The sequence below is a fragment of the Ictidomys tridecemlineatus genome, chromosome 6 (genome assembly GCF_052094955.1).
Source record: "Ictidomys tridecemlineatus isolate mIctTri1 chromosome 6, mIctTri1.hap1, whole genome shotgun sequence".
Taxonomy (NCBI): domain Eukaryota; kingdom Metazoa; phylum Chordata; class Mammalia; order Rodentia; family Sciuridae; genus Ictidomys; species Ictidomys tridecemlineatus.
In genome coordinates this window covers 166,908,789-167,032,765 of record NC_135482.1, presented here as the reverse complement: position 1 = coordinate 167,032,765, position 123,977 = coordinate 166,908,789, and the positions used below count along the sequence as shown (strand labels likewise).

At 38.5% G+C, this 123,977-nt stretch overlaps 3 protein-coding genes and 1 long non-coding RNA gene across 4 annotated transcripts; 2 read left to right on the top strand and 2 right to left on the bottom strand.

Annotated features, from left to right (window-relative positions):
• Nucleotides 1–3,469: 3,469 nt before the first annotated feature.
• On the top strand, nucleotides 3,470–7,597 carry LOC144365167 (uncharacterized). Its single transcript, XR_013423429.1, has 2 exons — nucleotides 3,470–4,001; nucleotides 7,188–7,597. It is a non-coding gene; the product is annotated as an uncharacterized LOC144365167 (long non-coding RNA).
• Stoml3 (stomatin like 3) lies at nucleotides 7,336–28,899 on the bottom strand. Its single transcript, XM_005330231.4, has 7 exons — nucleotides 28,758–28,899; nucleotides 16,144–16,247; nucleotides 15,990–16,062; nucleotides 12,733–12,815; nucleotides 10,674–10,877; nucleotides 8,843–8,977; nucleotides 7,336–7,563 (listed from the first exon to the last, which is right to left on the bottom strand). The coding sequence occupies exons 1-7, from the start codon at nucleotides 28,807–28,809 to the stop codon at nucleotides 7,336–7,338; spliced, it is 879 nt and encodes a 292-aa protein (XP_005330288.1). The 5' UTR covers nucleotides 28,810–28,899.
• Nucleotides 28,900–35,239: 6,340 nt separating this feature from the next.
• On the bottom strand, nucleotides 35,240–57,417 carry Proser1 (proline and serine rich 1). The gene is made up of 13 exons (XM_005330230.3): nucleotides 57,280–57,417; nucleotides 55,392–55,457; nucleotides 52,978–53,046; nucleotides 50,654–50,748; nucleotides 49,134–49,227; nucleotides 47,109–47,219; nucleotides 46,442–46,525; nucleotides 45,110–45,188; nucleotides 44,599–44,694; nucleotides 42,217–42,261; nucleotides 37,811–39,596; nucleotides 37,183–37,336; nucleotides 35,240–36,609 (listed from the first exon to the last, which is right to left on the bottom strand). The coding sequence occupies exons 1-13, from the start codon at nucleotides 57,322–57,324 to the stop codon at nucleotides 36,487–36,489; spliced, it is 2,847 nt and encodes a 948-aa protein (XP_005330287.2). The 5' UTR covers nucleotides 57,325–57,417; the 3' UTR covers nucleotides 35,240–36,486.
• Nucleotides 57,418–58,472: 1,055 nt separating this feature from the next.
• Nhlrc3 (NHL repeat containing 3) lies at nucleotides 58,473–68,959 on the top strand. The gene is made up of 7 exons (XM_005330229.5): nucleotides 58,473–58,789; nucleotides 59,098–59,250; nucleotides 59,548–59,695; nucleotides 61,699–61,899; nucleotides 63,238–63,329; nucleotides 65,691–65,803; nucleotides 67,055–68,959. Exons 1-7 carry the CDS (start codon nucleotides 58,706–58,708, stop codon nucleotides 67,305–67,307), a joined length of 1,044 nt encoding a protein of 347 aa, XP_005330286.1. The 5' UTR covers nucleotides 58,473–58,705; the 3' UTR covers nucleotides 67,308–68,959.
• The last annotated feature ends 55,018 nt before the right edge of the window (nucleotides 68,960–123,977 follow it).

The following is a 123,977-nucleotide window of genomic DNA, read 5'->3' as shown; positions in this document are numbered from 1 at the left end:
CTTAGCATTTTTCTTTTCTGATTTGAAGCCGTAAGGAAGACTGAGTTTTGTGTTTTGCTCTGTTTCCTTTAACAGAAATAGTACAACGTTGCCAGCAAGCAAGCTAAAGAAAAATTGTATTGGCAGAGAAATTTCTTATTTTGTCAAATACAAAAAGAGAAAACAAAGGAAAACTTTTGGAAACAATCTATACTTGGGTTCTTTTCTATACTAGGATAGTCTAAACCATGACTTTCATGTCTTTCTGTTGAGGGTTTGGAAATTTGCAGGTTCAGAGATGGAAGCTAAGGTTTTCAGGGCCCTGTAACCATACATTGTCCCCACCACCACACGTAGGGAGACAAGGGTAAGGGGGTGTTTATGCTTACATTCTTTGGTAACACAAGGAAACAGAGCACCTGCAGCCTTATCTCTTGGTATCTACCCCAGATTTGTTTTCCCAGCATCATTGAAGCAGTCTTGATTTTTTACTGAATAGAAGGTCTATCTGGAGATATGATTTCCTTAAACAGCACAATAAAAGGGCAAAAATAAATAAAATGCCCAAGAATTGTCTCAACTATCTTGTGGGTTGATTTTAGAAAGAAAGCTTTGATTTCTTAGGTATCACAGATGTTGCAAAGCAGGAATAAATGACATTTTAATTGTGTTTAGTAAAGAAGACAGATTTCAGTTCTGCAGTGTCTCAGACGGCTTCCAGAGGACCACCAATTGTAACTTACAGAAATGCAGGACATTTTATAGACTTCATAAGATCCAGGGGGATATCTTTAGAGTAGCCTGGGCCCTGGATTAGGCTGGATTCAAAGAAAGAAATTTTCACACAAAAAAATTCTCTAGATGAAATAGCACACTGTCAGGTCAGATGTAAATGACATTTTTTTCCTATTACTACAGCCTGCACCTCTCACTTAAAAGAAAGAACCTAAGTGTGAGATGGTCCTCCTGCTGTTTGCCTTTCAGGGCCTTATCATCCTTCCCACACTTCATGATGTTTAGCAGCACCATTGGATTCCACATGGGGAGAACCTACCATGGTGTTTCAACACAGAATTTTGAAGATCCATTTTACATATCAGGAGAGAAAAACAATTTTTTCTATCACAAGTCATAAAAAGTTATAGACAAAGAAATGTAGTAGAATTATTCTAGAGCTATTATTCTCCCTATTTTAGCATCACATGGAGAATGCCAGGGTCACACCTCATTCTATTTTTCTTCTTTTACCAGGGTTTATACCCCAGGGCACTTAACCACTGAGCCACATTCCTAACTATATGCATGTACTTATTATTATTATTTATTATTATTGAGACAGGGTTTCACTAAGTTGCTTAAGGCCTCACTAAGCTGCTTTTGGCCTCGCTAAGTTGCTGAGGCTGGTTTTGAACTTGCAATCCTCCTGCCTCAGCCTCCTGAGCTGCTAGGATTACCGGCCTGTACCTCACACCCAGCTATACCTCATTTTAATTAGATCAGAAACTCTGGGAATGGAACCCAGGTATTAGTATTGTTTAAACCTCCATGAATTGTTTTAAAAGGAGCCAGGCCTGAGGCTGGAGATTTACATCACATCACAACACTACATTTCCTCATAGGCATTGAGGAGATACTGCCAAGTCATAGGCCTAGACTCACTGAAGTGGGGTGTATTTGTGTGCTGGGGATGCCATAACAAAGACCCCAGGCTGGACAACTTAAACAGCCACTTGCCTACACACAGTTCTAAAGGCTTGAAATTCAAGATCCCTATTGAGAAACTGATATGACTCCATTTTTGAAAATATATAAATAACAGCAGCTTCTACCTCAAGGCCTGTCCTAAGGAAGGGGGCGTGACCCTTGTCCTGGGAAAAACCCATGGAGCACTCCTAGGCACATACCCACCCTGCTGAGTTGTTTGTAAATAATAAGAGAGATCTGTGCCTGACTCAGGCTAGGTGAAGACCCATAGCAACCCCCCAGCAACCACCAATCAGCATGAGGCAGGGAAAATACCTGGGATACCAGATGACCCCTCAGTAGTTTATGGTGGTTGATAACATGTTGGAAACCACACAGTTTAGTTTAGCACGTACACCCCTCGTGGCCTAAACCAGTCAGTTCAAAGGAATCCCCCTCTTGTACTAACCAATCACCCCTACCCAACTTGTTCCCTCCAGTGAATGTGCTAATCAATGTTAAGAGTTGTTGTTTGACTTTCCCGTGGTGTGGAATGATTTGCTGTGTGATGCTGTGATGCACAGAGTATCCCCCCAAAACCTATAAAATCTCACTGGACAAAGGACCAGGACTCACTCCCTGGGACTGCTGTGTAGGGAACAGTTGTGAGTCCAGGCTCAAGCTTGCAAAAAAGACTTTTGTGTGATTGCATTGGATTCGGCTCCTGAAGGTCTGTTGGGGTCCCACGAATCTGGCATTACAAGATGTCCTCAGAGGCAATTGTTTCTAAGGCTTCTCTCCCTTATAGCCATTCTGTACTCGGGATGGTATAAGAGAATGAGCTGAAGGAAGATATGAAGTCCAATTATGTCTGGAGTTTAAAGGAATAGATACGAGGTAAGGTGGTTTAAGTAAGTAAGATTAACAAAACAAACAAAAAAGGCTCTCTTTGTTCCCCCATACCCCATTTAGGACTCTAGAAAGTGACCACCTGTCAGGGATCCCTCTAGGGCACAGCCAGATATACTTTGTGACAGTGTGTGTGATGTCAACAATCATCAGAAATCGGACCCAAGATTCAAGGTGCATTAGAAAAGTCTGATCCTTCCCTGCCACTCCACGGCTTTTTAGACTTGAGAGACGTGGGTCATGATGAAGCCAGAATTAGGCAGTCAGTGTAGATAGGTAAATCGAGTCGAGTCCGATCAAGGAGGCCAATTTTGAGTGAGTCCAGCAAGTTGGAGACTGTCCCCCGCCCCCAGGGATTGAAATGTTAATTCCTTCAGAGCCCTCCTCTACCCTTACCAAGAACCTGCCCCAGCTCCAACCTGTGGCCAAGGTAACCTGTCCCAGGAATTGCCCCTCCCTACAGGGAGCTATAAGGTTGTTAATTAATGTGTCCTTGGCTGCTCCATCCTGCCCTTCCCCCTTACCCCCACCTGTTGGCCCTCCCACCGAGCATATCCTAGGTCTGGTCAGATGTCTAGTCACAGAAAGGAGAGAGATTAGGGGAAGAGGGCAAGAGAATGAAGGAAACCTAGAACATACAAAAAGGGCAGAACACCTCGCTTCTTGGGATACCAGGACACCCTCCCAGGAGAAGTCTGTACTACCCCTTTTTAAATAAACCCTGCTTTATACGCTTGCCTCCGCCTAATTCTCTAATGTTCAAACTTTAACACGTGAGGGAGCAGAACTCGTCACCAGTAACCGGTGGTATCAATAGCTGCTGCCTCTTGTCCCTGTAACCTTGGGTTGTCCTTTCACTTCTCTGGCTGTTTATCTCCTATTGTGTCACAAGCTGTGATTCAGTGACCAGAGGTTTTCAAATTGACCACTGTGAAGGGGAACTAGGAATAGGAGAATGGGGTGGTAGATGGAGCCCCGGGCCCTTTATTCCTACTACAGCCAGAGCAGCTCCATGTTTATTGATTGCATATATTGGCTTTAAATTTGCCCATAACATCTGCCTCAAGGCTTTAAAAATAATGGCTGGACTGGGTGACAGCCAAGGTGTTTTCCCAGAGAACTTTTTCAATAACCTCTGCCTCATCACAGTTCCTCAGTGACCTTCCATTGCCTTCTGGAAGCTCAGGTCCCCTTGACGTGAACATTTGTCACAACTGACATTCAATTGGTAAGTTGTGTGTGTGGGGGGGGGGGGGTCTGAATGTCCATGCCACCTTAGAATTCAGATCTTTAAATCCTAACCCTCAGGGTGATGGTACTAGCAGCTGGGACCTTGGATCAGACCACACAGGCAGAGCCTTTATTATCATTGGTGCTTTATTCCTTCCTCCATGTGAAGACAGAGGGACAAGGCACCATCTATGAACCAGGTAATAGGGCCTCATCAAACTCTTATCTTTATCTTATACTTTCTAGCCTCCAGAATTATGAGAAATGAATTTCTGTTGTCCATCAGCCACCTGTTTATGGTATTGAGGCAGCCCAGAGAGACTAAGAAAGCCCTGCTATTTCCCTCTAGCTCAGCAATAAAGGGGCAATTTTTGTGAAGCCTGGGGCCTCAAACCCACGTCAACATTGCAGCCAGGGCCCAGCCATCCCTGCCATCAAAACAGGAAACACCTGAGGGAGCTTATCTTCGCTGACTTCAGTACTGATGGGATGACTGTGGATCCCACAGTTGCATTACTAGGAGTAGCCACTTTTCTCTAAGAGGGTCATCTATTGTTTTCCCTCCTGGCCTTGCCCCAACCTCCAGAGGAAAACGATTTTAGCCTTATTCTGTGGGTGGCAGTGGGGAGGTGACTGTTTTGAACATCATCCTTGACATTCACATTCCAAGACCTCTGCCTTTTCTGGTTTTTCTATAAGCCCATGATCCCCAGATATACTAACTTTCAGGGGACGCTTCTTTAGTCAGCCTTCAGTAATATAACAAATCATCTGTTGAAAAATGCACTAAAGAACTAACAAGGCTTTATGTTGGAAAGGATGGAATGACTTGAATTTTCTAGGGAGTTTTTGAGCTACATCTGTCACTGCTCCAAATATTCTGATATAGCTCTCATGCTCCAAACCCCATCTCAGTGTACGTGAGATGCAAACAGACTGGGCATCATTTTGTTTGGGGGGCGGGGTGTGTGTATCTGTGTGTGTGTGTGTGTGTGTGTGTGTGTGTGTGTGTGTGTTTACTGGTTGTGCGTTTTGAAAAAGAAGTTCCAGTGAGTGAAAAAATGTTGTTTATCTCCACCAAGAACCACTAATTTAGAATTTTCTGTACATTGTCAGCAAAGATTTGCATTTCAATGTAAATCACTGAAGCTGAAAAAGGAGCAACAACTTATCTGTGGAACAAGACTAAGAAGAGACATTTACAAGGGCCAGCAAAATTTTGTTGTATAAATAGGATCCCCACCCCCTCAGCTGGCTCTCGGGGTCTGCACCATTGTTCTTTAGTTGTAGGGGCACCAATTAAGTGTTTAGGTAATGTTTAGATAGTTTAGCTGTGAGGTGTCCCCCAAAAGCTCCTGTTAATGCAGGAATATTCAGAAGTAAAATGATTTGATTATGAAAGCTATAATCGAATCTGTCCTACTTTGAATGGACTCACTGGGTGGTAACTTTATGCAGGTGGGGCCTGGCTGCCGGACCTTGGGCCCAGGGCAATGGAGTCAGCTATTTATGGACTGAGACCTCTGAAGCAGAGATCCCCAAATAAACTTTCCCTATTCTCAGTAGTTTGTGTCAGATATTTTGGTCGCAGCAATGCTGTCAACTAAGACAAGAGTCATAACTATGGACTTGGATTCTGGCTGATGTGGGTGACCCCACCTTAGATTCTTGCCTATGCAACTAAGTTCTCAAGGCCTGTTACAATGCAAGTGATGGGTCTATAAGAAAAAAATACTAACCTCAGTGAGTTAAGAATGAGTGTTGGATTCACAGCCAAGAGGAAATGAGGATTATCCAAATATCATATCGTTTGGGGAAAAATAAAACATAGGTTATGAAACCAAAGGTGGAGGATGATCCTCATTTTGCATTCATTATGCAGTTTGTGCCTGGGTCCTGACAGAATCTGAATGAGGAGAGGCTGGGGAAGTGATGGGAGCAGGGAAGTGAGGGCCAGAGGTTACATGGAGGATGTAGAGTGTGAAAAAGACAGTGAAGCACCGAGGAAGTTGTGTTTGTACACATGCACATGTAGTCCAGGGTACTGCAGTGGTGACTGCTCTTCCAGAACCTAGAAGTTTGGTATTAAAGGCAAGAAAGGGAATTGGAGGCCACTATCCCACTTCCCCAAGTAAAACCCGATGATGTGTAAGAGCCAAGACTTTCAATTGAGACCTGGATTTTTAAAAATTCTGGTCCAACGTTCACTGACTGAGGGTCCCTAGATAAGTGATTTTTTAACCTCTTAACATCACTTTCTCCTCTGTAAAATAAAGATATTTCTTGGCAGCCCCAAAGGGCAGAATTCAGTGTAACACAAAGTGGTTAATAAAAAGGAATATTTAAAACGTTTCCTGTTGGGGCTGGGGATGTGGCTCAAGTGGTAGCGTGCTCACCTGGCATGCGTGAGGCCTGGGTTCAATCCTCAGCACCACATACAAACAAAGATGTCATGTCCCCCGAAAACTAAAATATTAAAAATTTTTTAAAAAATTAAAAAAATAAAACTTTTCCTGTTATATCCAAGTTGTGAAGGTGTACCTGTGTGTATGAATATGCACTGCTGTAGGAAAATAACAAATGAATCTGTAAATAAAAAAAAAAATTCTAGCCCATTTCTCAGACCTGATCCCCAAAGAAAATTACACCTTGACAGCAAAATAACCTCCAACAAAGCATTGTTTTTAAGTACATTCACATGCTATGACTTCTTTATTTGTAGCAGGTTCTTTGGTGGAGGGGGAATGGTGTAGTTTGCCAATAATTCTGGGGTATGAGTGACTCTTGAGACTAACAGCAGAATGGAAACATGAACTTCAAAGGACAAGCTCCCCAGCAGTTCCACCTCTGAAGCCTTTTGTAAGCAGTCTCACTTGAAAGCAAATAATTGACAGGAGGGTCCACCTAACTGTGTCTTCTTCGGCCCTCTGACAACTGTGCTGGGAGGCTGGGGATTGGCCAACACTCCCAGCAGGACCTGCATTGCAGCAACAGACCTGGTGCCCTGAGCTGAGTGCAATTTGTCCTGCGGGGCCAGGCCGAGTTTGCAGCCGAAGTTTTTTATCTTTAATATCAAAATCAATCATAATTTTTAGCATGGAGGGGTTTTCCTGCAACTGTCAGAGATATAGCAAGTAATTACTTCAGACATGGTGTGCACATGAGACTTGTTTTACTTTACAAGTGATCTAGAGTACTTCTTTTTAAAACAATTAGAAAGTAATTTTGTATCTTGGTCACAGTAACCAATGATTTCCTTCCCTACTGTGAGAAAGTTCCTGCTATAACTCAGAATGACTACTAATTAATAATATAAGAATGTTGCAAAGTTGCTTATGTTTTATTACTAATATACAACCCTCATTTTCCTTTTTTTTATTTAATAGGCTCTACACATTCTCCCTGCTAATTATTCCAGCTATGGAGTGACTGTGGCATGAATAGTGCTATAATTTTCACTGCCTCTAACTGCTGGCTTCCCCCACAGGATTCAAAGAACTCTCTAAGCAATGGACTGGCTACCTCAGGAGGACCTCAGGCTCTGTCATTAACCTTCTTGTGGTTATTGTCATAGCTGATACCACCAATGCCCTCCAGTATGTTCATGGGCAGAGGAAATACAATGGTAGAATTCTTCTCGGTGGCTACAGTGGTTAAGGTCTGCAGGTAACGCAGCTGAAGGGCTATGGGGGACTCGGCCAGCACCATAGAGGCCGACTTCAGAGATTTAGAAGCATTCATTTCCCCTTCTGCTGCCAGGACCTAAAATGACAGAAATAAACATTTACAAATGTGACTAGAGTTTCCTTTTTCTGGGTCTGTGCTGATCTAGGTCGCCCAGCCCCCTGCTTTGCCATACATGTTTCCTTGGCTTTTGGCTAGGATAAGAGTGTCACATCCTATGGTGAATGGAGAAACTGAGGAGGTTGCCCAGTGTCAGAATAGAGGTTTTACAAATTATGACTACCTAGATTTCATTTTCAAACACAAAGAAAGCACTCTCTTTAGCACAAATAAATACGTGGCCATCCATCCTAGGAATGCTCTTAAAGCCTGTAGGGGCCTCACTGCCTACTGTATTCATTTTTAGAGAAGCCTAAAATTCAAGGGCTCCAACCAGGTTTTTTGGCTGTTTTTCAGTTATCATACAAGACGTTGTTATTTCATTCTATTGCCAACCTAGTCTCGTTCTTACAATGCAGGAATTGTTCCCAGCTCTCTGAGCTCTTGATTACAAGTAGTAGAAAGTGCCAGCCTGGGACTCTCTTCATACTCTGCTTTCCTAGTTCTCAGACTGCCCAAGAACAACTTGGCCAGGCTTAATCGCCCCCAGCATGGGTACCCGCTGTCTGTGGGAGAGTGATGTCTTGTCCATCATTGCCAAGTCTCTGCCGGGAAACTGCTAGAACTCAGCAGATAAACCAAAGTACAGGATGGATAAGGACAGAGAAAACAACCTTGTCAGCTCACAAGTAAGATTCCCACGAGGCTGCTTGAAGGTTTCTGATTTCACTTGGTTTCTGATGCTTCAGGAAATCCATCAACACAAAGACTACGGATCCAACCGTTTCAAGGACATTCGGGGGAAAGAGTGGAGTTACATTTAGTAATTCTAACCTGGGTTGTGTTTGATTACTCCCTTTGAATCCAGTATCATGAAACACACCAAAACAATGGTGTTCACAAGACAGGCAACACGCCGGCTACATCTGAAACACCAGCTTTATAAAAAGGCTGGTCCCTGAACCTGGCTCAGATTCTGCTTCACTGGAGCCGAAGTGTTTTGCTACGTTCTCTAGGAGACTCTGGGGTGCAGCCAGCATTGGGCCCCACATTGCTAATTGTTCAACATGTTGCTGAGCATCCTCTTGACCTGTTGCTATGCTCATTACCTTCAGATCGAAAGAAATTCCCATTAAATCTGTGAAAAAAAAGCCTTTCTTTAAAAATAACAGAGCAACCCTGATCTTCTGTTCAGCTCCATCTTTGTCTGCCCCAGCACCAGCAGCCTCCCCTGTCATGTACATGGAGTGGCCCTTACCCTGGCTCTGGCTTCCCGTGTGGCCTCGGCCTCAGCAGCCATGGATCTCTGCAACTGCACTGGAATCCGGACATCTTTGATTTCCACTCGGGCCACCCGGATCCCCCACAGCTCCGTGGCATCATCAAGCAAGGTCTGTTTGCCGATCAAAAGAAAAGACATTGATCAGAAGACAGGTGACTTGATGTTAAGTTTCTGATGCTTTGGGAAGGTAATTCTTCCCAAACCTATGGATCCCTTCTTGGAATTGAAGTGAATCCCTTGAAGGCTTCATGAACAAATCCTAATAAGTTCAGTGAGTAGTCTACTAGAAGGTCCCACCCCTCAACCATCCCACAGGACATCAGCATATGATATCAGTATATGATGGGGATTGGGAACAATGCCTCAGATCCGCTGTCACTGATATCAAGCAAACAGCAATGGGTGAGCTTTTCAGAGACACTTGAATTTTGTCCTGGCTCTGCCATTTGCAGCTATGAATCACAGGACTAGCTTCTTACCCTCTCTGATTCTCAGTTTTCTCACCTATGAACAGTTCCTGTCTGGACTGTCATGAGGATTTGTGTGAGGCTTTGAGATAATACATATGAAGTATATATCAATACTTAGCAATGACTCAGTGGATATTATTATCGGGTACTTTTCAAGCTACTATTTATCTTACTCTCTTTAATCCCTATCTGATGGCCAGTTTTAAACAAGTAACAAGATGTGTTTTCTTTTTTTTTAAAGTAGGACATATTTTTAGGGTGCATTTTTAAAGAAGCTTACAGTAAAGATATTCTTGTCCTTTGTAAAACCTTGAAACTCTGAAAGACATCTAACTGGTTGTCCTGGGGAAGAAAGGACAAGAGTGCCTTTCCCTTCTGTGGGTTCTGCAGGACATCAAGAGTTGATGAGACCTCACGAGAAACCAGTGACCTGGCTTTAAATGAGAAACATTTGAGTTGTCAAACTCAGCAGGTTCTTCGAAAGGAGATGGGGACCTGTCATGCAGAATTGACATCACCTCATAAAACCATGAGGTCTTGGCACAAGAGGCCAAGAATAACCCAAGTCCTAACTTACAGAATGAAAGCTGAGAATCAAAATGCAACCAAGTTAAGAAAATACAGAAATGCAATTGATAAACTAGAATATACAAGAAATGAGGTCATACCTGCTCCATCTAGCTACCTGCAACCTGGATTACAGGTATCAGGGAAACAAGTGTTGTATATCTATTTAGAAATTAAAGATGGTAGGATTCCAGAAGGGTTCTACCATTCCTTTAAAAATGAAGTCCTTATTATCATTATTACAATAATGATGATGATCAGTATCATTAATCTTGTTATTGATATTGGTGCCATGATGTAAAAAATCTTCTCAGACAAGGCATATCTCTGCTGTCTCAGATCAATCCTCTTCTGACTTCCACACCCCACTAAAATGTAGGAATATAGGGGCTGCCTGGGAAATGGCTATACTTCCTCTGGAGTAATCTAAATCGAAAATAAGTCTGGTCTCTAACCTTCTCAGAAAAGGTACAACGTTAATCCGTGATGGTGAATTCCAAAGAAAGGAGATAAGGGGTACAATTCTCAGAGCTCCTTTCTCCCACCCAGATATTTAAGTCTATGCCTTGTAATAAGTAAACAAAATCACCAATAGAACCCCACGTCTCTAGCATAGCTCTGTGTGGTGTGTGTGTGTGTGTGTGTGTGTGTGTGTGTGTGTGTGTGTGTGTGTTGTGTGTGTTAACACACATTGAGGGGGTACATCGATAGTCTCTGATAATTAGGAAAAATTAACTCTGGTGCAGGGAATTAGTTCTTGGAGTCCTCACCTGGATGCTGTGGGCAATCTCTTCGCGCCCTGCTAAGATCTGAGACAAGGTCTGTGTCCCTAAGACATTTCTCAGAGTGGTTTGAGCCAGCAGAAATGTGGCTTGGTGAACATCGTTGACATTAGCCACTGCTGAGACAGCACTGTAGATTCTGTAGTAGACAACTCCATCCACCTGAGTAGTCACAGAGTCTCTGGTGAGGATCTATAGAGCAAAAACAAGGCAAGATCACAAGTGAATGGCATTCCCAGCAATGGAAAGAGTGATAGCCAACCCCTAAAGCCCTTCTTCACAGGAAAGTATTAATTACAGTTCATGCCAACAGTCACCAAATCCTGTCCTGGGTTGAATATAACCTCATCCTACTCAGTAACAACATTCCAACCCAGATTTGATCCCTATCAACCCCTGTAACTTCATCTTAGAGAACATTTACATCCCATAGGCAGAAGCTCTTGACTTGCCAAGGTAAGAATAGAGACCCCCATTTTAAGGATTAGTAGAACTCTTTTGGAATTCTATCATCTTCTATTTCTAAGTAGATGGAGAACACTTGTTTCCTGATACCTGTAATGTACTTGGTTTTCAGTTTTCAGATGTGATGAAGCAATACTGCTTAGAAAACATAGATGGCACCAGAGACCGTGTTCTCTATTTAAGTAAAGCACAACAGATTCAGATTTGTAGAGAAGCTCAGCATTGATCAATCTGAATAATGTGACAAGGTATTTTGGAGCAAATGAGTGATTTGTGCGTGGATCATGGAAAACAGAGGCCAGAACTGCCCACAACGGAGCCAGAAAATTTCTCCTCTAGGTCAGCAAGCATTCCAGGTGCTGTGATGGAGCTGAATTCTGCACTCAGTCCTGTGGTTCCTGACAGAGGCCCTGGAGATGTCGTTGAGTCCTGATTGAGTGTCCTCTCTTTTCGTTATCTCTGCCCTCCCCCTAAGTCCCTCTCCCATTCTAGATCCTACTCACAGTTATTACCCCTCCTCCTTAGGTCACTTTGGTTATGAGAAAGCAAATTAATCATTAGTAACTCTGACTTTGCTAGTATCCAGTTATTAGTTTTGGTCATTCATTATAGTATTCCAAGAATCATTTGAAATCCAAATACAGGTAAGCCCTTCACAATCTCTGCTCTGTCTCCACACCTGTCTGCTCTGTTGCATCCAAACATAAACCAACTTAAGGTCAAATGCAAAGGTGAGCTGGGCACAGTGGTGCATGCCTATAATCCCAGCAGCTCAGGATGCTATGGCAGAAGGATCATGAGTTCAAAGGTAGCCTCAGCAATTTATTAAGGCCCTAAGCAACTCAGTGAGACCTGCTTTCAGGAGTGAGTTGTTAAGTGCCCCAGAGTTCATTCCCCAGTAGGAAAAAAAATAAGCAAAGGTGATTAATACAGGTATTACTTTAAAAATCTTAGAAAATGGGGCTGGGATTGTGGCTCTGTGGCAGAGTGCTTGCCTAGCAGATGGGAGGCACTGGGTTCAATCCTCAGCACCACATAAAAACAAATAAATAAAGTTATTATGTCTATCAACTGCTAAAAGATGATGATGGCAAGGATTATAAAATAACCAAACACTGCTCTCTGCCCCCATTCTCTTCAGCTCTTTGTATGGTGAATTATCTGTCTCTCTCAAGCATCTGTTTAGTCATTCTCCAACACAGCTTCCCTGCCAACTGTCTTCTCTCAGACTTTCTTTTATCTGGTCATTCCAAGTCTTCTAGTATTTTCTAATGTTTTTATTAGTGCAATACACTTATACATAATAGTGGGGTTTATTTTGACATATTCCTACATGCATGTAATATAAATTGATCCAGGTCATTTAGTGTTTCAAGTCTTCTGGTTCTCGGGTCTTGCCCTGGACTCCTTTGGCAAAACAAAAAGCCCAGTAGTTTAGGAGCCACCTACAAGCACTCAGAGCAGGTCCCTGGGGATTCCATTCATTCTCCTCTTATTGTTCAAAAACATACCATAAGAATTCAATTGCCCGTGTAATGGAGATGTAAGTTTTATTTCTAGTAACAAATCTATAACCTTTTACCTCTTGTGGAGGAATGTTGCAAGTAACTGTTCGGAGATCAACTTTGACGAACACATCTATGCATGGCAGGACCAGGATCAGACCTACAAAACAGAAAATTCATTAAAATTTTTACCTATTGATAATAATTAAAACAAATAGCATCCCAGCTGTTTGGTACATCATTTTCACAGGGCTGTATATGTTTTAGATGATCTTCAATATGAACACATTCAACTTTGGGGATTAAAAAAATAAAAAGAATTGCCTCAGAATTAAAGTCTTTTGGTAAAATGCTAATGATCCTTGGCATTTAATCTTCGATTTTTTAAAAACAATCTATTTCTTTCTAAGTGTTTAATTTGATGTTGATTTAAAAGGACATTTTGGAAATTGGTTTCCTTATAATAAAGGTACAATATAAAAAATTCAGGAGATAGACTTTTGGTCTTGAATATTAGTGAGTGCCAACATTCTCAGCATCTTCAAGTGTATTGAAGGAATAATTGAACTAAAATTTTCCCAAAGCTGGGCATGATTGTGCACACCTATAATCCCAGTTACTTGGTAATCTGAGACAGGCGGACAAGGCCAACCTGGAAAACCTAGTGAGACCTTGACTCGAAACAAATTTTTTTTTTTTTTAAGCACTAGGGTTATAGTTTGGGGATAGAGTGTGCTGTTCGAATTCTTGAGGCCCTGAGTTCAATCCCCATCACTGAGAAATGAAGAAGAAGAAGAAGGAGGAGGAGGAGGAGGAGGAGGAGGAGTGGAGGAGGAGGAGCAGGAAGAAGGAAGAGGAGGAGCAGGAAGAGGGAGGAGGAGGAGAGGGGGAGGAGGGGAGAAGGAGGGGGCTGGGGAGGAGGGGAGCAGGAAGAGGAAAGGAGGAAGAGGAGGAGGAAGAGGAGGAGGTGGAGAAATAAATCATCCCAGGGTCTCAGATTTCCTGAAACCAATGCTTTGCAAAACATAGTCATATTCTGGTTCGAGGACAATAACATTCTGTGATTGTAAACAGTTTTCCTTCTCTGTGCATTGTGAAGCATTGGGGTTGGTGTCGTCAGAGAAGTGTGGGTATAAAAAAACTCATTAGAGGACCCTGTGAATCCTCAGCATTACACTGAGGATGTTCTTTCTTTATTATAAGAATTACAAGGATTAGAACCACAAGGCATGTCAGCAGGATGGGGACACTACTCCATTTCTGCTTAGCAGGAAAGTTTTGTGTGACTGTTTTCGTTCTCAGGTTAAGTAAGCACCATGAGAAGGAACAGCAGCACAGGCAGAGTACACTACTGGAATGTTCTCTTCCTTTTGGTCTCTAAACATTTCTGAGACTTGTGAAGAAGGACTGCCCTATTTATTTGCTTTTTTGGTTTCAGGTCTCTGTGGTTAAGAGCATGGCCCTGAGACCTTCTGGAGCTAAGTCCTAGCCTTGCCACTTTGTATCCTTGTACTCAACTTTTGTGAGCTTTGGGGGCTTAATACATACAAGATGGTAGGAACAGGTATATAATAGGTGCTCAAGGAGTCGAAGTTCTTATTGTAAATACTTTTTATTATTGAAGAATAATTTGCAATTTGCAAAAGTGGAGAAGTTTTCCGTTAGCAATTTGGCTCGTCTCCCTTTTGTCCTTATGACATGCTGAGGTAACTCATTAGCCCCAGAGACACGTATGACGACGTTGGTTATCCTGGGACATTAAGTAGCGAAATCTTCTGGGAAAATTCATTTACAAGAGACACATTTTTCTCCAGAGTCCTCCAAGCTGTGGCTTTTCTGCCTCTTTCACATCCATTATTATAATCTGAGCACCCAGGAACAGGATAACTTTGTTCTATTTTTTTCTCTGTTGGATGATTCTCACATTTGCTGTCTTGGCAAACTCATAAGAACACCCCTAATGCATAATGGATGTTGCTCTCTTTTCCTTGGGTTCTTTATGAAATTCGACAAGTTAAGATTATATTACTTAAAACAGCCAAGTGTCACTCACAAGTTTCACCTTTTGAAGCATCTCAGGTTTTTTTTTTTTTTCATGTAGCAGGTATCTGACCAAATACAAAATACACAGAATATCACTATGCATTAAAACCTTTCTAACCCCAGAGATTTTTTAGTGTAGATAGAAAGACAAAACTTTTACTTAAATATACCCTAAGAGGAAGCCAAAAACAAATGTTACCAGAGAAATAGAGCTAAAAAACATCATCTCTTAAGATGCTTTTTCATAGTCTTTTAAGAATATTAAAATTAACCACATGGAATTGCCATTTTTGTGAACCAAAACAAATAATAGCAATTTTGTATGGTTCAACTAAATATACACCGAGACTTTGTGAGAATTAAACCAATATCTTATTTCTAAGAAGTTTAGAAATAAGAAGATATTGAACTGACACCCTCACCTTCACCCTGGTCAAAGAAAAAAAAATCTTTTTGTAACATGAACAGTTTGGAATGTTTTTCCTTCTAAAGTTTTAGAGAAAAGATGAAAATGAAACTACACTAGATATCAAAAAGCCTGAAAGTTCATCTTTACCTCCAACTGTGAGAATGGTCTTAGGTAAACCATCAGACCTCTGTCGGCTTCAGTTTCCTTATTTTCAAAACCAGGGGACCAGACAGAGGGAGTCATAGTATGGCCTCCAGCTCTGTTGGTTTGTTGGTCTACTTGCCATGAAAGGAAATTACCTTTTACTCTTCCATTAGCCCTTTTCAAAGAGTAAGAATCAAATCCCAACCACTTGAATGTTGGCTCCAAATACCTTAATGGTATATGTTGGCCATTTACTCTTTTGGGGGGTTTGAGCTCAGGGGCACTCCCCCAGCCCTATTTTGTATTTTATTTAGAGACAGGGTCTCACTGAGTTACTTAGTGCCTCGCTTTTGCTGAGGCTGGCTTTGAACTCACCATCCTCCTGCCTCAGCCTCCTGAGCAGCTGGGATTACAGGCATGTGCCACCAAGCCCAGTCATTTACTCTTTCCCCTTGTTGTCCTGACATGCTCTTATTGGACCTGGTAAACCGTGTCCACCAGCTTGGCTCACATTCACAGCCCCTCTCAGGGGAAGAGTTTGGAAACAGATCCAGATTTCTAATCTCTCAAACTGGTGGCCACTCCCAGGAGGGCACATCCTTCTATTATACAGAAGAGCTCCAGTTTCCTGGGATTTTGCTTTGAGTTCCAATTGGTGCCACCAGGAAAAATAGTGGTGGTGGCAGCAGAAGTAAGGGATGCCCCTGATCCTCGACAGGAGTAGCCACTGTGTCATACCTGGTCCCTTGGCTTTGTTGGCTTGGATGCGTCCCAGTCGGAATACAACAGCGCGCTCGTACTCCTTAATGATCTAAGAGGTTAAGGGACAGCATTTAGTCTTAATGGTTTGCTGGCTAATACGGAGAGCCCCATTTAATTCCCAGGGTATTACCTTCAAGCACATCCATATGGAGATGGGGAAGGTAATGATCATCAACAGGAAAGAGATGGAAAACAGGATCCAGCCACAGACACCCAGCTGGTTTTTGTTGATGCCTAAGAAATGAGAAAGAAGCAAGGCTGTGATTGGTGCAAATCTTTCAAGAGGCCTCCAGCTGAGTAGGTGAGTGCTGAGAGCCATTGCCAAGTAGGAATGACACATGGCAATTTCTTCAGCCTACCCCATGTTGCTTAGAGGAAGGACTCTCCATTGTGGAAATGGGCTTGCCTTTGGACCCAGGTCATTTGCAGTGACATTGCATGTATGCTTGAGTAAGGTGACCTTGCTCAAGGACCAGGGCGGATCCGGGTTTAGGGAAGATCAGGTTTTAGGGAGTATCCTGCTCCTTGGGATTAGGGCAGTTCCAGGTTTAAGGTGTACCCTGCTGGGAATAGGGCGTATCCTGCTGCTTCAGGCATGCCCACTCCTTGAGTTCCCGTTGAGTTCTCCTGGGATTCAGAGAGGATTTGAGATTCAGAACGTGGATTTCCCCAGAACGTGTGGAGAGTGCCGGTGTGAGTTCGGGAATTTGAATCTACAAGGTGTGAGTGGCTCGTGATTTTGTGCCCAGCCAGACTGCGGCAGGGGAGGAAACTATCCAGAGGGCTGGCAACGCAACTGAGGAGACCCAAATCCATTCATACCCCTGAATGCAGACAAGCACACAATGTTTTCAGGTTTTTAGATACTGAAACTGATCTGTTCCTTCCAAGAGAAGTCTCATAGCAATCATCAGCAATAATTATCATTGTATTTCTATACAGCGGACATGGTTTATTATTCTCAAAAGAAATAAAATTGTTTTTCTCAGAATATGGTCCAATGCATCACCCACATCAGAACCTTCAGATTCTTGAGCCTCATGAATTCTCCAGGTGAAATTCAAAATAACTTAGACGCAGGTAGATAGGTAGGCAGGTACTATTATCCCCAGAGGGCAACAATGTAGCACATGGAAAAACTTTTCTTATTTTTTTTTTAACTAGGGACTGAACCCAGAAGTGCTTAACCACTGAGCTTATACCCCCAGTGCTTTTCATTTTTTATTTTAAAATAGGGCCTCACTAAGTTGGTGAGGCTGGCCTCAAACATGCAATCCTCCTGCTTCAGCCTCTGGGGTCACTGGGATTACAGATGTGTAGCACCTGGCTGTGGAAGTATATTTTGAAGAGTCTTTAGGTATCAGTTTCTATGCAAGTCTCTTAGCAACTATATGACCTTACATAAATCACTCAATCTCTGTAGGTCTCTATTTCTTCATCTGTAAGACGGGGATTGAAATTACCTACTTCGGAAGATTTCATGAGGACTAATTAGATAACTCGTCATGCATTGCCATCTCCATTAGTAAATGGATTACCACTACTATTCCTATTTTATGGATGGACAGGAATTCCAGGGACTTGTCAGATCTTGATAGCTGATATTTTTCACTTTTCATGGAACTTTGTTTTATTGACTTATTGCTTTAAATTTCTTTTGGTTAATCACACATTATGATGGCAAGGGTACTTTGTCTTCATGAATACTGTCTTGCAATGAGATGAAACTGAATTCAAATCCTACCTCAATCACCTAAAACTATAGTTTTATTCACATCAATTACATAATTTTTCAGATGCTTATTTGAAAAACATGCATGTCTGATTGATCCTCTTATTTTAGAATTCTCTATGCTCACCACTCTATGCCCTGCCCCTGCCCCCTTTCTTTTTTCTTTCTTTCTTTCTTTCTTTCTTTCTTTCTTTCTTTCTTTCTTTCTTTCTTTCTTTCTTTCTTTCTTTCTTTCTTTCTTTCTTTTTTTTTTAGCACCAGGGATTGAACTAAGCAGCACTCAACCACTGAGCCACATCCCCAGCCCTATTTTGTATTTTATTGAGAGACAGGGTCTCACTGAGTTGCTTAATGCCTCAATTTTGCTGAGGCTGGCTTTGAACTCTCCATACTCATGTGTCAGCCTCCCAAACTGCTGGGATTACAGGCCTGCATCACTGCACCCAGCAAAGTTTCTCCCTTTCAATCCTCATTTCCCCATTCTCTTCTCCTTGACAACCATCCCCATTCTCATCCCTACATCTCTCTCCATTGAGGCATATTCTCCTCACCGACTAGAGAACAATCATACTGATTAGTTGTCTCTACCCAGGAAATTCCTTAAATACCATGTTATCTCCAACTCAGTAAAAGCTTTAACAACCCACCTGATTGCCCAGGTTACAGACTCAGGGCATCATTTCCTCTTCCCTTTGCGACACCAAAGTCTCTGAGCCTAAATGATGTCATATTTGTTAATCCTTAGAAGAGTCCTAAGCTTTTGCTCTTGCAAGCAGTGCTATGATGAATGTCTTTAAACATCTGTTGTTTTTGTTTGTTTGTTTTTGGTTTTGTTTGTTTTTGTTTTGTGCCTTGTGTAGGATAAATATCTAGCAGTGGATGTGTTAGGCCAAATGAACTAGTATTTATGATTTTGATCCATGGTAAATGTCCTTCAAAAAGTCTGTACCACCTATATCTGCACTAACAGTGCATGTCTTATTCTTATAAGATAACTTTGAGTTTCTCAATTGTTGTATTCTCATAGGTGAAAAGTATCTAAGTTCTAGATACATTACTGCAGTACTAAAAACTTTTGAGTAAAAATATTCTTTTATAGGGTTCTTTTTTAGACTATTATGATGTGGGATAAAAAAGATACTTTGTGCATTCTCAAAAAAAACAACTTTGTTGTATTATATGAATTAGCACATTTTTTACCTTTTGTAACATGACCCATATCTTCTCATTGAAAAAAAAATCTAAAGATATAAAACTAAAGACTTCCCTACTTCCCCCTTCTCAATTCTGCTTTCATCTAGAGAAATTCCGTAGTTATCATCAATTTGGTGTATGTCTTTATGGACCAATCACTATATATTTGCACACTATATATTTACATTTAGAAAATATTTGGTTTGATTTCCAGATTTATATATTTATTTATTTATTTATTTTTTGATAAATGTACCACACTGTACCCAAGCAAATTGGTGCAGCCAATTTGGAAAGCAATATGGAGATTCCTTGGAAATCTGGGAATGGAACCACCATTTGACTCAGCTATTCCTCTCCTCATTCTATACCCAAAGGACTTAAAAACAGCATACTACAGGGGCACAGCCACATCAATGTTTATAGCAGCAAAATTCACAATAGCTAAACTGTTGAGCCAACCTAGATGCCTTCAGTGGATGAATGAATAAAAAAATGTGGCATATATACAAATGGAATTTTACTCAGCATTAAAAAAGAACAAAATCATGGCATTTGCAGGTAAATGGATGGCACTGGAGAAGATAATGCTAAGTGAAGTTAGCCAATCCCAAAAAAACAAATGTCAAATGTTTTCCCTGATATAAGAAGGATGACTCATAGTGGAGGAGGGAGGGAGAGCCTGGGAGGAATTGATGAATTCTAGGAGGGCAGAGGGGTGGGAGGGGAAGAGAGGAGGCAGGGGATTAGCAAGGATGGTGGACTGTGATGGACATCATTATCCAAAGTACATGTATGAAGACTTGAATTGGGTGTCAACATACCTCATATACAAACAGAGATATGAAAAATTGTGGTATATATGTGTATTTAAAATTGTAATGCAAAAATAAATAAAAACAAAATCGTCTTCTGTTAAAAAAAAAAAAGAAGAAGAAAAAAAAAACCCTAATCAACTTTTATATCTTTCCAAGTCATCACATACTCATCTACCTTAGTCATACTCTCCCGTCTTTAATCTGTGTTTTGGCTTACTTAGCCATTCTCCTGTCGATTGACATTCAGTTTACTTGCAGTTTTCCCCCTTACAAACAAAGCCGCAATAACTGTGCTTGTACCTGCCTTGACGGTCAATAGGTATTTCCATGGAATCTTGATAAAAGTGCTGAGAAGGCACATAGCTTCTGCCATCCTTGGTGCCTTTCCTCCCTGCTGACACTGCGGTATTTGGTATTCAGACACCTTGGGTGATTCTGGGGTCTGATGTTACCAGCACAGCAGGGTCTCACTGTTTAGCTGAGATTTCAAAAAGGATACTGCCTACACTTGATGTCCTGAGCTAAATTCTGGACATTTTCCAAAGAGCCTCAGCCTCAATACCAAGCTGCATAAGAATTTATCACAGAGAAAACTACAGGGCTCCCCGGAGCCCCAGCAAGCCCTCCCATCATTACATGTCCACGGGAGGCTGGACTCCGTTAGGTAAGAAGCATGCTGAGAGAGAAAGGAGAGGACAATGTGATTAATTTTCTAAGATTTACACCTGAGCATTAGAATCATCAGCGCCTCTGCTGCTGGGAGAACTGGAGGGGCCTCCGGGTATTATCAGCTGTGCTAAAGTGGGGCTTTGAGCCTTTGTGCACCACCCTGCAGCCTCCCAGCTCAGTCTGAGGAGCTTTCTCAGGCCTGGGGGAGACCCCAAGGTACTCTCTTTGTAGCTTCCAAGGGAACAAATCTTTCAGGTAACCTTTCCACCCCCTACATCCATTCCCACCAGGAAGTTATGCTGAGAACTGGACTTGAGGATTATAATTCTGAATGAACTGAAATGCTTTTGCTAGCTCTGGAAGACCTTCAGAGACTGCCCTACTGCCTTCAGGTCAACCTAGCAAGGCTCCTGCCAGAGCCCTCCCTAGAGACTGAGAGGATGAGGGAAGAAAATACCAAAGCTCTGACCACACCCAACCGTCTGCTTTATCGAAATCCACCAATGTATGTGCACGTAACCATAAAACCGTATTATCATATGCTTACTTCCTGGGGAGAACTGGATTTTGCTTCCTCCAACAAATTGCCCCTAACTCATGGATTCACTTAGCAAATATTTTACCAGATATGTGCCAGGCACAGTGCTAGAGCTGCGGACTCTAAGAAGAATAAGATGTGGGACTCGCCATCTAGAGTCCAAGTACTGCGGCAAAGAACAGAAGAGCTTTAGTCAACGACTTCCTTTCGGTCTGCAAGGGGAAAGGTAGAGCCACACACAGGAGCTGAGGCTCACTCAGGGCCATGAGCCTGGGGAGAGGGACCTGGAGCCTCTACTGGAAGGACTTCAGAGGTCAGCAAGGCCAACCCTTTGTTTTGGACCTCCTGGCAGCATGGTCACCATCATTCTGACTTCTCTTTAGGCAAGATGGCACCCATAGTTCCACAAACTGACAGCAATTCACGTCTACATCTACTTTTCCTGACTTAGGCGGTGAGGCAAACCCAAGAGCACCAGCAGAGGTAAGCTCTGGGCTCTGCCCTTGGTGCTTAGATACAGCCCTGTGTGCCAAAGAAGTAAGTACCCCCAGGCCCCAGGGTAAAGGCTCAAGGCAAGATTGGGTGCTGGCCTGAGGCCACAAAATAGGGACAAATATTCCAAATCACTAGCCCCATTGAAATGGCATCGGAACTAGGAAGGAATTACAGTAAATAAGCTAGTGAGGTGACCTGGTTGCTGGTTTCTCAACTTTGGCTTGGCAAATGATATTTAAATATTAGATCAATACTATATATGACATTTGACCACGAATCTGTTGCCGTGGTCAACCTATTCAGATATTATGACATTATTTTAAAACATCAAAACAGAATGGTACACCATTATATGTCAGGAAAATGAAAATTAAAGCCACAGGAGATATTACCATGTAGTTCTCAGAAGAGCAAATATTAAAGATGGCAATACCATGTTTTAACAAGATAATGTAGCAACTAGAACCCTGAGATATACTATCGGGAATGTGCATTGGTACAGTCATCTATTGGAAGTATCCACTAAACCTAAATATATACCTACTTTATGATCCAATGTTCAGCAGATAAGTAATACCTGAGAGAAATGAGTGCTGAGGACAGGAAAAACATGTTCTAGAATGTTCATCACAATTTCATAGAAGCCAAGAAACCAAGAGTCATTCAATTCATCAGCAGTAGAATAGATAAAGTTATAAATAAAACTGTGGCATATTCATACAAAGGAATACTACTCAGCAAGTAAATAGATAAAACTACTTTCTGCAAAATATGGATGAATCTCCTAAATACGGTATTAGGCAAAACGAACCATATGCTATGTATAGGATCTGACTTATATTCTATGATTTATTAAAGAACAACAAAGTACTACTATGAATGAAGTCCGAGGAGTAGCTATCTCTAAGAACCAGGCTTGGGGAACTAACTAGAAAGGAACATGAGGGGGACTCTTGGAGGACCAAATGTGTTTATGTGGGCGTCGGAAACATAAACCTACACATTTAGAGTGTGTAGAAATAAATGAAGACCAGCTAAATGAGAAAAGCAAAGACTTTTTACTCAGAGCTTGCCATGGCAGGGACTCAGTCACCATCACCTGAAGAGACTCCAAAGCAACAGGAGCAGGAAACCTATTGAGTGGAAAACAGGGAAGGCTCAGATGTGCACCCAGATGAAAGCCACTGGCTTAGGGAAGCCATAGGCCAACCAACGAGAAGTGGGCATTTCTGGGATTGGTTATGGATACATGTTTGGATTTCTCTGCTGCATCCTAAGTTGGAAGTGAGGGCAACAAGTAGGCAAGCTGTCAGTTTGAACCAAGTTCTGGCCACTTGGGGCTAATTCTTACAGAAGTTGTTTGGCTTCCTGGATTAGAGATAGCAATCTGGCTTTCTACAAATTTGAAATATACAAGCCAGCTTCCTGGGCAAATAGCTGCAAATTACGGGCCAGAGTTCCATGTTTATATATGGTCTGGCCATTGTCCCTTTGTACACTCAGTCTCCCAAGTCAAACACTCAAGATATATATGTTATCTTCCAATAAATAATTCAAATAAAAGCCACAGTATATAATACTGGGCTAGTTCTGGGGATGGAATTTCACTGCTTGCTCTGCATCCTTAGAAAGAAGAGAATAGAATACACTCAGTAAAGCCAGCCCGTGGGCAGACAGGGGACATGCAGAACAGGGACGAGAAGAACAGGCCCTGGGCCAGACAGCCTCTTATTCTGTTCCAGCCCCTCTCCTCTTACATCTTGGTTTCTTCTCTGTAGCATGACCATAATGACAATAACAGCTAGTTGTGAGGATTAGGTAAAACAATGCATGGGAAGAACTATTAGTCACATGACTGGGCTCTGTTGCCATCCCTACCCAGGATTTTCCAAGAGGTTGTGCTTTGAACCAAGACAGCCTTAGAGCCCATTCAACTTTTGCAGGCATCTTTCCTTTCTTAGAGCATCCCCCCCCCAAAACTTGTCAGTGTGAATTCTTCCTATGCACCTTTAATATTTGATGTGAGGACTTCAAAAATTCCCTTTCCAGTTTTGCAATCTGAGACTCTCTTTCAGGATTTTTTTTTTTTTTTTTTGCATGTAAATATCAAAGAAAATAGTGAACCTCTCTCCCAGTTTCTGTGGGGAGTAAGTAGGAGCTCAGTTTCAGTGGGCACCTTTCTCTCCATCTTATAAATGTCATATTCCAATAAAGACCTGAGAAGCGTATTAGTGAACTCACATGGCTAAGACCGCCCCCCCACCCCCCGCCACACCACACACAAAGTCCTTCATAACTTTTCTTTTAGCTCACCCCAACCTTTAAAATCCCAACCACCCTTAGCTTTAGTGAGTTGGGCTCAGACAACCTTCTGGCTTCTCTCCTCTGTTGAGATAGCTTTAAGTAAAATCTTCCTTGTTTGATTATCTGCTCAGTCAAGGTTTTCTTTGGCAACTTATATTTTATTTATTTATTTATTGTTACCAAATAAATAATATATTTATTTTGAGGAATTTATTTCACTGAGCCATATAATTCGTGTGCAATAAAACTGACCCTTTGAAGTTGTGTACTTATGTGATTTTTCGTAGATTCCCAATGTTGTGCAGCCACACCAATATCTAATTCCAGACAATACGCCCACAGCTTTCCCCTTTCTCAGCCCTTGGCCTTCTCTGTGCCGCCGCTCTCTCTGTGGGGTAATGGTTCTTATGTATGTGCAAGCACTAAATTTTCAATAATATACAATGAAACATTTAGATTGCTGAGGATTTTTATCCACTGAAGTAACTTAGCTACTGACATTTCAACCACTTTCAGATAACTTTTGGAACCTTAAGAAAGAATGCAGAAAGGCAGTGACTCCGCGGAGGCTGAGGTAGGAGGATTTCAAGTTCCAACCCAGCCTCAGCAACTTAGCAAGGCCCTAAGCGACTTAGGAAAACCCTGTGTCAAAAACAACAACAAAACAGAAAAGAAAGAAAAAATGCAGGAAAACCAAGTCTTTGGTTCAGAACTACTAAATCAAAGGTGGATGGTGATCTTATCATCCAGGCTAGCCCTGTGAGAGCACAATATGATGTTATTCTGAGAGTCTTCTAAAAGATGTACATTTCAGTTCCAGAATCTGTGCTTAGCAGTTGAAACATACGGTTTCACAGTGGATAAAAACATCATCCACTGTGATTTCCTTTCACCATTTGGTCTCTTTATCAAGAAATACTTAGGATATATTTTGAAATAGAACATTCAAAAAATTGTAAAAATAATGCAGTTAATGCCTTATACCCACCACCCAGCTTAAGAATTTAAGCATTGCCCACAAAGTGCAAGCCCCCTCGTATAGCCCGGTCCCCAGCACCCGTCTCCCAGTCATGCCCCACAGCTCCCTTTTTATGATTTCCATTCTTTCCAGCCCAATGCAGCTACAACCCCAAGGCTGCCATTTGGAAACAGGCTTGACACACAGGCTCTTAGCACAGCAAGCATTCAGATTCTCAGGTGGCAGGGATCACAGTGGTCTCCATTATGGGTCCAGTGACCCAGCTAACATGCTAACATGACTAGAGAAGGACATTCAGGTTTTCCCATGTATTTATCCTTTTGCCTTTGGGTCCCTAGCCCCCCCTCTTGTATCCCACATCCTCCCCTATGTCACCTAGCCTCAGGGCTCAACTTACATCACTTTCTTTCCTAGGAAGGTGACTCTCATCCCCACCTTTGGGTGCCCCTCTTTTAATTTCTGAGCCTACTTCTGTCATCCCTTTTCCTATTTCATTGTCATTTTTCTCGTTAACTCCTGTGTCTTCCCTATACATTTTTAGTGCATTGAAGGTAGGAGTTTTATTTTTATGTCTTCCCCTCCTGACCCACAGTAGATGCCATACAAGTGAAGTGAATGGTGCCCGGGTACCCACTTTGAAGTCTCAGAATAATGCTCAGTAACATAACAGAGTTTGAACTGCTCTTGTCTGGAAATAATGATCCATCAGACGAGATTCTGTTTTCTCCCAAGAGAGTCAATTAAGCTGAGAACCTTATGCCCTCGCATTTTCTCTGTCGTGCTTTCTCCCTCTCTGTCCCCGCACCCCCACATCATTATGAGAAGAAAATAAAGAGAAAATGTTTTCCTTGCATCATTCTCTACTGTCCCCATGCTCCCCACATTTCCAATCCTCTCTAAAATAACAGCACTGCTAACAACAAGTACAAGCACTTTGTCCTTAAGATTTAAGCTTAAATATGCTCATGATGGTGTCATTTCTACCGGCAGTAAAGTCGAAAACACCTGGAGAGCACAACAATGGCGGGATAATTAAGTGACCCCTGACACACACACATACACACACACACACACAGTGTTTCATGTTATGCATAATTGCTTTAAAATTAAAAAAAAAACATGGGGAAATCATTATGGTAAAATGTTAAGAGAAACATGTAGTAGAATTTTATGTAGTAAGATTTTATTGCCAGTAAGACTCCAATTATAGTAATACATGCATGCATAGAAAGAATTTTAGAAAAAAATTAACCAAAATATGAAACGTGGTTTTTTTGAATGGTGGAAATTCTTTCTTTCTTTCAATTTTTTTTTAATTTTCTTAATTTTTGATAGGCTTAAAATTCTGAATTTTCTGGGTTTTAATATAATTTTTTAATATTTATTTTTTAGTTGTACACAATACCTTTATTTTGTTTACTTGTTTTTATGTGGTGCTGAGGATCGAACCCAGAGCCCCACACGTGAGTGTTCTACCGCTGAGCCACAACCCTAGTCCTTTAATATAATTTTTAAAAGTAAATTCAAAATAAAAAGCATGTCAAGTGAAAAAAAAAGTTTTTTTTCTGTTTGCAGAAAAGAGAAGATCAGATTATTTCCTGGAGAAAAATAAAAAGTGTTCGGAGTGAAACAATCACCTTCCCTGGGTTTGGGAAGGTGTATTAACAATTCTCTCTATTCACCTTCAATCCTGTGAAGATTAAACTGGCAACAGAATTCAGCAGCTTTCTGGTTCTTTCTGCTGAGAATCAAGGGTTTTGAGCATCAAACATAAAATCTAAGTAAAACCCTAGGGGTAAACACTTTCTTTTCATCATCTGAAATTCATTTTCCCTCTTGTGTTTTTCTCTGAAATAGGTATGAACCTATTTCAAAAAGAACATTTTTCAGGAAAGTTCAAAATTGCTTAAAAGAAATACAGTGGTCAGAAAGCATGGCAACTTCTCTGGAGCTGGTTTAGTTGCAGGATCTCAAACCCAGCTGGACCTAGAGTACTAGAATTTTTAGGAGGGAGGGACCAGTTTGCATTTAGACAAGCTCCCAGGAAAGTTTCTTTTGCATATTAATGTTAAGAAGAATATTTAAGACTTGGGTATTCTAGATTCCAATTAATTTCACTTTGAAAAAAATGGGGCAGGAGTGTGTATCAAAAACTAGTGAGTGGCAGTGTGCTAGGAAATGTTTAACAACATGGTTACTGGGAGGGGGCAGCCCTCATTTGTAGGCACTTCTAATCATGTAAATAACACCTTCACCCCCCAGCCCCCAAGCACCAGTTGATTCTAATGCATCCTTGTGACATCATGAACTTGAAGTTAGAGATGTACATGAGTGTTTTTTGTTTTTTTGTTTTTAGTAGGGGGTACTGGGGATTGAACTCAAGGGCACTTGACAACTGCACCTCCCCAGGCCTATTTTGTATTTTTTACTTAGAGACAGGGTCTCACTGAGTTGCTTAGCACCTCGCTTTTGCTGAGGCTGGCTTTGAACTTGAGATCCTTCTGCCTCAGCCTCCCAAGCTGCTGGTATTACAGGCATGTGCAGTACACCTGGCATGGGTCGTTTTTAAAGCTGGCACATGCCAGCAGCAAACTACTGGTAAGACCACTGCTGGGGGGTGATGGCAAGGACTCAGTTCTCATTTAATTCCCTCATCTCCTGCAAGTAGGAATTCCTGTACTACGTAGAGGACTGTCTAGTGCATCCTAGTTGGAGGAAAATGAGGGCAAACAAACCTCAAAGAATAGTCAAAATGATCCAAAGCCACAGGAAACTGGAAACTGGAAACTAGAAGTCCTAGTCCTGTTTTTTCTGCCATAGTGCAAATTTTTGTTACATTAAAAGATCAAAACCAAGAAAACTTATGAATACTTTCAAATATCTCACTGGTGATGCAACTTCAATCCTGCCACCTTCCCAGCCACTGTCTTAACCTGTTAGAACGGAATCTTTACTGTCTCAAGGAACATTTTGTTTAAAAAGATGACAAAGGGTATCCTGGAAGAGACCTCCACCTCCACTACCATTTCCAGGTGGTATCTGCTGCCTGCAGCATGTCAGTGTAGCTATGCTTACTTCAACAGCGTAAATGACTTTAAAGTACACTTTTTCTTTTATAAATTAATAATAATAAATGTGTTCTCAATTTCCAACTTAGACTATGACTTTTTGGTCACATAAGGTATAAAGTGTGCATTAGATACATATGCACATATGCATACCATCAACATCATCATCATGGTTTTCCGGACCTTCAAGGTTTTTCTGAGGTTTTTGGTACCACGGATTGAACTCAGGGACACTAGACCACAGAGCCACATCCCCAGCCCTAATTTGTATTTTATTTAGAGACAGGGTCTCACTGAGTTGCCTTAGCACCTTGCTTTTGCTGAGGCTGGCTTTGAACTTGTGGTCCTCCTGCCTCAGCCTCCCAAGCCTCTGGGATTATAGGTGTGCGCCACTGTGCCTGGCTGGACCTTCAAGTTTTTAAACCCTCTAAGACTCAGTCTTCTCATTTGTAAAGTCAGATTATAAGAGGATCTACTTCAGAAGTACTATAAGATTTGAAAACATAACGTAAGCAAACTATTCTCTAATATTTAATAGTATGTAAGGTAGCAGTTGGTACTTAAGGACTGGTTTCATTTTCCACAACTTCTCTGCATTAATCAAACATGATGAAACTCAAACCAGCTTTTTTTTTTTAATCATAGCATTGCCAGATGTATTTGAATACATCTTTAATATATCTCTGCTATTTAATGTGAAAAAAAGGAATGCAAATATAAACATCAATTCCATCTCAAAATGAAGAGAAGGAGCAAATTATAGACGGTCACTCAAGAAGCAAATAGAACCAACATAAGCAAGGAATCCCAAATCATGGGCTCTAAATGGAATTGGAGCCCATTTCAATGCCTACACCCCATGCTTACTCTGTAACTCTAAGCTATAATTCTTGCTTTGCTTCAGCTCTGTGACATTAACGTGCTTAAAACAGGAGAGAGGAACATACCCACTAAATTGTCTTTATCCTGCTTCTCAGGCGAAGACATCCCAGCATCCATCTCATGCTTGGGAAGCTTTTATACTTGGCAACTTTTCATGGGTGTAGAGCCAGGCCTGGACGGTGGGCAGCACGTCAGATGTGCTTGCGAGAAGGCAGAACAGAAAGAGTGAGAGAGAGCCAGGGAAGTTCCTGCTCTTCAGTGAGCACCCTGAGGACTAGTTACCCTGGTGAAGGAAGCCCAGTAACATAAACAAAAGACTTATCTCATGAGTTCACAGTGTCTTTGTTCATAGAGGAAATCCAAAAGAATATGAACTCCTGGGGGTCGTGTTTCCTATAAGATATAACTGTGTAATTCTCTGTGTCATCCGTGCTTTATGAAACGTTTCTGTGTACCTTGTGGAATTGGTCACTATAATGAAATGCCTGATACCCAAGGCAAGTATATCCATCCTTACGTTTTAAAAAAGGAAACTTAATCCAATTCATTCAACACAATACAGTGAGACATCTTTGAAAACTAATATCTAATGCTGTTATCTTCCTTCTTAAAATAATCCAAGATGGGGCTGGGAATGTGGCTCAGGCGGTAGCGCGCTCGTCTGGTATGCGTGCGGCCCGGGTTCGATCCTCAGCACCACATACCAACAAAAATGTTGTGTCCGCCGAGAACTAAGAAATAAATATTAAAAATTCTCTCTCTCTCTCTCTCTCTCTCCTCTCTCACTCTCTCTTTAAAAAAAAAAATAATAATCCAAGATGGTATAAACTATTAGGACATTAAAGACCAAAGATCTGAATGTTCTAGAAGATCCTGCTGGTCTGTCCCTCCCTCCTTTTCCAGCTTCAGTCACATGACACCCCGTTCATTCCTGCTATCAGTCCTTCTAAGACTTGATGTATCTTCTTGCCACAGGGACTTTACATATGGTATCATAGACATAAATATTTGACTTGAATCTGTTTTTTTCTTGTAGACCAGGTATTGGCAAACTACAACTTGCCTGCCAAGTTGGCTCCACTACCTCTTTACTTTTTTTTTTTAAAGTTAATGGTTACTGGAACACAGCCATACCCTGTATTTCTGTATTGTGTACAGCCACCTTTGCACTGTATCAGTAGAGTTATTTGCGACAGAGACCATCTGACCTGCAGAACCTTAAATATTGATTAGCTATTCCTTTGCAGGAAAAGCCTGCTGGTCCCACCCTACACTGCACATTTCCTTGAGGGTAGTGATTAGGTTTGGTATTATTTACCAATGCATCTGCAGCATTTAGAGCAACACAGGCCCATAGCTGATGTTCAGCGATTTTTGTTGAATGGATGAATAAATAATTGGTCAAGGATTATGGCTCACAATGGCAAACCCTTTTCTTGAATCCAGATTTAGGCTCCTGGCCAGGACTCTTTCTTTCATCACATCACATGGAATCAAAAACCATGTCCAGCTTATTCCGATACCAAAAACACCAGTTTTCCAATTTCCCAATATTTATCTTTCTCATAACAATATCCCAAATATTGTGTCTTCCTTTGTGTGAAAGCAAAACAACACAAAACAGACTCCGATCTCTCCTCATTTTGTCTCTTCTGTTTTCTTCCTAGCAACATCATCTTAAAATATTTCCCAGAGTCTGGGTTACTTTCAACAAATACTTAATGATCTGCATTGCGTTGTCCACTCATTCAAATTGCAGTAATAATGATGGCTGCCACTGTGGTTTTAAGAGCTAATGTGGAGTTTGGGAACTTCAGGGAAGGAGACTGGGGACCAGTCTGGGACAGATTAGAGAAGACACATGCGCATGGTCAGTGTGTGTCACCTTTCTACACTCTCTTCTGAATTGACCTTACACACCCTTGGTTATGGCTCAATATGGAAATGATGCCAGACGCATGGGGTGGGGGGTGGTAAGAAAGGAAGCTTTGTGCTCACATCACACTGCCCCATGGAGAGAAATTCTTGCTCCACTGTGAACCCTTGAGGTGGCCTTGAGGAGGTTATATGACCCCTTTTTCTTTCATCTTTCTCATCTGTACAATGGAGTTAATAATATCTACCTGAGTTGTCCGAGAATCACATAAAATGTTACGTAGAAAATTCTCAGAGTAATGACTGGCATTCATAGACAGTAACCATCATCACCCTGTGTGGGAGCTGAGCTGTATATCTCAGGGTTTGGTTATCATCTAAAATAGGAATATTGGGTTAATTTTCACAATGTCTCCCTTTCCCCCTGGTTTCAAGGGAATGCAAGATTGGTAGTTGATTCAGAATGCCAAGACAGTCAGCATCTCTTTGCTTCCTTGTGTAGTCTAGGGTTATTGTTTGCTACAAATTTGAAAGCGTGAGGCCCATTTCTGGGCCTGCCTGCCTGTCAGGACATAGATTCCATCTTGTTTCTTTCTAGCCACCATGTCATCATCACTTTGCGATGAGAGCGACAGAAAAGCTTCCCGTTTCCAGCATTTCTCATGAATGGGCCATGCCAATCTTCCCTGGAATGGGAGGCCCCTTTGCCTTTGAATCAGATGCCCCTCCACAGCCCTGCTGAGAAGGCTCTAGGTGAGCTGATTTCTAAATACATTTCTCCTTCATATTGGCCAGGTATCATTTATGCTGGCCCTGCCAGTCACTGAGGGATAAGGTTCAAAACAACACAAACAATAATTGTTCCCAAGGGGCAGCTGGAAAGAACCTCAAGGGACCTTGCTACATACATCCCCTTGGAAGATGACTAAGCAACTGTTTTTCTTCTTCCTGCAAAATGTTCCAAATGTCTTGGCCTAGAAAGCATGAGAGGTTTCCACCAGTAATGAGCATCAACAAGCTGGGTCTCGGTACAGAAGGACCTGGGGAAATAACACCCAAGCCCATTCTTAAGTTGCCTCCTTCTTTGTCCATAAAATATCCACAATTACACTTTAGATGATGAAGCTGCATGGAATTCTTCCCCACTTCATCTTGAAGGAGTGATGGTGGTAGAATTGCTGGAAGGTGCTTCTGATGAAGATTTTTCCGTCCCTACACAAGTCCATTCCTACACTAGTGAAAAGTCCTGAAATGAGGAGTTTCCCCTACCTCCTCCAATGTTTGTAAATACTGTGAAGTTTCTACTGTCTTGATAGACGTATCTGCTGAACTTTCAATAACAATAATTGCTCATATTTACTGAGCTGGTTTTCTGTGCCATTTACTGTTTGTAGCTCTTTAAGTGCTATCTTTTATTGAATCCTTACAACAATCATGAGAAAAGCACATTATAAAATTTTTCCCTTCTTTTGCCTGTTCTGAAGATTGAACCCAGGACCTCATGCATGCTAAGGCAAATGTGCTACACCTGAGTGACATCCCCAGCCCTTTCTTATTTTAAGAAAGGATAGTTGTTCAGGATGGCCTCAAATTTATAATCCTCCTGGCCCAGCCTCCCCAGTATCTGGAATTAAAGACATGAACCTTTATGCCTGCAGACAGCTGTTTTTAAATGTTCAAATTCTAATCTCTTTTGACACATAGGACATCTATTCCTAAGTATGAATATTTGCTTTTCCTTAAATGATCATCTTAGGCAAAACTGTTGCTTGCAACAATCCCTTTTATCCCTGAGTCTTTCTCCTTTCCTAAGCATCCAGTTTCAGGAACATGTTTTGGCCAGGTGTAATTCACTATGATTTCTTGCTAAAATGCACACAAATATTCCAGGATATTTGCTACTTCCTTAGAAAACTTTCCCTTTTCTTTAAATGAAGTTCTCTGATTTCATTAACTCTTCACCATACACACCATTCACTGTATCTTATTTCTTCTCATTTCTTTTGGAGGGAGGGACTTTTTCTTAGTTTTATATATAATATGTACATATACACACTTCATACATTATACTTAATATATAAATGATACTTGACAGTTATGAGTGGCAAATATGCTTTCCAAATTCTTTTTTTTCCTTTTACGATGTACCTAATATCAAATATGTGAAATTTCAATGTATTCAATGTCCAATATACTTTGTTTAAAAATCTTCCCCTTCCTAAGGTTTTAATCACCTAAACCTCTAAATATCAGTCAGGCACAGTGGCATACACTTTGAAGGCTGAGGCAAGAGGATCACAAGTTTGAAGCCATCCTGGACAACTTAGCAAGATTCTGTCTAAAAAAAAAAAAAAGAATTCTGAATGTTGGGGATGTAGCTCAGTGGTAGAGCACCCTTGGGTTCAGTCTCCAGTACCAAGAGTGGGGATGGGGGCTCTAAATATTGTCTTGATATTTGGTACAGCAGGTCCCTCCTCCATTCACTGCCTTCAGAAGTGTTTTGCTTTCCATCCTTTGGCTGTGGGCATAAAATTTAAATTAAGCTTGTAAAGCTCTGTTGGGACTTTGATTGAAATTGTGTTGGGTTCCAAGGTTGAGAGATTTGATATCCTAAGTCTAGACACTACCGGTAACCATAATCATTGTATATTCTCCACTTTAAATAGGTTTTCTTTAATGATGTTAAGTTTAAAAAATCCTCCTTGAAGTTATCATTCATCTCATGTTGGATTTTTTCCTAGGTAACATGTCACAATTACCTTTAAAAATTATTTTCTGGAGTTGCTCATGTTTGATAATGCAAACTGATCTTTGAATATCTGTGAATCCATTAAACTTTGTTAATTATTTGTCACCTCTTGAATATTGTCACATCTGTATTTTGCTTTTATACCTACCTACATTAGTATGTTTTGTTCAGTGGTGGATTGCACTTTCCTTGATTTCTGATTTTATGCTGATATTTCTAATGTTTCATAATTAAGAATAATGTAAGCTATAAATACTCCATATAGATTTCCTTTAGCTGATAGCTTCCTTCTTTTCCTTGTTTGCCAAGTTTTAAAAAAACTATGGTGAAGTTTATTACATGCTTTTATGCCTACGCTAACAGCATTTTTCTTCATTTGTTAAAGTGGTGAATTGCACTTTCCTAGTTTATTTGACTCTTGCACTTCTGATACAACCCTAACTTGATAATGGTATGCCATTTTAAATGTTTGCATTTCTATATTTATTTATTTTACTATTCTCTTGAGAATACTATTCTCATACCATTCTTCTCAGAGTTTTGGTTCACTTTCTATTCTCTTGGAGAAAACCCCAATTCTGATCCTGCTGCTTCCTTTGCATTTAGAAAGGTTGTGATCACTAGTAAATGGGAAGTTCCGCTAACATCTTCCTGTGTGCTTGTTTCTTCCACTTGTCTGGGCCTTTCTTCTCCTGCCTTCTTTGGACTTTTTTTTTTTTTTTCTTATTTCAATATTCCTCTCTACCAACTAGGAGTTATAAACACCATTGATTTTTAGCTATTACCATAAAATTTTATTAGAAGTATTTAAATTTTAAAAAATCATAATGCACCATCTGAATACAAGGACCTTTGAGACACATTAATTTTGATTACCCTTCCAAATTTACTGGCTAATCTTGTTCAATATTAATGTCTTAACTAAATTAGACATTAAGTAATATGGCATCACCTTTAAAATAAATTTGGAGGAAGGTCTTTTCTAAAATTGATATCAATTATATTTTATGAATACACAGGTTGAACTTATATGGGAAATCAAGTAGTGAGGATTAAATTTAACCAATTATATTAATCACCTTTACTTTATATGGACTATAGGACTTTACATTAACACTTCTGTTTTCTTTGTAGAATGCCAGTCTTACAATATTTATTTCTGGTTTTCTACAATAACCACCCAGTCTATCACCACTAATCCAACCTCCATGTTGCAGCTTACGTGAGTTTTCTTTATATATAACCTTTATTTTTATGTGGTGCTGAGGATCATATCCAGTGCCTCACGCATGCTAGGCGAGCTCTCTACCACGGAGCCACAACCCTAGCCCTCTCTTGCTTTTTAATTTTGAACTGTATATTGTGCTTCCTCATATACTACAGTCTATATACTATAGTCCCTAGTAATTAGTGTGAGTGTTCCAAATGTTTTCTTCACTTTTATATAAATCTGAGTGCCAAATATGTGCAAGATGCCAGAAATACATCCGAGATGAGGAGGATACAGTTTTCTCTGCTCAGAAGCTCATAGGATAACAAAAATACACCTCGAAGTAGCAGCACTCTATAAAGATCACTCATTCAATAATTATTTTCTGAATGGTCAACGTATATAAGCAATAATACAATATCATCTTAAAAAGTTTTATGAATGTAGACTTAAAATGAAAAAAATGATAAATTCTGGCAACTGGTATCATTAACTGTTGGAAATATATGTATTCAAAGACAATTCAAAGTATTTATTCATCTGTTGAAATTGTTAGTTATAACTTTAGCATATTATTTAAAGGGTTGGGTAATCAGTAGTATAAGTAGGGTTTCAAATAAATTCAGACAAAGACCATTCAGTATGTTCGTTCAAGCACATACACAAAAACCCAAAAACCCTATCCAAGCATTTAATAAAACACTTACAAAATATTTGTCATATCCATAAAGTTTATTTTAAAAAATTGTTAAAAACTAACCATACAGGAATATTTAATATACTTAAAAAGTTTGTTCCCCATATTGAAGGAAAATACATTTGCAACATCTTCCAGACACCATCTTTATAAAAGTAAAACTTCTAGATGCTGAAATGTACTACAGTAGATTCTATAATTTACAATTTTAATCACAGGATTGGAATTCATTCTTCCTACACCCCCCGCCCCCAATGTGGCAGTTGTTATTCTTAAATTAATGACATTCAATCATGTTATACTACCACAGGTCCTTAAATAGAGTACACACTGCATTACTAACAGAGCAAGTATTCTCTATTTGCTGTCACATAATTATTTCAGATAAGCATTTGACTTTAAGTACAAAGAGAAATACGACATCCCATGATTGTAAACATTCACCAAGAGCTTCCAGAGTACAATGAGTAATAGAGGTGGCCCAAGAGTCAGTCAAGTGTTCCTTACTCATTTGGATACTGCTGAGATTGGGAAAAATGTTTTGAAGGCAAATATTATCATAAGCCTTCCTTACTTATATTTCCGTAAGAAAGTAGTTCTGGATATATATTTTTAGTCGAAAACCTGAAAGTCATTCTAAAGACTACATTAAGCACCATTTTCACTTACCTGAAATATATTGAGTTAAATTCAGCAGTATGTATGATCATTAATATCAGAAATAAAAAATAACAGTGGGTCTCAAGTTCCCTTTTGTGTATACACATGGAGTATTGAGTTCCAACTGATGCTAATAGGAACCACTCATGCATATCAAGGGTAGTAAGTCCCCCAGGGCCACATGCAACCCATAAGTCTGAGGCACAACTATTACTTCTGTCCATGGACGCTATACAAGCAGATTTAAGGCTGTATTCGGCTATAAGGAGTTCAGTCTCCTGCTTAATATTCTTTCTATGTAGATCACATACATGAATCAAAATTTTGTAGACTGGGAGGTGAAAAGTTCCCAAATACTTTTTAAATACTATTCTCCATACAATTTATTGTCAGCATATTTACATAAAGAAATGGGGAGTATTCATACTTAAAACCATTTTAAAAAATGCAACCAGACTTTTTAAATTCTTGCCACAACTTTCCTAGGATTATCCTCATTTTCATATTCTGACTTTTGGCCAACTTCACATTTGTCAGATTGTTCACTGCAGTTCTTAAGAAAATCTCATGTTGCTCCCAAGAATAATAAAAATTAAAAAATATTCACTGCCATCCACTTTGGGACAGGCTTGGCTGCAAAGAAAATGGAGTTCCTGGTGTTGAAGGATAGCTAGGAAACCCATCAGGCTGAGCTGGATAGCTTTCCAGAGCTGAAGCTGAATGCACCTGAAAGAGAGAAGAACACACATGCAGGTTAGCACAGGGCCAAGCTCAATTAAACCTGACTTGCTTTGGCCTGTGCCACACTTCAGATAATCAGAATAGGAAGAACATATTTTGGGCAAAAGAACATTTGCTGAATCTTTTAAAGAAATATTCAGTCTTCTTCAAGTGGAGAGAGACATAGAAATGCCAATTAAATAAAAAATATTCTTGCAAAGAAAGAGTAACAGGTTTTCTACAATGTGTTTGAAAGGCCTATTATAACTTAGAAGACAAGTTAAAATTTAATTTTCAGGAATAAAGATTACATTTTATTAAGTAAAATCTCCAAACAGATTTTTAAAAATCTGTTAAGTGGGAAAAACAACTCATACAGATGGACTTTATCCTACCCTTTTGTTATTCTTCTGAAAGAAGATAAGCATAATTTGCAAGTCTGAGGAGAACTACATGTTAAAACTCCAGGCATTCTGATAAGAGGCACTTTTTGCCAATACTGGGATGTCACAACATCAACACTACTGATTACCATTACATGGGTGACCATTTTATTCATGCAAGACATCGCCTGCCTACCTGCTGTAACAATGCTGACTGTGCCGCTGCTGCATTATGCTGTAATTCTTGCAAGGATGACTGTGAAGGATTCTGGGAAAACCCAGGGATACCTGGGAGGGACAGGAGGCCTGGAAAAACAGAACTGCCTGCAGCTTGAAGTCCAGACGATAAACTAAAACAATTGATAGAAAAACAGGTCAAACTGCAGACAAGATAGCAAAGTTCTTTTTAGATTTACCAAGTAGTATCTTAAGGTATGGAAAACAAAACACAAACTTAGAATTTATTCTTCTGTTGGAAAAAACTATAAAAGTCAGCCACTCACTAATGTAGAACTTACTGTTACGAAGTGTATTATTCTGAATTCATCAGTCTGTGTTTTACATATAATTCTTCCTATTTTGAAAGCAAGTTAAATTACCAAATGTAAATCCTACAACTTTGCTAATAAGTATTAATATTTTATATGCATCTAAACTAACGGTCCAAGAGCCATAAAACTTTTGAGCACTGACGTTTTGGCCCAGAAAGACATAATTCAGCATGACTGAATGACTACATTTTGACTTTCATTTGAATAACTTAAGACAATGAATTACATGTTAGGTGAAGAATGATTCAATCCTATTCCCACATTTTCACATACCCGGCTTGTGCAACAAGAGCAGAGTTGAAATTAGAACTAAACGCTGAAGCGAATCCCGGGAGGACAGGAGCTGGTGACGGGGCCGTAGCCGCGACAGGTAGTTGTGTGACAGCTGTGACTGTGGAGGGCGCCTGCAGCCCCGGGAACGAAGGGAGAGCAGGGGTAACACTTGGGGTATTGGAGACAGAAAAGCCAGGATAGGAGGGATTTGAAGGGGGAAGAGGTCCTTGGGTAACTGGAAAAAGTGAGGGGACGGCAGTGGATAAGTTGAGGGGGAAAGGTGCTGCCGAGACTGGTGCTGAGGCAGAGAGCCCTGAGAGAACAGCTGCCGTGGAGCTAGGAGGAGGCATAGCTGCGGAGGTGGCAGTGGTAGATGAGGTGGCTATTAATGACCCTGGAAGAGACACAGATGGATTAAGAGACGGGTTGCCAGGCAAAGGAAAACTGTTGGTCAGAGAAGTAAAAGGAGGAAGAGCAGTAAACACAGGAGCAATAGGAGTGGAGGAAGCATGAGGTGGAAGGGAAATAGAAGAAAGGGGATTTGAGCCATTTAAGGGAGTACTCAAACTGGAGAGACCTGATAATGCAGGATTAAGGCAAGTAGATAAACTGACGGGCACTGATGCCGAAGTATATGCACGACCCAATGTCCCTGACAAACCTAAAGTGCCATGAGAGGGAGTCACAGAATGAGATGGGCCTTTGAAGGCCGAGGGAGTAGGACTTGTGGGCTCGGTTTTGATCATTACAGGAATGGTAGTAACTGCAGGGGTAGGTGAAATATGCAGGTCTGAGGTACCTGGGTGGGGGCCATGCAAAAGGGAGGCTGAGGAACCACAGCTAACGGGCACTGATGTTGAGGAGGACGTAGCAGTAGCCAAAGGCGACTGCACAGGCAGCGTAGGGGGAGTGGAAGTTGGGTTAGCCACAGGGGACGGCAGGCCTGGGAACATGGCCATCCCAGAAGTGGAAGACCCCTGTGGAGTGGGGACAGCTGGGGGTGCATAGCACTTGCTAGGCGCTGAAGCAGGAGAATCAGAGTTTCGCTTAGTAAGAGAGGATAATGAAGCCAGCCCACTCGTGACAGCAGATGACAAAGCAGAGGAGTTGATTAAATTGGTGTCATTTGATGTCAGAAAGCCTTTTAAAGCAGACAGAAGAGGACTATTTACACCAAGTGGACCAGCAACACTGGGGGCAGAACCACCCGCAATTACAGAAGGAGTCGGGTTGGATACACCTTGGGAGGTTGGCGTTAAGGGTAAAGGGAGACCTGCAAAAACCGATGATAATGAAGCCGAATTTGGATTGTTGGTAGAAGCAGCAGCAGAGGTGGCAGAAAAGGAGAGGCTAGTGAAAGGAGCAGAAGTAGAAGCAAATGATTCACTGGAAGCCAGAGTAGCCCGAGGTGTGGTTGTGGCCTGAGAGGCTGGGTTAGGAGTAGCAGAAGGACCTGGCAGTGGCACCAGGCCAGAAAAAACAGAAGGAACAGGAGCAGATGTTGTACTGTGGATGGAAGTAACGGGTGCCGTAGGCAATGAGAGGGTCCTGATAACTGTAGGGTTTGGCGTCGATGGCTGAGGTGTATGAATGGCTGCGGAGACCTGCCCTGGGAACACAGGGAGGACAGTATTGGGCATGTTCATTCCAGAACCGGTGGCAGCTGCTGAGGCTGATGGATGGTTTACTGTCTTGACTGGGGATGCAGTAGGGACGGGAGTCGCAGCAGGTGTTGAAGGATTAGAACCATGAGGAGAAAAGAGTTGACTTGCTGCAGTAGAAAATGCTGTGTGAGGAAGAGAAAAAGGCAAGAATTTATTATGTCAAAATGCCCAATTTGAACTCCAAAGAAATGTATAATGATTTTTGTCATATTTCACAAATATATGACACCTATAATCAGCTCTTGTAATATCTAAATTTTTAGATTCCACTATCCTATCTTCACTTTGAAGTCTCAGTCAGATCCAAGTGTCTTCTAGACAGTACCCAGAACATCCACCAAGTCACACTGAGGAAGCCTTGAGAAGCTCAGAAAATTTCATATTTTTCTACTTTTTTAAAATAAAAAAAAATCATTTAATTGTGATTAGTGTTAGTACATTGACTTTCTTTCTTTCAAATCACTTACTTAGAAGTACATGTTATTAATATGTACGGTCCCAACTTGCTGCATTTGCTAATACTGACCAATATTGCACTCATACTGTACTTGTACTGTTTCAACAGGGAATGTTTCTTCTGCAGTGATAATCAACTGAAATCATTTCTATGAACTAAAACAGACATTTAAACATCTACGCATATGTAAAACTATTTGATATGAAGAGCTGACATGTTAATGAAATAATGCCATGTTAATCACAGGGGAAGGACATCCAAGGAATAATAGAGGTAAACAAATAGACCTAATTCATTTGAAATGGTCAAAGAGTGCACTGGGCTGAATAAGCATTGCAGTTGTTTTACAACAGAAATATAGGAGGAAAAATTCACAAACCATAATACATAAATGCATAAAACTGCAAACTCAAAGGCCAAGCCTAAACCATAGTCATGCCTTTGTTTTATTGAGGGCAAGCTTTGAGATTGAACTAAAGCACACATTCTACCACTGAACTATATTCCAGTCCCACCGTGTTTGTATTGTTAAGTAGTGATTTCATTTCAGGAAAGCTAGACTATCATTTTGGAGTACCTATGAAAATGGATTTAATCTTATTTCATAAGAACTAGACACACAAGAAATAGATTTCTAATTTTGATTTTGTAAATAATGTACCAAAAAAGTATTTAAGTCTACAGTGGTTGGAAAATTTTGAGAATCCACTATCCGATTTAACTATGTGCTGAAGACTATACAGTCAATGATAATCTCAAGAGAAAACCAAGCTAATCCTAGAGTGTTCTTTATAGCTACTTCTACTAGATACTTTTCAATGTAATAAAGCACAAGCTTTGCCCTATTAATAATTGTGCCTACAGTTAAAAATGAAACAAAACAAGGTGCCAGGGTTGTGGCTCAATGGCAGACTGCTTGCTTGGCACAAGATCTTTATTTTTTTTTCTATGTGGTTTGATCCTTAGAACCACATAGAAAAAAAAAATAAAGATATTATGTCCACCTAAAATTAAAATATTAAAAAATTTTAAAAAAAGAAACAAAAACCCCTATAAAATCCCAACTACATACTACGATAAACATCAATTTCTGCTATATAATTAGTTAATAATTAAAACACTATCTGTCACAAACCCTGCTAGTAATCTATAGCTATCATTTCATTTGTTCCCAAATTAATTCTGAGATAGACAGTAACACTTCCATTTTTTAGGCTTAGTGTGGCTAAGCAAGCTATTAAAAGATCATGTATCTATTAAGTGGTAAAGCCAAGATCTGAACCTAGTCCTGTTAGATCCTTACTCTTAACTATTACATTAGTTTGTCTTTATTAGTGTTTCCTAACATGGTTTAAAAAAGAATAAGAAAAAACTCCTAATCACGTTCACATAACATAGCATAGGAAATCAAACTATGCTACTCCTACCAATGGTATTTATGATACCCTGGTTACCTCTTTCCAAAAACAGATTCATGAATAAAGCTGAACATAAAGGATGAAGTTTCCCTAATCATCTTTCCATAGAAATTAAATGAGTCAAGGTCACAAAACCTCGTGGTTCCAGAGACAGGATGAGAAACTAGGTATCCTAACATCTTACTTGGTGTTCTTTTCACCCCATTTTGCTACTTCCTTTAGGAACCAGCTCAAAAGCACCCTTTTTACGTACTGTTCTCAGGGAAGGGAATTTCCCCGCTGAAATCATCTGGTATAGTAATTAGATTCATGTGCTACTCTGCTACATAAGAACTTACTCCAGGTCTCATAGCTGAAACCCATCTCATATCCTCCAAGAAAGGAAGAATACAATGTTATCAAGCTGCTGCCATAGGACAACACTGTCCTGGCCACACTTCAATTTACTTTCTGCTTTGGTGTCACTTATTGTTTTCTACATTCAGTTATGTTTAATAATACTGAAATAATTAAAAGTAGAATCCAAAATAGCACTTGTCAAAAAGGATATTTTATCATTCCATGTGTTTATATCAAAAAGAAATGAGGCTTTCAAAATCACACAATGTAAATATGGATCCACATGCTACACAGCACTTAGATTTCATTACGTTTTGCAAATAACATTAAAGTAATAAGATTAATTTTAGATGTAGTTATTATATGCATTTCATTAAGCCACTTTTAGTAAGTATCAATTACATTCTTTATCCAGGAACTTTTCTTAGAATATTCCAAATACAATCAATTCAAATTGTCCTCAGTGAACAACAAAGAGCAGACAACCATGACAGACAATGTTATCTCTGGATCAGATCTGGTACTTACTTTGATTTTGTGTAGGTTTTGACTGATTGGATAGGTCTTCATTTTCTATGTAAAAATAAATAAACAGAAGTTGATTTCAAACTTTAATCAAAATTTTTCCCCACCATAACAACAACATCAAAATGAGAAAAACAAAGGATATGAACATACAAACACTAAGTTAGAAAATACAATGAATACCTATGGAAAAATAAAGGAAATACACAAAAGTCATAATGAATTTGAGAGGATTATAAATTATTGTTCTTTCCTTTCTTTAACCCATTCTCTTCCCCTGCTGGTCTCCCCTGAACTTATCAAGGTTTAAATTCACATTGTTAAATTCACATTATTGAAAAGGAGCCAGCCTGAGTGTACATGCAGAAGAGAGTGCAGCCTGTAGTTATAGAGTGCAGAGACCATTTTTATTGGCTAAGCTACCAGCTTAGCCAATAAAAATACACTGCTGCCTATAGGAGTAGAAGACTAGGAAGACCGAAGCGGGAGGAGGCTGCTGGGTGAATGAGAGCAGAATCCACTGTGTGTAAGAGGGCAAGCAGAGTAAAAGCTACATATTTAAAAATTAATATTAAAGTAATGTGAGAGTATACAAGATACTTTCATACTTTTGGGCTGAGGAAGGGTGTCCTGATCAAGGCACAAAAAGAAAGAGCTAAGTAAAATATAATTAATCCAAATAAAAACTAAATTTTTGTAAAACACACACACACACACACACTACAGTCTATTAAATTGGCAAAATTAGAAAATTGATTATCTACCATGTTGAGAAGGTGTTAAGAAACTAATTCATATATGCTCATGGGCAGGTGAAACTGGTACAGGGTTGCTGGAGAATAGTTTGGCAATAAATGAAAAAATATTTATTCTTCACATACAGTATGAACCCTTCTCATCATCCTTTACTTTCTTACTCTCTTTTTTCCCCTCGATGTTGGGTCTCAAACTGAATGCTCGCACTACCTTTTCAAAGTCCTTGCTCCCTATGGTAGGAGAAATTTAGCCAAACTGTACACTGTACCATTAAGTTAATTACTTCTTCATAGTTTGTCAAAAGTTTATCACCCATGAGAAATGGTTCTTTTTTCTATAACAACCTGCCCCTGTTCAAACATGTGGCTCAAAGGCACTCAAGTAGAACCCTTGTCATTAAAGAATGAGTGGGCACAATCGTGCCAACTGGCAGCAAGAGCTCAGGCTACAGGAGGACAGATTCCAACTCCCTTCCTGTCCCTCTAAGACACAGGGTGTCCAACTCTTCCACAGGGTTTTACCCTTCCAATATGCACAAAAAATAAATTAACTTAGGGCAGAGTATCCTCTGCTACTCCACCCTCTGCTCCACGTACCAATATCCATCAATTCTGGTTTCCCTCTCTATCACTCCTTTGGCAAACCAGACAGGCATCTGTCCTAGTGTCTAAAATTCTCAAAAAAGGTTTGGAGGCAGAACACCCTTGGTTCTCTTTGCAGTCTTTTTTTTTTTTTTAAAAAAAAAAAAAAAAAAAAAAAAACCCTGATATGCTGATACTTTGGGAGTTCTGTGTGCACAGATTCTAGTATTTCCCAAACATGCTTGAAGATAAGAATCACTTGGAGTCATTGGAAAACTGAAGATACCACAGCACCACCTCTCATCCACTGAAGCAGAATCTCTACTGAAGATGTTTTTAACTGTGCCCCAGGTATTTCTAGGCCACAGAGAAACTACCTTATTGTCACCTTGTCATTCCTGTCATGTATTTCATTACCAGTCCGTTTTTACCTGTTTGTGCTTCAACTTAGGACATTACTGAGTCAACAATGTCTAGTGATACATGACACAAGCAACTGATATTTATTTTAACAAGACTGGTTTGGATGCCTTTCCTCTGAGATTGCACACCACCTGTACTTTTTCACAGAAATAATCACTCTATCTCAGAATCTAAGCTGCTATTTGCTATAAAGCACACTCTAATTTTAGAGAAATTAAACTATAAAAATGTGCAGTTTAGAATGAATGAAGTAAAATAAACTGAAATTGTCTCCTTCCTCGCCTATATTTCTCATTGATTGCAAATTCTTTGCAAACAGGACTTTGTTCACATTTCTTTCATTTACATATATATAGCACATTGCAGATCATCTCTCTAATGTTAGTTGAATGTTGCTGAACAATAGTTTTTAAAGTATTATTCTGTATTTCAAATGGAGAAATGGAAGTCATTAAGATTATGAAAACTGCCCAAAGTTACCAAGGACTCATACCACACTGGTAAGGCTCTTGAGCTTGTGCTCCCATTGTTAGGACATGCCATGTCGAACAACTGTCCCTGCCAAATGTATGTTTGTGAATGACTAATTTAGTTACTTTTAACACTCCAAATATCATGACTTTACCTGTTCCTACAGGATTCGGAGTATATGGAGATGGAGGGGGTACACCTGGAGCTATCATGTTGGCCAACGGTACCAGACCTGCATTGTTGTAAGCACCTAAAATAATAGAATATATGTAATTTAGTATTTCTCTGTGGTTAGGAGTTCAAAGTATATTAATGCAGCTATCTCATTTATTATTTGAAATTATTTATATAATGGATTTGCAACTTATAATAGAGATTTGGGTCTAGGGTTAAATAAAAACTGAGATAATGAGATAACAGGAGATGGCTATTTCCATTACATGTTCATTTCAGGCATAAGTTCACTGAATGGCATGGCAGGCAGAATCTGCCATACATTTAATTTAAATATCTATATTTGACAATATTGTAGTTAAATTACCAAAAAAATATAAAAGATTGAGCATAAAGTGCTGCAAGTTTCCCAATTACATAAAATTAGAATTTACTCTCAAATTAATAAACAGGAAAAAAGAAAAAGAAGTAAAAATAAGAGAACTCCTTACTTGGTGCAATGGTTGCATGTGGCCGGCATGGAGGTATGGGATAAGGAACAGGTTTATGTGGGTTGTATGTCGAAGGAGGCTAGACGGGACAAGAACAGCAGTTAGAAGGAAGCCAAGTAAGATGTCTCCTGGTAAAACAAAATACAACCTGTCTTTTAAAATGTTTAGTTCTAATAGGCTAAAAATGTCCCCAAAGATCAAATGCTACTGGCCTAAGAAATGGCATAAATGAGGGAAATTTCTTTGCTTTAATAAAAAGTAGTTTCTAGGTACTCTGAAAAGTAAATTCTGCCAAAGATGGCCAAGTATTTTTTTTTTTTTATTTCACTACCCAATCATCTCTAATGAAGGGTCAGAACTTATCCTAAATAGCAAACTACTCTCTGATCCAGACTAAATTAATCCAAGGATTCCTCTCCTCTTTATATTAACTAATGCAATAAATCCACTAGGTTTTGGAATCTCAGCTACATAAGAACCCCAATGGCTATATCCTCCTCAATTGATTAGGAATTCATCCTATCATTCCTACCCTCTTTTCTTCTTCTGGAAGATAAATGCACTGTTTTAGCATTTGGCATTTTGACAACTTTCATAAAATGTATACTAGAATTAGAGATTGAATATTTCAGGGTTTTTTCGTTTTCTAAAATTCATAAATGCACAAATACTTTTATAGTTGATGGCATTACATAAATAACAAATATTCAAAGAATGGGTTTTTAGAGAACAGCAAGTATTTGAGGCTAAGGCAAATGCTGTACTTTTTACCTACAGAGAAGGAGAGCATGAATGCCTTTAGTGCAGAAGGGACCCACTGGGGGAAAGGGACCCAGTTTCTTTCTAGCTGTCACAAAAAACAGCCACTGGCATTCTTGTCATATGGATGGGCAGAGATTACAAGGTGGCTGAGTACAGGCCTCTAATACTTCAATTCTAACAATACTTTAAACCCATAGGGCTATCTCTGCCTGTTCAGTTTACATTCTAATCACCATAATCACACCCTTGAAAAGACTCTCAGTCCCCTGCTGTCATTCTTGTTTCACTAATATTAACCCCAGTTTTGTTAAACCAGAATCTGTTAAAGCAAACATCACACCTTGAACTGAACAACTGAATGTGTCCAGAGAAAACAATAAAAATAATTAACTCATCTCACTTTAAAATAATGCTTAACCTCAAAAGGGGTCTTAACACTGCTGATTACACTATACTTCTCTAGGCTACTCTTACTCTTCTAGCATTTCTGACATAAACTTTTCAATACAAAAATTTAATAGAAAACTACTAGGTGTTAAGAATTATTTTCTCTTTCATTTTCACACATACTGGCTTGGATGGTCCAAGAATCCGTGCAGCTATGCCTTTGCCCTCATTTGTACATTCTTCACCATCCTTTTTCAAAGGGGTTCCCTGTGTTATTAAAAAATAAATAAATAAATAATAAAAAAATAAAAGAGGGGTGGGGTGGGGAAGAAAGGTAATTGAGATTTCAAATAAACCCAAGCCAGAACAACCACACTGTATTATATTAAAACAGAAAACAACGATAAGGGATAAAGCTGGTAAGAATAAGACTTGAATTCAGACCCAGTTCTGCCCTGGCTGGCTGCATGATCCTGATGAAGTTCTTAAGTTTCCTCTTTGCATGCAAAGTTTCCCAAACATATCTAACTGTAAAACTGAAAATTACTGAGGGTTTGAGAAATTTTCCTTTATTAAATGTAAATCAGTACTTTCAAAATATGGAAACAAAATAAAACAAAATCATCATCTTTTTTTGTTTGGCTTGAAGATTTTACACAAATGTTAATGAAATTTACACATGAACTTTCAATCAGTGATGAATCCACAAATTATGCTGATGACATGATGAAATTCCTTTCCTTTGTAGAAGCATCATCAACTGGTATTTTCCCTTAAATATCATTAACTTGGGTTATATTTCACACTTAGTCATGAGAAGTTTCATATACAGTCATAAAAGTATGCTTACTGGGAAAATTCCATTTATACGACTAGGTCTTCCTTTGGGATATGGATTTCCTGGGATTGTTCCACAAGAAGATATCATAGCGTGAGGAGCTTTGCAGCCCCCCTTAAAAGCCTATAATATAAAAAAGAGGAGAGTGGTTAAAAAAAAAAAGTCAAACCCATAAAATCAAATATTTTGGATACCAGGAATCCCAGCTAAAAAACATGAATTAAGGAACAGCATCACATTCAATCTGTTAACACATCAGTCAGCACTTGCAATGATTAACATGTTCAAAGGCAATATGCAAAATCACTTTATTTAGGTGGAATTATTAAAATGGTATAATATACTTTCAATTGCAACTAACAGACCCTTAAACAAAGAAACCTTCACAATGCATTCTGTAAATTATGTGCCAAAAAAAAGTCTATTTATTATCAAATCTGTTCCATTTCACCAATCAACAAGAAATAATACAGTCCAAATCTCTAAACACCAAGCTCATTAAAGGCAAGGCAAGAAAAACACAGAGGTGAAAGAGGCAAAGTCCTTGCTCTGAAGAAGTTTGCATTTTAGTGGGAAAAATGCAAACAAATAACAGAGGATGCTACTATTCAAAGAACTGCATTGCTCAATACACTTGACCACATGATGTCCAGAATAATGCTACACCCTTGAGACACAGTAGCAGAAGGGATTTGGGTCTAGGCTTTCCATTACTAGATCTCTAGCTTCTAAAATGATGCTTCACATATACAGAGTTGGAGCTCAATATTTATTAGATGAGGATGTGGCTCAAGTGGTAGTACGCTCGCCTGGCATGCGTGGGGGCGCTGGGTTCCATCCCAGCACTACATAAAAATAAAGATGTTGTGTCCACTGAAAACTAAAAAATAAATATTAAAAAATTCTCTCTTAAAAAAAATATTAGATGAATGATAAACACTGTATAAGGCAAATATATTCCAACAAGACTATACTGTATTACAGGAATATTCAGTTATATATAGACATGTAAAATATAATATATATGTGATTGTGATTACATGGTTTTACATATATAAAGATTTTACAAGTATGCATGATTTTACACACATTTTTATAGTTATATCGGTTTCATAAATTCATCCACAACACATATCGGTGATATAATCCAGCCCCCTACTAAACACTTCAGCTCTAAAAATCATCCCTATTTTTGATTATTATAAATTTATGTAAACGCATTTAGGTAAGACTGTATTTCTAGTTGTTCCACTGGAAAAAATTCTTAAGACGTGGAACTTTTGTGTTAAAAGGTAACATCAACAAAACGCTTTGTAAGAAATAAAACTACAGTGGCAGAGGCATGATACCATAAAGATTTCAGTCAAGAAATCCAATGAAGTAATTAAAAAGTAAAAGAATTGTAGGCTCAGACCTTATCTCTACTACAATAACATAGGACTAAAGCAAAGTTGCCTACCCTCCCTAAGCTCAGAGGACGATATAAGAATTAAATAGGACAGAGTTACAAGAGCAATATGCATGTTTAAGGAGGTTCTGAATTATTAATTCAATTTACAGACATCACAGTCCCAGGAACTTACTAACTTAGATGACATATCAAGTTTTCTAGGCTTGGACAAGAACTGCTTTTCCCACTTTGGTAGGTTTAAATAAACCGGAACTTGGCTTTGGTATTAATCTCTTAGGAATCTAATTAACATAAGCCTGAAAACAAAGCAAATTTGAAAAAATCAAGTTCCTAAATACATAAAATTAAAGACAAAAATCTGCAGTAATGGCAAAGCTATCAAAGGACCAAGACATAACAGCTTCATGGGGCACAATGTGATGCTTTTCACTCTCAAGCCATCTCTCCCTGCTCTACTATCCCCTTCAACCAGATCTATTTTACTCCATGAGCTGCAGGAATGTACACTCTTAACTCATCACATACCAGCATTTGGGTTATTCTCAAAGTTAACAGAGAAAAGACAGGTGCTTTTTTCATCTGCTACCATTCAGAAAAAATGGCACAGCAATCTTGAGAACAATTACCTGTTCAAGTACTCTTTTGCACCGTTTCTTCTCAGACATATTTATCCTGAACAAATCTTCAATGGGACGAGAATTCTGCGCATCGACAATGTTTCTACCAAGAAAATACAATTTAGTTTTACATTTAAAAATACACAGAGTTCAGCAGCTTTTGATTACCACACAGACATACCTGAGTAAAGCTTTCCCGTGACATAGGGAGAAAATATGATTGTTTACTTTTAATAAGTCAATTTATATTATAAAGATAAATATAATAACTGAACTGAGGTTTATCTTTCTGATTATTAGAAAGTGACAAAGTAATACTGTAAATAAAAATGATTATTTTGAGAATCTTGAAAATATACCCTCTCTGAAGGTGTTGAACGTTATTGCAATAGAGCCAAACCATGTATTTTTTTTTAAAGAGTGAGAGAGAGAGAGAATTTTTAATATTTATTTATTTATTTTTTAAGTTTTCGGCAGACACAACATCATTGTTTGTACGTGGTGCTGAGGATCAAGTCGAACCCGGGCCGCATGCATGCCAGGCAAGCACGCTACCGCTTGAGCCACACCCCCAGCCCCATAAACCATGTATTAAATGCATAAAAGTTACAGTTAATCTAAAAATGAAGTTTTACCTTATGTTTTATTTTAATTTTGTGTATTTATGGACATGCATAAAGACATTAAGGACTCTAAAATACATGCTCCATAAATAAACAACTAATACATACTTTTTAATCATGCAAAGAATTAGGTTAGGTCCCCTCCATTTCCCTTCAAGCTCACATTTATCATGATCACCTATCAAATGCTGCCCTAAGTAGAGACATTTTAAAAGCTCTTAAAGTTTACCTTCCAGATAAGTTGTACTAATTTACATTAATCAGAAGGACTATTCCACAGAATACTTAAAATATTTACATATTGCTCATAGTGTTTAAAGTATCCCCAAATATGGGGCTGGGGATGTGGCTCAAGTGGTAGCATGCTCGCCTGGCATGCGTGCAGCCCGGGTTCGATCCTCAGCACCACATCATGCGTGCAGCCCGGGTTCGATCCTCAGCACCACATACAAAGATGTTGTGTCCGCCAATAACTAAAAAATTCTCTCTCTTGCCCTCTCTCTTTAAAAAAAAAAAAAAAAAAATATCCCCAAATATGCTATGGGTGAGCAGAGAACCTCTGCTGTAAGTTGTTTATTCTATTGACAATTCTTAAACTCCTATGTCTTTACCAACTTGCCTGTTAAGTCATTCAGAATATGAAGGCAAAACAAGCTACTAAAATGCAGAAAAGTCAAATTAAATAATCTTGATAAGCCCCACTATTTTCTAAGTTACAATCATATGTGTAATAAGTAAATTGAATGTTTATCCACAAAGAAATCTGAATTCATCCCTATGCTTTCAGACTATATTTTATGAGAGATTTGTTTACTTACATAATTTGAATACATTAAGATATAACAATAAGTTAAAAGAATTAAAAAGCATCCAAATTTGAAGTAAATAGAAAAAAGAAATACTTACGAAGCTAACAGTTCAAGAGCAACTAGCTTATCTTTACTGAAGGTGAAACAGTTGAGTATATTGACCACTTCTGCTGGGTGAACAGCTACCATTTTCTATTAATATAAAAGATAATTTTATTTTCAATGTAAAATCTTCATGCTGGAAATTGCCATATATTTATATATATGTATACATACATACATATATATATGTATACATACTATATATATTTGTTTCAGTTGTTGATGGACCTTTATATTATTCATTTATTTATATGTGGTGCTGAGAATTGAACCCAGTGCTTCACACCAGGCAAGTGCTCTAGCACTGAGCACAATACAAACCCGAAATTGCTCTTTTTGAAATAGTTAAATACTCTTAATGTAAACATTTTAGGTGAAATATTTTATATTTTAGGCGAAACTTCAAATGAAAGTTCTGAAAATATGTGAATTATTCTTACTTTCTTTCAATGTAATAATTTCAGATCAAGATCTCAGTTCTCTTATGAGCTCTCTTTTAATTAGAATAAAGAAACTAGCAAGTACTGCCTTCCTCAGAAAAGTACATTATCTAGGAGGCTCAATTGGTCAAGGAGTGAGAAAAAATTATATTCCTGAGTTGGGAGGTGGGAGCAGTTATGCCACAGATCACTTGCCAAAAAGCTGTGCAAGAGGCTAGTGTTACACAGCAAAGGATATACTAGTCTCAAAAGCTAGACCAAAACTTAGTTAAACTGGGCTCCCTGTTGAACAGCCATCATAAGATTGATACGTTAAGCATACATTGTGACTATCCAAGATGATGTGAGATGTTACATAATCATTTTTCTAGGGTATCTCTATTTCTGAAGAGCATTCAAAAAATTTGAGCTGGGCACAGTGGCGCACACCTGTAATCCCAGGGGCTCAAGAGACTGAGGCAGGAAAATCTCCAGTTTAAAGCCAGCAATAGCGAGACACTAAGCTGTCTCTAAACAAAATAAAGTAGGGCTCAGGATGTGGCTCAGTAACCCCAAGTTCAACCCATGGTACCAGAAAAAAAAAAAAATTTTTTTTTTTGGGTCGATTCATAGTTAGTTAACAGTTATGGAAATTCAAATGCAAAAATCAATGAAGAACTAAGATTGGTTAGGATTAATACCCTAGCTCCTAAAACTCAGAGCAGTGATTTTCAAACCCATTGATAATGTACTACCAAGGAATTGATTTATGTACCCCTGATAGTGTATATTTGTAAAAAATACAGAACTGCTAATTTAGCTCATTTAGTTTCTAGAAATGTTCATTATACAACCTTTTTGGCAAAGTTAAGTCTTCAGTGTGAAAGCACCAGTAAAATCCAATTTTTTTTTAATCTCTCCTTTGTTAGAAAAGGTGAGATTTAATTTAATTCAAGTAAGTGTATTGAGTTGTCCCTGCAATGTACTTCTCACCTCTAAATTTTAATTGTAAAGTAGGTAGACAGGCAAGCAGACCTCAGAGTTGTCATGGGTTTGCTGTCCTGATAAAATAAGGCAAAGCCCTCCCAGATATTTCTTGCTGAATAACTGTACTCTGCTTATCTTTTTGGTTCACAAAGATTTTCACCCTTTCTTTTGAAAAGTAGAAAACAAGCAATTGTTAAAGAGGTAGATAGAAGCATAACACACCTAAATTCTTTCTTAGGCAGCTCAGTTTAAGGAAGTTAGGTCTTGTAAATTGATTCTATTAAAGTATTCATGCCAATCACTTCTTAGAAAATCTTCCTCTGCAGCCAGCTAACACTGTATAATCTACATACTGTTGTTGATCTAGGCTCCAGGCTATGTTATCTCATGCAGTAACCACAAGGCACTTGTGCCCATTAAATCTAATTACAATAAAATAAAACTAAAATAGTTCCTCAGACTAAGTGTTCAATAGCCACATGTGACCAGTGGCTCCCAAAATGGACTGTGCAGATATAAAAATCTGCATCATCACTGAAAATTCATTTGAACAGTGCTGATCTAAAGAATGTAAGTGTAACCTGATGTCTCTTCCAAGACTAAATACAAGCAGGTAAAGATAAGTATTGAACAATAGAAGAAAGTGCATAAAAATACTTAAGAATTCAAATCCTTTGTTTTGTTTGTCAATTTGCCACTTAGGACATTATGGCATACAATTTAATGATACAGTATATGCAATTTAAATTTCACACTTTAGAAAATTTTGTAACATAGTTTTGAATAATCAGAGTATAAAATTTAAGGTTAACTTTTCTAATTCAAACATATTACAAGTTAAGATGAATCCAAGAAAACTGGGAGAAGTAAAAATACTTAAGATCTGTATTCTAAGCAAAAACAAACTACTTACATGCTGTAATGCTTTCATTGCTTTCAACTGAGGCTCAGCCCAGGAAAAATATCTCAGTAAATCCACTACCTGAAAGCAAAGAATTAATTACAGTGTGGTTTACAAACATTTCTTTAAGATTTATTTCAATATGTGAAATTCAACACAGCCCAAGTCCAGGGGTTGAGCATGCACCAGAGTCTCCACCTGCTGTCAAACACAGTTAAGTGTGGTTGTTCAAATTTAAATCACTTAAAAATCAAAATTTAAAAATTCAGTTCCTGGCTGGGTGCAGCACAGATCTATGATCCCAGTTACTTAAGAGGCAATGCAGGAGAATCCCATGGTCAAGTCCAGTCTGGGCAACCCTGTCTTAAAATAAAAATTTTAAAAGGGGGATGGGGATATAACTTAGTGGTAGAACACTGGAGTAGCATGGACAAGGCCTGGGTTTATACCCCAGTATCCTCCACCACCACAACAAAATTCAGTTCCTTTTTAGTATAAGCCACATTTCAAGTGCTCAACAGTCATACCAAATTTATGGCTAATAAAAGGGACTGCAGCTGAAGAACATGTCTATCATTACAAAACTTCTATTGGATAGCACTAGATTAGTAAGAAAGGAAGATATTCAATGGGGGGGGTATCCTAATGAGGGCAATAAAATCTGAAAAGTACTAGATGGAGATAAAAATGACAGCTTATGAACACAAAGATGTATTTGAATGAAAAACTTTAAAACAATAATGAAGAGTGGCACAGTTTTAATCATTCACAATGGTGTGACAGTATGATTCAGTGTAAGTCCACTAACTTCTACCTTTTTATTTGGATCTGTAATACTCATAACATAAATCATGTAAGAACCACCAAGATTTACTCTCCCAGTTTTTAAATGGTACATCATTTTCACAGTTCAGAGAACCAGGCTACCACCAATTCCCACCACCACCAAAGAACTTCAAATGAATGAAGGGGACATTGTGAGATGGGCAGTAAGAGGTGAGCAGGGCTTCAAGATCACAACTTTCAAGTCTCAGCATGATCAATACCACTCTGGTTCACAGCCTCTGAGGATACTCCAAAAGGGAGAAAAATTAAATAGGAAGAGTCATAAAATCTGAGTTTTTTTACCCTGAATTCCTGAAAATATGCTAGGAATTTAATTATTCCACAAGAACCAGTCAATGGTGTAAACTAGAGTGATATGGGAAGAAAGTGAAAATACTTTTTATTACTTATAGAGAGATGCATAAATAACATTAGGCATACTCTCCAGTTACTTTGGGAAGAGTTTATGTCCTTATTTTGTGGGAACAGTGTTCTTACTATACAGTGAAGGTTGTACTTTACAAACCATAAAACTTAACTATCCATCTTCAATAAGGTAGACTCAGAATGTCTCAGTGTTTAATAAAGTTTTAAAGGATGTCAGCAAAGGCATCACTAAAGGAAGATGTTTTCTACAAAATGTCACATGCATGTATGTGGAAAAAAAAAGCTGTTAGCTGTAAGAAATCATAAATCTTTCAAAACATTTAGATTTAAAAAAAGAGCATAAGGCAACTTGTGAAGCAAAGGGAAAGCTGAAAAACTATCCCTAAAAAGGCACTAACAGATGCAAATCCTAAGAAGAACTTCAGGCGTATAGTTATTCAAGCTGACATGTATTCAAACTCTGGAGAAATAAAAAGTTGGTACTATCTCTGAGTCTGCAGATTCATCCATGATTCACCCTTTCCCAACTTCTTTCTAAATGTACCTTTCTATGTCTGCTCTATTTTGCTGTCAAGAATTTTCCTAGTGCCCTTCAGAAATCCTTCTTCTGTGTGTTTATATACATACACAATTTTTTTTTCTTAAATACGATCAAAGTTGCCCAGCACAGTGGCTACACTTCTTCTAATCCTAGCTACTGGGGACCTGGGGTTGGGGGAGGCAGGGGGATGATGGGCTAGAGCCCAGCCTGGGGAATACAGCAGATACCATCTTGAAAAAAGAAAAAAAGAAATCAAACTCCTAATGTGGGGTTAAAGTTTTCATTAAACTATTATGCTTAAAACACTAGTCTTCTGGCTATGACAGAAACTACTTATTAGACACAGTGTTTATATTTCCTTATTGCTAAGATTTTTATTTAGTGGCTTCACATAAAAACACATTTCATCACTTATTCATGTTTTCTTTTGAATTTTGCAATTACTGACATTATATGGTAAGTTTATCATTAAGTTTATAACTTTTGATTACTGTGTCCAGACTAATTCACACTTTTAACTACTTTCAGGCTCTGTCAAAACCACAAGCTTCTAAAGTTCCTGAATAAATATAAGAACAAAGTACAAACAATTCTAAATTTGAACAGCTGGTAAGTTGGTATTAACCAGAACAATGGTGTAAAAAAGCTCATTTAAACAAATAATTAAAAGTACCTGTTCACTAGAGAAGTATCCATGCACATATTCAATTGCTTTTAATTTATATTCTGTCAAAACAGCCTAAAAAATAGAAAAACATCATTAATATATGTAAGCAGCACAGTAATATGCATATATCAAAACTGCCCAAGCAGCTCAATGGTGGCAGGGCTTCTTTAGCCCTGGCACACAGCAGCAGCTAAGGTCATGTGGTGACAGAACAGTCTACCTTTTCAGGTCCCACATTGTAGGGCCTCCCTACTCACTTTTACAAAGAAAGGGAATAAAATTGTAATAGGCAGATTCCACATTAGTAGAAATTACACAGATAATTCCTTAATATGTAATTAATATCTGAAAACCAAACAAATTTTCATTGTTTAAGAGTAAATGTATAATTTATCTATTATTTGTCAAGTACCCATTATGTGCTAAGTTATAGGTAAACAAGAGGACAAGGTCTAGCTGAGGCTTGGGAAATGAGAAAACAAAAAGCCCCAAGGTCCGGGAATTCAAGGTCTTTGCTAGGCATTTTAATTCCTTTAGGGCTTCCTCATTCACAAAAGGGAACAGAATTCACCACCTATTTCAAAAAGTTACATTTAGTTAATGGTTCCTTTTCTGCATAGAAATCTATCAGTAGGTGAAAGAGATGTTGGTGGCCTTGACCTCCACTATCTAGAGCTCAATGAAATCAAATATCTCCCTTTTAGGTATTTTCAGAGCTTAAAGATGGAAACACCAGGTTATCACAGCTTTGTGGCTCTAATCATTAAAAATAACTAATCCTTTTGCTCTTACTACAAAACAATTATACACTGACATCCTGTATCATCCAAAAATAGAAATCTGCTGGTCTAGAACTATTTTCTCATAAACAGTATTTACAAATTAGCTCATGAACAAATTGTGACAAACTCTAATTTTACACAGTTAGCAAATTGGTATTTGTTTCAAGTATTTGTTTCCAAACTTGTGGACAAACTAGATTTACAAAAGTAGAAATTTGTTTTCAAAAGAGCTTTCAAAAGTATCAAATACAAAAAATGAAACATGTCAATAAAAAAAAGATTTTATAAAAAACAATATGAAACAGCAGCTCCAGAAACAATTTTAGTAAAAAACTCATAAGCTGATATAAATAATAAGCATGGAAGCACGTGGTAACAATTCCTTTGGTGTCAGTTAATGGGCCGAAGCAAGGCACTCAGTTACCAGAATAATGGTACTAGAAGTCCTTTAAATTCTAAATGGGTAACTAATTTTTGAGCTTCAGATAATGCTAGGCTCAAAACTACATTCCAAAATTTTTTGCTGTGTTCACTCCTAGAGGCAGGATACCCAACTATATCTCAAAAGAATCACGAAAATAAGAAAAAAAAACTGAAAAAAGTTATCGATGGTCAACTCATCAACAGAGTAAACTTAACCACATTTAATCATCAGAACACTAACTTTGTTCTGGCCGAGGCAATAAATATATTCTGCCTATCTTTAGATTTGGGGGGAAAAAAAAACATAATTGCCGTAATAGAAACTTTCCACGTGGTACTTCTGGTTTTCAGACACTTTCGTGTTACAGAAAGGAAAAAAGAAGCCGCAGAAATATTAAATTACTTATTCGAAAATACACAGCTGTTAAGGATTTGCACAGCTGGCTTCACAACTGAGGAGTAATACAAATTCCACAATGCCGCGCTGATTCTCAAACTGGGATAACATCATTGCTATCCGTACGGTGAAACCTATCAAGGCACAAGCTCCTGCAATACACGTGAAAATTCAAACCAATTTGGCAATGCTCTGACTCTTATTTTGTGCAACCTACACACAGTACCTCCAAGAAACTAAACCACGATGATTCCTATTTCGCAAATTAATTTAAGGCATCAAGTGCAATTACCTTTCTGATTTCATCCAGCACCGTCTCGAAGGACTTTTTGTCCATCTTGACTATACTATTTCGACGTGGTTTTTAATGGTTACACTTTCAATCACAAAACGTTCATCTCTGGTTTGCTCCACTGATAGTAAAAATGTTTACAGCTGAGGAATAAACCACTCCAGGAGCAGGTGAAAGAAGGCGAAGAGGTAGAGTGTAATGCAAACTCCGCGAAAAAAATTCTAAAAACGGAGACTTTAAAAAAAAAACTTTATTAAAAACAAAAATCCCTCCTGTCGGCTTCTCCAGATGCTTCACACAAAGCTTCGGGGCACCTCGGGCAAGAGCCAGGTCCTGTGTGTCCTGCAGAGAAACCCGGGGGAACTCAGGCCGGGGCTGAGCGCCGTTCCTTTGCAGCTGAGGGCCAGGAGCTGCCCGGGAGAGGCCGGGAAGCCACTTTCCCCAGTGGAGCGGCCAGGAGAGCGAGGCACCAGCTCCGGAGCGCCGCAGGCGGCGAGGAGTGGAGCGCCGGCGTCACGGCCTGCACCAGCGCCTCGGCCGCCGGCCGCGCCCCTCACCGCAGTGATCTTGGACTCATGGCCCGGCTCGCGGTCATCCCCAGCCACTCCTCCAGACTTCTGGGTCCCCCAGCCCGGGCAGCGGGCGGCCCAGCAGGCTCTTTGTTACCAGTTTCTGTGGCTTCCGGGAGCGGGCCGCGACCTGAGAGCACCAGAAGCCGGGGAAAGGGGGACACGGCCTCGCACAAGGGGGCTCGCGAAGACCGCAATACCTACAGCGCCAGGCGCCCTGCCAGATTACCCTTATAGCCCCCACCGGCTCCTAGGGACCTTCAATACAGCCCGTCGCGCCCGAAGAAACTCAACTCTGCGCCGCCAGCAAGGGCCGCACTTTTCTGGAAGCCAGTGAAGGGTCCTGATGTGGGAATGTAGGCAGCCACAGCGGATGCCTGGATATTTTGGAATCAGGTGTTGCTTAAATCTTCCTCAGAGCCTAAGAATCATTTTTTGAGTGAGACTCCGCCCTTATCACTCAGGTGTTTGGTGTGAAGCTTTGATCGTTAAACCTGAATTAAAAACAATCAACGACAAGAGGATAAGGCATATCTAAGGGAGCCGCGATGTGGGTGGCTGGGAGAAGTCGGATGCAGAGACCTTCCGGAGGGCGGGGAAGGGTGGTCACTGGTTCGGCCCTCTGGGCACCTGACATGGGGGCGGGAACCTGGAAAGTCGCTACAAGCCCGGAACTGGTCTTCCTGGACTTGAGTTTCTTTTACCTTCTGTTTCCTTGTACCTCTGGGAAGGGGATAGGATATAAGGGTCTTCAGCCGGGACATCCAGACTGACGCTCTGCAGCTACCAGCCTCTCAGGCTTGGGGGGTTGTCCGGCACCCCTCACCTGTGGACCCTTCCCTCCCCTAACTCTGGTCATGGCGAGATTTTGGGTCTGCGTGGCCGGTGCCGGCTTTTTTCTTGCAAGTCTGGTTTTGCATTCGCGTTTTTGTGGCTCCCCGGTGAGTTGAGTAGTGAGGAAACGACTCTCAGTGTTGTGAATGGCACGGTTGGGGTGAGATGGTGGGCCCTGGCTCCTGCACCAGCTTGTCCCCCAAACCTGCACTTGAGGCTGAACCAGTCGCCTCTTGATGTTAAAAAGGTGTGTGGATGCTATTTTCGCCTCCTCCCCAGCTCTAGAATAATTAAGAGTTTTATTATGTTCGTTTTGGTCTTTAGATGTATAACCTCATTTCTTTGGAATCTTAAAAAAAAAAATAAAAAACACCTGGAGGGCACACTGAATCTTTATCTTCTAATTTTACTTAAGGTTTTAAGGAACTTTGCTTTTCAAATTTCCTGGAGATCAGAGAAAGTTGCTTACCGGCTGGATTTGGATTGGCCTAAGTATTCAGACTACTTTACAGGAACAACATTTTGTGTTACAGTTGACTCACTCAACGGATTGGTTTATGTAGCCCAAGTAAGTAAAGTGAGGATTTTTTTTTTTTTGACAGAGGAAACAGCAGACTTCCTGTTTCACTGCACTAAGTATACATGTACACGCATATTATTCGAGCTATGCAACTTTTTAAAGTTGGCTTAAGAAAATATTTTGGTTTTAAATGTGATAGATATTAATATTGGTGGTTTTGAAATTGTTTTTTTTAAACATTACTAAATTTCTCAATTAACTTCATTTTTGTTTCTCTCCGACAAAATAAAGATTACCATTCCTTAAACCGATGCCATCTAAGCAGTTATTTTTGTATACCTTCAGAGAGGGGATAACATCCCAAAGGTATTAGTGTTCACAGAGGATGGATATTTCCTACGAGCCTGGAATTATACAGTTGACACACCTCATGGTATGTTTGCAGCCAGTACACTACATGAACAATCCGTCTGGATCACAGATGTAGGAAGTGGTATGTGTAGTAATATCTATTAAATTACCTTGTGGGAAATCACATCTTTGCCCATGTTCTTGCTTGTACATTTTAAAATCAGAGTTGCCAAATCTAATCGAAATTTCTTTTATAATTCATTGAAATCACTGGTTCCTAAAAATCTTTATATTGTACTCCTTCAGAATCAAGAAATTAAGCAAGGAGGCTGTAATCATTATGATCTTTTAAACTTGTCAAGGTCCTTTCCTCTTTAAATCATTGGTGGTTCTTCTCAAGTTAAGTAAGACTATACCTTTTTATGAAGCCCAATAAGACAGTGATCCTTTAAATGGAATGACTGGAGTCCTTAGCTCTTATTTTCTTGCACCAGTTCTCTTTCAAAAGAGGTTGTGCTAAGAAGTCTTAATTACTTTGTTGCCCAGAGTACAGAGATTTATAGAAACTGGTGGTAATGGTTTTGAATTTCTGCTGACTGAAGCATGTCTGAAATCTTCTGTCTCAAATATTTTCAGTAGACAGTGCAGAAAAAAGAAGTAAGCATAATTTAATTTGCAGCTATGAAGAAACTTTTCAGAGAAAGCAGTTCACTTGGACTGGTGGCTAAAACCACACCAGAAATAGCCTGTCATTACCTGAAGAATTCAGGAAGGCATGGGATCATAAATAGAATATTTCTAGTGTTCCTGGGCCCAGTTATGTTCTTGACTTAAGGGACATCCTGTTTTCCCATGCTAGCTAGTTTAGATATTAGGTTGTTTTTTGTTTTTTTACTTTTTTTCCCCCTATTTATGTCATTCTTTTTTTTTTTTTTAAACATGACTTCACTTGTTCCCAGAAATAAAAAGAGCAGATGAGCTTATATTTCCATAATTTATTTTGCTACCCATGGATCTGGAAAGCAGGTTTTTTTTTTTATTTCTCCTTTTTCAAAGGAGAAGATTTCCTCTAATGAAAATGTGACTGCAAATCAACCATTTAAAAAAAAATTACTAGTATTCTATCCTTTTTGTCATTTCTTGAGAAATTTTGAGGTTTGCTTTCTCTAATAATACTGTGTTCTCTTATTGCTGCAAACTTTGGCTCAAGGATCCAAAACATGCGTTATACTAAGTACACTTTTTAAAATGGAATGCAAGCTGATATGCTTTATTTCTGGTAAGCTTAGGGTAGCCAATTAGTTTGTTGATTACCTATCCATTAGTTCCATCTTATATGCCTTCAAGTTGATTTCTGGTAACTGCTTTATGATTTAACTTTATTAATTAATGTTCTGCTTTTTTCTTTTGCTTATAAGATCATGTTAACTCAAATAAATTTCAATGTATGTGAGAAAATAAGGTGCCAATGATTTGGAAAGATTCTTTTTTTCCATGGAAAAAAATCAGTGGATTCAATTTTTAATTTGTACAAGGAAAATATGTAATTTAAGAAATCTGTGTTATAGGGTCTGGGACTGGGGCTCAGCAGTAGCACACTTGCCTGGCATGTGTGAGGCACTGGGTTCGATTCTCATCACCACATATAAATAAATAAGATACAGGTCTATCAACAACAATAAAACATTTAAAAAAAAAAGATCTGTGTTACAGAGAACTTTTTTCTTGCCTACTGAAGTTTAAAATCTGTACATATATGATTGAAATAACAGTTTCCCATGTAAGTTGTTCATTTTAAGTTCCTTCTGATTTGCTTTTATATTCCATCTTTTTTAGGTTCCTAAGATAAAAGAAAATGGTACACATAGTTTGTTAACATTATGAGCATTCTTTGCAGTGAGCCAGTGTTTTTTATTTTTTTGACTTTAGAATTCACTTATGTTGGAGTAACTAAGATTTTAATTCATGAACAAATTTGTAATTTATAAAGAAGCACTATTGCTTATCAATTATAACATTTAACTATTTCAGCCATTCAACCTTGAATTACTGTTTAATTCTATCAGGGTTTTGCCCCTAGTTTATTTGAAAACTGAATGTTGTACAGTAATTTTATTTGTGAGACATTCATGTGTATCTTTACAGGATCGTATGGCCATACTGTTAAAAAATACAATACCTTTGGTGATCTTGTTCAAGTCTTGGGTACGCCCGGGAAAAAAGGCACTGGTTTGAATCCTCTGCAATTTGATAACCCTGCAGAACTCTATGTAGATGACACAGGAGATATTTACATTGTGGATGGAGATGGTGGATTGAATAACAGATTGATCAAACTGTCCCAAGGTACATGGCCTTGTTTCTCTGGTATTAAAATAATCTCATTTTTAAATTGGATTTGTTTGCTATTTTGTATAATGTAATAATGATGGGTATAAAGCTGCTTATAAAGGGCTAAAATGTATTTCTGGGAGAAAACTAGAAAACTAGGGGTGGCATTATCAACAATAAATGATTCTACTATAGGTCTACTTGTTCTTCATCAAGGATAGGAGTTTCCTTCAAAAGCAACTGAAGCAATTTAGTGAGACCCTATCTCAAAAAGAAAATTAAAAAAAAACAGGCTATGGATGTGGCTCAGTGGTTAAGCACCCCTGGGTTCAATCCCTGGTATCCCACAAAAACAAAATAGAGGGCTAAGTGGATATCATATTTAATTAAGAATGGAGAGTTAGGAGCCTGGAATCCCACAGTCTGTTTAATATAGAGTAAAAATTAGGAGATGGAGATACTAAATTGGTGAATAGGACAAGATTTCCTAAAGAAGTAGTCCATCAACTAAACTGGTTTCTGTGGGAGGCAAATAGAGGAATGGGCAAAAAGTTCTGGGAGGCTTTATTTTGCAAATCCACAGGTGGTAGTTCTCAGCAGCAAAGGAGCTTTGTGTCTCAATCAAATCTCCCCTTCCTTTCTCTTGCAAACTGTGAGAATACATTTCTGTTGGCCACCTGTTTGTAGCCATTTTTAAAGGGAGCCACGGGAAACTAATATACCCATATTCAATCTGTCTCTTAAATTTGGTTGGTTGGTTTTTTCATCGGATTTTTTAGATTTACCACAACTTATTTTCCTTTAACTATTACCAAATTTACTACTAAATGATAAAATGACTATATAATCTCCAAATGATAGAGCTCACTAGAAGTATATCCTGATATAGTCCTTCTCTAAATTCAGAATAATCTCACTTCAACTTAATTGCATCTGCAGCATCCCTAATTCCAAAAACGATTACATTCACAAGTAAAAGAGATTAGGCCCACAATTAATTGATAGTAAAGGAGACAAACTATAAAAACATAATGTTAATTTTTAAGCTCAGTGAAATGAAAATATGAAATAAAAGTTGGAAAAGGAACCTATTTGAGAGAGAATGATGTGAACCCTTAATGGTGATTTTGAAATCATTAAAAAATTCAAATGGAGATACTAATTAAAGAAGTAGATTAATTGCTTGAAGCATTGTAAAAATTAGGCAAATTGATGAATAGATAGAAAGCCAGGAAAGCATAGTTAAGTGAATGGGGCATAATTAGTTTTTTGCAATTTGTATCACAAAATGTAATACACAAAACTTAAGACATTCTATATATTGCACTGACCACATAAATTTACTATTTATAGATTTCATGATCCTTTGGCTGCATGGACAAAATGGGACAGGGCCTGCTAAGTTCAACATACCTCACAGTGTTACACTTGATTCATCTGGTCGGGTAAAAATACAGTGTCATTTGTGTCTGGGACAATTTCTGTGCATATGTGTGTGTATGGGCGTGTGGATCTGTGTGTTACTAGGTATGTCTGGGCGCATGTTCTGGTGTTGGGTATGCACTCACACTCATGCAAATGTTGGGGTCCTGTACTGAGGGGGTTCCCCAAGTATTTAGAAATGAGCACAGTAGATTAGAAGGAACAAATAAGGATCCAAACATAAAGTTAGGTGAAAAAAAATGTTGCCCTAATGTTGAAAATAGAGGAAAACTATTTCTAATTCATGAGAAAAATGAATTGATCATAAAGGGGATGGGAGAGGTTAATCTTAAACTTGAAAAAGAGCCTCATGGGTGAACTCTGATTCCTACTAGTTCCACTCTGAGGGACAGAAACCTTTAACCAAGAAATTTCAGTCTGTTCTTATCTTTTCCACCCCTACCTACTACCACCTCCTTCAGCTTTTACTCACCTTCTGAACAGATATCACTTCTTTGGGATTACCTTTCCACAATCAAATCGCCATCAAATATTTTTGTATTTCTCTTCATGTTTTCTTACAGTAAGTAGTTTGTACTTCCTCATTATAGTAACTATCATGCTATATTATCATCATTTAATTGTCTCCTGTAATAGATTGTAAGCTGTGTGAAAGCACATATTGAGTCTCTCTTGCTTTGTATGTTAGTGCCTGCACATACTAGCCACACAGACTTATTAACAGCTATTCCTCTTGATTCACAGTGCTTCAGGCTTTTGGCTTTTATGCCATTAGACATTTCTTCCATTTTCATTTCTGATTCTGTGTGCAGTGAACAACTGTCTAATTATGATTTGACTTTACATATTGATGAAGAATGTTTTGATCACTAAATCTATCTACCATAAGAACTTAACTGACCACATGAACTTTGTATATAAATTGAGAACTAGAATGTTAGAATTCTAGTTTTATATATTATCCTCCTGAGTTTGGTTAATTATTCCCTTTGTGGGCTAATAAAAAGACCAAAGTGTGCAAGACTTAGATCCATGCAAATAAAGAATGGTGAGGAATGTTCCAGAAGGCCTTGGAGATCATTCAATGGGAGTACTCTGTACTTAGTGATTAAAAAGTGAGTGTTAATTTCTATACACTTGTGTTTTTATAACAGCAGCAATGCTATTCTAAGCATTTTACATGATTAACTCATTTGATCATCATGACAACTTTATATGGTAAGTTAATTCACTCCAGAGTTAAAGACTTAGTATTTCTTAAACAGATTTCCTATCATCAAAATTTGTTGACTATTAAGAAGGAAAGATGTTGCTAACAATATAAGGTGTCAGTCAATCCCAGAGTGTTAACTTTATTTACACCTTGGTCCATTTGTCTAAGAGAGTGATCCCAAAATCCTTGAACAGACCTGTCCATAGAAAGAATCACAGATCAGGAAAATGCCTTGAGAAATCACCTTGCATCATGTTTCTGCTTGAAAATGAAGTCAGTGGCTATCAAAATTCACATGTTGATGAAGATAAAAATCAGAATATCACTGCAAAAAAAGTCCCTAAATCCATAAACCCAAGAAACCAATGGACCTGAAGTGCAGGGTTGGGGGCAAAAATCAGCAAAGTTAGCTCTCCCCTCCTGTTCATTCTTCTTACATCTCTACAGCCCCTAGGCACATGTCATCAAAAGTTCTTATACTTTATGCATGATGTAAATTGCACACACACATGAAATGTCATTTAGAATGAATCTAACTTCCTATTTTCTACCAGGAATTCCTTAATAACTCATTACCTATAACAAACCTAAATTAAGCATATTATTATAATAGTTTATGTGTTACTAACATCCCACTCTCCTTTAAATAGTTCACTTTGGACAAACCTTAGTAATAACAGCAGTTTTAATGATATTGCAATATGAATGAGTAAATGCCTCATTCCCCACTATACTGAACTGCTGAGGGGCAAGGCTGCTTTTACTTGCTTGTGTCTAGGTACTGGCAGACCAGCAGTGCTCAGTGAAGGTAGATGCTTGTTCAAGGATTGAATGAATGTTATTTTTTCAGTATATCAATCCTCAGCATTGTGTTCAGTTTTTAGTTATTTTCATGTTTGGTTAACTAGACAGACCATTACAGCCTGTGGATTAAGACACTTGGCCATAGACTGTGGCTTTCTTGCTTGTAAGAGCTTTATAGACAATGATTTTAACCTTTCTTTCCTTATCTGAAAATGGGGTTGATACTCCTTAGTAACTGTAAGTACCAAGAGATAATGTATTGGAAATGGATGAAAATAAACATTTATTATTCTTTTTTATTGTATCGTGGATCTTTTTTACATTTCAAGTGTTTCTGGTTTTTCAGGTATGGGTTGCTGACCGAGGAAATAAAAGAATCCAAGTATTTGATAAGGAAACTGGAGAGTGGTTAGGAGAATGGAATAATTGTTTTACAGAAGAGGGACCTTCTTCAGTTAGGTAATTATTTCTTTTTATTTTAAAATGCTTGTTTTAACTGATTTATATGATTAATTTTCCTGAAGCTAGCTAAAGTTTATAATATTTATTGTTAACTTTAAGCAGAGGAAAATGGACAGAAAAGATACAGAAATATTTGATGTCTGGGATTTTTAAATCCCAGATAAAGTGAAAAGTTAAATTTCCAGTGCTCTGTGGAATTTCAGTATCAAAGATAATAAATATGTGTTAGACATGTCCTACAACCTTTGGCAAATTTCTTTTTTTTTTAATTTATTTGTTCTAATTAGTTATATATGGAAGCAAAATTTTGATTCATAGTACACAAATGGAACACAATTTTTCATGTCTCTGGTTGTACACAAAGTAGAGCCACACCATTCTTGTCATCATCTATGTACCTAGGGTAATGATGTCCATCTCATTCCACCATCTTTCCTACCCCCATTCCCCCTCCCTTCCTCACCCTCTCCTTTGCCGTATTCAAAGTTTCTCCATCATCCCATCTCCCCCCCCCCACTTTATGAATCAGCATCCACTTCTCAGAGAAAACATTTGGCCTTTGGTTTGGGGGGGATTGGCTTACTTCACTTAGCATGATAATCTCCAACTCCATCCATTTACTTGGAAATAACATGATTTTATTCTCTCTTAATGCTGAGTAATATTCTGTTGTGTATATATACCACAGTTTCTTTACCCATTTATCTATTGAAGGGCATCTAAGTTGGTTCCACAGTTTAGCTATTGTGAATTGGGCTGCTATAAACATTGATGTGGCTGCATCACTATAGTATGTTGTTTTTAAGACCTTTGGATAGAGACTGAGGAGTGGGATAGCTGGGTCAAATGGTGGTTTTCTAAGGAATCTCCATACTGCTTTCCAGATTGGTTGTACCAGTTTGCAGTCCCCAGCAATATAAGAGTGTGAGCCTTTGGCAAATTTCTAAGCAAAGAAGGAAAATCAAAATTTGAGTCTATAGTATTGGACCCAGCCTAATGCCAATTCTCTATTAGTTTCTATTTGTTTGCGGCTATCATTTTTCTTAATTCAAGCTAATTTTGGGCCACAAGTACTATTTTAGATGTTTTTCCCCTCAACAGAATTAGACCAAATTAAAATTCTTCTTAAAAGAATATTTCTGGGAGTAGCTACCTATTGTTCAGTATTGTAGGGGAATAAAAATATTTACAAAAGTAAGCATTTATCTTTCTTCTGTATAAATTTATGTAAAATGTCTTCCTCCTTAGATTTACTCCAGATGGGAAGTACTTGATTGTGGCCCAGCTGAATCTCAGCAGGCTGTCCTTTCTGGCAGCACCCCCGGTGGGAAGCATTGGTGACTGCTCTGTGATCAGCACAATCCAACTACCAGATCAAGTTTTGCCGCATCTCTTAGAAGTCGACAGAAAGACTGGAGCAATCTATGTAGCAGAAATTGGGGCAAAACAAGTTCAAAAATTTGTCCCTCTGAATAGCTATCTTCTTTCATTCGGTTTATAGAATTTTATTCCTGGCAATACTTGAGGGCATGGCAGTTCAGGTTCATAGATTCATTAAAGGTTTACCATTGCTATCCAAGCACAAACATTTTGTTTATTTTTACCTGATAAATTTGATCAGAAGTATTGATTTTTTTATTTTATGCCATTAAGAATCATGTTTTGTTGATATTCTTGGGATTTAATTTTACTTATTAAGTGCATAAGGACATTTTAATGAAAGAAATATAACTAAAAAAAATAGTGTCAGAAAGAGGAACTAAGATTGTAACCTAGTTATTTGTTCTGGCAGATTAACTTCCTTGGTTTTCAAAAAGTGGGAATCCGATGAGTTCATAGGATAATTTATTGAATATCACATGAAGAACTGTATTCATTCAACTTATATAAAGTGACCCCTTGAGAAATTGTGAATAGAAAGGGCTTTTGAGTAATTTTGAGTACCTGCAGAGTGCCAGGACCTGGAGATTCAAAAATGAGGCAGCAGGATTGTCTGCCTTTTGAGTAGCTCAGGATGCAGTGGGGAGACAAGTGGACAGTCATGGCACGGACAGCAACGCACAAGTGTGGGACTTTAGTAGGAGCGTGGTACTCTGATTGGATTCATGGAAACTGGAGGGGAAGTCAGCTTGAGCTTGAACTTCAAAACTCAGAAGGATCTTAGCAGGGGATGTGGAGGGGAAAACATGTTTAGAAACCCAAGTTGTTTTTTGTTCTTTAGCTAAAAGATGCTTAATGACATCTTTAAATTTAGGAGTAAAATTACATTTCATAAGCACTTTACTAAGAGGAGTTTTTATAAATAAGTAGAAATTTTTTTAAGTTAATGATGGAAATAGGGCCTATCCTCAATTTTTCCTATTTTTCTTTTCTATTTTTAGCATAAACTAAGTACATTTCTAATATTTGTCTACCTCAAAAATTTTTTTCAGGAGAATTATTTGTATGGATATGTGCCAAATATTTGGAGCAATTCTGCCATTCTGTTTCTGCTTCTGTTTCTATCCTCTTCCCTCACATTGGTCTGAATATTGGCTTCCAAATTAGGGCCATTTTTTCAGTTTGTTCCAGTTTATTCTAGCTTTTGGGGGAACCTTATTGTGATCTTTCAAGATTCTTCCCCTTTATCTAGTGTTGTACTGTGAATTGTATAGCATATGAAGAGTCTTGAGCTGACTTTGCTCCTTCCCATTATGACTAGAGTCATAGTGAATTTATGATTGTCATAGTGAATCTGCACTTGTTTATATGCATGGATCATAATGTGGTTAGGAAGGTAAATCTACCACCAGGAAACCTAACCTGTATTCTAAGGCCATTGATAAATGTGTCTGTGCAGCTTGAATGTGTTGTCTTTGTTGAGTAATGTGGGAGCATGGTGGCTTTTCCTCCTCCTTGAAGGCTGTGAGGGTGAGGTACAGAAGTGCCCTTCAAATCTTATAAAACTTTCGGAAAATGTTTTTCTGTATATATGCAAAAAGTGTTTATTTGATTGGTAACTTGCAATCACAGTATTACACTTTTTTCTTTTGGCTTAATTGGTTAAATTAATGAGAAATGTGTTTTCCATTTAAAAATATGCATATTAAAATTTTGAAAAAAGTTAATATTATCTGGCTTTCCAAATAAAGATTGATTTTATTGTCATAAAAAGCAGTTTATGACTTCTTATTCCATTAAATATTCAGCAATCATAATATTACAGGTTGGTGCTAAGAGAAGATATCCATCTTTATAAAATGTAAGCTGCTCTGCATAAATATTGATAGAGGTTGCTTGGAAGATTTAAACAGCGTGGCTTCATTTGAGGTGGGGGGTGGTTATGACTGGGGGTACTAACTACCTGATTGTCTTATGTTTCTACAGCAGAAGTGGAACCTCTTTATGCCTCTACTTTCTAGGTTCATTTTTGGGGTAGAGAGGAGAGGAAGTGTTCCAATCAAAAACAAAGGCTAAAGTTTTTTGTTTTTGTTTTTGTTTTTACCTCTTCTATAAGAGTAAATCTTTAGAATGACATATTTGTCATGCAGAGAAAGCTTGGGTACAGTCTAATGAGAAAAAAAGAGGACCTGTTAATTTGTATGTAGGTGTCTTAGCAAAAGACTGCTTCAGTCACTGGCTGTAGGGCTGACAACAAAATCCTAACTTTTTTGACTTTTGCTGGTTTTAAACACTTAGTATTTGAAAGCAGGATGGATTGTATGTGCCACCAGCATTAAAATTGGGACCCAGCCTAATGCCAATTCTCTATTAGTTTCTATTTGTTAAAATTGGGAACTCCCAAGCTTTTACTTCTTAAACTTCCTAAAACATGTCTATCATTTTTTTTAAATCCTGCATTTATGACTTAGATTGCTTTATTTTCTGCAATAATTTAAAAAAATTAATTCAGAATAAATAAGCTTTATTCATAAAAAAGGAGGGGGCGGGGGTTGAGCCAAAAAAAAAAAAAAAAACTGGATAGAGTTACTCAGGTAAGTGTCCTCTGCCTTAGTAGTTGAGGGCTGGTTAGAAAACAACCTACTTAAGCCATTGCTCTACTTCTGGGAGTTACCCTATTTTGCACTTGGGTTGCATTACATTCTTCATACAAAAGAGGGCACTAGTGTTCTGCTTATGGTAAGCATTTCTTGAAATAAATGGGCAAATGTTGACCTCTATAACTTTGACTTTAAAATTGAATCTACATTAATCATAGCTATACTTTTTGTTCATCTTTCTTACGTCTTGAGAAAAATTAGTTTATAGATGACATTTTTCAAGGATTGGAAATTTACTGTTTAATTGAACTTTTCTACATTTAAAAAAAGTTTAAATTTAATTTTCAATAATTCAAACTGACAGATTGAGGTGAATAATTCCCTCTAAACAAAGGAAAAACTATAAACTGATTATGTGAGTTCAGTACAATAGGAGATGCATTTAATCAGCAATTCTTATACTAGTTTTTTTTTAAACAATTATGCCTTCTGGCTTATGATTCTTTTACATATAAGAAAAATGGGTTATTTATAGAAATGCCAAATCATTTCTACACCTGGCACTTGATCAATAGAGTCTGAGTTGATAGAGTGAACTAATCCTCAAACATGTAGATATTCATTTTATACAAAAGAGTAGAATTGGAACAATAAAAACAGCATTTCTTAAAATACTTGCTTCCTGTATTGTAAATAATAATAGTTAAAATTTATTTCTGCTTCTGTGTAATTTGTAAAGAAAAGATAAGTGGTTTTTGGTGTTGATGTATACTATCTGTTGATGTAATAAGTGTTAGAGATTTTTTTCCCCTTTCATTTACCATTGGAAAAAACTTTGGGTCATAATGACTTGCTTGAAACTTTCATTCATGAAACAAAGAGGGCAGTAGAGTTCTATTCATATACAACTTATTATGTTCTACATATCGCCCAAAGGAATTATGTTTCCTTAATATAAAATATTTAGAATATATTAAGGTAGACTGTCAGACATTGTATGGGAGAGGGGATAAAAGTACATTTATTCAAAACCTTAGTTAATAATAGTTACAGAGATTAAGCATTGAGTTATTTCTGAGTAGCTGTAGCAAAGAAGGAAATAAAGATATATCTCTTACCTGATTAAAGCAAATAAATTAATTCTTTAGAGAGCAAGGACTTTTTTTCTCTTTTCATTGCAGGCATCCTTACAGGTGAAACAAAATAGCACATCTTTAAATTTTAATAGAACATGAAGAAACTTTTTATTTTTTATGTGATGAAAAATCAAGGGCAATGTGAGAAGGGGATAAAGTCTTTAAACCAGTGACAGTAAATGTCAAGTATTCCTATTTGGTGCACATGCCATTCACTGCATGCAGTCTTCAGCACTATCTAATAGAAGTGATGGTGGGCAATGTCCTGTAACTCTGGCATTCAATATGGTAGCCCCTCACTTATGTGGATGTTGAGTACTTAAAACATAATGTGGGTTTGAGGAACTGAATTTTCTACATATTTTAAATTTAGATGTCATAGGTGGCTATTGGCTACTGTTTTGGATAGCATAAGGTGACTCCAGCTTTGTCATCCTAACTACAATTTATTTTCATTCAATTTCTTTGTTTTCAGAGCCCCAGCTAAATTGGGGTTTGCAATGCTAGAGTAGCTAGTAATCCTACACTGATGGGAAACAGGGGGCTGGATATGGGTGTTTCCAGTGTGCCATGCACAGGATATACTTTAACCTGCTGGGTAGCCTAATACTTAGTTCTCAAACCAGACACCAGGTGTTCTGTCACAGGAGAACCTGTTCATCCACCAGATGCCCTTGTGGCTCTTAACTGACCTGTGTCCAGCTCTGCCTGCTTGACCATCCTGCTTGCATTTGAAGCTCAATCTTACGTTCTCTCTGGTGTCCAGGGAAAATCCAGCCTGGCACAGTCCCTGGTTCTTCAGGTAGAAGTCACCACCACAATAGGAAACACATTCAAAGATTTTTGCCTTGGAGATCCTGGTAAAGAGGGCATAATGAATCAGGGAAAACCTCTTTCCTGTATTGCATAGGTCAATTTAAGTTTTCATGAAATGCCGGAATGTTCTATTTAATGAAAGCACCAGTCTGCTAGTGGGGAGATGCCTCTAAATTTTTCTCTCTGGTTGCTGACTTGAGCCATTTGGGTGTGGTGTAGAACTGAAAACTGCATTAAGGGAGACTGAGCCCAATTTCAGGTAGAGAAAGTTAAATTTGTGTTCGAAGTTGATGCTGACGCAATATAAAATTATAAGAATTCACTACAGCCATCTCTTAACCTCTTGAGATCAATAATTATCTAACATGACCCTCCTGATTAGATATTTGAGTTGCAGCTGTTTGGATTTTAGATTTTCACTGGATATAAGCCCAAGGATATGGTCACGGACAGAAAAGACCAAGCATCTTCTCAAATGTTATTTTGGAATCTGAACCAAAATGACTCTAAATTTACCATGCCAGAGTATAAACAATACAGATCTTTATCTACTAGATCCCTACCAAGGCAATTTAACCAAGAAAAATTTGAGAGAAGATGGTGTCTTGTATCCACTTAACTTTTTCAAGGAGCTCTGCTGATTTGAGACTTTCAAATTGAGTAGCTACAAAAATGCATGTAACTGAACAAATGACTGTAAAAGGGTTGTTCCATATTTTTCATCTGAACTTTACAAAATACCTGTGCCCCTTTCCCTCCAGTGATTTTCACTTTGGTATGATTAATGCCGGACTCTTACTACTAGGAGTAATTATAAAACATTTAGTTGTTGTCAGAGGATAATCCTTATATCTGATTGTAAAACTATGTTATCAGGCTTTTATTCATTTTATTCATTTGACAGTTTTTGGCACATGCCCTGTGCCAAGCCCTGAGAGTTTTTAACTTTTTTTAAAAAAAATTTAATTGTAAAAAAACATCCATTATAAAATCTCCTTTCTAATCATTTTTAAGTGTACAGTTCAGTGATATTAACCATATTCACAAGGTGGTCTAACATCTCTAGAACCTTTGCATTTTGCAGATCCAAAACTCTACTCAATGAAAAGCTCCTCATTGCCCTCTTTCCAGTTATTCCTATTGTGGTGGTGACTTCCACCTGAAGAACTAGGGACTGTGCCAGGCTGGGTTTTTCCCTGGACACCAGAGAGGACATAGGTTGAGTTTAAAATGCAAGCAGGCTGGTCAACCAGCAACCAGGTGCTTTCTGTTTCCATGATGGTATGCACCCCAGATGTCCCACATTAAGTGAAATCACAGAGTATTTATCTTTTTGTAACTTGCCTATTTCACTTAACATTTTGTCCTTAAGCTTCATCCATGTAGTAACCTGTGATGGGATTTCCATCTGTTTAAAGGCTGAATAATATTCCATCGTGTGTCTGTATTACATTTTCTTTATCCATTCATCTGCCAGTGGTCTGTTGGCTTGCTTCCTCTTGGCTTTTGTGAATAATGCTGCAATAAACATTGAGTGTACTAACATCTCTTTGAGATTCTGCTTTCAGCTCTTGAGGACATATACCCATTAATGGGATTAGTGATGCTATTTTTAAGTTTTTCATGAAACTCATACCATTTTGCACAGCAGCTGCACCATTTTACAATCTCAACAGCAGTGCACATGGGTTCTCTACATACAATCTTAAAATATTAATTTTTTTTAAACAGTGGCCATCCTGAGAGGGTGACTTCTGACCTAATAATTATACTTCTACAAAATGATGTACTTTGAGTGATATTCCAATGAAAACTGATCGTTGAACGGTATTAAAAACTTAGTACTTGAAAGATACTGCTCTCACACTTGCCATCCATTAACTCACTAAACCTCATGATGGCCTTGAGGTTGAGAAGGCATTATTAGATGAAGAGACTGTCAGAAAAGGATGGACAACTTGTCCCAGCTGGTAAACTGCAGAGATGGGATTCAAATCCCAGGTAGTCTGGCTCCAGACCTGTGCTCTGACCACTACACTAATGTGCTTTTTGTGACTAGACACATCTAGACACATCTCTGAGTTCAAGCAAAGGTTTATTGACAGAGACTATCCTCCAGGCTGCTACCCTTCTGCAAGGTGTAGCAGACTGCTGGAAAAAAACTTCTGAACTATATAGTCAAGTACAATAGAGTAGCTAAAAAATAAGCTGTCTGGTCCTGTGGTTGTTACTTTGCATCTTTGCTGTGGTTTCAGTAGTTAGGGACTCTTGCAGGGTGGGCCTAATGGGAAGGTTAGTGGGCAGGTGGTGATTTTCAAGATAGAGTAAATAGAGTTTCCTTGGCCTAAGGACCTAAGTCTTTTCTCTTAGAAGTATGCACATATACATGTGCACAAATGTATGCATATATTAAAAAATATCTAGGACCAGGGTGTTTACTAATTAAATAGCAAAGAATTAGAATTGCCAATGTCGCAAGACCACAATGGTTTGTTTATCCTACATAGACCATTAGGTGGCCTTTGAAAATAGTGATGAAGAGTGAATCCATATGGAAGATGACTGGGAAATTACATGAAGCAAGAAAGACTTGGAATAATACAAGACTGTAAGATGTTCTTTATGGTTATGTGGTTACAACTAAATAACAACATATGCAAAACTTTCTCTGAACCAAGCTCTGTGAACTACTTAATCCTTACAGAAATCCTTTGAGTGGGAATTGTTACTGTTCTCATTTTACACCTGAGGCAACTGAGCAGCAAACAGACTGAAGTCAAGGTCTAACAACAGGAAAAAAAGAACCAGGATTTCAACCCAGGCATTAGCTCCATATTCTAAATCTTGAAAGAATGATCTATGCATTCTATCAACAAATGCCAGGAGAGATCAGAATGATAATAATGATATTGTTTATGTGGTAGTATTATGGAAAATATGCATTGTCCATGTACTCTCCAAAGATTTTGATCTCCTTTATAAATACAACCAATAAAGTAAAAGGAAAATCACCCTTTCAGATTGCAACCCTCCCAAGCCAACATCTTTGAGCTGCTTCTGTTTCTCCTTTCTTTCTCCCTTTTGAAAGTTACAGTCTAGCAGTCCCTAATCAGTGCATGTTTATACTAATTTTAAATATAGTATAAAAAATCCGCTGGTAAATGTTAAATGTTAGAAGTCTGATTTTCCAAATTGCATACCCTTGAAACATATTTTTCACATGGCTTCCAGCTTTCCACATTCCTCTGGATTTTCATTTATTCTTCTCCAGTATCTTTATTTGGGACTGCATCTCTCTTCCTGACTCATAAATGCTGGAGTGCCTCAATGCCTGGGGCTTATTCTTGTCTCTATCTGTACTCAGCCCACCATATCCAGGCCAATTAAATTAATTATCATCCAAATCCAGTGACTTTCAAATTAGCATCTGTAGTTCCGAGTGCTCTTCTTGGCTCTGGACTTAGATAGACAAGTCCTTGACATTTCCACTTGGAACTGTAATAGTTATTTCAAATATAACAGGTCCAAAATAGATATTTGATTCTTATCTCTCCTCAGAATAGTACACCCACCATTTATTGGCCTAGCTGTTCCTCTGTCTCTATTTGGAACATCAGTACTCCAGATCTTCACTTGGCTTAATCCATACATTCTTTCAGGTTCTTCTCAAATACAGCCTCCTCAAAGAGAAATGTATTTAGTGCTATCCTTTCATCTTAAAATTCCCCAAATGTCCATGTGTTAAAGATTTGGTTTCCATTCTGTTCCTCTGAGGTTTGGGAACCTTTAAGAGATGGGATTGAGTGGGAGAAAGTTAGATCACTGGACATGTTCCCTTGAAAGGGATATTGGGACCACAGTTTCATCCTGTCTCTTATTTTTGCTTCCTGGCCACCATGAGGCCATCATGTGCTTCCATCATGATATGCTATGTCACCGCTGGTCCAAATTAATGGGGCCAAGTGGCCTGAAATCTCTGAAACCATGAGTATTATAAAATAATCCATGTAAATAGAGGAAAGGTTTATTTTGATTTATGATCTCAGTCTATGGTTGCTTGGCCCCATTGATCAGTGCATATTTATACTAATTTTAAATGCAGTATAAAAATCCACTGGCAAATATTAAAAGTTAGGAGTCTGATTTTCCAAATTGCATACCCTTGAAACATATTTTTCACATGGCTTCCAGCTTTCCACATTCCTCTGGATTTTCATTTATTCTTCTCCAGTATCTTTTTTGGGGGCCTGTGACAAAGCAGCCTAGTATGGTAGGATGCTCGTGGTAGAAGGAGCTGCTCAACTCATAACTGTCAGGAAGCAATGAAAGGAAGGAGTCTCTGGAGTCCCCAAATCTCCTTCAAGGATATGGCCCCAGTGACCTAAGTTCTTCCCATTAGGCCCCACCTTTTAAAGTTTTCTTACCTTTTTTTTGAGTATCAGGGATTGAACTCAGGGGCACTCAACCACTGAGCCACATCCCCAGCCCTATTTTGTATTTTACTTAGAGACAAGGTCTCACTGAGTTGCTCAGCGCCTTTCCATTGTGGAGACCAGCTTCACTGGGATTATAGGCGTGCACCGCCTTCTAACAGTGCCACAGGCTGGCGACCAACCCTTTAACACATGGGTCTTTAAGGACATTAAATATCCAACCTATTGCAAGGTTTGACCTGAACCTTTGTTCTAAGTAAGTGTTTACACCCTCCTTTATTTTCTGCATTGCTCTTATAATCCTCTGGTACTACTCATTTATTTCTTACTCTTGTGCCACCCATTTCTCTCACAGGAATTTTAACTTTGTCAGGGTCGAGATGATTTCGCTTTGTTCAGTACCACAGTGGCACATAGAAGGAGGTCAATAAATACTTGCCAAGCGTTGACTACATGAATGAATCTTAGTACCTTATAACTTACTTTCTGTTAAGTTTCAGTAGTTCAGTATATCATTAACCAGCTTAAGCATCTCAGCTGAAATTCTCTCTTCATTTATCCATGTGGATCTCATTTGAGGCCAGCCTTCACTAGCCCTAGCCTATTTTTCTGGAGACCTATATCCTTTCTCTGTTCCTTTCCCCCTACCTTTCTTTTTCACTGTTTCAGCCGTTTCTGGATTTTTCATTTCCCATTTCTGGATTTCTCTCTCTTTCTCTGAAGCCTGAATATCCAGGGCGGCACTCAGCATTGCCCTCTCTTGTGTGTATTATTTTTCATTGTGAAGATACAACTCTCATGCCACCTCCCACTTTCTCCTCATACAAATATATATATACAGGAATCCTAGGTCATTTCCCAAACTCTCTGAATTTCAGAGAGACTTCAAAAAATACCCTGTGTCCTACACAGCATTTTACACAGATATCTTCAGCCTGCTTTCCTAGCATTTCTCCCCATAAATCCACCTTGGGATGCTATTTCCTCACAACTGCTGAGGACACTCAATGAAGCTGGGAGAACAGGGACCATTGCACTTGAAAAGAAGTACATAGGCCATTGTAGTATGAGTCATGCCCCGTCCGTGTCCAGGTCTCTGGGACCTGCAATTGTTATTTTATATGGCCTAAAAGAAAAGGTTATTGAGATGAGAGTATACTGGATCCTTCTGGTGGCTGTAAGGCGACCACATGGATCCTTGAGAGAGAGAGAGAAAGGGGGGGGAGGGAGGAGATTCAACACACAGAAAAGGAGTCAGTGTGGCCATGAAAGCAGACATGGGAGCAGCGGAGCCACAGGGCAAGGAATGTCAGCCGTGTCCAGAAGCTGGAAGAGGTAAGGACGGGATTCTCTCCTAGAGCCTCCAGGCTGGGCGAATGTGGGCTTGCCTGGACTTTGATTTTGGCTCTGTGATACTGAACTCAGTCATTTGGACTTTGGTATTGTGGAAGAATAAATTTGTGTTGTTTTAAGCCACTAAGCTTGTGCTAATTCCTCACAGCAGCCACACTAATCTAATAAAGACTTGGTGCCTAGAAGTGGGGTATTCCTCTAACACACCCCTGAGAAGGTAGGAGGAACTTTGGACTGGATGGTAGGTGGAGGCTGGAAGAATTTTGAAGAGCATAACGGGAAAAGTCTTGGATCTTCTTATCCATAGTGTTGGTTGAAGCACAGACATTAAGGGCTGCGGCAAGGCTCAGCAGGGAGTGAGCACAGAGGGCAAGTCCTTATCCTCTTGGGGAACACCTGCAACCTCACAAGTGGATTCCTAATAAAAATGTGAACACCCAAAGTGCTGCAGGTATGGGCTCAAAAGAAACTGGGAAACGTATTTTTAGAAAATATGTTTTTTTGTATGTGATGTGGAATAAACATAAAAATGAAAACAAAGACTACGCAGCAATAAAAAAAAATATAAATCATAAGATAATGGAATAATGTGTTTAAATTGCTGAAAGAAAAAAAAAAGTCAATCTAGAATTCTATGCCCAGCAAATATTTCCTTCAAAAGTGAAGACAAAGGGATAGGGGTGTGGCTCAGTGGTAGAGTGCTTGCCTCACATTCACAAGGTCCTGCCTGAGTTCAATCCTCATACCACACCAAAAAGAAGAAGAAGACAAAGATATTTTAGGTTCTTTTTTTGATATTTATTTATTTTAGTTTTAAGTGGAAACAGTATCTTTATTTTACATGGATGTGGTGCTGAGGATTGAACCCAGAGCTCATGCATGCCAGGCAAGCACTCTACCACTGAGCCACAACCCCAGCCCCCAAAGATATTTTAAGCAAATAAATGTCAAGGATATTTACTGCCATCAACTATGTACTACAAAAAAATATTAAAGGATGATCTTCAGGCTGAAAAGAATGGAAATGGTACCAAATTAAAAAAAAATGAAATTGGATGCACACAAAGAAATAAAAAGGACCACAAGTAATAAACATCAAAGACATTTTCCTTTTAAAAGTTTTCTTTTAAAGTTGAATATCTGTTGGAAACAAAACTAATAAAAATGAATTGATACATTTATATAACATGTAAAAGCAAAAAATATGATAAAAATAGCACAAAAAATGAGAACTGGGAAGGAGAACATTCGATTATAACAATGTAAGCAGTGGTACATCATTCAAAAGTAGACTGGCAATTTGAAAAGGAGCATTGTGAATCCTAGTGCAAGCAATCAAAACGAAAACAAGAACATAATGATCATAAGCCAATAGAAGAAGGTAAAAGAGTGTACAAATAGTCAATTCCAAAAGAAGCTAGAAAAAAGAGAAAAGGAACAAAAAACAATTAGGACAAACAAAAACTTAAAACCAGTCATACTAAATATCACATTTAATATAAATTATTTAAACACCCCCATTAAAATCAGTGATTGTCAGAGTAGATTAAAAAAAAGAAAGAAAAGCAAACTGTATGTGGTTTACAAGAGATAGACTTTATATATACAGAGTTAAAAGGTGAATGAATGAGAAAGAATACATCATTGCAAATGGTAATTATAAGAAAGCTAAAGTGGCTGTATTTTTATCTGCTAAAGTAGATTTCAAATAAAAGTTTATTTACAAAAATTATACATCCAACAACATGGATGAATGCTGAGCACAAAAAAATAGAAATCAAAGAATACATACTGTAAGATATTTAAATTTTTTATTTATATATGACAGTGTAATGCATCACAATGCTCATTACACATACAGAGCACGATTTTTCATATCTCTGGTTGTATACAAAGTATATTCACACCAATTCATGTCTTCATACATATACATTGGATAATAATGACCATCACATTCCACCATCATTTCTCAGTCTCAAACAAACAAACAAATAAATAAATAAATAAAGATTGTTGAGTGTGTCAGGTATTCCCATTTTCCTTATTTTCTCTGGCTGTAATTTTCAGCCCAGAGAAAGTAGAGTAGGAGTTGCTAAAGATTAAGGATTTCAGAATATATGATCAGTAAGAAGCATTTTATGTTAAGAAAAGCAATATAGATATGACTCAAGAGCTTGAACAGAGCTAAGTGTGGTGGCACATGTCCATAATCCCAGAGGTTCCTGAGGGTGAAGCATGAGGATTGCAAAATCATCTTCAGCAATTTAGCAGGGCCCTAAGCAAGTTAGCAAGACTCTCTCTCTCTCTCTCTCTCTCTCTCTCTCTCTCTATATATATATATATATATATATATATATAGACTGGGGATGTGGCTCAGTGGTTAAGCACCCCTGGGTTCAATCTCCAGTGCCCACCCTCCAAAAAATACAAAAATTTTTGAACAGAAAACTTAACAGGTGGGGAATGAGAGGGAACGCTAAATCTTAGAATGAAGAAAGGGTTAAGCTCATATGAAAGACAGTAAAAAAGTAACAAGTAAGAATTATTTGGACTAGGAAAAATTACTTTCTATGATAGGTCGACATGTAATATGAGCTTACCAAGTTACGCAGCAATTACAGGCAGCTACGCTAAAAATACAAAACACTTCTATCAGGTGCAGACTTATAGGAAGTCCTTCTCCTTTCTATAGGGAATATCGATGAATGGAGAATGTCTTATTAGCTTCAGTTCTGGCAAATAAGTATTTTGCATCCTCCTTAATTTATAGCTTCTAAAGACAAGATTGCTTATCCAATTCCTGGTGGAATTTGTGATCTGTAATTCAGGTGGTACTCCAGAGTACAACTCCAAAAAGATAAGTCCATTGCAGAGAAAAAATGGAATATAATGTCCTCAACCTTTCAGGCCCTTAATAGAGTTGATGATGGATGATTCTACCTGAAAAAAAAAAAAGAGGACAAAGAGGCTTTCACTCATCAATAAAATGTCCAACTCCTTGGAAATAACTGGAGATCATATTTAAAGTCGATCTTAATTTGAAACAATGCATATAAAGGTTATTACCTACTTCATTTGGATATGTCAGACTTTTAAGTATCTATGTAGAAACAACAGCTTATAATTAACACAGGGAAAAAAACTGAACACTACTTTTCCTGTTTAGAAGAATATCAAAAGGTTGGGTACTGTGGCACATGCCTGTAATCCCAGGGCTTGGAAGTCTGAGGCAAGAGGATTGAGAGTTCAACACCAGCCTCAGCAACTTAGTGAGGCCCTAAGCAACTCAGTGAGACCTTGTCTCTAAATAAAATACAAAAAGTTCTGGGGATGTGGCTCAGTGATTAAGTGCCCTTGGGGTCAATTCCAGTACAAAATAAAGAAAAAAAAAAAAACCAGAATAATATCAAAGGGAAGTTTTAAACCAGAGCACCATTGGTGCATTTGATGTGACATCAACGATCAAGACCATTATGTTATTTTTAAATAGTTGTGAAGTCTTTAAGACTCCTCTCTGCCCTTTCTCAGTTCCTACAATATTATCCTTCATTCCTCAGTTTGCACTTAACTAGATCGTATTCTTCATTGTGTCCTTATATCTTAACCTACATTGTGTTTAATAAATAATTGAGAACAGAATCTTGATATTGTCCAGGGGCCTCACCTAGTACCATGCACTGTTTCTGGATTCAAAAATCCTTCAGTGGTAGAGAATAGGAAAGCTACATAAATGAAATTCCCCCATTTCCTCAGAGTCCAGCAAGGGACCACAATGCAGTGTCAAAGGGTTGATTGACTTTCACAAGTTCCATGAGTGCAGAGAAAGACAGGCAGTTCCCCTAGAAACTAGGTTGCTAGTTCCTTAGGCCCAAAGGACCTCTCTGTTGCTAAGATAACAATAGAGCCATAAGCAGATTTTTTTCCTCACATTAACACAAAAAGGTAGGGAGACTTACCCCTCTCATCAGGAAGAGATGGAAATGGGGCACAGAGGTCTGGCATGGACATGAGCTACTTAATTCCCTGTAGTCTCTCATCCCCCATCTATGGGCCTTCAGGACCAAGGAGTCCACCATCTGCTACAATTCCTACATAGGATGAAGCAGGGAAGTGAAGAATTGGAGAGAATTCTTCCCAGATATAGTGTCCCACTCACTGGTCTGCCATCTTCCACCTTTGTGCATTTAGTCCTCAAAACATCAATACATTTTAGATAAATTGCCAACTCACACAGGTACAGAGCAAGAAATGTCTTCAAGGCACTGCCCCTAGATAGAGAACAATTCTATTCAGGGATAGCTCCATGTCCACAGATACCTAGAAGTAAAAATTTTCATTTTAACTATACAAATCTACTGATAATTGGATTGCTTCTGAGTAGGAATCAACATTTCCTCTCATGGAGTCCTTCATCTTAAAAGGAAAGAATTTGTAACAGCAGTGGGTGATGGCCCAGTTTTCACCTCTACTTGAAGTGCATCTCAGGAAAAATCACTTAACTTCATTGGACACCAGTTTTCTTCTCTTTGGAGAACAATAGCTATTCATGGTGGGACACACTTGTATCCCCATTACTCAGGAAGCCAAGGAAGGAGGATCACAAGTTCAAGGCCAGGCAGAATTTATAAACTTTGGAATTCCCTTGAATTCAGGTGAGTCTGGGGCCTCGTATTTGCAAGACCCCACCACATATCATCACAAAAGAAATAAACTATAATTTTATTTCTGATGTCTTTTTTCATTTTGGAAAACAAATGTTTAGGTCTAAAACATTTTTAAATGATAATTTCTAATAGTTCTTGAATACTTAATACCTATGAATCATGTATTAAATCATTTCATCTTCACATTAGCCACAAGACGGGCACCTTTATCATGTCCATTTTACAGATAAAGGGAAAAAAAGGCACAGAGCTTTACACAGCTTCCAAAGATGGCACAGGTGGTAAGGTGGAGCTCAAGAATGACATTCCAGCTCAGTTAGTAGAGTGCTTGCCTCACATGTGCAAGGCCCTGGGTTCAATCCCCAGCAAAAAAAAAAAAAAAGAAAAAAGAAAAAAAGAAAGAAAGAAAGGAAGAAAGAAAGAAAGAAAGAAAGAAAGAAAAGAAAAATGACATTCCTTATAGAAATAGAAAAAGAAGTCATGAAATTCATCTGGAAAAATAAAAGACACAGAATACCTAAAGCAAACTTTAGCAAGAAGACTGAAGTAGGTGGCATCAGTATACCAGAACTTAAACTATACTACAGAGCAATAGTAACAAAAACAGCATGGTATTGGCACCAAAATAGACTTGTAGGCCAATGGTACAGAAAAGAGGACAGAGAGACAAATCCACATAACTACAGTTTTCTTATGTTAGATAAAGGCGCCAAAAACATACATTGGAGAAAAGATAGCCTCTTCAACAAATGGTGCTGGGAAAACTGGGAATCCATATGCAACAAAATGAAATTAAGTGGATCAAGGACCTAGGCATTAAACCAGAGATCCTGCACCTAATAGAAGAAAAACTAGGCCCTGTCTTCCTTAATAAGACTCCTATAGCACAAGAATTAAAATCAAGACTCAATAAATGGGATGGATTCAAGCTAAAAAGCTGCTTCTCAGCAAGAGAAACAATCAGTGAGGTAAATAGAAAGCCTGCATTTGGGGAGCAAATTTTTACCACACACATATCAGATAGAGCACTAATCTCCAGAATATATAAAGAACTCAAAAATTTTAACACCAATAAACCAAATAGCCCAATCAATAAATGGGCCAAGGAACTGAGCAGACACTTCTCAGTAGAGAATATACAATCAATCAACAAATATATGAAAAAATGTTCAACACCTCTAGCAATTAGAGAAATGCAAATCAAAACTACTCTAAGATTTCATCTCACTCCAGTCAGAATGACAGCTTTATTAAGTATACAAACAACAATAAGTGTTGGTGAGGATGTAGGGGAAAAGGCACACTCATATACTGCTGGTGGAACTGCAAATTGGTGCGGCCAATATGGAAAGCAGTATGAAGATTCCTTAGAAGACTGGGAACAGAACCACCATTTGACCTAGCTATCCCACTCCTTGGTCTATACTCAAAGGTCTTAAAAACAGCATACTGCATGGACACAGCCACATCAAATGTTTACAGTAGCATAATTCACAAAAAAATGGCTAAACTGTGGAAACCAATCTAGATGACCTTCATTTGATGATGGATTTTGAAAATGTGGTATATATACACAATGAAATACTATTCAGCATTAAAAGAGAATAAAATCATGGCATTTGTGGTAAATGGATGGAGTTGGAGAATATAATGCTAAGTGAAGTTAGCCAAAACCAAAAACCAAATGTTTTCTCTGATATAAGGAGGCTGATTCATAATGGGATTGGGGGAGGGGCGTGGGTGGATTAGACAAACTCTAGATAGAGCAAAGGGGAGGAAAGGGAAGGGAGGGGTATAGGGGTAGGAAAGATGGTGGAATGAGATGGACATCATTATCCTAAGTTATATATGAAGACACAAATGGTGTTACTCTACTTTTTGTACAACCAGAATATGAAATATTGTGCTCTATATATGTAATATGAATTGTAATGCATTCTGCTGTTATACATAACAAATTAGGAAAAAAACCAGATCCTGTTAAATAAAAAAATAGTAATCTGACTTGATCAAAAATTAAAAAAAAAAAAAAGAAAGGAAAAAAGAAATGTCCCAAACATGGCCTGTTAAAGAGCTTCAATAATTTTCCAAGATGGCACAACTAGTAAGGGCAAGAGTTTAAGTAGCTTATTCAGGATGGTACTAGAAGTGGGGTAGAGCTCAAATATCTCACCCAAGATGGCAAAACTAATTAGATGTGTGGCTAAGGAAACTTGTAAAATATGGACATCAACTGGCAAGTGGCAGATCTCAAGTACCTAACCAAGACAGTCAGGAGCAGACCTCAAGGAACTCCTCCAAATTCCACTTTTAGCAAGAGGTAGGACTCAAATAATTTGCAAAGCACAGCAAAACGTGTAAGACGAACAACTTAAGTAACTTGTCCAAGGTGACAGCACTACTAAGAAAAGACTTGTCCCAAATGGCACAACTAGTAAAGGACGGTACTTAAGTAACTGCTGTCACACTGCTGGTGAGGGGTGGACATGGCAGGTTGTCTAGCACCATGCTCTCACCCTCTCTACCCTCCACTTGCCAGGCTCAGCAGCTCTAGGCTCTGTGCAGGTGACTCCTAACAGATATAATGTCCTCCTTCATTTTACAGTTGTTTTTACCCTTGTTTCTTCAAAGAGTTTATAAGTCATGAAGAGCCTGAACTTCAGAGGCTGCCTCCCACTGTACCTCCATTCTAGAGGTGAGACTAGAATGTCAGATTCCAAGAGGAAAAGAAAGGATACGGAGACATGGGGCCCGTAGGAAGGAAGAAGCAGGCGGGGATCAGAAGAAGGAAAGAGACCTGCTTGGTTCAGGTATAAAATGATTACCCCCAAATTCAGTAATTAATATAAATAATATGTAAACATTTTAAAATGGAAATAATATGAAAAATCTATGGCAAATAAAATATCAAACTCGCAAAGACAGGATCTGACAGAGCCAGTGCTATAGGGAGGCAAGTGAGGCTAAGTCCTGTAAGCAGAGGGCTGGATCCTCTCTTCACATAAAATATTGATGTTGTCTTCATCGTGCGTTTTTTTTTTAATATTGATTTTGATTTTTTTAAATATTGCATTATCATGTCACTTATCATGAGTGACACATTTTTCACCATGTCCTTACATTTTGTGTACAAGTGTCTCGTTCTCTTCATCGGGTGCTGTGAACCTGAGACCTCACTAAAGCAAGAAAAGGGCAGAATGCTTCACTATTCCATTTATTCTGGAAAGCCACCCTCGGAGGCATTATCATTTGTATAAGGAAACAGAGTGCCAATGATCTAAGGGTGGAAAGTGACCTAGCTGGGTTTCAGCAAAGGTCTCACTGCCTCTAGAGCCTGGCTATTCCCACTCCTGGCTTGAACATGCCTAGAAACATAAAAGCAGAATTCTTGACATTTTCTCCGTCATTCAGGCCACAAGCTCTACCACATGAAGACTGGAATCACAAAGGGAAATTTTCTTTCTCCCTTCTTGAAGCTGCCTAAAATGTTAAACCACAGCTCTCCCCTGCTGATGTTCTTGAATAGATTCCCACTCTTCCTGAGTTACTCATATGCTATGTCTACTAAGAAGCTCAGACAATAGGAGTGTCTTTTTTTTACATACCATTTATTACAGTGCTTGACTGGTGTACTGTTTGCCATACCACAGCATATTCAAAACACAAAGGATCAGCCAGGGAGGTGGATTCCGTGACACTTTACACTTGTGTTGTAAGTTGCTTATGGTAATCCAGTCTGGAGTGTCATGGGAGGAAGGTGGGCTTGGAATTTGAAGTGAAATTTCTTGCCAGTATGTCACTTTGAATCATTTATTTTAGTTACTCTAGGGTGATTTTTTTTCCTATTTAAAAATAACATGATTATTTTTCATAAAGCTAGCATTGTATAAAATTTTGCCTAAAGTCAACAAGATCCCCTGGTGAAGAAAATCCATTGTGATTTCCACTTTTCCATCAGGAATCCAAGTCCAGCCAATACTTTTCCCTATTACCAACTGTCATTAAGGCTTGGGGCTCTCCTTGATGTAATAAATGAACCACTACACGTAGATCTGGCTCTACTGATTACTTCATCATTGCAATCTGTTATAGCCCCTACGGGCATCCATCACAGCTTGGGCTCCTGTCCATAAATAGAGGGCAACTGTTAATGAATGCATTATTGTCATCTTGTTTGTACATGTTCTATAAACAATAATCATTTTTATCTAAGATATTACTTTTGGGCTTTCCCAAAACCAATGTTCTATGAATTCATAATCTGAACATAGTCATTCAGGTGGAATTAAATATCTCTATGTGCCCCATAGAGATTTTGGGGCAAAACTCCATTATATTTATCTCATCTGTTTAATGCCAAGTAAAATGTCTGCTATGTAATAAATTCACTAGTAGACAGAGCAGTTGATCCTTGATGGGGATACATCAGATGGTTTGTTTTTGTCCCTGACAAAATAAATACTGTAAACATCTGGCTATTAAAGCTTCATCATATAAATTTATATACTCTTTAGCAAATAGCCCAGGAACCACAGCATCAGATTAGAGAGGAAGGATTTGCCTCTCGAAGGACCAGTGACTGATACTAAACAAGCTTTTGAATCATTGAATTAATTTCCATCAAAGACTGAATAATGTTTGTCATTTTTAACTTCACTTCAAAAAATACTTGGGGATTCAATCTTTTGGGGTGATACTTTGCAGAAATTCATTCATTCAAGGTATCTAATATCATATATGTGTTACATATTGTTTCAGGTATGGAAACTCAAAAATATCTAAGATACTATCTCTGCCTTTAAGAATATCAAAAGCTAGCCAGGTCTGGTGGCATACACTTGTAATCCCAGCCATTCAAGAGCATGAGACAGGATAAGACCTTGATTTCCAGGATATACCAAAAACTCAAAAAACTTAACATCAGAAAAATAAATAACCCAGTCAATAAATGGGCAAAGGCACTGAAGAAACACTTCACAGAAGAATAAATACAAATAATCAAAAAATAAATGAAAAAATGTTCAACATCTATAGTAATCAGAGAAATGCAAATTAAAACTACACCAAGATTCCATCTCATGCCATCTCAGAATGGCAGTTATAAAGAATACAAGTAACAATAAATGTTGGCAAACATGTGAAGGAAAAGATACTCTCATACCTTGTTGGTGGGATGGCAAATTAGTGCAACCACTATGGAAAGCAGTATGAATATCCCTCATAATACTTGGAATGGAGCCACTATTTGATCCAGTTATCCCACTTATCCCACTTCTCAGTCTATACCCAAAGGACTTAAAAACAGCATACTACAGTGACACAGCCACATCCATGTTTATAGCAGCTCAATTCACAATAGCCAAGCTATGGAACTAACCCAGGTATCCTTCAATGGATGAACGGATAAAGAAAATATGGTATATATACACAGTGGAATATTACTCAGCCATAATTAAGAATGAAATTATGGCATTTGCCGGTAAGTGGATAGTACTAGAGAATGACATGTTAAGTGAAATAAGCCAAAAGCTGAATGTTCTCTTTGATTTGTGGATGCTAACTCACAACAAGGGAGGTTGGGGAGGGGAAGAATAGAAGTCCATTGGATTAGACAAAGGGAAATGAAAGGAAGGGAGTGGGAGGGGAATAGTAAAGACAGTGGAATTGATTGGTCATAACTTTTCTAGTTTTGTATTTGTATACATCACCAGGGTAACTCCACTCATGTATGACTACAACATTGGGAACCTAAATAGAATAAGTTGTACTCTATGTATGTATATTCTGCCAAAATACATTCTATTGTCATGTATAACTAAAAATAAAAAAAGAGAATGAGGCAAGAGGATCTTTAGTTCAACGCCAGCCTTAGCAACAACAAGGCCCTAAGCAACTTAGCAATACCCTGTCTCTAAATTAAAAAAAAAATTAAAGGCTGGGGATGTGACTCAGTGGTTAATCACTCTTGGATTCAATCCCTGGTACCAAAAAAAGGGAATAACAAAGGCTAATGGATAATAAAATATAATTAAAATGCATTGAAAGTGCAAAAATAGAAATATGTCCCAGGAAGAATATGGGCATGAATGAGAAGTTTTTTGCTCTAATCTTCTAAGCCTAGAAATATTTAGTAAAAAGATGTTTGAAAGAAGTCTAAAGGATGATTAAGAGTGTTCCAGGTAGAAGAGGAGAAAGACATTCCAGAACCAGGAGGAACATCTGTAAAAATAGAGGTACCAAATAGCATCATGAACTTAAGAAGTTAAAAGAGCTCCATGTGGTTGGAACACAGGATTCCTGGCTCTGGAATGAAGAGAGAATTAAGGCAGGAGCCAGATTATAGGAGCATTTCAAACCTGACTGTTCATCAGAATCCTATGATGGGAGCTTTTGAAAAATGGAAGTGTTTCTTATTCTCTGTGTCATCCCTTAAATCAGCTACTGAACACAACCCAGCAACAATTATGGAGCTCATGTTTGGGTTATTTCTGAAGTGCAAAGACATCAACAGGTGTTAAACAAGAATATAATACAAAGGTAAATATTCTATTACGACAGGTCACATTGGTCACTTTGGCTCAGATGATCAATTGATTGGGATTCTCCAAGTCACTAAAGTAGTTAAGTCTAGTTAAGAAGAGGAGGTGAACTAAGGCTTTAGGTAAAAGGGGAAAAAAGAAATGAGACTTGAATTGCATGGAACTGGACCAAGTGAGTGATAGTTAGGAGTTTAGAATGACTCCAGGTTTCCAGCTTGGGGTTTCTGGCAAAGAAAACAGGGTAGTGCAAGCAGCTTTGGAGAAAAAAAAAAAAAAACCATTAAATTCAATTTGAAACATGATTTGAACTTGAGATGCTTGGGATGTATTCAAGATGAGACCTCTTGCAGGCAATTGGATACCCTAGCCTGGAGCTCAGGAGGAAGGTCTTGGTTGAGAATGGGGATCTGGGGAATGCCATTGTTTAGGTGGAAATTGGAAGACAAACCCAGAAAGTAAGATCACTCAGAGCAGAAAACGAGACATAACACACAAACAGAAGACTAACAACCAAAGTCTAAGAGTGTTAAGTTTTGAGGGGACAGTTACAAGAAAGAATTACCAAAGGAGAATGGGATGAATCAGCCAGAGGGATGGTGGGAAATCCAGGAGAGAATAACAGGACGGCAGTCACAGAGGCCAAAAAATAATAATTTCAAAAAGAAGACATGACCAGCCCTGAAACTTGTTAAAGACAATTCAAATAATAAAATGACCACTGGGTTGACTCAAGAAGAGATTCTTGGTAACTTTAGTCAGAACAATTTCTGTGAAGCAATTAGGAAAAATTGGATCCCATTTGCTGTGGGTTGAAAAATCAATTGGAGGTGAAGAAAGAGAGATAAGGAGTATAATTTTTCAAGAAGCTTGACCGAGAAGCAACAAAGAAATAGGCTGGTACCTAGTTAGAAAAGGCTATCGGGTTGAATGCACTTAATGTGTCCCATTTTAAGATTGAAGAGAACTGGAAATACTTTCTGTGAAGAAGATAGAGCTTAAAAATTGAGGAAAGAAATGAGAGTTGAAACAGGAAGGGCTGGGAGCCTACCGAATGAGGACTGGAGCTTGCTCTAGTTTTCCTTATGCAAAGAACAAATGATAAAGGAAGGAAATATTCATTTCTCCCTGTATCATCATGCCTAATTCTTTACCATGACCCCAACACCTTTGTACTATCTCAAGACTGAAAATAAATACATTGCAGTATGCTGCAATTCTGTGGCATAAAAATATCATAAAAATGATAGTGTTGATTAGCACAAATGTCACTCAAACTGCACAAGGCTGCAACACCTAGACTTCACTAACAGTACAATAGAAGTAAATGTTAATTTTCTTAACCTGCACCTTTAGTCTTTTGTTGTATTGCAGAAATTGGCAGTTGCCAGTTCCCAGACACAATAGCTTCTCCTGTGAACCCTATGAGTTTTAGTTTAGATACATCAGAGGAAGAAATTCTATCCCTGAACTATTCACTCCATTAGGCACATAGAGCTGAAAGGATTAATATTTGGTCCCGTTCTCTATCTTTTATTTTTGAAGTGAGGAGACGGATAATCATGGAGAAAATGTGGTCTTACTCTGAGTTTTCATTATACGGGTCTGCAGGGAATAGTGAGAGCACTATGCATTTGGGTTTTTAAAAAGGAAAAAAAAATTGAAACACACATACATACATACACACACACATATTCACACACACACACACACACACACAGACACATACATACATACCAGGGATTGATCCCAGGGGTGCTTAACTGCTGAGCCACAGCTCCAGTTCTTTTTATTTTTTATCTTGAGACAGGGTCTTGCTAAATTGGTTAGGACCATGCTAAATGGCTGAGGCTGGCTTTGAACTTGCAATCCTCCCGCCTCAGCTTCCAGAGCCACTTGTATTACAGGCATGGGCCACCACGCCAGAATAGCACCCTTCATTCACATGCATTATTCTATTGATGTCCTTTTGTTAGATGGAATGGAAGTCACATAAAGCATGGGAGACATAAATAGCACAGAAAGAAGAAGTGATGCATCACAAGATTTTACCTCAACAGAAGTTCAAGAGGAAAAAAAGACAGCATTTTGACTCAGACAGACCTAGATTAAGATTTCAATAGTGACAGCTACCAACTGTCCTGGGCAAACTCTTTGACACTGCAAACGTTCCCTGTGCTGTGACTGTGACCCTTGGGGGTGGGTGGGAATGACAGCAGAAGCTACCTCAGGCCCATCCACTTCACAGCTACAGATCCCGAGCCCTCACAGGACACAGAGAAAAAAGAACATCTATTTTCCCCAGGTCTCCAGAGCTGCATAAATCGAATAATGTTATTTCTGTTCTGGAGTTACCACAGAGACAGACTTGGGGAAAAGTAACCTTTAGCTGGCTTTAGGGACAACTGAGGACTGGGACGAGGAGGGCTTAGACAAGGGAACCCTGTGGTGAGGTGAGAGCTGTGTCTCCTTTGAGCTTCTCTGAGCTCTTCTGAGTGCTTCAGTCTGTTTCTGCAACCCTGTTGACTAGAGAGGAACACGGATTCCAGAAGTACAGACCTCTGTAGCTTAGAAGGGGAGTTGATACAGAGAAGTGGAAGGGGCAGCTTCAAGGACTCAAATATCAGACAGAATGATCCCCACAAAAGCAGCAGCCATTGAGGAGAAGCTGAAGCCCAGAGAGTCTGAAACGGGCACTTCTTACTATCCACTCAAGCAGTCACGTGCAACGTCGTTTCCCGTTAATATGAACCACACTGTATGCATATCCTCTTTTTTATTCCCACTATTGCTTGTTTGGGATTTTCATCTTTAAAAATATATATATAGCTTGGGCTGGGGATGTGGCTCAAGCGGTCATGCGCTCGCCTGGCATATGTGGGGCACCGGGTTCAATCCTCAGCACCACATAAAATAAAATAAAATAAAGATGTTGTGTCCACCGAAAACTAAAAAATAAATAGTAAAAAATTCTCTCTCTCTCTCTCTCTCTCTCTCTCTTTCTCTTAAAAAAAAATATAAATAGCTAAGGGCTGGGGTTGTGGCTCAGTGGTAGAGCACTCCCTTACCACGTGTGAGGTTCCAGGTTCAATCCTCAGCACCACATAAAAATAAATAAATAAAATTAAGGTATTGTGTCCAACTACAACTAAAAATATTTTTAATATATATCTATATTGCTAGAATTTATCCATTTGTCTTTTCAAAGAACCAGAGGATGACTTTGTTGATTCTTTCCACACGTTGCCTTCTGTTTTATTAATTTGGGTCCTTGTTCTTTCTTTTCACTTTCTTTGGGTTCATTCTGTTCTTTCTCTGACTTCTTAAGTAGATGCTTGGCTCATTATTTTTAAATCTATTTCCTTTTATTTTATACTTCTATAAATTCCCCTCTAAGTAGCACATTAGTTAGACTATCCAGGTTTTGATAGGCAGCATCTTAATTATAATTAGGCTCCAAATGCTTTCCAGTTTCTATAATGATTCTTCTTTTTAAGTCTGTTAGATTCACAATTTATGAGAAATTTTAAGTCTTTGTATTACTGATTTCTAACTTAATTGTAGCGAAAGTAGTATATTTGATATAGATTATCTGCAATACTGAGACTTGCTTTATAATTAAGTGTATGGTCAATTTGAAATGCTCCATTTATGCATGAAAATAATGAATATTGTCTAAATATTTTGCTGTCTAAAATTACTAATTGTATTATTTGATTTTTATTTTTTTGGTTTTATTGAGCTTTTAATTAATGGGAAAATGGGGGTTAGTTTTCTTTGGAATGCTCTCAATTTCTGTTTCATATATTTGGAGGCTATGTTACTATATGCATATAGTTCAGAATTGTTATATGGTTTGTGTATTATAATTATCCATATTAGTGGGATTCACTATGCCATATTCATAAATGCATACAACTTGATTAATCTCATTCCCCAGTATTTTCTCTTTCCCTCTCCTCCTCCCTCCCTATTTTTGTAACATATGAAGTCCAGATATTCAATTATAAAACCTGACCTATACATGCCTTGTTTCACATTAGCTTTATTGCTCCACCAAAAGTCCATGGCTATTTACATATAAAATCGGGGGGGGGGGAAATTCGCATATATTAAACCATGAACGTCAGTGCTCTGATATTGTGAGCATCATAGACCCAAAGACCTTGTAAGGAAGTTCCACAGGTCTTCATGCCAAAATCATATTTTCTTTCATTGTGAAAGTATTTTATTCTTGGTGAATAGGACCATCTTGTGTGTCTTCTTCAAAGGTGACTTCAAAATCTTCAAAAAAAGAAAGCAGGTAAATTTTTAGAATATAAGAAAAAAAATGGTATCAAAAAGCCTAGAGTAACTGATTTATATAATTGAATATATCATTAGTTGAATTTGATTCATCTGAGTCAATATGAACCTCCTACTATTTTTTTCAGCCTCTAAAGCCCAAGGTTTATTGAATGACAAGTTGTTTTTATGGTTCCATTAAATTCACAGAGCCTACCTACAATTGAGTGAAAGGAAGTAGGAGCCACTCCCAGGAAATTTCAAGCCACCTGGAACTTTGATAATAACTGCTTTCCTGACAACTTCCTCCTGGTGTTTACAATGCCATTAGCACTGACTTGTCACTTACTGGTGACTTAAGCAGGTGGGAAGGAGTGAGTGGGCACTGTGCCCACATACCCTCTTACATAATGGTAGCCGCCAAAGAGAAAAAGAGGCTCTGCCTGCTCATTAGAGTTAAATATAATAAATTACTTTAATCAGGTTCAATGACCTTTCTCCCTGCCCCATTTCTTCTTCCCTGATCCATCATTTTTTTTTTCTTTTGAACCCTTTTATAACTACAATGAGGTAACTGGTTCCTATTTGTTCTGTTTGTTTCTTTCTTTTTCATAGTTAATAGTTTGGAGGTGATTTTAGACTTAGAGAAGTATAATAACAACAGAGAGATCCATATACCCTTCATTCCTATGTGAACATCTTCTATGACTCCATACAGATGTGCTTTATGTTAACATCTTAACCAAAAAAAAAAAAAAACACTTATCAAAAAAGTTAACCTTGTGTTATGGTTTGGGTATGGAGTGTTCTTCAAAGGCTCATGTGTTGAAGGCTCAGTCATATTCCCAGTGTGGCAATATTCAGGGAGGGCCTTGGGGGAAGCGATTGGATTATGGCCTCATGAGGGTATTAATCTATTGCAGATGAATACTTTCATGACCTTAGTGGGAGGTGGTACAAACTGTTGCAGGTATAACTTGGTTGGAGGGAGAAGAGACATGCCTTTGGGGACTATATTTTGTCCCTGGTCCCTTCTTTTCTCTTTACTTGCTGACTGCCGCAAAGTGAGCAACTTTCCTTCAACACACCTTGCTAAGGTGTTGCTCTGCCTTGCCTCAGGCTCAAAGTAACGGAGCCAGCTGACCAAGGACTGAAACCTCTAAAACTATAGCTAAAAATACATTTTTTCCTCCTTTCAGTTGTTTAAGTCAGGTATTTTGCTCATAGTGATGTATATCTGACTAACATGCTGTTTTACAATATTATTAGCTAAAATTAATAAAATGAAAAAGATTTTTTTTTTCCTTTCCTGCTCTAGGACTTCATCTAAAATCTCATGTTACAGTTAGTTTTCATGACTCCTCAGTTCCCTCCAGTCTGGGACAGCTCCTCATTTTTTTCTGTCTTCTCTGACTTTGACATCGTTCCAAGAGTACTGTTTAATTATTTTGTAAAATGTCCAGCCAGTTTGATTTTGTTTGATATTTTCCATTATTATACTGAAGTTGGGCGTCACTGGCAAGAATACTGGAGGAGTGATGTGCCTCTCAATTCACCCTATTGGGTGTATGATGTCAAAAAAAAAATATATATATATATATAGTGTTGGTTCCTATATAAAATGGCATAGTATTTGCATATAACCTATGTATAACCTCTTGTACTCTTTAAAGCATCTCTGTAAATCACAGTATCTTGTACAATATAAATGCTACGGTAATAGTTGTTATCTCTATTGTTTAAGGAATAATGACAAGAAAAAAAGTCTGCATGTGTTCGGTAAAGGTGTATTTTTTTTTTCCAAGTGTTTTTGATCTGTGATTGGTGAAATCCATGGATGAGGAAATTGAAGATACAGGGACCAACTGTATTAAACGTGATCTCTGGGCTAAGATGATGTCTGCCAGGATGCTCCACTGGAAATTTACCATCTTTCCTTTTGTGATTACTATATCTTGCGGGGGTAGATACTTTGAGGCCATGAAATATCCTATTTGGACTTAAACTTTTATGTCAGACTACCTAAGGTCTAGTCTTTTCTGATATAAATCTGAAGGCCTCATATTATTTAAACTAACAAGCACCCCTTTTTGCATCTCCAAAACAAATGCCTCCCAAAGGCTCAGTTTATAAGATTCATTACAAATGTTTTCAGTTTTTTTCCAGGTTGGTCTCATAGGAATGCTTTATACTATCTTACAAGCTCAGTCAATACACTCAATAGAGTTCTCTTTGTATTTTATCAGCATTTCTCTGTGTTTTATAGTGAGAGGTGGTTTTTTTTTTTTCAGATTAACTCTGCTAACATTTTGCCAAAATTGACCTTTGCTTTCACCTACTCGTACATTGACACCAAAATATAGCTATAACCTTGAGGCCACCATGATGATGGCTCTTTCTCTGAATCCAAAATAAGGATTCCATTTCTGAAAAGGACATTTCCTGGTTTGTGAACATTTTTAACGTGGAAAGACTTACAAAAAATTAAATTATGTCATTCTAGCTTTAGTCAATCATTCAGTTATATCTTTTTGAAAGAATTAAATTACATAAAACTGAGATAACCACAGAAAACCATAGGCGTATGTTGTCTATACCCATGGCTCATGAATCATGCTGCTCAGCTTCTCTGTTTTGTTCATAGAACACGATCTCCAGCAACACAGGTGTGTCTATCTAGCCTCGAGCTCCATTGCTTCCCTTTGATGGTGAAGAAGATGAAGATGATATGAGGAAATAGCTACCATTTCTAATCAATGGATAGTTATACATCCGCAGTTAACAAAACCATTCTTCTTAATGTTTCTTACAATCGCAATTTGGTTCTATTATCCTCTATCGCTGCTTCATTACATTGCCTGTGTTTGACTTATACACCGATACCCTTCCTGCACACTTCTTTCTATGGATTTTTTTTGACTGGTGCCATCTGTCATTATAACTCATCTTCCACGCTGAATGTCTTTGCATGTGATGACTACTGGTTTTTTAGTCACTTGGACCTCACGGTTCTCCATGAAAGAAGATGATCTCAGTGTGACTCTATTTTGATATCTGACTCATATGAATTTCCTGCTGAGATTAAAGCTTGAAATGGAGAGTCAGTCAAGTGTTTGTTGTTTAGGCTGGAGTGGGGGTTGGAGCTGCACTTGCGCGCGCGTGTGTGTGTGTGTGTGTGTGTGTGTGTGTGTGTGTGTACATGCATTTGTGTTCATTTGGAGAGGGCAGGCTAAGTCCCATTGCTCAATAAGCAAGGAACAGATGGCACTGTCAGTTCTAGGCACAGCACAATCACACACCATATGAGCATTCCCAAACAGTGCTGCATATGCAAACTCAAGCTGCCAGCAATCCCTCTGATATTTAAATCCCCAGAGCTCCAAGAGAGCATATTGCACTGCATTCCTTTGAACAATAAAAATTGTTTGACCTTCTGCCTCTCTTCCACATATTCTCCCACAACCTGCTCCCTGGGGCAAGTGGGAAATGAGCTTCAAACTTAAACTTTATAAGATCAAGTTTTTACTCATTTGTTTTCTAAAGCAAGGAGAACAAATGACCAGACATTGGTCCCACTCACTCATTGCCAGTACCAGAACATGGTGCTACTGGAAATACATGAGTGGGACTCATCACAATAAATATGAAAATTATTTATTCACTGAGCAAGTATTCAAAAATCTCCCTTTGGGCAAGTATACAAAATCTAGGAGGAACAGATAATTCTACATATCCATAGTCCCTGTCCTCAAACCAGTACTGAATCAGAGGAGATAAGTTATACAACCTGGCCAAAATAGAAGTTGAGACCTGAATAACATAAAATGAAGAAGAGTTTAAATGAATAGTATCACTGCTCATTGAGAGGATGAATGAAAACTTTATCAATAGCAGCATGTGAGTTGGACCTTGAGAAAGTCATTTTTTAAGTTGCAAGAGAAGAGGGCTATAGTTTAGTAGTCATTTAGTAATATTTATCTATGTAGTACTTAAAGTAGTTTCTGTTTCCATCATTAGTCTTTTAGCGTATGGGATGCAAAAGAAAATGCAAAAAAGAAAAAACCAAAACTATATTAACCAACTGGGGATCTGGGCATGTCTTCTCATTGAAGAAAATTGCAGTTATTTTCTTCCTGTTTGAAAATTTTCAATCCAACTGGAACTCACAGTGCTGCTTGAAAATAAACTGGTATTGCCATTTGGAAAAACTAGATCTAAACATGTGCATTTGATCCAACAAGGCAGCTCTTACATGCATTGACCAAGAGGAGCATTCTAGAATATTTATAGTAGTACTCTTTAGTGTACAGGAAATGTGTGTCTTAATTATTTTTATATCCTTTGCATACCCACAGTACTATTCAAAAATCATGATAAGAAGACAACAAATGTATTGGAAGTGCATTTATAAAATATGCATTTTCTTTTATCTACTAAGACTAAACTGTGCCCTCTCAAATTCATGTAGAATCCCCAGCTCCAGTATGGTGGTATTCAGGAATGGGGCTTTTGAGAAGTAATTAGGTTTTGATGATGTCATGAGGGGGAATTAGCTCATGAATCCCATCTGAATTAGTTACTTCTGGCCGGGAGACTCTCTGAAACTATGCATATTATTTTCTCTACAAATTATTGCTTTGTCTTGACTATATGTTTCTATTGGTTAGCAGATGGCATAAATAAGACCAAGATTAATCAGCCTGTCATAATACACAGCCACAAATGACATCCTGAGTCACAGCCAATCATCACAGGGAAGTGGAACTGAATAACCTCATCATTGGAAAATCAACCCAAAGCTCATTTCCTCCTAAGCAGGGTCTCTAAGTGCCATGCTTGTAAATTAAGAGCACAATATTGTTATGATCTACTTTCAATTCCCTGTAATTGACTGTTACCATTGGTAACTAATGCTTTTTCCCTCTTTACTTAACTCCTAGGATAAGGAATGACTCTTCATTTATTTTCCCCCGTCTTGTGTGTTGTATGGTGGATTTTGTTTGTTTGTTGTTTTTCATTTTTTTAAGGGGGGAGTTTCATGCTGCTTATTGAACCCAAGGCCTTTATTCATGCTGAACTTGTACTCCATCACTGAGCTACCATCCCAGCCCCCATGTATACTTAATTTTTATAATGAATTAGATTTCCAAGAATCCAAACCTGTTTATTTTTAGGAAAAAAAACAAACAGAGAATTTATGTAAGACTACTTCTTCCACTTTTTAATTTCTCTCTAGATTGGTTGATCTTGGTGGAAAAACAACAGGTGCCATGCCTATTTTATTTAGAGCTTTTGCTTTAATATCTTTAAGTCCAGCATATGTCCCAGCAGAATACACAGAGGCAGCTGCATTCAAGGCATTTTCTTGGAGTCCTGCCAGTGTGGGCCAAGGGTGCAGGCTCCCAAGTTTAGGAAACCTGAACCCATCTCCCTCTTGGGTCAGTTTAGTGGAGACATTGGCTAACAGTTTTTATCCTCCATTTTTTTTCCCCCACAAAGGAGTCAAACATTCAGATTTAAAAAAAAAAAAAAAAAACTTAAAATTATTGTTGATCCAGAAGTCTCATGTCTAGTTTGCAGAAAAATATTAGTTTGAAATTGGAAAACACTGAGTTCAGTTGTCACCTTATGATCAATTTTATTCATTTGTTTGTTTTTTAAGTAGGAGAGTCAACTTAAGATTCAGAAAGGAGGACATGCAGGGGACTAATTTAAAATATAACAGGCAGGAAGGGATTGCCTCCCACTACCACTGCCCATTCAGTTGCTTGCAAGAAACTCCACCCCACTTCAGTCTGGCTTGCCCTCTTAGTTTCTTTATCGGTTTTGTCCTAAGTAAAGAATTGAAAGAAGACTGAAGGTCAGTGGTCATGTCCCATGCTGTGAAACATAACTTTGGTGTTTACAGAAAGGTGAGCATTCTCCTTAAAAACAAAAACAGTAACAAACAACCTCAAAAACCCAGATGTCCACAGACATCAGAATTGTACCATCTGACACTCTTACAATGAATTGTGTCAAAACTCATATTAGGTTCACAAAACAATGCTCCACTCGAAGAGTTCACTCTTTCCTTCCTCCTCACTGTACTTCTCAAAGTGCCATGTTTATAAATTAAGAGCACAATATTGTTATGATATACTTTCAATTCTGTACCTCCTCTGGGCCTTCCCATATAATTGCAGCAATTGTCTTTAGAAGTTCTGTTTCCTTTTTATTATGGAAGGGGAGCATTATTTACTTACTTACGTATGTATGTATGTATGTATGTATGTATATTTTTCTGTGGTGCTATAGATTGAACCCAGGCCTTGTGCATGAGGGGCAAGCACTCTACCAACCAAGCTATGTCCCCAGCCCTGGAAGGGGAACATTATTTAGGGTTAGTCAGTAAGGTACCAAGGGATCCCATTCCTAGAGTGATAAAGATTTACTGGATTGAATGAAAATATCACATGTTTTCTCCAAGCAAACTTTCTCCAACCTGTTTAGCAAGAAAGAAAAACACAAATTCCAACATGCTGCCCAAGCAGCAGTACCTGAATGTGACCCATTGACACCGGGCCTGGGGCATTTCTTCTAGCTCCTCTGGAAAGGGAACAGCCTTGGAGCTGGAAAAGGGAACTGATGGGTTAGTCATGACTGACAAATAGTCACTAGGATGCCAAGCGTTTGGAGAAGAGAGAGCCTATAGAACCTTTAACTCTCTGGGTTAAGTTTGCAGCATAAACCCAAGCAGATCATGATTCCCCTGCACTGTATTTATTGTCACTCCCTGCCACTGTGCCTGTCAGACAAAACATCCCAGCAGCTTCACTCTTAACAGCACTGTAGGGACCAGCCACGCAGGGAGTTGAGGCTGGATGCCTCCAGGGAGGCTTTTCTCCCTGGAGGATTTGCAGAGAAATCTGCAGTCGAGATTCAGCTCTTAGCAGATCTAGAACTTTGAACCACATTTTTCTACTTCTGCATTGCACTTGATCATAAAGACATTAACCCAAAAACCCATTACTGAAGGAGAGTACATCCAGTCTCCATGATCTTCAATTAATTATTTTAACCAGATGATAGCCTTGATTAACGGTTATGATTTGTTCTTGAATGTCATGATATGCAGCATGTTTTCCCGCTAAATTCACTGCCTATCAAAATATTGTGCTCACTTAAAAGGGAGAAAAATGTGCGTAAGCCCCCAATTCAAACAAAATTCTATTACAAAAGAAAATTACCAGTAGCAGCCCCTGGTGCGAGCTGGTGGTCATGACAATCGTTAGTAAGAGTCCTATAACCAGCCGCCCCTCATGCCAATTTCCATTTCCATCGTCCTGGCCCATGTCTAATTTTCTTCAAAAAGAGGTCTTTTAAATATACTGAAACTCATACACCCAAGTGAAATGTGGTAGATGCAGGTGGAGCACCCAGTCCCATACCAGAGCTCTCTGTGCTGAGAGAGACGTCTGATTAGTTATCAGGAGACACAAGGAGAACCCCAAGGAATGTCAGGTTCAAGTTGCCCCTTATGTAATTACTGATGCGTATAATTAAATCATGTACAAAGACATTAAATATTTGAGGAAAGTCTGGTTTAGGTTGTTTTACTTTTTGAAAGACACTAATACGAAATGATTTTCTCAGGTAAATGAGATTTAGCTGTGTTGGTGGGAAGTGCAGACAGAGCAGCTGCAGGTTTAATTAAACGTTTGCCTAACCATATAAAAAGACAGTGATATATCTTCATAGCATCTGGCAGCTTCACCATCCTCCAGTCATTCTTTAATTAGCATGCTGGTGAATTTAATAGAAAATGGCTTTAACTCAGGAGCAGATGGCTCTTCTGAGTGACAAGGGGTATGACAATTTCTGTCATGTTTGCTTCTTATGCAGGCTTCCAGTCCGAAAGATTCCTTCAGAGCTCAGGCCTGATGAAATCAGGGGTCGGCTTTAACGTCTTCAGGAAATAATCAATTCCAAATCTCCTTCAGTTACCTGTGAGCTTCTCCTACTGGTCTTCCTTTTCTCTTTCATGTTCATTGCCCATAGTTTATGATTCAATGAGTCTCAGTTAGGCTAAAAGTTGTAGCAACAGTTATATAGTATTCCCGAGGTAGCCCAAACTATGCATATTGGATCCCATACAGTCTCTGAAGTGCTATTTATCATTAGAGTTTTAGAGATTAGAAGACTCAAAGCCTAGCTCCTTTCTAGGTTGTTTTAGTGAGAACTTTGGAAAACAATGTCTGCTGCAGTTTTTCCAAAGGAGTCAAACACTGAGCTTGTTTAAAATCTTAAATTCTTTTTTATCCCGAGAGTGCCCTTGTAGGAGTTTGTGATGAGGCGGTACCTCCATTATTCATCACATGCATGTATTACAGTGTGTTTGAAAGAAAATACTGGAGAAAAGTAGGACTCCTTCAAAGAGAACTGACTGGCTCAGTAGATTTGAGTTTTTAAAATATGTGCAACTTTTTCAAACTTGAAATAGAACATGTTTACAAGGAGTTTGTGTCTCACAACTTGCTAATTTTGCAACTGCCTGGTGATAGGGAACGGCTAACTTACTCCTTGCTGGTCCTTTCAATGCCCTTTCATATTAAACAAGTTTCTTGCTGGCAGGTTTGGGAAAATGGAATATCATTGGGAGGGTGAGCAGTCTAGTCTGCAAGTTAACGTTCCTGTTGCCAGTCTGGTTTTCTTTGGGCTTAGCACCTTAGAAGCAGATTTAACTTGAAATGCATTCACTTTGCACCTTTTGAGCTGTTATTTACACTTGCTAGTGTTAATAAAAGAAAGTATTTGGCCACAGAAGGGAAAAGGCACAGACTTGTCTTTATTCAATTAGCACAAAGAAAACTTCAGGGAACCTGAGGGATGGGGAGGAAGTAAAAGGAGAGAGAGAAAGAAAGAATAGATTACCTTAGCTAATAGAAAGATGCCAGGTGCCCTAACAAAGCATCTTCCCTAGGGCTTAGCAAGTCTGTTGTAAAATCTCAAATCCCATCAGGACACATTTTATGAAATAGAATTTCCTAGTCTGTACTGCTAACTGTGTGATGATTGACAAAAAATAAAACATCAAAACAAGGAAATAATGGACATGTGTATTCCAAATTCCATAATAGTATACATTCTTATTAGGAAAAAATCAACTATATTAACTCTGAATATAAAATTATTAATCATACATCATTAAACTATCTCTTTAACAGGGATTTAGTTTGGTCCATGGCTAGAGTTTTTTGTTTGGGGGCATTATAAAAATCTTTTCAAGGCATTTTACTGGAAAAGGCACACAAATGGTCTTTAAACATATGAAAAGATGCTCTCATTTCGCTCATAATAGGAGAAATGCAAATTAAAACTACTCTAAGATACCATTTCTTACCTATCAGTCTAAAAACTACACTAAGATACCATTTCTTACCTATCAGTCTAAAAACTACAATAATAAAAATAAATAAATAAAAAATAAAACTACAATAAGATACCATTTCTTACCTATCAATCTAAAAAAAAAATTCAGTTGCTTAACAATACCTTGTCTACAGGGTTTTGGGGAAACAGGTACTCTCATACATAAATGATGGAATGAGTAATAATATAACCATTGTATTAGTCAGGGTTCTGTAGAGAAACAGAACTATTAGGGTGAACATATATGAAGACAAAGAGATTTATTTTCAGGAATTGGCCAATGCTATTACAGAGGCTAAGAAGTTCAAAATCTTCAGGATGGGCCAGCAGTTTGCAGAACAAGGAAGAGCTGAACTAAAAAATTCAAATCCAAAGTCTGCCAGACTGGAGAATTGCCTTTTGCTTGGGGGAGACCTGCCTATTGGTCAATTCAGGCTTCACCTGACTGGATGAGGTCCAGCTACATTAGAGAGGGCCATATGCTTTATTCAAAATATATTTGTGTAGGTATTAATGTGATATATATATATATATATATACTGACATATATATAATGTCATTATATAATGTCATATATATGTGTACATTTTATATATATAAACACTCTGAAAGAAACATTCAGAATGATGTTTGTTTGACCAAATATCTAGGCACCATGCCCAATCCAAATTGACATAAAAAATTACTATTACAACTATAATGTCAGAGAATTTAGCAATATTAATTACAATTTCATATGCATTTACACTTTGACCCAACATGCCCCCTTTTAGAAACACATCTACAGCATGAAACAATGTTTGTGCAAGGTTTCATATTGTGGTATTGTTTGAAATACCAAATATTGGAGAAAAACTAGGGCCATTCAAAGAGATGGTTGAATAAACTATGATGCATCTTTATATATAGATTACTAGTTAGTAATAAAAAATGCTAAGGTAAGCCTCTATGAATTGGTAAAGCTACTTTAAAATACTTTCATAAATTTAAAAAAGCAAGATACAAGTGAATACATAGTGTACTACTATGTATAAGAAATAAGAGCAGATTATACATAACACTATGTGCATGTGTGTGTGTGTGTGTACACACATATACATATATACACACAGAATTTTGCAAAAAAAAATGTGGGGAATAAATAATTAATAAATAAATAAATATGATTAATGATGGAGATCAGGTTCAAAATATCCCTGGGATCCAAATTTAAAATGCTATTCTTTCCTTTATTCCACCTGGGGTCACAGTTGTAGACCTGTGACAATTTACTGTACCCTGAAAAGTCAGATGCCAGTAATCATTTGCCCATCTTTGGAAGAACCAAAAGTATTCAAGCCTTCCATGAGCCAGAGGTTCTTGAGACCATATTACTTTTCAAGTGCTCACTGAAGAGCTGGAGTTAACTTTGAGTTCTACTGCCATTCTACCCTCATCTGAAACATAGATGGCCTTTTCCCCCACTGTGTGAGCTCCAAAGATAAAGCTCCAAAATAGGTTTTATGTGTCTTCGCACTTTTTTTTTTGCCTCCAAAAGATGCAAAGTATCAATGGAAAAATGCACAATTATCAGCTAAAATTCCATAATTGGGACATGTCCCAATATATTAAATCTATTACTTCTTACCAGTTGCAAGCTATAGAAAGATTTCTTAGACTGCCAAAAGAAAACTAAGGAGGAACTGTAGTCCCACTAACTGTTTTAGGGAACTAACAACGAGGGAAGAGATGAGAAGTGGGTAGGCTAAGACACTAGTATAGCAAATGATTCTGAGGCCTGAATTAAGGCAGTGGTGTAGGGAAAAAGAGGAAAGGTGGAACCAACAGTCCTTGGAGACGTCCAAGACTCTAGCTCCAGCAGCTAGGTGGAAGACTGCATTATCTAGTAGTGTCCCCCTGCACAACAGGTGACCATCTTGGCTTATGTACAAGAGAGTAATGCTGAAAAGAACCACACAGCAAGGAAGTTGAGTTTCCAAACAAAGGAAAATGATGTATCATTTTGACTGACTGGTTCTTAAAACTAATTATAGGAGAAAGAAATTATAGAATTTTCCTTCTATACTAGTATAAAATGTAAAACACAGTTCTTGTGGCCTGAGGTAGATAGATATTGGGTAGACTTTAGATTCAGCAATGCCAGTTTGACATCCGTGCTTTTGGAACGCTCCTGTACCAAAGCAGCAAGGGAAAATGAGGTCCCTATAACATTATGGCTCCTCTTCATAGTCATTTTGCTTGATTTGGAAAATTAATAATATCTAATTTATTTTCCATGGAAAACCCTGATGCCTGGAGAGCACAGCAGTGTTGATAGTGTCAGGGAGAAAATTACAAGCTCCACATTTCTGCTTGTCTGTCCTGTGAAGAGTTATGGGCCCTGTGATAACTTGCAGATCCACATGAATGCACAAAAACAGCCTTTGCTTTGAAGATTTATGTTCCAGCATAATTTGGAACAACCAAGAAAAAAACTCAAAGATGGGGCAGGGGCTGAACTTCATCTACTTCATAATATGCACTCAAATGTTCAAGGTTTATCGTAGATTTTATTATTTTTCAAGTTATTTGCTGCCTCTCCCTGAAGCAAAAGCTTTCCTGTGGAGTCCTTTTCTGTTGTGCTGCTCCCTGCAGGATCCCTGCCCTGCTTAGGCTTAGCTTCCTTGGACCAATAAAATGTGAAAAAAAAATCACGTTATTCCTGAACAGAAGTTTTAAGTGGTATTGCATTGTTCTGTATCTCTCTCTCTGACCTCTTCTAGGCGTTCCATAAGGCCAGATAGGAATCTTGATGTAAGACATGGTTCCTAAGTGACATTACAGAATGCAGACTCAGGTGACCCATGATGGCATACAATGTGAGAAAAGTGGGTGTCTTTTGTTATTGCAGCAGAACTTAGCCTATATTGACAAAACTGAATAGTTTGCTCTATCAATTATGCCACTTATTTGGCATAATTATGTCACAAAATCTCAGTTGGCATAAACAATAAGCATGTATTTCTATTGTTGTTTGTGGATTAGCTAAGGTTCAATTGATCTAGGATGGATTTGATAAGCTTAGGCTGGGGTCAGGTTTTCTAAATGTAGTCTCATTTTTCCGAGACTGGAAGGCTGCCCTATTGCATGACACAGGGAGGAGAACTCAAGGAAACGTCTATACCAAGAGGTGTATCTTAAAGCCTCTTTTCTCATCATATGCAGAACATTCCTTTGGCCAACGTAAACCTCACAGCCAAAGCCCACTGCAGTGAAGCAAGAAAATACACTTCACCTCTTATGGAATAAACTGCAAAGACATATGACTAAAGTGGCAGATAAAGGGAAGGGAAAAGAATAGAGAACCATAAGGTGACCCACCACCTGCTTTGGGACAGTGGATAACTGTGCACCCCCAGCTCCAAGAAGAATTTTGTGTGCCCCTAGCATGAGCCACACCACCACTCCCTCCCTACCTGATGTCTGCAGCCAGAACACTCCAAATTCTGTGGCATCTGAAATTTATACAGTTTGAGGGTGGCCTCTTCAAGTAACAAGAACAAGATGCCATGCAAACTCATTGCTAGCTCCATTTGGGGTCCTCAAAAGAGCCCATACAAATGAGGGTCCTAGAGGCTTCAGCTCCATTAGCTTCACATAAAATCAGCCCCTGCTCATGGGGTCACAACCATCACCCTTCTTGAAGCCACTGGTCCTGATCTCCTTTTTTATTTCTTAACTTTTATTTTTATTAATTTATTTATTAATTTTGGTATTGGGATTGAACCCAGGGCACTTTACCACTGAGTTACATCCCCCCCCCCCCCCGCCAAGCCTTTTTGTATTTTTATTTTGATCACACTAAGTTGCTTAAGTCCTCCCTCAGTTTTTAAGGCTGACCTCTAATTTGTGATCCTTCTACTTCGGTGTCCAGAATCACTGGGATTAAGGGCCTGCACCACCACACTGGGCTCTGATGTCATTTTTGTACTTACTAAATTGTGTCAGTCCTCAGGAAGCTGAGGATGCCAGATCATCTCACAATACCCAAACCCTTACCGTATGGTTCAATGTTACTTTCTCATGACTTTTACCAGGTCTATTGAAAACTGTCTGTCTTTCTGATGTTCTCCTGCCCTTTCTTGTATTCATTGTCTCCTTAGGACTTATCACCACCTATATACCATGTATTTCATGTATGTATGTGTGTACGTATTTCTTCTCACTCAAACATAACCTCAAGAGGGTAAAGATTTTTTTTTTCATTCTTGAGCATGAATATAGCCTTAATGTTTAAATGTTTAAACATTAAGGTAGAAAGTGGGTTTATGATAAATACTTATGGAACACATTAATTTTTTTTAGAAATCATGTTTTATTATATCTTCATCCTAATTTCTGTCAAGAGAGAAAAGAACTGGAAATGCAATTTATATTAACCATATTTACCAAACAGAACTAGAAGTTCCTTAGAGATCACAGCCTGACCGTCTTCCTTTATAAACTGGGAAATCTTGTAAAGGACCTAACTTATGGGATAATACAAATATTGGCTTTTAAAAATAAACCTGTTGGGGCTGGGGATGTGGCTCAAGCGGTAGCGCGCTCGCCTGGCATGCGTGCGGCCCGGGTTCGATCCTCAGCACCACATACAAATGAAGATGTTGTGTCCACCGAGAACTAAAAAATAAATATTAAAAATTCTCTCTCTCTCTCTCTCTCTCTCTCTCTCTCTCTCTCTCTCTCTCTCCTTCTCCTCTCTCACTCTCTCTTTAAAAAAAAAAAACCTGTAACATTAGTCTTTTCAATGTGGTCTGTGGAGTTGAAACAACATAATGAATTTATGTCATTATCAGTCCTTAAAAAAAATCAACAACTTCTTCAAAAAATTTTGAATAATCCCTTTCTCCTTGAATGTATTTTCTCATTTTATTTCCATTTCAGAATTTTTCCCTAACTTGTTATATTTTTTATGCTTAAAATACTTTTATTTTGTCATTGTATCATACTAAGAATAGGTGGATACATTTTACTTTAAGGACTTTCTGTCCGGACTGTTTCAATCATAATTATTACATTAAAATTAGTCAAGGATAAAAAACATATATATTTTGTTAGAAAATTATTAAACAGAAAAAAAATGTTAGAATTGTCTCTTTAAAATATGGAGATCCAAGACAACTATTTCACATATATCTGCATATACTTATGTATATCTATTAACTAAAATTAGATACTATCCAGCATTGATTTTATTCCTGTTTAGTGTCTGTGTAGATATAGACCCTACTTCTGTCCTCCTATAGGTTTGTTTTATGACTTCTGAGCCTGCTGGATTCTTACCCTTCACTAAAGAGAAACTAAAATATCCCAAATCAACATCAACCAATGTGAACATTACTCAAGTATTCTGAAATCACCTGGTCATCAATACAAATTATTACTGACATACTTCATGCTATGAAACAGACCCCGGAGTATATATTTTGAAAGGGACCTTACTCATCCGGGCACATTGTCGTGTGAGCTACCTTCTTTCAGCCCTGTGGAAGCACCTGGAACTTCTGTAATGATCAGTGAAAGAATGGATAAATAGTGAAAAGGGAGGCATCTATGAAAGCAAATGGCTTTTTAAATGCCTCCCCCTCAAAAAAAAAACAAAAAAACACTTCAGCATAAGTTCTTCTAAGAGTGTCTAGAAAATAAAGCAGTAATTACTTTTTCCATAACTGCTAAGAAAAAAATGGCATAATTGAGCAGTTTTCTTTTTTTCTTTATTTTTATCACGACATTACAATCTCAGAGTTTATTTAGAGATCTAGCCTAATAAACTGAGCAAGGAATATCCTTGTTCTAAACACTAAACAGAGCAGAAAACATTGAACTGGAAGTATTTTGGGGTGGAGGGAGGTAGCTGGGATTGAACTCTGGGGCACTTGAACACTGAGCCACATCCCCAGCCCTATTTTGTATTTTTTTTTTTTTTTTTTTTAGAGACAGGTTCTCGCTGAATTGCTTAGCACCTTGCTTTTGCTGAGGTTGGCTTTGAACTCATGATCCTCCTGCCTCAACCTCCAGAGCTGCTGGGATTACAGACGTGCGCCACCAACCTGGCTGAACTGGAAGTATTTTTAACTGTTAGATGCTTTTTTAACAATAAAATGTTGAGCTGGGGTTGTGGCTCAGCGGTAGAGCACTTGCCTAGCATGTGTAAGGTCCTGGGTTTTATCCTCAGCACCAGATAAAAATAAATAAATAAATAAAATAAAGGTATTGTGTCCAACTATAACTAAAAGATAATATTTTAAAAATTAAAAAATTAAAGAAAAATGTTGCCAGGGACTGTAATATGAAAAAATGGATATAGACAATGACTAGGTTCTTTTGTCAATATAAATAGTCATCACTATTTGCAGAGCCTCAAAGCTCCACCAAGTAGCCACCATTTAAAGACACAGGCATTATGCATGGCTCTGTTTCTATCAAGATTTAAAATGTATTTGTGAAGCCTTTTGAATTCAACCCCCCACCACTGGAAACTTGTGCCAAATACCATTTCTATGAGAGTTTTTCTCCCATTTTCAAAACAGATTGTCTGGCTTCTGGTGAACCAGTGTAAGCAGGACAGTGGGAGCTTCAGAGGGTCCTCAAATGGTCCACGTACTTAAAGACTGTAGCTAAAAGGGCTCATGGGTGTCAAGTGGACAGACACATTATAAGTTTGACAATGGCAGATAAAATAGCTGTACTCTGTAGCTGTGTTTTGAATATGATTTGAATATGTCCCCTAAAGATTCATGTGTTGGGACCTTGATCATTGTGTGGTTGTTGAGAGGAGGTAGGGCTTTTCAGAGGAAAGGCCTAATGAGAGGTCCTAAGACTGCCCCTGTCTGCTTGCTGACTGGTGTTGTGATCTGTCCCTTGTTCATATGCTTCCACGCTGACACAAAGTCTTCATCAGGCCAAGCTGATATTGGCTCTATACCCCTAACTTCCAGAACTATGAGCTACATAAACCACTTTTCTTTATAAAGGCATCCAGGTACAGATATTTTATTATAGTAATGGAAAATGAACCGATATGCTATGTATTAAGTAGACCCTAAGAAATACCATATGGTACTGCAGAAATTGGCAATGATAAAGCAGAACAGCTCAAAGCTCAACTTCACTGAGAGTCCCTTGCTTTGGTCTTGGCTAAACTTAAAAAACTTTTTTTCCTTTGTAATTTTAGTAGTACCCAAAAGTAATATCTACTTCCAAATATTCAGCTAAGCAATCACCTGCAATTAGTTTATTTAAAGCCAGGAATGAAGCAAGTAGCACAGTGCTAAGTATCCAATAAGCACTCAGTGGTCACTGAAGTTGTTATTCTTATTGGAAGCATGATGGTCTTTGGCACTGAATCCTAATGGATGGTATTTGGAGAAGGATGGAAATGCCTTTTGGTTGTTATGATGCAAAAAGATGGGATGGGAGACAGGGCACAGGTAATGCAGGCAGAGTTACTAAATTTCCTGAAGAGGGAGGGATTGTCTAACACAAGAAAGAATTGTTCTGCCCCAAGAGTAGGCTTTTCTTCTATAATACATTACAGGGAGAAAGAAATCTGATTTACCACCATCACTTTTGTGTGCATTAATTTATCTGACTTCTTTTCTTCCCAGCCTAAGAAACCTACATACTACATAAAATCTGTGTGTCCCCCTGGGTGGAAAAGCACCAAAACCTAAGCTGGCCTAATTTATGTACGCACACATCAGGGACAGGAGGGAAGGAGTGGAGAACTACATTAACACAACACGCCTTTTGCAAAATTAACCTGTTCTTTCTTGAACCCCCACCCCTTGTGCATGTTTATGTGTGGATGTAAATCAGAATACTGGAATATAAACAGAAATGTACAAGTTGAGTGATCTTTTTTTTTTGTTTTAGATCGACATAATAACTTCATTTTATATCTATCTATCTATCTATCTATCTATCTATCTATTTATCTGGTGCTAGGGATAAAACCCAGTGGTTCACATGTGCTAAGGCAAGCACTCTACCACAACCCCAGATCGAAATTGGGTGAATTTTAAAAGACGGCAGCATGATCTGATTAGACACTTTATGTCTAATCCTACTCAATCATGGGAAGGGGAAAGGTGGCAGGTGGGACACTCAATGAAATGGACATTTCCGCTTGAGGAAACCAGATGGAGTTTATCTTGCTCTGTTGTTCAAGTCATTATAGCAGCCACAAGAGCATAGATGGAGCCCACTACTGACAATAGCATCGATTCACTCTGCCTAGCGGACCATGATGAAGTCCACGTGTCTGGCAGGCAGTGCATCCCTTCCTGTGGGTGGCATTTCCTGAGGAGCACAGAGAATATTCCTTTGTTCTTCCCTCAGTTTTTTATTAGCACCTGCCTGGGTCTGTGTCTTTCACTGCACCTGCTGAGTTAGCAATCTGTCTCGGAGTATAAGTCTTGTCTGCTTAGAAGATTACCATGATAGCAGAGTTCAGACGAACCACAGTTTTTCCTTGGAGCTCAGGCAGTGACAGATCTTGAGAACTGACCTGTGCTATTCCCCTCTCAAGGACCACTTGGAGACTCTTTGACCTAAATACGTGGAGAAAATGAAATCCTAAGAAGATCAAGTACATCTGGAAAATAAGTTTAGCAGTCTTCTACAAAGAGCACATTAAAATGCAAGTCTGTGTTATCAAGGAATTCCAAGATTTTTAAAGTAGGTTCCTGGAGTCTAAGGCACACGGAGATTGTGAGGAACCAATAAGTTATTTTCAAAACTGGTACGACTAAATTCCTTTTCAATGTGACAACTTTGAAGCTTAGATTCAGAATAAGCTATCAGTAGCATAATGTGATAATTGCCTAATAATTTCTGTAAAATAAGCTTACACTCGAATTGTAATTGCTAAAATGTGAGGGCTGAACTCTGTGCTGATAACCCTCTAGGAACAAACTATAAATTATAGCTTCACTTACAAGGTGAAAAAGACCCACCAGCTCTAATTGTGGAAGCTGGCAACAAAATGTCCTCTTCAATCTGGGCCCCTTCCTGGAGATGAGGTTTTTAGGATTTCTGTCCAACTCCTCTGGTAGGAATATCCATGTCCCTCATCATTTCCTCTATCCCTTTCTCACCCACACATAGGGGATGATGTCCCCCCCCCACCAAAATGGGAAAGGTAGGCACTGACTTCTGCAGTGACCACTCAAGGGAAGAACCCCAGCAGGAAGAAGAAAAGAAAAGGGGTGCTGGCCTCACCATCCCCCATCTATAGGCTTTGGAAATAGGACTATTGGTCCCTAGGAGGGAAGCCGTGGTAGTAACCAGTCTGATTGCTAAATAAGATGCAGCCCTCCCTATTTTGGTTTCCCTTTCCTTTCCTTTCCTTTCCTTTCCTTTCCTTTCCTTTCCTTTCCTTTCCTTTCCTTTCCTTTCCTTTCCTTTCCTTTCCTTTCCTTTCCTTTCCTTTCCTTTCCTTTCCTTTCCTTTCCTTTCCTTTCCTTTCCTTTCCTTTCCTTTCCTTTTTTAATGTTCATTCAAAGTGCTGATTGCTATAGTAGATCCTAATATGAAGAAAGTCACCATCTCAGATAAGAGGAAATTTTGTCTATCAGAAACAATAAGCATAGACAGAAATAACTGTATTGCATTGAGACTTAGGTTAATAGACAATCCAGGAGGTCATTTTTATTCATAATCATTGTATCTAGGAAAGGTCACATAAAGGAAATGTAAAAGGTGAGCAATAATTGGGAGTAGTAGAAAGAGTTTTGGATTAGGACCTTATCCTGATAAAACCCCACACCAATGGAAAATAAATGTGAATTTCTTAAAGTTAATGAAAATTTAGTAAAATTGCTCATACACCCATTCACATGATGAGCAGAGATTAAACAAGGGTGGGTTTGGGAGTGGCATAAAAATGCTCTTTCGATTTATATGATGTCCCTACCTGTTGTTATTCACCGCATAGTTGAACTCCTGGCTTCTGTCATTTGGTGGCTTGGTTTGCAAAAATATTTGAGAGCTAAGTCAATTTCTTTTTTTTCAGGAGTCCTTCTTAATCTTATGGTAGTGAAGGTATTTTCTTTTGGAACCTTGCTTACCTTTTTATACAGAGAATAAACTGCCATGCACCTAGAAGTCCAACCAGCACATAGTCAGCCTTTTAATCAACCCTTGTTCAGCCAAAGGTTTTGTTACCTCTTCTTCCTTAGAGTGTCTGCATGTTCTGAGAATCTCAGGTTCTGTGAGGACAACTCAGATAATTCTTCCAGTCTTCTCCAGATAGCAGTTCAAAGCTTTCTTCTATCTGTTAAGTCATTACTCTCATTTTGCCTTTCCTTCTTCCTTCTTCTCAACCGCTATGTCTCTGATTTATGTTTCAAATTTTTTTTCTTTGCCCTTATTTAAATAACATCTAGTGAAGACAGGGAGACCATTGAATGATGTCAGTTTACTAAGTTTAACCAGGAACCTCTTCAGATTTGAATGCATACCTTCTCACCCTTACAGCAGTATGGAGTGGAAATAGAGAAAGGAGAACCAGGGCAGGAGCAGGGAGAGGCTCTCCCTTCTCCCATTCCCAGTGCATCAGTCAACCTGTTGTTACTGTGACCAAAATACCTGAAAGAACAGTGGGAGGAAAGATCTATTTTGGCTCACAGTTTTGGAGGTTTCAGTCCATGGTCTGCTGAGTCCAAGGCAGAAACATCATGGTGGGTGGTTCTGTTGGAGGAAACTGCTCAGCTTACAGCAACCAGAAAAGAGGGAAGGTGTGAAGGACTGAGGAGGACTGAGCTAGGGATGAGATCTAGACCTCAAAGACATGCCCTCAGTGATCTATTTCTCCAACCATGACCCACTTACCTAGAGTTTCCACCAACTTCCAATAGTCCATTCTTCTATCAATGCATTAATCCAATGATAAAGTCAGAGCCCTCATGATCCAATAACTTCTGCAAGTCCTACCTCTGAACATTGCTGCCTTTGGGACCAAGCCTTCCACATGAGTCTTTGGGGAACACTTTGTATCCAAACCAAAACACTCAGTGAGCTCCTCAAGAGCATACTTCATATTTAATGTTCCCCTCTGGTCATGTTCTTCAGTCTGGCTTCTATCCCCCTCACTTTATTTCAACCTGCTCTGTCCAATTTTACCAGTAATTTCCTGATTGTTCGATCAAGTGGACACCTATTAGTCTTTATCTTAGTTGGTTCACAGCAACCTTTTCTCTAAATCCTCTTCTTTGGGTTTCTGTGATTTCCTTCTAGGTTTAAACTTTCACCCCCTTGATCACTTGTCTATTTTTTTGTTGGTTTGCTTATCTTTAAATGTTGAAGCAATCTGACATTCTGCGTTGGCCATCTTCAGTGACACTCTTCTGTCTCCTTTGATTCCAAACCTAAGTCTACCTTATTTCCCTTTTCTAGATGCTTGTGCCCATATAACTACTAAGACATCTTCATTTGGATTTATCATAGGCACATCAGACTCAATGTATTCAAAAATAAAAACCAAGCTGTATTCTCTCACTTAATTTGCTGCTGCTGCTCCTCCTCCTCCTCCTCCTCCTCCTCCTCCTCCTCCTCCTCCTCCTCCTCTTCTTCTTCTTCTTCTTCTTCTTCTTCTTCTTCTTCTTCTTCTTCTTTTTCTTTCTTCTTTCTTCTTTTTCCATCTTCTTGGTTTGCTAAGCAAGAAATCTAACTTACATCTCTGTCACATCACATGACTAAACCGTCAGGGTCACTCCAAGTGAATTTGTGGTCTAAATAAAGACACAGACACAGAAAGTATCTTTTCTTTGGGTTCAGTGACCACTCCTCAGCCTCAGCACTCACAAGTGGAGCAAGGCAGGCAAGAAAGAGAGCAAGGAGCACGTGCTGAACCCTTTTATTGGGGAGAAGCCATTCAAATGAGGCACGGGGTCAGGTTTCAGGGGGTTGAGTCTAGCTTCGGGATGTCTTGCTGTCAGCAGGTTGACTGACATCTAGTAAGGCCACATCCATCTCATGTGCTGTGTGGGGATCTTGGGCAGAGAGAGAAAAAAGATGCATACATCGCTCGCCCAAACAGATGGGACATGTTGGTTCAGTCCACCTTGTGTGCTCAAAGCTCATAGTTCACACACACACACAGCCCATGACTGTCTTGCCACCTCTCCACACTCTCATTGCTCAAAGTTAAGGGGCACTTGGTTCCCATGTGGCAGCTCCTGACACATCTCTAATGTTTTCCACTCTCTCATTTCCCACAGATAATTATTCAATAACATTTGTTGCTTTTTCCTCTCTCAGTCTCCCATTTTTTTTTCTTTTTCTCTAACCAGAAAGCTGAGGCCTGAGGATTCAGATTCTTGTCACATCCCTACTTAATTACGGTAACAGTCACCAAACTTATTTAACTGCTTCCACTCTGTCTTCACTCCTACCGTTTCTCGGTAGGTCATAATTTTTGTTGCAAAACATACACATAATTACATCCTCTTTTGTCTTAGTTATCTAAGACAACTTATTATACGATTATCCTAAAATTTAGTAGCTTAACACAATAAGCCCTCATTAAGCTCAGGGTTTTTGTGAGTCAGGAATTCAGGCATGGTTTAGTGGGATGTTTCTGGTTTGAGGTCTTTCATGAGTTTGCATTTAAGATGTCAACTGGGGCTGCAATCATCTCAAGGCTTAATTGGGGCTGAAGGTCTGACCCCAAGGTGGCAGACTCCTGTAACTGGCAAATTGATGCTGGCGATTGGCCACAGGCCTTAGTTCCTCCCGACATGGCTGCATGGGGGTTCTCAGTGTGGTACTGCTTTCCCCACAGTGAGCAATCCATCTGGGAGAGAGTGAGCCATGCAGAAGCCAACTTTTTCATGATCTAGCTTCAGGAGTCACATGGTATCACTTTGTGCCACAATCTGTTCATTAAACAAGTGACTAAGTTTGATGCATATTCCAGGATTGGAGAATTCAGAATCATCTTGGGAAGGAAGGACTAATGAAAAATTCACACACACACATCTTTCAAGTTCATCCCACATCATAAAACTCTTTTCAATGTGTTTTAAAATGTTCAAACCATTCTCTTCTCATCCTTCTCTTTCAGCTGTGCAAAACTACTTGCTGTTGTATGAGCTCAGTGTGATTTCTCTTTGCATGCTTCCTACACTTGCAATATGCTTCCATCTCTCTACCTGGGTAAATTTTACTTGTCCTTCAAAACTCTACTCAGACATAAACACTATCAGAGCCTCTTTAGCTGATTCTGTGCCCCTACCCTAGATAATATGGTGCACTATTTTTTTTCCTTTTTGTTTCTCCAAATCTATAAGATTGCTCTGGTATTTTTTATCTCTGTATCCTTATTTCTTAGTACAGTTCCTGACACATCTGAAGGTGCTAAGACTTTATTAAATAAAGGCATGAAAGTATTAATATGAATGCCTCCTCCACACAAAAGTTGAACAAATAAACAAGCCAAGCAACAAAGTAAAGTACTGAGGACTTTAACCAAGTAAGTGCCAGTGGATACAAGAGATAGGGAAGGATTTGAGAAGAGTGCAGTGACTGGATCTAGGAAAGAGAGAGGAAAGACAGAACTGGATGATTTGGGAGAGTTTAGTTGAATTGTTAAATTAATTAAGAGAAGAGTCAGTAAAATAAAGGAGAGAAGATAATGAGTTTTGCTCTACAGATGCAGGTGTTAGGATGCCTATGATTCTTCTATAGACTCATCTTAGAGGTCTTAGAAAAAAGGACTGAAGTTCAGGAGAAAGATTATACCAGAGATAACTGGGAGAGCCTTTTTAATCAACCCCCCAGTGATTGCCACTGTAATGAATACAGAAATGAACATAAATATGGGGAAAATATTTTGGAGTGGGAAGAGAGGCAAAATAAATTACCTTCCATAGGTTACAAGAGTAGAGGGCAAATGATTATGATTTACTACTTCCCATTTTCCAAAGGCATCACTCAGATCAGGTATATTGGCCAACTCTAGGTACCTCCCTCTTGGGCATCATTCATGAACTCTTACAGGTATAAGTATAGACTACTTTCTATGCCAGTATAGATCAGAGATTTTTTTTTGCACTACTTAATTGCTGTGTCTATTTCCCTGAAGCTCAATTCAAGTTAATCCATAATTCTAAAGCACCATTTAGAATTGTTGATCAACCAATCAGTATGTTGGCTTGCCTAGTATTCTAAATGCATCATAAGTCATTCATTATTGATCTAAAAATAAAAAGGTCATTTCTTTCTTTCTTTTTTATTGAAACATGAAAAATAAAACTATTTTCCAGAGGTAATTGAATTTACTTTGTCTATAAGCAACACCCTTTTTAATTAGAATAGACATATGTAGGGAGAGGAATAGGCTTCTGTTTTGCATTTCTGGAAATTATCCCAATTCTGTCTCCATCTCACACACAATTTGGCAGTCTGGCAAACCAATTTTGGGAGAAAATAGGTTTTCAGGAAGATTCATTATATTTCTAGTCCACTTTTATTTTTTTTTTCTTCAAACTTTGTTTTCTAAACTTGGAAAATATTTTAGAAAGTCCTCAGACTCTGTCCCATCAGACAAGCCCTCTCTGTAGAAACTCAGAGAGCAGACCCAGAGACACCATGGTAGCTGTAAAAGAAGTCAGCCAGAATGAGACACCAGAATGAGACATTTCAAAGCATCTTTGATCATTTTATTAGCTATCTCACTCTTTCAAAGACTAGGACCGGGGGTAATGAATGCTATGCTGTGTTATTTTGCTGTTTTCCCTGTGTGCTTCACACCATGCTTCTCCTCAGTTGCTTGCAGGGAGAACTGCAAGTAGATGCAGCTAGGGAGGGTAATCTCATCTCCATCTTCGTGTTGAGCATTTTAGTGTCTCCGGGGACTTAGGAAAATGGGTGTTTATGTCTGACCTCCTCAGTGGGGGCCTTGCTGAGGAAGCAGCAGGGCAGAGCCTCATCTGGTGAGTTATGTGTCCTCATAAAAGCATACTGCAATCCACAGAGCTATCAACTCTTCGTCATGAAACAAAAACACCTGTCAGAAGAGTTTTATTTTAACTTGTTAATGACACCACAAATAGACAGACAGAGGACAATGCCATCATTTCAGGGGACAGTTTTACACAGCAGGCCTCTTCCAGGGCATTCAGGATACTGCAGGCTGCCTCTGGTCACTAATTAGAGAAGTTCCTCTGCAGACATCATAAATCATTTGTCACCAGAGAACTGTCCTCTTGTGTATGCAGGGAAGCTCGACATCTATTAGCACAGAAGTCAAACCCTAAGGCAGTTACCACTGCCCAGTACTTCCTGGACATGGCTCATTGCTTGACAGATAACTTTATATGTTCCTCATAGTTCTGAGATGGTAAAGTGGCTTATAAGGTACCATTTTGCCTCTCGAAGTTGTGGGCACAACCTTCACTGCTCACAACACTGGAAAGAAGTTTGGAGAACAACTCCCAAGAGAACATAATCCATCACTGCACCAGGTCCCCAAGTAATGCTCGAGAAGTGCTGAGCTCAATTTGGGGATTTCCAGTCACACTCCTTCTCATTTAGCAGGTGTCATCCAAACTAACAACACAACATAGAGTGAGTCCGGGAGGCTCAGTGTGGGACTTTCTCTGCTGGGTGGAGGCATTCAGCCCTGTCCACAGTTTCCCTTTTTAGGGATCATCCCTAGATTAGAATAGCAGCAATGGACATGGCATTAATCACTCTTGGAGTGAATGTGTCTCCCAACCCCCAAATTTGCATGTTGAATCTCTGACTCTGTATATCTCAGAATGTGACTTATTTGGAGATATGATCTTTAAGAAGGTAATAATTAAAATGAATTCATTAAAGTAGGTCCTAATTCGATGTTTTATTCAGCCTTTTCATTGTAAGAAAAAGACCTAACAAAAACAATTTTAGAGGAGCAAAAATATATATTCAGGGATCCTGGTTTCAGAGGTCTCAGTTGGTAGACAGCCAGCTCCATTGTTCTGGGGACAAGGTGAGGCAGAATACCATGATGAAAGAGTATGGTGGGGGACAGCAGCTAGACACAACATGGCCACCAAGAAGCAGAGAGACTTCTCCGCTCAGTATATACCTCAAAAGCATGCCCGAGTAACTCACCTCCTCCAGCCACACCCTACCTGCCTGTAGTTACCATCCAGTTAATCCCTATCAAGGGATTAATTCACTGATTGGGATAAGCTCTCATAATCCAATTAGCTCACTTTTGACATTTCCTGCATTGTCTCATCCATGGGCTTCTGGGAGAACACCTCATATCTAAACCTCAACATCCAACATGACTCATGTCCTAATTAGAAGAGGAAATTAAGACACACATGGGGGAAGACAATGTGAGAACATAGGAAAATTCTTGAACCATCAAGTAGCGGGTTCCCTACAAAGAAGCATCCCCCAGAACAGTTGGGGTGCTCTGGAACACAAACCCATGCTATTTTATCCAGCATGAAATATTAAAGGCCCTGAGAAACTAAAACCACCTCAACTTATTCTCAGATTTGGAGTGGGCAAGAAACTTGGCTTGTGGTTGCAGTTGGATGTGTAACATGAGGACCCTGCTGGCCTCCTTTGTTAAACAGGACTGTACTGAGGCACGAACTGAAGGCCAGGCCAACATGCTTGATACTGAGTGCAAGTCAATGTGTCCATCTACCAGTCAAGGAAAGAAGCTTCAGAAGAAAATAACCTGCCGACCCCTTGACCTTGTACTTAGAGCCTCCAGAACTATAAGAAAATAAAATCTTGTTCTTGAAGTTGCCAGACAGGCACAGTATTTTGAGTGAGATGGTGCTTTGTTATGGCAGCCTTAAGGAATTAATACAAGCACTTCCTAAATTCTCTTAAAAGTCTACTTTTTTAAACAGAGTATGATCACCTGATAATCAGTTGATTTCTCTGGAGAAGTTGGAAAAGACAATCATCATGCTTCCACACCAAAAAAAAAAAAAAAAATAGGCTTAGCAGTTTTAATAGAATTATCTCCACAGGAGATTATTAACAATTTAATGCATTAGATGAGGGTAGTTATTTTAAGTTTGCACAAAATAGCAAAAGCAACTTTACAAAATAAAGGGGGGCGGGGAGAGAGAGAGAGAGAGAGAGAGATGCTTGCCTAGCATGTATAAGATGTATAAGGCCAAGGGTGGTAGCAGGGAGAGAAAATTACAAGTTTTTTAAAAATAGAGGGGAACATGTTATCTAACAGAGACAAACCCCACACACCTTGGTTTAATACAAGCAAGGTTTTTGCAATAAAGAGTGAGTTGTGTCTTTATCAGAATACTGTTAACTTTTTGAATGCTAAGGTGTCACAATACACTTGATTTCATAGTCTTTCATTATCACCCTAGATATTTCCTACTTGTTTACTCTCTGCTAAGCACCACACAATAAATGGGGATAGATAAGACCCTTCCTGTCCTCTCAGAGCTCCTAGTCTTATGGGGAATAAATGCATTCAGCTACTTCTACAATCATGGAATGTAGTGTTTTGGGGCTCCAAGGAAGGAGAGATGAAGAAAATCTGCCTGAAGGGCCTCAGGGAATATACTTCACTGAGACAGAAATGAGAAAGAGAATCTCCTTGAGTGACACAGTGAAAATTTCCTAACTTTCAGCCTCTGGTGTCTCTTCTATAAAATGAGAATAAAAACACTTTCACTGTAGAAATTTGTGAAGAGTTTTTGTAATAAAAGCATCTAGCACATAATTTATACTCATTAGATTTTCCTCTGTCTCTATCTTTTCTCCCCTCCTCCTCTTCTTCCCTACTTCATCTTTTTCTTTTTCTTCTGTCTCATTTCTCCTACCCCCTTCTGTCTCTTCCTCTTCCTTCTCCTTCTTCTTTGCTCAGTTTTGATAATCTTCCTCCTGCCTTATCATTTATCATGCACTATTCCGGCAAACAGAAACCTGAAAACCTGCCAAGTTATAATAAATCAGAATTGATAAGTTACTTACCCAAAGCGGACATGCCTTCTGTGGACTAGGCCCTATGGTGCTACTGAAAACAAACAGTGAAGGAGGGGATTCTGAACACTCAGAGACCCAGTCACCAGTCAGGAGATATGTTCATATCCATTTAGGTTTTACTTCAGGTGCTGGTACAACAACTTATACCCAGCACAATACATTACCACATTTATTTCAATCTCTCTTGGTGATATTTCTCATTATGTTCCAAATGCTTAAGAAGAAATGTATTCCAAATCTTTTAGGATGGGTATATGAATGATCTGACTTATAACAAATTATTTGTTCCTAGATGGAGTGAATAGTTGGGTTCATTTTATAAACACTATTGGAGTAGGTTAGATTAGAATGTAGGTGGATTAAATGATTAGAAATGGTGAATTCCAGTGAATGTTTCATTACTTCCATTATGGCCAGAACAATGAGCAGATTCTTATTAATAATTTTTGAAATAAATAAATAGAAACAGGGATGGGGATGTAGCTTAGCAGTACAGCAACTGCCTCACCTGTGCGAGGCCTTGAATTCAATCCCCAGGACCACAGAAAAGAGGAAGAAGGAGAAGACCAGAAAGAGCAAACTAGCTTGTCATGGTTTGGATATGAGATATCCCCTAAAAGATCCTGTGTTAATGCAGGAATGTCTGAGAGGGAAATTGTTGGATTGTGGGAGCTGGAAACCACTCAGTCCATCTTAGTTTGACTAGGATGGTAACTGTAGGCAGTTGGGTGGAGCTGGAGGAGGTGAGTCACTCAGGGCATGCCCTGGAAGGGAACAATTTCCCTGTGACCTCTTCTGCCTTCTCTATCTGCTTCCTAGTTGCCATTAATGGAAAACTTTCCTCCACCGTGTCCTTCTTTCGTGATGTTCTGCCTTACCTTGGGCCCAAAGCAATGGAGTCAGCCCACCATGGACTAAATCTCTGAAACTGTGAACCAAAATAAACCTTTCTTCCTTTAAATGGGTCTTGTATAGTTTTGGTCACAACAAAGCTGACTAAAACATAGCGCAATTTTGTGCAGTGATTTCCTACAGGAACTTTGCAAGTGTGATATAATCCATTTGTTGCAACAATGAGAAATTTACCTTTCATAGAAATTGGCTGCATGATTTATCTCAGTATAGAAGGAAGCAGTCTCCATTTGCTAATCTCTCTTATTTTCTATAAGAAGGAAAAATTCATTGCCAGTCCTATAATTTTTAAGGGGTTTTAGATCTATATAGAATTTTTTTTTAAATTTTTAAATATTTTTAATATGATTGAGGATTTCCCACAAGATATGAGTTTCAAAAATGAGAAAATTTATACTTAAAATACTTTTCACATGTTTATTTCAACACACCACCAAAGTAGTCATCATAAAAAAAAAACCTCAGAATTTTGTTGGATTTTTTTATACTAGTTTTATAGTATGATATTCTTATTTGAATTATATAATATGGAGTGTAGAGTAGATTAAAGGGAGGCCCCACAATTGTTGAAGAGGTTGATGAAGATCCTAATACAGCCACACTTTGGGTCATTATTAAATAGGTAACCACCAGCCTACTTAATATGCTGAAAATAATAGTTTTGCTCATGCAAAAATAGATATACTTAAAATATATATGGAATATGGAAACGGCAAAGTGGGATGCTCAGAGTTTCAGGTTGAAGGCAGGCACTTTGTGTAAGAGAAAAAGAGAGTTCAGTGAGTCCACTCAGTGGGGCAATTTAGATTGGAGTTTCTTCAGACCTTAGGAGGGAGACTCGTTGTCTCAGTTACCATATGTTGTAATGAAGAACGACCCTGTGACTTTAACAAGCAATTTTGTCTATTATTAAGAACAGAATAATGTAGACCTGACTTAGAAATGATCTTTTCCAATGTAAAGGATAAAATCATGAATTGAAAGATTAACACAGGACCACAATGATTTCAAAAATATCAACTGTCCATCAAAAACCCTACCAGCAGTCTTTGATTCTCTAGTTCCACTCCCTGAAATTTCCTCTACCAGTATATAGAAGTTGAATTTCTAAAACTGAAAACTGGAATTGCTTAATTCATATGAATGTGTAAGTTTGAAATATAAGGATGTTCATGTTTTATAGTGCTTATTGTGCATAGACACCCTTCAAAAATGCTTCACACTAGTTATTTAACATTGCCTATAGAGATAGGTACCAATGATCATTACTCCATCATACAAATGTGCATATTGAAGCATAGAGAGCAAAAGTAACCTTCTCAAAGACACACTACCTGTCAAAGATCCACTCACTGGACCCAAGCAGTTGGTATCCAGAGTCTGTTCCTTTAACTACTCAGCTCTCCCCATTTTTCAGTAGATGTAAGGTAGATGTAGTCTTGGACAATGGTGATGATGCCCTCTAGATCTTCTGGACTATATGTATTCAAACATTTAGTTCCTTGCTGTAACATAAACTCCAATATTTCAGACATTTGTGGTTACCTACAACAAATATTTGTAAATATATGTAGAAGCTCCAGTTGCTAAATATTCCAATTTTAAATGTACCAGTAAAAGCTAGTCCTATAGTTTCAATTATCTGCCTTCATGCAAATTAATTGTTTAGACTCATAATTCACTGGCATGCATTCAACTTCTGTGGACCTGAGTCTCCTCATCTTTAAAATGTGGGTTTGGGGCCAGATGTACTTCTAGCATCAAAATTATGTTTTCATATCTGCCAATTGCATTCAGGTTTAGTCTCATTTTTGTTGAAGTGATGTGTAATCAGCCTTTCAGGAAATGATTGTGAAAATCCATTCATATTCTCTAAGGTTCAGAATAGCACATTCCTGGAAGTAATCATGTGCTCAAATCAATGACTCATTGGCCATCTGAAACTCTCCACGGATTAATTACCTACACCATTGTTGAGATTATGCCCTGTTCTGTTTGTGCTTAGAGAAATGTTTCCGTGGTTTCATTCTTAATTTGACAGCAGCTGATACTAACTTAGACCATACATTATACCCATTGGTTTTTCACGGCTGCCATTTTCTACAGGCAACCTGATTATCTGACCACAAAAGCAGCAGACAGCAACTACTTTGCAAGGTAGCAGATGAACAATGCTCAGTGAATAAGCTTTTTGTACTAAATGGGGCGTAAGGTTCATTGCACTCCTTATCACATTCAAGAGGACTTGCAAAAGAGAGAAGAAATAAGTCATTTAAATAAACTGGAAGAGATAAAAGAGGAGCTCAAAATCACTCAGCCCGTTAAAACCAATTTAATACCTTCATTGAGTTTAAGACCTTTCTGCTTATAGTACTTTGGTAGATTAAATATCCAGAGGGTTGGCAAAAAGAAAGGACGTGGCTTCTATGGGTCTGTAGTGTATGCCAGAAATTGTGTAAGGTCTTATCATAATAAAAAATAATAATACCAGCAAACATTTGTTATATATGTATAGTTCTAATTGCTTTACATGTTTTAACTCATCTGATCCCTCATTTCAATCCCAGGGAGTAAATACAATTTTTAATCTCTATTTTTATTGCTTTGACTTTTATAACAAATGTAAGAGAGAGC

Bases quoted from the DNA above. Each gene is read 5' to 3' on its own strand.
- Stoml3 (XM_005330231.4), bottom strand. From the start codon at position 28,809: ATGGATGCTGGGATGTCTTCGCCTGAGAAGCAGGATAAAGACAATTTA. The intron at 16,248-28,757 runs GTATGTTCCTCT...CTCATTTCTTAG, and splicing joins GGATAAAGACAATTTAGTGG to GCATCAACAAAAACCAGCTG. The intron at 10,878-12,732 runs GTAAAAGGTTAT...TTTGCTCTATAG, and splicing joins GCAACATTCCTCCACAAGAG to ATCCTCACCAGAGACTCTGT.
- Proser1 (XM_005330230.3), bottom strand. From the start codon at position 57,324: ATGGACAAAAAGTCCTTCGAGACGGTGCTGGATGAAATCAGAAAG. The intron at 53,047-55,391 runs GTACTTTTAATT...CTTTGCTTTCAG, and splicing joins GATACTTCTCTAGTGAACAG to GTAGTGGATTTACTGAGATA. The intron at 50,749-52,977 runs GTAAGTAGTTTG...TTATATTAATAG, and splicing joins CAATGAAAGCATTACAGCAT to AAAATGGTAGCTGTTCACCC.
- Nhlrc3 (XM_005330229.5), top strand. From the start codon at position 58,706: ATGGCGAGATTTTGGGTCTGCGTGGCCGGTGCCGGCTTTTTTCTTGCA. The intron at 58,790-59,097 runs GTGAGTTGAGTA...ATTTTACTTAAG, and splicing joins CGCGTTTTTGTGGCTCCCCG to GTTTTAAGGAACTTTGCTTT. The intron at 59,251-59,547 runs GTAAGTAAAGTG...GTATACCTTCAG, and splicing joins GATTGGTTTATGTAGCCCAA to AGAGGGGATAACATCCCAAA.